Source organism: Corvus cornix, chromosome Z (assembly GCF_000738735.6).
Source record: "Corvus cornix cornix isolate S_Up_H32 chromosome Z, ASM73873v5, whole genome shotgun sequence".
Classification (NCBI taxonomy): domain Eukaryota; kingdom Metazoa; phylum Chordata; class Aves; order Passeriformes; family Corvidae; genus Corvus; species Corvus cornix.
Genome location: NC_046357.1, coordinates 64,824,507 through 64,968,685, shown reverse-complemented (window position 1 = coordinate 64,968,685; position 144,179 = coordinate 64,824,507). Strand labels below are relative to the sequence as shown.

The following is a 144,179-nucleotide window of genomic DNA, read 5'->3' as shown; positions in this document are numbered from 1 at the left end:
GATTTAATGGCTGAAAAATTGCTAAAGGGTCAGAATCCTCCAGCTCGGTTCATCCTTGGGTCACTGCATTGATCTGAGACTGCGGACAAGAGCCAGACCTCTCCAAAGTATTTTATGCCTTATAGTGAAATGCAAGTATTGTACTTGATGCACTGTTTAGAAATGTAATTGATTTTAAAGAGCTCAGAGTCTCTTGGATGAAGCCACTAATGGCACACAAAGCTGTTATTGCCATTCTAAAACTTGCTGAAATAAAATAAATGCTATAAAGAGCAAGACCCTACCTAGCAGTCTAACTAAGATTTCTTTTTTGTACATCCTGTTTGGAAAACCTACTTGAACACGTATGAAATTTATACCCTCCTCTAATGAATCAGGCAATGTGTTGAGGCTATTCCGGCAGCTAAAGGGTACATTGCCCTAAATTCATACCCACACAGGAAAGTGTGTGTGTGTCTGCATCAGTGTTACCTCTTACAAGCATTAAAGAGCGCATGGGTGCAACAAGGTAAATGCATGTATGGATTCAGCACAGGCTGGATACCAAACATTCCATGTGCATGTATGCAGAAGAAATCTTACTTGTCTTCATCACTCTCAGAAGATTTGCTCCATATATTCTTCTGCAGGAACAGCTGAAAAATGTCTTATGTATAACTATGTTACAGTATGCAGACATGTAAGAAAGAGGGAAATGGCTTTAAAATACTCCAAGCAATTTGGTCAGTAAAGCATGTTGTAGTACCCTGGCAGTCTTTCAGAAAGCTACACTACAGGTTTAACTGGTCAGCCATCTGTACAAAACTTTAAAAACATTTTCAGCTATAAACCATATAATCCATAGACCTGTTCCTTTCTGATAGAGCACAAGCTGTGACAGTCCCATATTTTATGCATAACAAATCTCCTGTGTTCCTGCAGATCCATCCATCTGGTATAAATTAGAATCTCTGTGAAGGGTAGTATTGGCTCTTGGGGTTTTTTATTCATCACAAAGCAAAATGTATATATACTCTTTCTCCTTGTATTTTTTATTCATCACAAAATAAAGTGTAAATACACTCTTTCTCTTTTAAAACTGAACATGGAAAAAATATGGCAATGCAGCCAAGGAAAAGCAAAAGCACAGCATTAAAAACAAGCATAAGCGTATTTTTTTTCCTACTGTCTCACACAACATACAACCAGAGGGCATTTCATGTCTTTATATTCTCTCAACAGCACAAACATATTCTGCATATAAAACCCTGGGGAGAAATTACTATAGAGAAACTCCACAGAGTCCTACACTAGCCTACCACGTGGCTTTTTGATCTGCAAAAGGGGCTTTTCCCACCATCACACAGCACAAGCCATCAGACGCAGAATTAGTGGCCCAAGCCCCAGCTGTTCCTACTCATGAGAACAGGATTTGGGCTCTGCACATGTTACTGCACAGGCTGAAGCACCCCGGCAAAGCACCACTCCCATACAGCTGAGCTATATAAAGGAGCCTTGTATCTTGTGCAACTCAGAACAAAAATAAGCTTTTGCTGACAAACGTCGCCATGATTTTTTTGTTGTTGCAGAATAGAGATTAGCTCAGTTGGTTAAAGCATGGTGCTAATAGCACCAAGATTGCAGGTTCAAGATGGGCCATTCCCTCAAGAGCTGTGGGTCCCTTCCAAATCAGAATATTCTGTGACCCATGATCTCTATCAGTGAAGTGCTAAATAATGTTTTGACAGCAATGTTAAAGGACAGTTTTAAACCAACTCACAGGTTTTCTAGGACTAGAAATAGAAAAAATTACCTGCAGTTTATTTTACCCATAGCTTATTGTCTCAGTCTACCAGTTCCTGAGAAGCATCGCGTTGATACTGCTGGTCTAAGCTGTAGCACTTGAGACGTTCCCAGACACTTCACTGATAAAGATGCTGATCATCTCAGACATAATTAATGCTGACAACAAATTGGTAGGATTGCCACAGACTTGCTGCCGCACCGTCCCATGGCTAGCACGTTGTCCTGGTACCGTGCGAACTGCTGCCTGCCCCGAGCGGACAGATGGGAGTCCGATTGCAGCGTGGGGGAAGCTGGCGAAGCACCTGCTCATGTTCGCCTGGCTCCCTGATGGCAAGGTGTGCGAAGGAGGTAGGATAAAGCAGAGGGACTCCACGTGGAGGAAGAGAGTTTATTGCACGGTAAGAAACCCATGAGGAAAGACAAACTACATGGCCAGGTGGGGCAGTTTTGTACCCCAACAAACAGGCATGGAAAACACAAAGTAACCAATGATATACCAGCCAGGGGATGTCATTAGGGCGGGGAGAAGGGGTTACAGCAAATGGGAAATGGGGTAGGTGGGGAGGACTAACAGAAACCAATCAGCTACCAAAGGACCTAGAGAAGAACCTAGATCACTCTGGGGAAGTGGCCGGGTATGAGAAATACGAGGAAAGGAAGCTGCGGCTAAAGGTAAGGCACAGATTTATGTATTTTTCACAGCATTAGGAATGCTCAAGACTTTTGGGGCTGGCCCTGGGGTTGGTCATGGTTCACTGCAAGAGACTGCTGAAAGATAAAGCTCAGGAGCCTGGAGCTGGCACAAGGGACAGAGACATTGCTCCCCCAGAGTGGCTGCACCAAGAGCTGCCACAACATTTCACTAATGAATTAACACCTTTTTGCCTTTCAGGAAATGCAATTGTCTGCTCTCGGGGGTCTCTCACCCAAAGACAGAGAGTGATTACTGCACCTTGCAGGACAGCCCTCAGAAAATCTGGCCTTGGACCCATGTGATCCCTGGGAAGCAAGGCTGGCTGAGCACACAGTGAAGCTGGAGTAAAGCATGCGATTGGGCTGAAGCATTTAACATGCATCCCTTCATGAAACACATGTGGGGAAAAAACCCTCTCATGAACATGCAGGCTTCTCAAAATTGTAAAAGACCGTCTATGCTAAAAAGCCAAATGTGTCCTGGGCTGCATCCAAAGCAGTGTGGGCAGCAGGGTCTGGGAGGGGACTCTGCCCCTCTGCTCTGCTCTGCTGAGACCCCACCTGCAGTGCTGCATCCAGCTCTGGGACCTCCAGGATAAAAGGTTATGGATCTGTTTGACTGAGTCCTGAGAAGGGCCATGAAGATGATCAGAGTGATGGAGCCCCTCTTCTAGGAGGACAGACTGAGAGACTTGGGGTTGTTCAGCCTTGAGGAGAACAGGCTCTGAGGACAACTAACAGCTATCCAGTACCTAAAGAGGGCTACAAGAGAGCTGGAGAGGGACTTTTTACAAGGGGAGGAAGTGACAGGACAAGGGGGAATGGCATCAAACTGGAAGAGGTAGATTAGATATTACGAAGAAAGTCTTTATGGTGAGTGTGGTGAGACACTAGAACAGGTTGCCCAGGGAAGTTGTGGATATCCCATCCCTGGTGGTATTCAAGGCCAGGCTGGATGGAGGTTTGAGCAGCCTGGTCTAGTGGAAGATGTCCCTGTCCATGGTGGGGGATTGGAACAAGGTGATCTCTAAGGTCCCTGCCAACCCAAGCCCTTTTAGGATTCTATGCAATTATTTTTCTGCAGATTATAAAATCAGATAGGGTCAGTGAGCAGTACAGAATGATTAAAAAGGTACACTGAAGATGGTAATTATATGTATGAAAAGATATATTTCTGTCTGTATGTGTCTCATAGCTCTGATTTCCTCCCCACTGCTTGTGGTAATTACACACACATAGCAAGATGCAGAGCTCAAGGAAAGCTGTATTTGTTCACACTACTGCCTGTTGAGTATGGTTTTGCAGTTTTTTTGTATTAGTGTCTGACAAACAGTGTTGCAATTGCCAAGGATTCTGGTGACAGCAGCAGAATAGTTTTGCAATGTCACTCAGTGTGGCCAGGAATGGTTTTAATCTCACGGACGAGCATTTAACTTATGCAGTGCCCTTTGAATCAATGTACTCAGTACACACATTAATAATTAATATTGAAGTGCAATATAAAAATGTGACAATGCTGCACATTTAATCCAATATAGTTACACCAAAGCTGAATTTGGCCCACTGTATTGACTTACAATTAAAAACAGAGGCACAATTAAAAACAGGAGCTGAGAGAAAAAAGAAACTAAATATGTTGCTGTGGGGAAAATATACCCTACAACTGAAAAAATAACTTTATGAAAGAATAGATTAAAACCTGAAATACAAAACATTTATTTCTCTGTAAACTTAGCATTTGGAAAGTGTTTGTGCAATGCTATGGCAGTATTTCCCTTATAGATATATGTTGAAGAAGAAAGGCAAAAACAAGCTTGTGGTACGGTGGCGTGAATCTCAGCAATAACCAGGTTCACTGCACAGAAGTACATGCAGCAGTTTGGGGTCTTTTGTTTTAATAAGCCCTCTGAAGCTGGAATTTTCACAAGTGCTTTTAAATTAGCTCTGCACCCTCTTTGTTGTATGAGGACAGCCTGTGTGTGCATCTATTACCCACATGATGAATGTCAAAAAAGGCAGAATGCAAATTCAAGCTGCAGCCAATTAAAACTGGACTGGAAGACGTGCCAGGGGACTGTGGAGCAGCCGCAGCTCCCTGCTAGTTACTGGCAAACCCGTGGTCTGTGCTTTCAGTTGCAGACTCACACACATCCCCCACCCCAACAAGTCCCAAAGCAAACACACCATGCACTCAGGGTTTGCCTTGCCAGGCTCCACCAAGGACCTGGTTTGTCAAATGCTGCATTTGGAGGGAGTGCAGACCCCCAGCACAGCTGAAGTATGAGATCATTTATGGACAAGATGGTCCCAAACAAGGACTGCTCACCACTTGCTTGGATGCATAGCTCTGGGAGAAAAATCATGTAAAAAACCAGCTTGTACTGAGGCAAAACAAAATCAAGCAACTCAAACCATCTGAAGCACCTTAGAGTTCATGTGGGCATCTTTATCTTCTTGAACCCTGTAATCCTGTCATCGACCTCCTGCATCACCACTCACCTTCACTTTCATGCTTAATACTTGCAAGTAGGGTCTGTTTTGACACAGTGAGTTACTGGGAGACAGAAGGCTTTGCCCCGGTCAAGAAATTGAATAGTCATATCTCTCAGCTATAATACAGTTTACTTCCCACAAATGTAATAATACCTCCATGTAAAATTATACGTACAAGCTTCCAATATTATATTTCCTTACCCTATTCCCAGGCATCATGTAATATTTGCAACCTCAAAGATATAAAACATTCCAGCTGCTCCAAAATTTTCATAAGTTAAATCACAAAAGTCACTGTGGTCTTTACATTTTGTTCTGGAGCTTTTAGAGACACTGAACTATACACAGGCAAGAGCAGGATTGCAGAACAGAGGAACAGCAAACATGAACTAATCACTCTAAGACAGCACAGTAAGCAGAAATTTATTTCAAGACCGGTTTAATCAAGACAAAAGATCCCTGCTCCAGATCAAGATGGCATTTTACATTTGGATCACATTAGGCGGAGGAAGAAACCTTTAGAGAATAAACAAACCTTTCCCTATGGATATTTCATATCAGGATCTCTTCTACACCTACAATGGTCCAAGTTGTGCTACACAGCTGGCTTTTCTGAGAAAGGAAATACCATTGGACAAACAGTCGGAGGCATCCAGGGGAACCCTGGTACTTTTAAGTTCAGATTTCGTGCCCCTGCTTTATGATTCAATGTTCCCAGGAAACAGGCTAGTGATGTGGGAACCTTGTGGCACAGAAGCACTGATGTCTCATGTTCAGTGAAAGCTGTGAAACTAAAATTTGCATCTCCTTTGCTAACAGCAGCCAAGAGGAATTAGGTACAAATGGATAAAGGTATGCTTAACTCTTACTGGAAGCTAATATGTCATTGCTGTTTGCTTATACAAGCAAACAGCTTCCTAAAAGACCATCACACGCTCACATCTATATATCCAGCTCCAGAAAAAGTTTCTGCACATTTGTAATGATGGGCATTGCTCCTCTACAGGTGGTAGTAGTAAGTCAATTAAAGGAGTACTGACACCGGGGCCAAATAAAGAAGCCAGAAGTAGAAGTTGGAGGCTGCTGAGAAGGGATAGTGAGCAGATGATGAGACCTGCCTTTCTGTAGGCTACCAGTGGGAGCAAGAGGAGTTACCCATTGCCTCAGACACATTTCAACAAAAGTACTGCTTTCTCTATCCTTCATGAAGCTTTGAAATTTCCCTTGCTCAGGAGTGAGCATTGTTTTTTGGGTGGACCATGGTGGTGCCATGGGTGGTGCCCCAGCACAGGTTTCTCCCATCTGTGGCCTATCCTAACTGAAATGGAGGATCAGAGAGTTCACAATGAGATATGAGCAAAACCAGAAGAGATCTTTTGTTCACCAATGCACACCTGCAAGGCCAAGGCTTCAATTTACTCAGTACTCTGAGTGGATGCTCCTGGGGTAGAGGAATGTTATTTTTTATCATCTTCAATAATAATGTTTCACTGCAATCTCCACAGGTTTCAGCATTGATTTGGCTGTAAAAGTAAAGACACTGTCTGGCCCTGCTCTAGTCCCACAGTTTCTCTGCAATTTAAGGACTCTGCTGTGTGGCTCCCAGTGCAGTCCCTTGCTGGAACCAGCAGCAGCAGGCCTGGGACCATCATGGCATGATTCTGGGGCTGCTAGAGGAAGGAGGAAGTGAATGACATAAGGGCCTCTTGACACAAGGATGTTCAGTCAGCAGCTAGAGCACAAAGTTAGTACATGGCTGTAGAGCCATGGAAAGCATTTTATGCATTGTCTGTATGAAAACTGTATGGCTATTTTCCCAACCCAAAAGCTGTTTTTATGACTTTTGCAGCTCCATAATGCCACACAAATAATGCATTCATCCTGGGTGTGCTGGTTTTGTCTGGGGTGGAGTTACTTTCCTTCACAGGGGCTAGCATAAGGCTGTGTTTTGGTCTTGTGGTGAAAGCAGGTTGAGAATATAGAATGTTTTTGTTGTTACTGAACAGTGCTCAGCCTGCTCAGCAGGCTTTTCTGCTTTTTGTACTGCCAATCTGGCAAAGAAGTTGGGGGTGCTTGGGATGCTGGGAAGAAGCACAGCCAGGATAGGTGACCCAGACTGACCAAAGGGATACTCCAGACACTGTGGCATCAAGCTCAGTGTATAAAGTGGGGAGAAGAATGTTGAGGTGACTGAGCCAGCAATTGTGATGGCTGAGGGACTAAGGAGCCCTGAAATAGCAGAGGCCTGATGCAAGCCACTGTGTCTGGGAGAGGACCAGTGCTGCGCCTCCCCGAGTGTCTGCTGCTGATCTGAAAACCTCTGGAGTCCCAGTCCATGGTTGGCAACCCTCACGAGGGGCTGTAGAGCCACCACTCAAACACCCACAGACCCAAGAACGATGGCAGGCCCAAATGCAAGTGGCTATGTCCAAGCGTGTACACCAAAGACACAGAGGGGTCTTTCGTATGGGTTCTGAAGTGTTTATTCCAGCAGAGGGTCCAGGGACAAAAGATGTTGACAAGGCAGGGTCCAGGGGTCTTACAGGGGTGCAATTAACCAATCCAGTTTAGGCAAAGGGGAGGAGAGAATACAAACAGACCAAGCAGAGACATGGTGGGAGGGAGCAGGGAGGGGGGGACCAACGGGGTATCGAACAACAAAGAACTTTCTAGAACCTATACCTATTTAACAGGATACTACATATTCAAAGAGTCATACACAGAACAGGGTGGGGAAATGATGAATCAATCGTGACTAAGTAGTTAACACAAGGGTCTGTGGGTGCTCACCTTAACCGCCAAGGGAGATACCAAACCTCTGAGCTGGCCCACCATGAGTTTAATGCTGTGGTTCGGCCCTGTGGCTCACCAACAACTTGGGCAGCAGCTACCACCGCCGCAACAGAGACCCGCTGGTGGACCAATTCCGAGGTTTAAGAACACCCCCTAAAATCATGGTGAGAAAGGAAAAGCCTCTCCCATCAGGCTTTGTGGTGCCATGCAGACTTGGTCTGTTTGATTGGCTTGTTACCCTGCACACCCCCAGAGCTTCCCCATTGGCTCTCTTTCCCTAGTCCCGCCTTTGTACCGCCCCCGTGCCCTCAGATCATTGGTCTCTGATTCTCCCTCGGCTCCCGCACATAAACCCTGGGCACTGCCTGCCCCCGTCTCTTTTGCCTCTGGTCTCCTTTGCGGCTGGGGCAATGAACTGTTGTCTGTGGAGTGCCACATGAGAGAGCCCTCCTGACTCTTTGCTTCTGTTAACGCTGAGCAATCTGGCTTGAGTGTGTGTGTGTGAATCCGTGCCTTACAGCCACGTGGGTGAAAGCAGTAAGCTTGCTGGAGTGCTATACTGCACCCACCGGAATGATTCCTGGCCAGGAACATTTCAGGGAAACACAGCTAACCCTTCACGAACCGCATGCCTTGCATTAGAAGAAGAAAGGAGGGAACATTTGGAGTGATGGAGTTTGTCTTCCCTGTCACTGTTATGTGGGATGGGGGCCTGCTCTCCTGGAGATGGCTGTATACCTGCCTGCCCATGGGAAGCACTGAATTAATTCCATGTTTTGTTCTGCTTGAGAGTGCAGCTTTTGTTTTCCCTATTAAACTGTTTTTATCTCAACCCTCACGTTTTCCAGCTTTTACCCTTCTGGTTCTCTCCCTGGTCCTGCTGGTGGAGGAGTGAGCAAATGGCTGTGAGGGCTCAGCTGGGGTTAAACCACGATATTGGGCCAGCTAGAAGGCCAGATACCCACCCTCTTCCATGGGCCTCTTCTGGTGCCATCAGCCCCTCATCCATTCCACTGCATTTTGGAGACAGGAAAAGCAGTGACCCAGGCAAGCTTCCCACTGCAGGCTGACAGAGGTTTTCCCTGACAAGTTTGTTGTGTTCGGTTATTGTTTCCATTGGTGCTTCACAGATCCTGAGTTAATGTCTTTTTTTTCCTGTCAAGTACAATGACTTGCATTAACCTTTTTCATGCAAATCAATCATCTATTTATTTCCCTTTGCACATGTTGCCTTCAACAACAGATTGATAATGAGAACACATAGACTGACAGAAACCATATGATTAGGCCTTCATCTCAGAGGACATTGTAGTATCTGTCCTGATTTTCCTCCCTTTATCTCTGTCCTTAAGCAAGGATATCTGCTTTCTCAAGGATAAAGGAAAAGGAAAGGAGAAGCAGGGGAAAAGGCTTCCTGAAATTTGGCCCACTGCAGACTTTTTATGCTTAGGCTCAGCTATAAAAATGATTTCTAGTACTCACATACAAGGCTACAGTCACAGATAATTCTTTGTCTTGGCTACTATGTCATAACAATCTCCCAAACTGTCATACCATGGGGCTGTGGTGCCTGGCATGTGTTGGCTGGACATGTTTGAGCACTCACACTTTGGGAGTGTCATAATTTAAATACACCTTTGTCTCCATAAAAGGGAAAAAATAGTTTCCTGACATGGCAGTGTGTTGTAGTGGGGATTCCTACAACACGTATATATATAGCAAAGCCCATGGAAAAGAAATACAAGGACCAATTCTTGATAGATGTTTCAGAGATGTTTATTTCTCCAGCTGCATGGCCGGGGCTCTGCCGAGGAACTGCGGCAATCACGGGATCCGAGGGTCCTTGCCCGCGCAGGGGAACACAAAACAACCAGTGGGGAATGAGGCTGACCAGGGGCAGGGAAACCCCGTGCCTCCCTCCCAGGGCCCCTCTCCCAGGACCCCACGCCAGGGGGGAGGAACCCCAACAGCAGTGAAGCCTCAGAAGGAAATTTTTTGAAGGCAGAAGTGGCAGAGGGAAGGTTAATGAAATGTGTGAATCAACAGAAAGAATTTTCTATTTGCCTCCAGTGCTAATTGGGCATTTACATTGAAGCAAATGAAAAAATTAATAAAGCATTAGATACCAGACATTGAATCAGAATTATAGTGCTGGAGCAGAGAATATTACACGAGTTAACCATCTAATTGCTATTGGGGTAGAATATGGATTTTGCACAAGATTGCTCTCTTCAGCACTGCTCTTTTTGTTCACAGCGTGCCTAATTCAGCTCTTTTGTTAGTGGGAAAACAGTCTCATACTCTCATTGTTGCTATTTTAATGCACAAACTTACACTCCCCTGACAAAGGGGTGGGGGCAGAGAAAATACACCTAGCACTGCATAATCAGGCATGGTGCCTTCAACAAGGGTGATGCATGGGCCAGTAACCCTTCTTGCTGCTCATGGCTCATGTCTCCAGTAGCATCCAAGGGCAAGTGCTGGCCAGGGAATGACACCTGCATTAAATGTTCAGGGATGGGCTACTGCCTCCCCAGTGTGAGTAATGCAAGACATCACTCTCCTGCTGCTCATTGCTGGAGTCCTGCCACAGATTTGTGCATGTACAGCAGCACCTGCAGCTTGGAAACGTATTTAAAAATGTAAGATGAGGGTTTATAATTTCTGGTGCTTCTATGTTCCCTGAGGGCAAGGAAGATACCTAAAAGCTACATACACAGCTCAGTAAGACGGAAGAATAGAGAAATACAAAGCCATGTTTGATGGGAATGTACGATTGTTTGGCACCTGCTATTAAAGTTTTATCATACCAGGAAAAAAAGGAGGAAGAAGAACATGTCTGGGAACACCTTCAATCTGGAAGCACATAAATCATACAGCTAAGTGGTTCACAAATACCACTGTTCTTTAATGCTGTTGACAAGAAATCCAGGACTCAACTAAAATACATGTTATTCAGAAATAACTCATGAAGTAATTTTTGCAAATTATCTTTGTTCTCACAAAGGGTTTGTAATAACTGCTGTTCAAAATTGTTTTGCTGTGTTTCACCCAGCTAATGAGCCCAAATCACTGCTTTGGTAATGGCAAGGGTTAGACTCAGATTGCTGTAGCAAATTCATAATCTCAAAAACAGTTTCCCAACACTGTTGCAAATTATTGACATAATCTCTGCACGTCTGCAGTGTGGAGCACAACCTCCGTTTTCAGAGCCAAGCAGTGCTGCTCAGAACCAGCAGTCAGAAGCCATGGCAGCTCATCTCAAAGCCCCACAGCCTGGCTATCGCTGTCTCCCCCGCCTTGGGGAGCACCACTGGAGGAGCCAGTGGGACTGCTGAAGCTGGACAGCAGAAAGGTGGGGTTTCCAGTGCAAGGCCTGAGGGGTTGTGTGTTGTCCAGCTGTTTCCCTGTGCAGACACCACAAAGTTTACCAGATGGTCACGGAAAGGAGGGATAACACACACCTCTGCTCCTTGTTGGCAGACAACAGGAAAGCCCAAAACGCCAATGCTCAGCTCAGGGGACACTTGCCATACCCACCGATTGGAGATGTGGGGTGTCTTCGGGTCCCAAGACTGAGAAACTGTGAAACACTGCTGATACTCACCTGAGCTCAGATTATCAGAGGGCCAAATACAGAGTGGGATCATCCACTAGAGAGACTCAAATCTGCTGATAATGGACTCCAATACTTCTGGCAGTAATTTCATTCTCTACGTTTTATATAAGATCCCAATGAAAATCTTATGAAAAAGAACTGAAAACAAGTGATGGATGATAAGAAAGAATCAAATGAAGGCTGAAAAGAAAGCAGGGTAGATTTCCTGCTTCTTGCCTCCTATGCTTATATAAAGAATGGCATACTTTAAATTGTGAAACCATTTCTTAAGCAGTTTATCTCATAGAACTCATTTTGCAGATTAAGTTTAAAAAAGAGTATTTTAATTATAGTGACCTTCTTAAGAAATTCTTTGAAAATTACTGGAAAAAGGCATTATACAGGAGCTACACATTCCTCCACCATTAAAGGAAAGAGCGTCAAAGGATCTGAAACAATAACTGAACTACATGGTGAACAAAGATAAAAACTATCATTACGGTAAAACATTTAATTTAAAAAGCCATGAGTTTTGGCAATGTTATAAGCTTTCATTATTTGGGGCACACACCAGCTTCCCATCAAATGGGACTATAAAAAAACTTCTTTTCTGGAAAGGTTGATTTATGATTGCCCATGTCAGAACCTTTGCATGTGTGTCTCAAATCTGTTTCATTCATTGCTGAATAGTGGATTAGATCAGCAACTCATCCACTATCACAATTTTCAAGCTACTATTCCAAACAAATACAATAAAAAGGAATGCAAAACCAGCTTAGGTTCTGCTTAAAGAAACTGACTTTTGGGCATATTTAGCATGCTCATATTAGTAACTTTATGCTCGAAAATTTGTCCATCACAGCATGGACATCCCTTACAAGGACATTATTTTCAAGATATTAGTCAACACTGAAACATCCATTTCAGCTGAAGCTCCTTTAGTAGTTTCACTAGGTAATCAAGTGGTAACCCCTGTTACTAGCAGTGCAGTTGTCACAAGATGCTTGCCTTGGCCATGAGACTGACAGGGAATGTGTGAGAGTATTTGTTGTACATCGATCTTCAGCTATGCAGAAATTGAAAAATGTGCATTAACAAAATCACACTTTCTTTAATACTTGAGAATTTAACTCTAGCAAACCTACTGGCAAAAATGGCTAATTGTAAGATCAGTTCAAAAAAAGAGAATGTCATTATTAATGTATCTGATCACACAGAAATGCTCAAAATGAATATATGGTTCTCTCTACAAAGCCCCTGTATAAAGCCTTCCTTCATAAACATTTCTCAGTGCTTCATTCAATATTTCTACCATACAAAGAATTAATTAGTATTCTTACAGATGTTAAATATTTAGAATACTTTTTAACTTCTCCGGAATGCTATTTTTGTACAGGCATAATTATGAAATATTTTTGCTTACTTATTTTACTGCATGCTAAACATAGCTGGTTTTGAGTTTCACAAAGTAAACCACCCCAAAAGTCCATTTGAAGACATTAGTGCTACAACCAAAACATAAAACTTGTCTCAGTTCGTCTTTTTCTTGGCCTGAAGTATTTAGAGCTGAGCTTCAATTGGCAAATGAGTCATCCCTTGTCTTGAGACTCTCTCCTACTTCTTTGATTTATTTCTTGGGATGGAAAATCTTCACTGACAAGAAACAGCCTCTCAGAGCACAGCTAAATTACACATCTGAAATGAAAGCTGCATATTTGAGATTTTGGCTATTGAGACATCATACCTCTGCTTTTGCAGCTGTGATGCTCATAATGGAAAGGTATGCAGAGGACAAGACTTACTGAGTGCCAGGGCCTGTGGATATGAGCACGCAGTGGAAATGACTCAGAGAGAAGGCTGCGAGGCAAGAGTGTGAGCATTGCTGCAGCCAGTTGCTTCCAGAAGGCTCACAAGCTGCCTGGGAGACTTTCCCAGAGGTCAGTGTTTGCCCAGGTGCAGCAGCCAGAGAGCAAGGGAAAGCTGGAACCACAGAGGTTCACTGCATTGCATCACTAGCCTCTTGCGCTGCTGTCATGTTGCTGGCCTTCAAAGACAAATTTGGAGCAGAGGGGATGGATTTACAAATTGTGTGGAGATCTCTGGTAAGGTTTAGTAGCTGAGGACATAGATTTGTCCTTTTGGTCTTTTTGTCTATTGTATGGAAGAAATTTCAATCTCAAAAAAAATCCCCACCCAAACAAAACACCAAAAATGAGCACCTCAACATCTGAAAAGTATTTTCCAAATAGTTACTGCCTGCCTAAAACAAATCCCTGAGAACTAAACTATATAATTTCACCTTTGGGTGTCTCAGGCTTGTTATATCCCATACATTTATCCCAATCTATTCACTGCTTGCATTAAGCCAGTATTAGTCTGGTATGCTAAATGTAGAGAACAGAGACTGAGAAAGACCTAATATTAAAAATAAGTTCTATTTATGTATTTTCAAGTGATCAAGTTAATCTGTGTGTACATCTTGAGTGTGACAGTCACTAATCTGCCACAGCAGTTCAAACCAGACCATTTAAAGGAGACATTCTGCACCTAGAAGGTGCAGTGAAGTGATTCTGCACAGATCTATGAAGATAACTGCCATAAGGCTTTACGGTAACTTCTCAACCATAAGGCGCCATGAAAATGGATCATGAAAGATCATGAAAGGCATTCCAGCCTAACTTCTGCCACAGTTTGTGAATGGGTTCTTGCTAAGAAATGTGAAACGCAGAGTCACAGAATCACAGAATCACAGAATAACGAGGTTGGAAGAGACCTCCAAGATCATTGAGTCCAACCCATGCCCTAACACCTCAACTAGACTATGGCACCAAGTGCCATGTCCAGTCTTTTTTTAAACACATCCAGAGATGGTGATTCTACCAACTCCCTGGGCAGACCATTCCAGTATTTTATTATTTTTTCCATGAAAAACTTTTTCCTAATATCCAGCCTATACCTTCCTTGATGCAGCTTGAGACAGTGTCCTCTTGTTCTGTCAGTTGCTGCCTGGTGGAAGAGACCAACCCCCATCTACAACCTCCTTTTAGGAAGTTGTAGAGAGTGATAAGGTCACCTCTGAGTCTCCTTTTCTCCAGGCTAAACAACCCTAGTTCCCTCAGTCGTTCCTCATAGGGTTTTGTTTCCAAGCCCCTCACCAATCTTGTTGCCCTCCTCTGGGACACGCTCAAGCATCTCAACATCCTTCCTAAACTGAGGGACGCAGAACTGGACACAGCACTCAAGGTGCAGCCTCACCAGTGCTGAGTACAGGGGAAGAATGACCTCCCTGCTCCTGCTGGCCGCACCATTCCTAATGCAAGCCAGGATGCCGTTGGCCTTCTTGGCCACCAAGGCACACTGCTGGCTCATATTCAGTTGGCTGTCATCCAGCACCCCCAGTCCCTTTCTCCCAACACTCTCCAGCCACCACTGTCCCCAGTTTGTAACGTTGTAGGGGATTTTTGTGGCCAAAATGCAGAACTCGGCACTTGGACTTACTAAACTTCCACCTGTTGGACTCTGCCCATCCATCCAACCGATCCAAGTCTCTCTGCAGAGCCCTCCTACCTTCCAATAGATCAACACAAGCTCCCAATGTCATCTGCAAATTTACTAATGAAGGACTCAATACCCTCATCCATGTCATCAATAAAAATATGGAACAGAACTGGTCCCAGTACAGACCCCTGAGAGACACCACTGGTGACTGGTCACCAGCTGGATGCAGCACTGTTCACCATCACTCTCTGGGCCTGACCATCCAGCCAGTTCCTGACCCAGCAAAGAGTGCTCCTGTCCAAGCCATGGGCTACCAGCTTTTCCAGGAGTATGCTGTGGGAGACAGTGCCAAAGGCCTTGTTGAAGTCCAAATAGACAACACCCACAGCCCTTCCTGCATCTACCAGGCAGGTCACCTGGTCACAGAAGGAGATCAGGTTGGTCAGGCATGACCTACACTTCATAAACCTGTACTGGCTGGGTCTGATGCGCTGGCTTGTCCTGTAAGCGCTCTGTGATAGCACTCAGTATAAGCTGTTCCATTACCTTACCTGGTAATGAACCTTACCTGGTAACTGAGGTCAGGCTAACTGGCCTGTAATTACCAGGATCCTCCTTCCTACCCTTTTTGAAAATGGGTGTCACATTGGCTAGTTTCCAATCATCTGGAACCTCGCCAGTGAGCCACGACTCCTGGTAAATGGTGGACAGTGGTTTTGCAAGCTCCTCTGCCAGTTCCCTCATCACCCTGAGATGGATCCCATCTGGTCCCATTGATTTATGAATATCCAAGTGTCTCAGCAGTTCTCTGACTGCCTCTTTTTGGATGACAAGAGGACCATTCTGCTCTCTGACACCATCTATCAACCCCTGAGGACAGTTGTCTAGAGGACAAGCTGTCTTCCCACTGAAGACTGAGGCAAAGAAGGCATTAAACACTTCTGCCTTCTCCTCATCTTTAGTTACCTGTTAGTTTAGTTACCTGCCTCATCCAATAACCTTTCCTTTTACCATTAATATATTTGTAAAAACTTTTTTTCTTACTTTTAACAGAAGTTGCCAATTTAAGTTCAAACTGAGCTTTGGCCTCCCTAATTTTTTTTCTACATGCCCTATCAGCCCCCTTAAACACTTCCTGAGAACCCAGACCCTCCTTCAAGAGATGATACATCTTCTTTTTATTTCTAAGTTCCTTCAAATCCTCGTTGCTCATCCAGGCTGGACGTTTGCCTTGTTGACTCATCTTTCAGCACACAGGGACAGTCTGTTCCTGTGCCCTCAAGATCTCTGTTTTGAAGCACACCCATCTCTCCTGAACTCCTTTGTTTTCAAGGGCTGTTTCCCAAGGAACTCTCTGAATAAGTCTCTTAAACAGGCCAAAGTCTGCCCTCCGGAAGTCCAGCGTAAAGATCTTATTGGTATTCCTCCTGATTTCACCAATTATCGAGAATTCTATAATTTCATGATCACTGTGCCCCAAGCGGCCTCCAACCTTCACATCACCCACCAGTCCATCTCTGTTTGTGAACAACAGGTCTAACATAGTTCCTCCCCTGGTGGGCTCACCAGTTGTGACAAAAAGCTATCCTCCACACACTCTAAAAACTTTCTAGACTGCCATTTTTCTGCTGTATGAAGTTCCCAGCATGTGTCTGGTAGGTTGAAGTCGCCTACAAGAACAAGGGTTGATGATCCTGAAACATTCTCCAGTTGCTTATAGAATAAGCTGTCCACCTCTTCATCCTGGTTGGGAGGTTGATAACAGACGCCCAGTAGAATGTCAGCCTTGTTGGCCTTCCCTTAATTCTTACCCATAAACATTCAACTTCATCATCATTAGTTTCAATACCTATGACATCCAAAATCTGCCTAATATAAAGGGCCACCCCTCCACCTCTTCTCCCTTTTCTGTCTCTTCTGAAGAGCTTGTAGCCATGCAGTGCAGTGCTCCAGCTATTTGACTCATCCCACCATGTTTCTGTGATGGCAATCACATCATAGCTTTGTTGTAATACCATAGTCTCCAGCTCTTCTTGGTTGTTACCCATGCTGTGTGCATTAGTATACATTCACTTCAGCTGGGCTACTGATTTCACCCCTAACTCAGGCTTGCCACCCTTGGGTCTGCTTCCAGACAGCCCTGCTACATCCCCTTCCCCCTTCAGACTTAGTTTTAATCCCTCTCAACAAATTCTGCCAGTTCATGAGCTAAAATTCTTCTGCCCTTAACAGAGAGATGCAGCCCATCCAGTTCCATTAGGCCAGGTGCTGTAAGGGTTGCCCCATGATCAAATGAAATCAAAGAACCTGAATTTCTGCTGATGACACCAAACCTTGAGCCACTTGTTGATAATGTGGGCTCTCCTATTCCTTTCACTGTATTTTTCTGCCACCAGAGGGACTGAGGAAAAAACTACTGCGCTCCCGCCCCATCAATCACCTGACCCAGTGCCCTAAAGTCCTGTTTAATTGCTCTGACACTCCTCTTTTCAATCTCATCACTGCCAGCCTGGAATATCAGCAATGGGTAATAGTGAGAGGGCAAAGACAATGACAAAGTGACTGAAGCAGAAAGACTGGATTGTAATGCTATTCCTATTCATACCATTGGTAATAAAGTAAGTTTTATTCAAGTTTTGCACATAGCTGTACTATACATAAAAAGTCCAGATATTGCCTCGATACCATACTCCCTCTTTTAGCAGAGGATAGAACTGGAGTCTTGTCTCAGGTGCACATAGTTCTCTATATGGGCACAGTTTGTCTGAAACTCTGGAAATAAATTTTTGCCTATCTGGTTTTTATTACAGAGTTAAAAATAAATAATCCTAGGGTTTGGTAGGGTTTTTTGGTTGTTGCTTTGGGATTCTTTTGAGACAAGAGTGCTGCATATGAATTTTTGTATCTGTAAAGACTGTGCTACAGCCAAACATCTTGAATCTTGACAACAGATTATGTTTTGCGGATGTTTTTGGAACACCGCATGAAGAAATACTATCTATTTAGAGATTAATAGAAAAGTAGGGTGAAATTTACTTCTAGATAATGGTTCCATTTAGATGATAAACTGTGCAGCAAAATACACCATAGATAGTCATAATTTAATCCTAAAGACTATAACAAATTCTGAAATACTCTTATTCATCTGCAGAAAGTGTTTCAGAATGATAAAAAATTCATTTTGTCAAATGTGAACATGCCCAAATACCAAAGCATCCTCTCACAAGACAATTAGGGCTTCATCCTGCTGCTGAAAGGCTAAGCATGTCTATCAGCTATTATATTTTACTTCCAATAATTTTGACCTGAATACCAGCTCAATTAGAAAAATCTGACTTTACATGCATTAACACACACAAACAATGCATTCCTTGAAGAAAAAGTTGGGGCCCAAAGCTTGCTTCAGCAAACTGATTTGTTCTAGAGTTAAGAAATTATTTGTCTGGGAACATCTTATAGGCAAGTAGGGAATTGGAAAGTCATTTCACTCCATCACATATTCAATCTCAGGCCTGATTGCACTTTATGAACTGAGTTAGCAATTGAAACAGGTTAATCTTGCTCTATTCTATCCTATCCTATTTTTTATTTTGCAGAAAAATTTGCTGGCCTTTCAGTGTCTCAAGCTTGCCATCAAGCTTGGTAGCACTTTTCATATCCATAATATTGTAGGCTGAGAAACACAGTAGTGTTTGTGTATGCATCTTTTAAGACCTTTGCACCATTTGTATCCATCAAAGTACCATTTTAAACACTAATATGAAAATTACAATGACTGAACTTTCATTTTTGGAGAGTAGAAAGTAGACTTCGGTAAAGATGCATTTTGGAACAGACAGCAAGGAAGAATGAAGAATTCGCCTTAGAACCAATGACATGTAAAATACACTCACTCAACAGGACAGACTGTCCTCTTCCCTGTTCCTGTATCACCTTCTGTACTCAACACCCAGGACAGATGTAGTCTGAATTCAGTCAGCCCACAGTAGGAAAATGAAATTCCCTCTCCATTGTAAAGGGATCAGACTGTGATTGCCTTCCTTCCCCCAGAAGCATCAGGCACCCCTTTTCTGTGGCTGGGGTACCTGGCCTTTCCTCCACATGTCAAACTGCAGGCACACAGGCTCCACAACAGCATACTCCCTCAGCTGTGGATGCTTCCCATTTCTCCTCTCCTAGCACATCCCGCTGCAAGGTCTGGGATTGCTGGGATATCTGCAAACTGTTGTCTTGGAATATTTCATTGTCTGTGCAGATCTTCTCTGCATCAGGTGGCACGTTCTCACTTCCTCCTAAACTCTGTGGAATAAACACCTTGCTTTGAAATGGAAAATGCTGCACTAGTTGTACAGACACTGTACTGGGCAATGACTCTTTTCCAATAACTGGAACTGGTAAAAAGTATTGCCCTGTGTTTACCTGAAAGAGAGCTCCATAGACATTTAATTACAGTTGTGGATCTGGTTTGTGGGCCTTAGGGTGCTCAGCTGGCACCTATGTCATTCTCCCAGATGAAGAATCAGTAAAATTGTACCCTCTGCAAACTTTACTCCTTGAGTCTTGCCACTTTTTCCTTTAACTGTGATCTTTCCAAATGCAAAACTGTGCACTTGTGAAAACATGTCAGAAGCTTGCAAGAGGTGAACACTGCTCTACACTCTTCTGGACAGAACACAAAGCCCTTTCTGAGATGACATTGCTTGTCACTACCAGACACAGTTCATTAATTTGTGAATTTTATAGACAAAGGGACATTTTCCTATGCAAACCTTTTTATGACAGGCTCTTTCCTCCCACCCTTTAGGAGATTGCTTCCAATGGGCCAGCAGTGATGCTCACTGCCACAGCAATCACAGCCACAGTCACTCATGTATTTTTGCAGAATGAATGTTCAGAATATGTCCCTGAAGGGGATGTCTTTGAATAGCTTAGTCAGAATTGTATTTAGCAACTCTCTTTTGACCCTGGAACATGGAGAACTTGAGTCAGCAAGTCTGCAATGACTGTGTTTCTACAGACTTTATCACTCAAAGAAAAGTCATGGACGGTGTGATGCTTGAGAGAGATACTTAATTATGGCGTTAGAACATCTCCCCTCATTTATCAGCAAACAGCTTAGCAAAGACCACAGCTGATGTAGCAGTTGCCTTATTTGGTTTCTCCAAAGTTAAAGCAGAAATCTAGGCCTTCCTTTAGATGCAGTGGCATTTTGGAAAAGCTGTTCTTTTCCTGGCAGAAGCACACAGTATATCAATAAATTAATTTCTTTTCCTCAGAGGTTTCTGTTACATCTAATTGAAAATTGAATTTTACAGATAAAATATGTTTCTGAAACAAGATGTGGAGGGCCTTTGATCGGAGGGGCTTTTCTCCTCTGTTGTTTTTCCCTTCAATCCAGGAATGAGAAGATCACTGTAGCTAAATCCAATCACTACAGCCAAGCACAAGCTGTTCTCTTTTTTTTTCTTTTTTGCTGTGGTGCCCCTTGTGTTTCGTACACTACTGCCCAGCTCTGCAGTGCATATTCCCACACAACAGCTACCAGCTCCTGAATCACTGGGAAATTGAAAACCAAGCTGTGATTCAGCAAAATGCCGATCAAACTGGAAAATAAAATAATATGCAACACAGAGTGAACCACAAGTAACTCAAAACCCTAAGGACAATAAATGCTGAAGAAAATCACTACTTTTCTATGGAAGAATATTCTTCATTAGAATTGTGTCATCCATCACCAGCTGTTACAGCAGTTAAAATAAAAACAGCTACAAATACATCAATATCTCAAATGCTACTGTTTCTTTCTTGCTTGCTATACACACAACAAGCTTAAAATAGACAACTCTATCAATGCTTGATTTTTGCAATGGCTTGCTCCTGCCAGACCAAGATCTCACTCTCTAAAAGCTTTCTAAAATGCAGGCTTCATTTGTGCATGGCTTTGGTTAACCTGACAGCTACCTTGTGAAATTCCCAAGTTGGAGACTTTAGTCCTTTCCTGATTTCAGACAGCTTCCAGGTAATGAGAGAGTTTTAACCTTCCCCTTATCTGGCCATCTTAGCAAAGCAGGAGAGACCAACAACAGAGAGGACTCATTCAGGGTCTGTGGTTAACCTTTCCTCTTACAGGTTGGTTAAGAAAACTCTGAGCCCATAGTGAGCCTTTTAGAGAGAACAGGGAATATTTTTGATTCCACTGACTAATTTCTGAGGACCCTGAAGAAGCCAAAAGGGTTTCCCCACAAACTGGGAGGGTGCCTGGTTAGACCAGCCCATTATTCCCAACCATAAGCTTCTTCCACAGATTTCTTTTATGAAAAGCAGCACAGACCTCGCCCCACGCAGCAAAACATGTGAACTTACTCCTATGCACTGTCTAATTAGTCTCAGTGGAGAGTGAATCTCAAAATGTCAGCTCCTGCAAGTCATGCTTTCCTATATCAGCTGAGAATCTGCCTTCTAAAGGCTCTCAAGAGGACATTAAATGGATTCAAGTGTGACATTCTCTGTCACAGCTGCCTGTTCAAGGGGAGTGTAAAGGGTGAATGGAGAAGTTAGTGCAAGGTTACAAATACTAAGTACTTCAATGTCTAAACATTATCTTTTAGGATATTTCTATTTCAGCAGTACCCAAGTCAGCGCTGGGAGCTGAGTGTGAGACATAGTCATTTCCCATCCATATACAGAGCAATCTGCAACACTGTACACACAACCCTTGCTTTTGTTCACTTTCTTTTTAGCTATTATTTTTTCCTTAGAGTTTTGAGTAATGAACTCAAAGATGAGAGAAACACCCTACTCTATCCAGAAAGACCAAAATAAGATCAAGAGCATGAGGAAAGCATTTACAAGATTGTTCCATTATTTTTTGACATAAGTTTTCAGAATGAGTCTTATCTCTGACCTTCTGCATGCCACACTGGGGTGACACATACCTTCCACCAACCTCCATTTTGTGCTACCAGTGGCCATAGCCAGATACCCAAGTCAACAGCAGTTGCTGAAAGCCACAGCTGGGCTCCTGTCCCTACTACCCAGCTGAGTCTCTTTGGGTAACAGCTCTTCAGAGTTTGCCAGACTGTCATGCTTTGCCACTGCCCACATGCAGAACAGACGCACTCTTTTGCATCAGGCTCAGAAGCATTAAAGGAGTCTGCTGCTGTGGTTTCCTTATAAAGCATACTCCTTGTCAGGAGCTGCTGCAGACTCCTTGTCTCCAGCTGGTGCTGGAGATGTTACATTTGCTTTAACATCACTCACAGTTCCGTCATTCCAGATGAACAGCACCCAGAGTTTCTCTCTAGCTTCTCCAAAGCACAGGTAGCAGGACTGAGCTGTGCCTGCATCTCTCATCCACCCTGAGTAACAGGATGAGGAAAAGAAACCCTCCCCTTCCTTCCCACCTCTGTACTGGGTCTCTGCCTGCCTCAATTCCAGTAGCAGCCAAAATGGCACTCAGCTGCTTCTTGGTGTGCCCACTGCAAAACTGCTATTTAACATCCATGGGAGATGGATCTAAATCAAAGAACCCAAGCCCCGAGCTGAATACCCCAGGAGCATGGTGCTTACTGGTCTGGGGTCTTTCTTCCATGTGCCACCAAGGCTGAAGATGCTCTGCTGCAAGCTAAGACTGCAAAAATTGGTATTCTACTTCTGAAATCAGCTAATTTCTCTTCCTTGGCTAGAGAAATGAAGGAGATTACACAATTTTTAGAAAGAGAGAAAAAAAGGGAACTTCAGTGCCCCAGGCAGCAATGCTAAAGCAGATGGTGAGATGTGCTGCAGGGAGAGATAACCACAAGGATTGTAACAGCAAACCATGAGCCCTGGCTATTATCAAATAACTACTGAAGTATTTGTCAGAAAGAAGGATTTGTCTGAAATTCAGTGACATACTAAGGCTGAAATTTTTAAAAGCAATTCTTTGTCGATGCTTCCACAAGGAACATAGACACAGCAACCATCAGAAAAAAATAAGAGTCAGCTGTGTAGATTCAATAGGCTACATTTTAAAGGATTTTTGGTGTCAGGTTCCAACAACCAGTTTCAAAAACTGGAGACCTATTACCTCAACAGCTTGTGGGAAATTAGCCTGGATAATGGCCATTTATGTTAATACTTGCAAAATGCCCTTGTGAAATATAGAATGCTCACCCAAAACCACCTGGACACCTGCGTCAGGGAGCAGCAGCAGATGATGATTTCTCTTTAAGACCCAAAGGCTCAGAGCACTAGCAGCTAAGCTTTTCCTGGACTTCATTTAAATAAAGAGTGAGGGTGATTTTTATGGGAATCGTGCCCTCTGTTGATGCAGGTGAAACACTTTACTGAGTGGTGCTGGCTGAGGTATGGCTGCTTCAGTAAAATATGTTCATAGCTAGGAAAGGTTTTGTTTCTTTGTATAGGTTTTTTATGGTAATTTTCTAAATAACCCCACAAGAGACATCTCCTGACAAGGTCTACATAGAAGTGCACTAACCTGGAAGAGCTTTTCTGGTCACTACTTATGAACTTCCCTCCTGGGATAAGTGTGAGAAGAGCAGGCCCATGTGTCCACCTCCTTTTGGTGACTATACGCCTGAGATAAGAATAACAGTGTCTTGAGCAAACAAGAGCAGACAAGGCCGTGCACTGCCACGTGCGCGAGTTGCTCCATTTGCAGGATTTTAGTGCCTGAGCTAAAAAACAGAGCAAGAATGAGAAGACTAATAAAAAATTAAATTTATAGAATAAATTAAGCCTTCATGAGGTATTTGTATTTTCTCGTTTGTCCCTTCAGACATATGTCTTTTCCAAATCATACTTCTAACAAATATTGTCTCCCAAAAAAATTGGAGAAGGCAGCAAAACTGTTCAAATGTTCTATGGCTTATTCAGCATACAGAATATGCCAATATAGCAATACAGAATACACATTAATTTTCCTTTAAGTGTGTTCTTTAAGCAAGGCTCTCTAAGCAAGTGTTTTATCTCCCTGGTGTGTAAGGCTGCATTATATTGGCTCAGGTTAGATGTACCGTTAAACCATTGGGGCAGCCCCTCCAAGCACTCTTTTTGACCTTCTACCCTGTATACTTTTCTAACAGGACCCAGGTGTTGTGTTCATTAGGGAGATTTCTAATGGCATTCACCCCAAACCTTTCAAAAGTCTAACTGCTTTGTGCTGGTTTTGGGTCCCCTCATTCTACATATGCTATATCTGTTTTCACGTTTGTCATGCTTGCTGGAGCTGTAAGCCAACCTTCCCAGCAACCAGCCATAGATGCATTATTTAATATCCTCTGATATGTATATTTTCTATTTTTATTTTTTTAAAAAATTCATTACAAGCAGTGATTTCAAATCTTGCTGCAATTCTTGGATGCGAGTTTCAAGCAGATTGGCTGCAGGGTATGTGCATAGATACACACTTGGATGGAAAAAAATCTGAGGAGTTCTGTAAAGGCTTGTTATTGCCATTTGAGAAGTGAATATGTTATCAGAGATCAAGACATAAAGCTTGGGAAACCGCTAGTGTGGTTCAGACTTACAAACTTAAAGCCAAGAAATCTGGCATCTGCCCAGTAACAATACTGGCTGATTCTCAACAAAAAGAGAAAAGTCTCATAAGGATCCAGGAAACTTTGGAAATGTTAATTAAATGTTGAAGTTAAGATTTTAAGTCAATGCACTTAGCCTGACCCCCTGTTTGCATTGCTGCCTCTGCCTAGCAAGAGACAGCCATCTGTCATGCAGCTGCACTGGCTTTCCTAGGCCTCACCATTTCTCCATAGGGAGATAATATTCATCACCTAGTGCCCACATGAAGTGTCCCTGAAAGGGACAGGGGAGGCAAGCACCTTTCCCTCCTATGTTTCTTACCCACCTTGTCCTGGGGTGGCTGGGACTGCTGTCCCTTAGCCTGGGGAAAAATCCTGCTCACCCTGCTCAGGTAAGAAACATTAATGTGGAGGGAGTTCCCAGGCTCAGGTCATATTCCTGCAGATTTACCATAGATGAAAGAGAAAAGGAATACCAATTCCCAACTCCTAGAGGCTCCAATACATACATGTGGGGAGACCTTATGGCATTTCAGTACTTAAAAGGGAGCTGTAAGGAAGATGAGCATAAACTTCGGGGTTTGAGCACAGTGTCTGTTGTCACAGGACAAGGGCTCGTGATTTTAAAATGAAGGAGGTTCAATTTAGATAAAATATGAGAAATTTTTTACAATGAGGGTGATAAAACATTGGCACAGGTTGTGCGGAGAGGGATCCCTGGTCATGGTAAGGGCTTGGACTGGATGATTTTTAGGGATCCATTCCAACCCTAACCCTTGTGTGATTCTATGATTACAGACAGAAATGTACCCTGTGATGACAGCTTCAGTGGGCACAAATAATGAAATCCAAATGGAAAAGGAACCTAAAAGTTCAATGAGACCATGCAGTACCACTGAAAGTCCCATTGCAAAAGGATTATCTCTCTCAAACTAGCTCAAACATCACAGGTGCTTTTGAAGGTGGCACAGGAGCACCACAGCAAGGGTTTTGCTCATGGAATCCAATTATAGATGCACAATTTCTTGGTTTCTTGCTCAGCTTGTCATGTTTGTGTACTTTACCTAAAAATGGATATAATCAAATAGTATGTTCACCACCAATTGTTATTATAGAGCCCATTTACATTTGTTTAGATAATTGTAATATACCATGCTACGTTTTGCGCGATTAAGCATATCTATAGTCATTGTCATCCCCTCGCAAATACACATACTGGTTTATTTACACATTTATTTTGTGTCAAAACGTAATAGTAATATATAAGGGGAGAGGTTAGAGACAAAACAGGCTTCTTAGCTAAGTCTTTGCCTGAGAGGAGTCTGATCAAACATGCTTTCCCATCTTCTGTATTAACTGGCTGATTTTTTTTAAACCCTGAATAGTAAGATAGTCTCTGGAAGTCTGAAATTCTCATAGAATAGTAAGTCATAACTTATCAACTTACCTCATCAATATATTCATTAATTTTATAGATTGGAAGAAAAACCTGGAGGTTTCTAATCCAGCTCCCTGCTTGAAACAGAGTTGATACCAAAATTACATGAGGTTTTTTATGGCCTCATACAAAACCAAAAAGGTTTTGTATATCTCCAAGGACAGAGACCCCACATCATCCATCCCTCAACAGCCTGTTTCAGTGTAAAGATTGCCACAATGAGGAACCCTTTCCTAGTATATGATCAGAATTTCCCTTGGTGAAAATTGTGTCCTTTTGTCCTCATATCTTGGAAAAGTCTCTGTCTCCATGTCCTCTATAACCCTCATTAGGTACCTGGAAACAGCAACTAGATCCCCGCCACTGGATCCCCTTTTAGGCTTTTTACTTCCCTGTTGAACTTGGTTCACCTCCCAGGAAAGGCAAATTCAGATGTGTTGTGTCACTCCTGGCCTCTTGAAGAGGTGAGAGGAAATGCATTTCCATTCACCTAAACTGTCATTTTCAACTCCTAACTGCAGATGACTATCAGGAAGATTGACTTTAAACATAACTATTTTCCTCAGTAGGCACGATTCCTATTCTGGTCCCACATCAGGAGCAGCAAAACAAGCAGAGCACAAACCACTGTTATTTTTTGCTGCTTCTAGCTCAGCCAAACCCAGGAAACAGAGTTTCTCTAGGGACAGGACCACCCTGTGAGACTACCAGGCCAAGGAGTTGTGGTTGCGGATGGAAAAACAGGAGTCTTCCATGTACAGGGTTTTCAGAGCAGCTTGTGCTTTTTCTACACCAGTACTGATCTGGTCTCTCCTTTTGTTTACCTCACAGTAGGAAAGCACTGAGAAAAAAAATCCCTGGGCACTTGATTTATAAGCCCTTTGAAGAAAGGACTGCCTTTCCATATAGTACCAAGCCAGATGCCAGATCTTAAACAAGAGATTCATAAATAGGTAGCTGTATTACTAGGCAGATAAGAAAATAGTACACATATAAAAAAGCCTTAAACTTGTCTTGCATTCAGAGTCATCAGTGGCTCAGCACTCCTCTCAAAAGAAATCCTGTTAATTTTAACATTGGGTTATGAACACGGACCTCTTCCCTGTTTAACTTAGAACAGATGAGGCATCTCTGCATCAGCTGTTCACGCTGCTGCCTGTGTTGTAAATGCCAGGGTGATCAGATTTCTCCTGCTTTTTTAGATCTTTCCACTGCAATTTCCTAAAATAATAAAAGCGTTTAAAAATTACCCAGTAGTATTACCAGTGGTCATCATTTTTAAAAGGAGATAAAAAAGCAGACTAAACTGCTTTTGGGACAGCTCTGTTTGCATTGTCTTTGCTGACCATGCAACTGGGCGAGTGCCTTGAGAATCACTGGGTGCAGGGAGACCTCTCCTCCTGCCCCCTGCTTGCATGGGGCCAGGCTGGCTTCCAGTGCCTGCACACTCCTGGGAGGCATGAGGAATAGCCATATGCCTCTGTTGCACTTATATCAGGGGCTTCCCACCCTCACAACCCTGAATAATTAGTCGTATTATTCTTTGCGAAGGAAATAATCTCTTGGGATGACAGTAGCATATATCTATGCCTTATTTGGCACATGATGGGCAAAATTAAGTACCAGCAGACTTTTCAAAATGGGAATTTTCATCTCATGTCCTCTATAGCTCTTTCTTTTACTTGAGCTTTTTCTAAAGCACAGATGAGTGCTAATGGTGCCCACCTCACAACGGTGCAGCAGAGACAACATTGTAGGTAACCAGAGTGTGTACTTGTGGTCAAGAAGGCCAGTGGTATCCTGGAGGGCATGAGGAAGAGCATCGCCAGCAGGTCAAGGGAGGTGGTCCTGTCCCTCTACTCAGCCCTGGTGAGGCCCCATCTGGAGTGCTGTGTTTGGTTTTGGGCTCCTCAAAACAAGAGAAACATGGAGCTCCTAGAGCAGTTCCAGTGAAGGGCTACAAAGATGATTAAAGAATTGGAGCATCTCTCTTAGGAGAAAAAGCTGAGGGAACTGGGCCGGTTCAGCCTCAAGAAGAGATATTTGAGAGGGGATCTCATCAAAGTCTATAAGTATCTGAAGGGTGGGTGGCAAGAGGATGGACCAGGCTCTTCTGAGTGGTGCTGAGCAAGAAGCAGTGGGCAGAAACGGATGGACAGGAAGTTCCACCTGGACATGAGGAAGAACTTCTTTACTGTGCAGGTGACTGAGCACTGGAACAAATTGCCCAGAGAGGCTGTGGAGTCTCCATCACTGAGGATACTCCAGGACTGTCTGGACACAATCCTGTGCCATGAGCTCTAGGAGGCCCTTCTTGAGCAGGGAGCCTGGACCAGGCGACCACTGTGTTCCTTTCCGACCTGACCCATCCTGGGTTTCTGTGATTCTGTAACCTTTAAAAAATGTTTGCTTTCCATCATCACCATCTGCTCATGTTTTCTGGTGTAAGCACCCACTTATGTAACAAACAGACATGCTCATGTGTTAGCATTTTTTCTTAAGCCATGCAGAGAACTTGAGAAAAATCACTAAAAGAATGAGGCCACATTCTAAATACTGGTCTCAAAAACCCATGAAGTTACAGGTCCGGTTAGAATTTGACTTCAGTTTGAGCTTGAGATTGGTCTGTAACCTAAGATCTGTAGCAGCTGAAATTTCTGCTTTTCCTTTAATTGGCCCTTATTACAGCACTCTGGTCAACACAGGGACAGGTTGCTTGATGAGGTTGTGAAATACCCATACCCATCTGTGGAAAGATCTGGAGAAACCCATGGTTGGTGTTGAGCAGGGATTTGACCACAGATCCGTGTTGTTCTCCGATCTGAAGCCTGCTGTGGCTCCAACACCTCCTTCCAATTCCTCCAGTTCCAGCTTGATTCCCAAGGCATTTTCTGTAGTTTCCTCTGACATGCACTGGAATGAGCATCACTTGTCCTTTGGTGTAATGTCCCATCAGCATGTGCCCAAACTCTGTGGCAAAGGCACATCAGCAGCCTCTGGAGATGGCAGGGCTCGGTATCTTTGTTGTCAGCTCTTCAGTCAACACCGTTGGTGGTCAGGGGTAAGACAACAAGCAGAACTGTTTGCTTTTGCATTTTTTCTAAGTGTAGGAGGAACTTCTTTTTAAAAAAAATAATGCCTTGATGACTGCATTAGGCTAGATTTCAAGAAAAAAACCACCGTCTTCAGGCTGTAACAACGCAGGAGCTTTTCTTGCTTTCATTGTGGTCAGAGTTCAGCCTGGGGCTGAGGCCAGAAACCTTCCCTATTTTCATGCTCTCTGGCTTTGCTTCTCCTTCTTTCCCCTTTATTCAGCTTCAGACGCTCATATACACATTGCTGAAACTGTTATGGTTGCCATAACACCCCTTTCCTTCTCAACTACCTCTGCCTTTCCCCTTTCAAGCCTTCCATTAAAAACCTTCTCCTTCATGACTCTTATAGTCCACATCATTAGAGATACTACTACAGGCTGTGTTTTACTGCACAGAAATCAAAGAGATCTTCTTCTCAGGCCCACATGCCACTATCCCTGGTTATTCCTATTGGTCTTCATTTTCCATGGCCTCCACTCCCTTCACAAAGTTTCTGTGACAAGGAGTGCAGATAGCACTTGACCTGAAGCTGTCAGGCCACTCAGTCCTCTTATGGAACTAATGGAGTGTCTTCTCAACAGTGATATTCAGGGGGAAAAAACATGCCCTTATCATTTCCCCAATGACAACTAGAACCTGTAGAGCAGATGTTTCAGTGAGCTACACACAATGATGCTTAGGTCAGAAAACAGTAATTACGGTCTAGCATTATGAAATATGCATAGTAATTAACTATGATAGCTCTTTATGGACTGAAGTAACCAGGGCATATTATGGGCTTTCTTTGTTTTCCTAGTCATCAGACAAGTCTTGGATAAGGTGAAAAATCAGCTTTCTTTTAAAATATTCTGGTCATTTTCTATGCAAGCTTTATTGAGCAACCACCATTAAAATTGCATTCCTTAACTATGCTTTAGGTTAGAGCACCAAAAAAAGAAGCAAAAAAGCCCAAAAGAAACCCAACAAAAAAACCCCAACAACAACACAAAACCCCAAAATATTAAATTTTGAAAGAGAACTTTAATAGCTCCAAAAAACATGTGTTGTTACTTAATTTAGTGGTAGCAGAAATACCTGCAACTCCATTTTTTCTTAGTGTCTATCAACCACACATCAGTGATGCTGCTATGAATTATATGCTTCTAGCAATTATTCAGTTTGCAGTTACAATTTTAAAAAATACATTTAGGTAGCCATACTATTAAGGAGACATTCAAAAGTGGCTTAAAAGGGACAATCATTAGATATATTTCAAAATGAAATATTAGTTTCCATGGGCCTGCATACTGCTGGTAGCAATCACTTCAGCAACAACCACCTCTAACATGGAAGCTAGCTACTTGTAAAATGGCATCTCTGCTTATTTGGGAATCTTCCAGCAGTGATGAGCTGCAGTTTCAGTGTGATTCCACATAAACTAAGCTTAAAGTTCCCTTAGTCTTCTTCCGAATTTGTCAGATGCAGAATTAATTCTATATTGTTTTATTAGTCAAAATCAGTAATATACTCCAAGTAAGGCTTGGGAGATGCTGAATGGGGCAGTACTGTTACAAAAAGCACATGAAAGGATATCACTGTAGAATCATAGAATCATTTATGTTGGAAAAGACCTTTAAGATCAGCAAGTCCAACCATTAAGCCGGCGCTGAGGTCCAGCACTGAACCATTTCCCTAGGTGCCATGTCTACATGTCTTTTAAATGACTTTGGCCATAATGACTCAACCGCTTTCCAGGCACCCTGCTCCAATGCTTGACAGCCCATTCTGTGTAGAAATTTTCCTAATATCCAATCTAAACCTTCCCTGGCACAGATTAAGGCCATTTCTTCTAGTCCTGTCTCTTGTTACCTGGGAGAAGACGCCAAGCCCCACATCACTCCACCCTCCTTTCAGGCAGTTGTAAAGAGTGATAAGGTCCCTCTGAGCTGCCTCTTCTCAAGGCTGAACACCCCCAGCTCCCTCAGCTGCTCCTCACAGGACTTGTGCTCCAGAGCCTTCCCCAGCTCCATTGTCCGTCTCCAGTCTTGTTCCAGCATCTCGATGTTTTGCTTGGAGTGAGAGGCCTAAAACTGAACACAGGATTCAAGGTGTGGCCTCGCCAGTGCTGAGTACAGAGGGACAGTCACTGCCCTGGTCCTGCTGGCCACACTATTACTGCTACAAGCCATGATGCCACCAGTTCCTTTAGCTAGCAATGTGTTTTACAGAGAACAATGGAACATAAAGAGGAATAACTGTTTGGTGCCATGAAGTTGTGCTGTTTTTTTGGTGTTTTGATAGCAATCTGAGGTATCCCAGTGAAGAGCTACCCCATCTCATGATGTTACTTCAGCTAAATGAGAAATTTGAACAGTCCAAGAGGGCACTAGTGATAACAATTGGGTACTTAGAATAACCATACCAAGTGAGATGGGGCTTTCTGCAACCTGGTTTAGTGAAACAGAAGGGTGTTGGAAACAGATTAAAGTTGCTTTTAACCCAAGCCATTCCATGGGTCTTTGATAAGCAGAAGTGGTAAACTCTGGCCCCTCAATTCAATTCCCATAAATAAGGGCTGGAAAGACAGAGATATTTTTCTGCATTGAGCACAAATGACCACAAAAGCACAAGTAAAGTATTGCTTTCATCAACTCTGTGTGCATACAGATCACAAAAAGGACTGAGGAATGCCTTTTTGTTAAGCTATAAACCACAGACCCACGTCTACTGACATCCTTTTGAAACCTTAATCAAGGAATATTATTACTGCATTTGCTGCCTCTCTAAATATGCATTATTGTCCTCACTCTGGCAGAGAACTTTCTGGCAACAAATGTATGAAGTGTGTATTAAGACCACACCACTCTTGCGCAAAGATATATAAGCCACAGGTATGAAGAAGATTAATTCTGGTCACCATAGCATAGACTTGTAAAGCTGCAAGTAATAGCCCTTATTTAAGGAGAACTCACTTTTTACTATAACTGTGCCTTCACCCAGGCTTATGGCATACCTCTGTTTATTCTATGATATTAAATATACACAGTGAGTACTATCATTATGATAATAGGTTACTTCAATCTAATCACAGAATTGTAAATACAACATGTATTTATAAAGTACTGGTGAGATGTCCAGATTAGCTCAGAGCAGTGCAACATTTAAATGGTTTTATTGTGCACACTTAATTTAATACCCGGCATTTTAGATACATCAGAATTATATGCACAGCCTGCTACTGCCATTCAGTGGGAGTTACTGATATAACACTGGAACAGCATACAGAAAAGGCTGCCAACACTGCCAAATAGGATGAGTTCCTGACAGAGAGGTCCGTATCTATTTGAAGATCTTGAAAAAGGTTTAAAGCATACAAAAAAAATCACTGTAGTATTTAACAAGGTCTATTGCAAACAAAGAGAGTGTCCTATCACCAAGAGGTTTTTTCTCTCCCAAGCTTTCCTTGCCAGAGGGCTGCTCCTAGACCCTCATTTCTTGAAAGCTGTGAGAGTGCATGTTTCTCTATTGGTATGGTAGCAAAGCCCCACCATTAACCAAACCTTTTTGTTTAAACTTTACTGGTCCCAAGAAGATCCTACAGCAATGCAAAAAACTTTTCTTTTTGTCTTACTCCCAGTAGTGCTGTAGATCAGATACTGCTTTCCAAAACATAACAAATATCACCGAGAAAATGATTTTGAAAAGTTGTTTTTTCCAGCATCTAGCAGAAGCCCCACTACATACCATAATTCTTTCAAAATCCCATTTGCAATAAAGGGTTTGCGAATCAAAACTCCTGCAAAGCACACAAATCTGTGAAAGAAGGCTGGGGAAGAGGGTACTTCTGAGATAGGGAAAGGTACCCTTGCAGTGAATCAGTATGACCACAAATGATTGTCAAATGACTGCCATGATTTTCCTAGGTTTGGCTTCAGCTGGAGCTAAAGTTAGTGCACAGCTTTGTGTCAGGGACACAAATGATCTTACAAGAGCTGTTGTTCTATCAAGACAGTCAAGACAATCACAGAGGACAAAGGCAAGGAAATAAATATTTCCTAATGAGCATGTGCTATATACGACAGTAAACGGCAAGTGGTGGTCCATGAATGCCCCACTCACTTATTCATTTGACTCCAGCAGGGCACTGGCCTCATTGGTGGGAGTGTTGGGATGGCAAGGGATGGTCCTTGCCTTGCCTTGCCTTGCCTTGCCTTGCCCTTCTCTCTTTTATAATGATTCTATTATAATATTATATATATATATATAAAAAATAGAATAGAATAGAATAGAATAGAATAGAATAGAATAGAATATATATATATATATGTAATATAATATATTCTATGCCTGTAAATTAATTCCTACTATATTCTTCATGCACGTGGCACTGGTCTTACCAAAAATATGCATCTTAGGCATTGAAGTCATCCTATTTTGAGGTCAATTTATCCTAGCTTCATGTAAAACTTTTCATACAAGCAGCAGTTTGCCTTTGACAAGCCAGTAACCCACTTAGAAATCCTGTATGTCAGCCAAGGGATTTGCACACCTGTAAGTGTCAGCAAAATAAACATTTAAAAGTTTATTCTGCAGGTAAGTTATAAAAATTGTGCTTCAGGTATATGGTTAAAAGGTACACAATTAAAATTGTGCTTCAGCCTGCGCTAAATGTGAGCCTGTGTTAACCTAAGGAGGTCTAGGACAGGGTGCTAGCAGTGTTACAACTATTTCAGCAGCACTTTTAACTGCAGTAGCAATGCAGAGTGTGCAACAGGTACTGTTCCCTCTTCCCATCCCGCTGTTCTCCTCATCACCAAAACCAGCTTCTGGATGGGCAGTGATGCTTCATGCCTGTCTGTTTCAACTACAAGGCATACTGCTTTGCCCTGCTCTTGATCTTGTAAAACACATGGTTAGGGGTGCAGTTAACACATGGTCAGCTTTTATAGAAGAAGGCAGAATCCCTAAATCACTTTGCATGGATAATTCTCCACCAGGAAAGAGAGAAAGGCAAACCTCGATCTCACAAGTTAACGTGTATCACTGCAGCAGTATCATGAACATTGTTACTGACTCCCCAGGCAAAAGTCTGAGGGAAGATAGTCTTTTCCAGAACGTTTGGGAGCTGAAACTTCTGACTTTCAGAGCATGAAAGCCTGTGTGCAATTCTGCCTTACATCCACAGGTGTCAGTGAAAGACCAGCACTTCTGACATTTATGGGGTAAAAAATCCCTGAGTTGGATTAAACCACAGAAGTTAAACATAGCTTAACTCCATGACTGTAGGCTCGTCACCTGGAAAACATGCAGTTTTCAAAGACTTCAAGAGACATTTCCTGGCAAGTTCAGAAACAAACATCCCTAGAATGAGGCAGGCTCAACAATTCAGCAGGGCAGTTCCTTTCCACACTGATCTAATCCTTTCCTTTGTGGCATAAAACCCCATCTCTTTTTCTTTAATTCCACAGGACAGACACCTCCAGTTTCTCCATCCCATAGCTCCTTCCATGTGCTAAATTCCTAGTGTGTTTTCCCTTTATTTCCCTGGACTCTGCAGGTCCAGGCTCATGTTCTCTGTCAGCACTGGATAGCTCTGCCTCATTTGTACTTTTCCACACCAGTTCCATCCAGCCACTTAGTGCCTCCTGCAGCCCTTCAAATTAAGGCTTCCCAAACAGTTCCTGCTACTTTGAGCACTGCTGGAGGAGTGAAGGAGAGGAGAAGCACCTTAGATGTGGCTGTTCCACAGTCCCCACACCCAGCCCAGGCTCATGGCATACATCTGGCTCTTGCAGTCATGAAGGCAAGATGGGTCTTAAGGAGAACTCTTGTGGCAAAGAGAGGGGATGGATCCTGGTAGCTGTCCTCAGGGCATGTGATCAACTAAACAGCTGCGCTCTCCTGTCTCCTGCGCTGTCTACCTGTGCATAATGCTATTTGCATCTTTGTGACCTCCATTCAAGCAGGGTGCTCCTTCAGGAGATGAAGGACACAGCATCCCCTCGCAGAAACCACCTGGCACCGTCTGGGGATGTGTCCTGACGCACACCTCCCACACAGGAGTTACAGATGTAAAGCACCTCTTTGCTGTGAGGGAGAAAAAGGCATATAAGTCCTTCCCTGCAGATCACTGCTCTATATCATCCTAGCTGTGTGAGCAAATGCCTACTGATTCTTCATTTGTGAAAAAACCCCTGTGTCACACACCCCTTTCCAGGGTGGTGTACATTATCACAACTTCCCTGCAGAAAATCCTTTCTGACAGGGAACATACTGTGGTGTTAAATCACCCTCCCTTGTCAAAACAGAGCTACAGATCAAGCTGGAAGACAGCTACATGGCTGCTCTGATCATTCCATGATGCAACTGAGAGTGACCTTGGCTTCAGATGAGAGCAGGGCTGCTACCAGCTGCTGAGGCTGGCAAAATCCCAGCCAAGCCAGGGCACGAGGGAGCTCCTTGGACAAGCACACTCAGCTGCAGGATGAGACTAGGCTGCTTTGCCTCTGACAGACATGTCTGGAAGGGACGACTGGGTGCAGCTGTTTCAGACATCCAGGAGCTAGGATTGCAGTGCTTGCAGGTCTGTGGCTGAAAGCAGAAGTGAGAGCACTGCTAAACCTCTTCAGAGGTTTTAGCACTGCACTTCTAGAAAAACTAATAAGAGGCATCTTCACCCATCCTATGGAAATTCTCACTTCTGTGAGGTCTTACTTTCCTTGATTTAACTTTTTTTATTTAAGGTTTACAAAGAATGTAGAGAATTTGAGAACTAGGAAAGAACTGAGGTGGATGTTACCAGTGACACTCATGAAATAATGATTGTTGCGTGGTGCTGTTAGCATGTTGTTGAGAAGAATAGTTATGCATATGGTCACTTCTGAAGTGTGAAATTTCTAGCTTGCAGGAGAAGGGAATAAGGTGCAATGCTTCAATCATGCAGGTTTCTTAAAGAAATTAGAAGATGGTCCTATGGAAAAACATGGGGAATTATTCCCTGAGTGAAGGCAATAATATATTAAGAAAATTTCTTGTTGTGCAATGAAAGTTAACATAAATTATTGCTTTTTAAAAAAGTATCAATATAATACATGAATGTATTTATATATGCATGTATAAATATTATGGCACGGTGAAAAAATAATGTTTAAATCTGAAGTGTGGTAAAAGTTTCCAAACAAAAATGACTGTTCATGAGATTTTATGTCAAGTGTAAGCTTGACAAGATGTAGAACTGCATTATGCTAACTACTGTATCTTTTGAAAACTCCACTTAATTTCCAGCTGTTCAAAAATCCTTCTGATGTAACTGAGAGAGCAACCAAACCAACACTACAGTCTGCACGGACTTACATTAATCTACACTATTGACTATCAGTGAAGTAGTTTCATGCCTAAAAATTTACAAATAGTTCTGGTTACTGAAAACCTCTCCAGCTGCCATTCTTCATCATAATCTTTAAAGCATCTACACAGTATTCAAGGGAAAAGTCATAATTATTTTATTGTATTGTCCCATTGAGCTGATTTGAGTTTTGGTGATTTTTTTATTTGGAGGAAAAAAGTTCTGTTAGATCTAGCTCCAAACCTGTTAGTCTTGCAGACTACTCCAGTTATGTGTTAGGAAGGAGAACCAAGTTGCCTGTAACTTCTGTGTGAGGTTGTGTCTGAGTCCTGAAGCTCTGGTCCTTTGTGATGTTCAAGCTTGCACCTCCAAACAGCAGCCACCTGTGTGCACGTATTGAGATGAGCCATGGAGCAAACCTCTGAATCCCCAAACAGTGCACAGCCCTGTCTCACCAGCTGGCTGGTTGAGTCAAGGAAATGCCTTTGCATCCTACCACAGCTGCATCCAAAGCAGACAGGCGGCAGAACCCTCAGGTGGGAGAAGCGTATGGGAGACAGGGAGGCACTATTGCTGAGCTTCTGCCTCTGGGGAGGAGTAAAACAATTTACTGGTGGTTGCATGGGGCAGGGCATGTTGAGAAGTACATTCAGGGCTGCCTCTGCTGCAGATCACCCTTGTAGCTGCTAGTGTTTGTTGGCTTCTCAGCAAGTTGGTTTGAACTAAGTATTGAGGATTTATAAGTGGAATTCTATTTATTTATTTATTTATGTTCTACCAAACAATACATTTGCTGTTTCTGTACAGCAAATCGTGAAGATAAAACAACTCTGACTTCTGCATGGGCTGGCAAATACTGTGCAGCCTTACTTGTTGAATGGATGAGAGTGTTGAATTTTTGATATTTACTTCAAGATGTTTGCTAAAGGTCTTCTGGACTGCACTTAATCAGACAAGGTTTCTTTTGAAGTAAGGAATGAGTTGGTGTGGATACAAAAATGCTGTTAGCAAGGAATTTTCCTGCTTCTTCGAAACTGTGAGATACTTTTCTCTCTCATGGAAGATAATAGCAGAAGTTCTGTAAACTATGAACACCTGCGACATTGTAGAACTTTGTGTATGGTACAGTAGAAAAATATTTCAACAATGGATGTTTAGGACTTTTAGCCAGTCCACCCAGGGGGTGGCTGATCCTTTGTCCAATTAGACTATGGAGAAAAAAGAGTTTGTAAAATAATTAAATAAATCAATCTTGCTGCAGAATTCCTGCCTGCTGGATCTTCTCTCCTCCTCCTCCCTACGGCTGTGGGATGCGGTAATATCAACAGTGGAAATAAGTTGGGATTTGTGGATTGTCTGTACACGGGGGAAGCAAATAGTAAAGAGTCTATCAACTACTTCTACAAATGTAGATACAGAACTATATTTTGTATTGTTTTGTAACAATATGGTGTGACTTACTTTGCATTCATGTTTTGGAAGAGTGTTAACACATGTACACCAGTTGAATTCTACATATTATATGTGTATGCTTTTGGTTTCCAAAGAAACTAAGTGCTAGGCACTTTCTGCTGTGCTCAGCTTCTGATGTTTCTTTTTTCCCCGATATTATGATAATAATATTATTAGAAAGCAATGATTTAATTGATGTACATGTGTGTCAGAAGGATCACACGCAGTGAGTTTGCACTGAGTTGCTGCCACCAGTATGATGATATGCATGCTCAGAGATGAAACCACAGAGGGAAATCTGCTACAATAGTAGCCAAGTACTGGCCAGAGGCTTTCTTTTTAGCAGCATTCTCTAAATGCAATAATGTTTATTACTGCCTTCTAGAAATACCCAAATTATTTGGCCTATGTGTACCAGATGGACGCTTTTTTTTTCCTGTTTTTGAAAGCAATGGAAGTACATTTCAGAGCTCCAAAAGCATAATACCTCAAAGTACTGAAGTAGCAAGGGGAACAATAAAAATTACTGTTGCTAGCTTGTTGATGGAGATGTCTTTCATGTTCGGCATTCACCAGTGTGTGAATCTCCCTTCTGCTGAAAATGTCCTGTGGCTTTTCCTGATGAGAATGCTGCATCTTTTGCACTACATCCTAAGTAAACTATCTCCTGCCTGAAATCCTACAGAAAAATAAATTATTCACAAAAAGACCTCTCTAGTGTGAAGTGCAGGAAGAGCTCTCGAGCTCTTCTAGCATTTCTAGGGTTGTTTGCACTCTTTTTGAACATACAAAGAATGAAACGGAACATTTTCATCTGAAGTCATACATCACCATGCAGTTATCTGGAAATTTGTATGATGCATATCTCTATAGTCAATTAGGTGTGAGGAAACCTTTCCCTTTTTAAGCTGCTCTTAAATATCAAAATACAGCTCACACACAAGTGCTTGAGCTGGATAGTCAAGTCAGTCTGATGTCAGCTCTGCCCCAGGCACATTCAACACAGATGGCATTGCACAGGAATGATGTTGTGCACCAGAATGGAGGTACCTGTCAGGGCCACCACTCAAACAGCCAGCATGGCAAGTCCTGCCTGACCAATCTAATGGCCTTCTATGATGGGGTGGCATCCGTGGACAAGGGAAGGGCTACACATGTCATTTATCTGGACTTCTATAAGGCCTTCAACACAGTCCCTCACAAATCCTTCTCTCTTAAATTGGAGAGAATTTGTGATCATGTTACTCTCACTTATGAGCTTGACAGGCAGCTCAGGTCTTTTATTCTGTATTTAGTCTGACATTTCTTCTGCTCAAAGGGTTATCTTTTTCAATTCATGTTTGTGCAGTGTCTCACAATATTCTCATGAAGCCAAATTATCAGGTGGGAAACTGCATGGGATAAAAAGTTGCCAGCAGTGTATGAACCTATGAGTTGAGAAAGGAGGATTTCAGGCTAGTGGAGAAGATAAAGAGATTGATATTTATCCATAAGTTTTAGTTTTGTGAAGAATATTACCATCTTTTCGATTGTTATGTAAAAGGTGATGACTAGGAAGGTCATATGAAACCTTAAAATAGACATGTACTTCTATAAAAATGATGAAACTACTTAATTATCTTTAGCGGGAGTGGGGGCGTTCCGAGTGCTGGGGAGACCAGCCAGAGTCATGATACGAACACCGATACAATTTGAGCATCGTGCTCCCTTTATTGTTTACTTACACTCACTTTTATCTACTTTACAAAGCTTCACGCCCTATTCCCACGGGACAGCCTCTAAGCAGCAGGGGAGCCAACCAGCGTTTAACTTTTCCCAAGGCTGTTCAAGGCTGCCTGCAGCCAGGTGTCTTTCTGGCCTATCTGCAGCCTGAGCCCCTTCAGGGGTTCTTCTGCAGCAACCCTGGGTTGCCCAGAGTCTCCTGAGGGATCATATGCCCCTGTCCCACAAGGAATCCCTCTACAATTATCCACTTATTTCACTCACCGCAGAAGATAAAATACTCCCATGATCAAGTTTTCCCAAGGCCAGGGCTGAAGGCACAGTCTCCTTCTTTTTTGTGGAGATACAGCTAGAAAGCAGAAGTGAGAGCACTGCTAAACTCATGTCAGAAGTAGACGCGCTAATGCTGCTAGGCCGCAAACCGTGGCAGGCAGTAAGGCCTATAATGAAACAGTCAGCATAAAAGGCATGCTTGGTACGTACCTGTGATAGTTAGTGCTAGCTTCTAGTTTTGCAGTGTTATTAAGAAACATAGATATGGTTGTTATAGTGATTGCTGCTTATATAACTGCTTATATAACTGCTAAAAAGGTATAAATACTCAGTTCTGTATCAATAAAATTGGCTTATTGCATCCGAGCAATCTGCCCCATCTCTTTCATCGCCGACCGTCTCGCAACACTTTTTGCCTTGACCTGGAACATCAATTTAAATGTCCATCTTGTTAAGAACAAAATCTTAATTCAGATGGGAAATCTGTGGGCCGGGGAATTGGGGTGGTGTTACAAAGGCATATTTTGCACACACATGAGTAATTAGACTGCAGTGAGTATGGTGGTTCTCCTTTGCCACTGCAAGATGACTCCCTTCCATCAGGTAAGCTTGCAAACAGCTTGCAAACAGCAGAGCCTTAACATTAAATTTCTCACTAGGAGTTCAAGATGTTTTGAGTTACATCAAAGGAAATAGCTCCCACAGTGAGATCATGGTCCAAAGTTGTCTTTGTTATTGCACAGGTGGGGAGAGATCACTGAAGTTACATTACAAGAAAGTAACAAAGCAAAATTTAATCATTTATCTTCTAGCAGTCTTCTGTAGGTATGCTTTAGACAGTGAAGATGGATACAGGTCTGGTCTTCTGCAGGGAACAGAAGCACTGACCAATGGCAGAACTGAAATTGTGTATGGACTATGAAATATTATTAAAAAGCCTGAATTGTAATACAGTCATATGCTCTTCCCTTCCTTTTCCACCTGTCTAAGATCTATATAGAAGCCTTCTAGTTTATGTGCAGACATTCTGTATTAAAGGATAACAAGAAATTTCAAAGAGCTCTCTTTTTCCCCTTAAAAAACACTGATGTTTTTTGACATTTGCTGAACATCATGAGTCTGAAGAGTAAAATGCTGCTACACGAAACTCAGGTGTTTTGTACCTGAGAATTTAAAGAAAAAAGTGAAATTTCCAATAGCGAAACCCCATAAAGTTCACAGGTGTACTTTCTTGTGAGAGTTTGTTCTCTGTCATGCTTCATGTAGATCATCTTTGCTGGCCTCAGCATTTCCAGTGGAAACAATCCAGGAGTAAATCAGACATTGAGATTAAATGAAACTGAAAGTAAAGCAATTTAAAAATGAACAAGGTACTGAAGGGTAAGTAGACACTTCATCAACTTTGATAGCTGCATAGTCAAGGGTTAGGGATAAAGGGAAGAAGTATTCGTTTTCAGTAACCATGAACAGGACCTGTAGAGTTCAGGAGAGTGGATTGCAAGCAAATAGGATGGAGTCAGTCAGAAAAATGGAAAAGAGTGAAAAATGTTGAACCCCAACAAGTACTGGATACTTTTTCTCTCTAAAATGTATCTATTGTCATTAAGCAAATAACACATTATTTAATAGTAAAGGAGGATTAGTTTACAGTGTTTCCAAAGTGAGTTGTCTTATAATAAACTCTTTCTTTTCAGTAATCTCCCTCTGTTGAGCTTTTGACGGGATACCCTTCCTTCTCAGACTAGGGTAAAAGAGCAGAGGAGGCTGCTGTTCTGCTAAGTTCTTTATTTCATAGTTTCACAGCTTTCTTGAGGACAGAGTTCAAGGGGATTACATGATAAAGCCAAGCAGCAGCAGCAACAGCAGGCAAAACCAGCTTCTTCTATATGTTCTATATGCTCCATATACTCTATATGCTCTATACTCTGTATGCTCTATACACTATACACTATGTATACTATACACTATATACTATACACAATATACTATATGTATTTTCTTATGGAAGTGTGGATTATATTTGTTAATTGACCAATAAAATTAACACACGATTCTAGTTTTCTTTTTCTTAACCTACCCCACTCTAATTCTAACAATCCTAAGTTTTACACAAGTGCTACACAGGTATCACACAGATTTGCATATACAATTTCTATCAGTTCTTATTGTTTATGTGAACACTCTATCTAAAAAATGTGAACAGTATAATTCTATCTGTATTTTGTCTAAAGTAAAGAATTCTGTCAAAAGGTAACACTGCTGCAGCAAGAACTGTGTTTAAGGTCTCTGCTACAGCTTTTTAATGTTTAAGGCACTTAGCATATATTTCTACTGAAGTTAAAAATCTATATTTCTATTTAACTTTGGTGTGGCTTCATGTATCTCAGCTTGTCCAAAGGTTCAATCCCTGTGCTTTGGCTTCCCTCTGGGCCTGAGTCCAGAGGAGCTTTCGCTCCAACATCCCTCCATGAGATGGAAGGCTGCTTTAGTTTCACCACCACCTCCTGCTCTCACTGGGCTAAACAGGAACTCTCTGCCCAACCTTTTCTCATATTTCCTATGCTCCAGCTACAGCTATTTGAGTCATCCTTACCAAGAGTCATTCAACTATATTGCTATCTGTTTTGTAATGAGGAGTTAAAGTTGGACACTTACGTGCTGTTCAACTTGCAATGCTGCATGTTTTAAAGAAGAGCGCAGGAGCTTTAAAGAAAGAAGTTGGATTTGCAAAGACGATTGGGTAAGAGGAAGAAAAAAACTGGGAGAAAATGGTGAACAAAGAAGAGCAGGAAAGAAGAGAGCGAATGAGAAGCAGAGAGCAGAACTTCAGCCTGAGAAATAAAAAACCCTACTCAGAATATAGGTAGGAACTGTTTCTGCTCTGGGGATATAATCAACAAGTACACAGTTATTAAAAGGTGAAGTTGCTCCCAGCTGCCCAATTCTAGGTGCTCCTTCACTTGGGTGGAGATGCTGAGCAGCTGGAAGCTGAAATGGATGAGAGAAAAAAAGGGAAAAAAAGTTCTTCTCTCTGATTCAAACTGTGGCCATTTGCGTGTAAATGCTGGATCAAATAGGAAGGGAGGGGAAAAGGGGCTGGGAAGGACAAAAGGCAGTGACATCATTTCTCTCAAAGACTACACAATTGTTTTAATTAGAGTATGTTGTATGAGTTCACAAAACAGTAACTGTGGTTCAGATTAATCTGCTAAAATTAACTTCATAAATAGACCCTTACAAGGTCTATATCTTTCTTTTATAGAAGTCTTGGGAATACAGGGAAGGGAAACTCATCACGGTGGCTAAGCATTCACTGGTATTTAGTCCCTTTCTACTAAGTTAGTTTCATAGCTGTTATATTTTTTCCATGTTTGTTTCTGAAATGAATCAGGAATTTCCCTGTTCTAAGTCTACTCATTTTCAGGCTAAGTTTCTTTCTGGCGATTTTGAATCCTTTTTTCTTATGCTTCCATAGTCAATAATTTTAGTAGTTCTTTTCCTTCTGCCCTTGGTGTTCCCTTGTTGGTGTGTTTGTGGACAATAACCATACTGCCTCTCAGCTTTAATTTTGCCCAGTACACCATGTCCAGCATCTTCAGTTTCTTCCTGTACAAAGGCCTGCTGATTCACTCTTTACTCAATAGCACCTCTGTGTGTCTGCTATAGGTTCAAAGGAACCTTGACCAGGATATTGTAAGTCATGTATGGAACCAGTGCCTTTGAATATGAATATTAACACTTCTTCATTCCTGCAGAAGAGATCTTTCTTGAGGCCTCTGTCTCTATTACAGTTGTGCCACTGAGCCTTGATTGTCATCAGCAGTACTGCAGATTTCTTCCCTCCCCTTTTGTGACGATAGAAATGTTCTCTGTGAAATGTTACCTTTCTCTGTGTAGTCCTCTTGTTCCAAGGAACTTGAGTCACTCCAGTATGAACTACATTCCCTGCTTCTTCTTCTCCTTGCCAAGAATATATTTGATATTGCTTGGATTTACTCATCAGTTCCTCGTAAGTCTTAAATTCAAGGCAGAATTGCTGTTTCATTCATCCAGACAATGCTTTTGCTTAACCCATGATCCAAAGGAAAAATTACATTTTTTTCCAGTTTTCTGTTAGCTTGCTGGTTTTTTTCCTGTGCCTTTCCTTCCTTGTGTTTTCAATCACAGAATCACAGGATCATAAAAGTATTTGGGTTGGAAGGGAACTTCAAAGGTCATCCAGTCTAACTCCCCTGCAGAGAGCAGGGACATCTTCCACTAGATTGGGTTGTTCAGAGCCCCGTCCATACTGACCTTGAAAGTTTCCAGGGATGGAGCATCTACCACCTCTCTGGGTAACCTGTTTCAGTGTGCGCCACCCTCATTGTAAAATACTTCTTTCTTATATCTAATCTAAATTGACCCTCTTTTAGTTTAAAACCATTAACCCTTGTCCTATAATCAAATCATCAAAAATCCATCAATCAAAAGCAGTGGCTTTCTTAGATTCTTTTTGAGTGTCATTGTATTATCCACCAGGTCATTAACGATTTGTTGAAAACAAAAGTCTGTGTTACACCCTATGGTCTCCCTAACACTGATTCTGCCTCACCACGAGCTACGAGTGGTTCTACTCGCTGTTTCTAGTATCAGCCCCATCAGCCACACTTTAGATGTGTTTAAAACATCCCTAAATTTTATACCCCAAAGAATAATGGGGGTCTTTGCTAGCTTTTTTTGTCTCTGAGTATAGAATCCATCAAGGGATTCACAGAATACAGTATCTTGTGGTGGAAGGAACCCACAAGTATTGTGAAAGTCCAAATCCTGGCCCTGCACAGGACACCCCAAGAATCACATCAAGTCCCTGAGAGTGTTGTCCAAATGTTTCTTGAACTCTCTCAGGCTAGTGCTGTGACCACTTCCCTGGGGAGCCTCTTCCAGTGCCCAAACACTCTCTGGATGAAGAACCTTTTCCTAATATCTAATCTCATCTTCCTGACACAACTTCATGTCATTCCCTTAGGTCCTGTCCCTGGTGACCAGAAGAAGGAGATCAGTGTCTGCCCCTCCTCTTCTTCTCGTGAGGAAGCTGTAGACTGTGATGAGGTCTCCCCATTAATTCACTTGGACTTCCATGATGTTGCATACCAGGTTGTATTTTAGATATCTGTCTGTACCATTTCTTTGACCAGAAATAGGGTCTGCCCTCTCACTCCACACCAATGGAAGGACTTAGCCATTGACTTCCATAGAGACCCCTACTTTCCTGCAGAACCTTCGTGACCACCCTAACAGATGCCTCTTCTGAGGTGGGAAGTGCCCTTTAGTCTTCTCTAAGTGAAAATCCGATGATCTACAAAGGAGACAGAGTTTGCACTTATGTTGTGAGGAGTTGAAGATGTTCCTGTATCATGTATAGTAGGAGATCTCCAAATCATTAGAAGCAATGCCACTACAGCCTTCTGTAGCAGCCTGCAAAGAGAATGGAAATGGTTCCCAGAGGGATGGAATTAGTCAGCTTTTGCAATGGGACTGCCAGCCTCTGCATGCACATGTGAGTCATGCATTTCAGATCCTGCAGAAGCTGGAGACATTTCTCCTTGAATCATCAGGGAGATACCAGCTTCCTGCACTCCATTTCCCTGTAAAGCAGCAACCTAAATGTAGGTCTCCTTGCTCCGTGCATTAATGAGCAGTGTTGTGTAGGTATTCCCTGCCAGTATCAGCAGTCTGGTTTACAAACTGAAAATTGAAGAGCCATGGGGGGTTCTGCTGACTTTTCTGAGTCCACTTGTCAAAACGCAGACCTTCACCTCTAACCCTCTAACCCCCACCTCCTAAGACACTTCTTATTACTCTGGCCTCTTTTTTTTTTTTTTTTTGGGGAATGACTTACCTGTTCTCCATCAGTCTGCCCTGTTCATTTCCACAGAAGTGCAAAAGCTTTGCACAATGCAAGCTTTACACATGCTGTAGTTCTTGTCCCTGTGCTTTCCCAGTCAATTCATATTTGTGTGAACTGCTGCTTCAGCCACTGTGCTTTAGTCTTTTTAAAAATCATTTTGTATTTTCTTGTGATATCCATGTTCTTCATTTTCTTTGGCAAATGAAGGTATGCTGTAAGTGCTGAAAACCTGCTTCTTTACAAACCTGACTGCTTGAGAGATAGACTATTGAGGTTTACTTGAGAACTGATTAACTTGTTTGGTTCAAATCAGAAATGAGTAGCCTTCTGAAAGTCAAGTTACATACCAAAGCAGGCACTGCAATTACAGAAACAAATACAGATAACTGTAATTTCTAACACCAGATTCACTCTGAAAATAATTTTGAAAAATATTTTAAGATCCTGCTACTTGAGACCATTTGTCATCTTTGCATAAAACTCTGCCACAGGATATTCCTCTAACCTAGAGCAGGACTTCTGCATCTACCCCACTTAAAATTCTTAAAAGTTACACCTATGACAATTACACTCGACTAATGTACAATATTTGATTGTAGTGTTCAGCCAACCTCCTGGAATGATGTCAAATAAGAAGAGTTTCAGGAGGTTCAATCGAACTGTGTTACAATATTTAACTGTATTTGAAAGCCAGTAGGAATTCTTGGTTTAATATTAAACCTTCCAGCACTGCTAAACAGCTAGCTCTAAGCCTTTTGTGCTTTACCAGAACAAGACCTACCAGCACTTCAAAGTTCAGTTTTGATCTGCTTTTGACGAAACTGCTGAAGCCTTCAAGCCAAGACAGAATACCTGACTTTGCTCCTGCTGCCAATGCCAAATAGGCATCAGTGCCAACAGGACTGTGCTTCAGTGCCTTCCACACCATAAAGCTAAAGACAGATTTAAAAACTGCTCAGGGCAGTCCTTGCCTTTCCTAGAGGAGGACAGCCCTGTTCATATGGCAGTATCTATGATCTCATGATTATCTGAGCCCTACCTGGAAGTATCTATAGAGGCTATATGTCTTGCTTTGAGTCCTCATACAAAAACATACTTTACTCCTAAACCTCAATTTAAAAATCCTTAGGACAACCATCTTCTGGAGAAAAGTATGAAGGAGGAGTAAGAGGTAAAAGAAGAGTGACACTTAAATTTTGAATGGAAAATAATGTTCACTTCCTCCCTAAGTAATCTTTTTCCCAAGACATTTTATACTGTCATTAAACAATATAATCACCTAATTACCTATGATATCACTGTTCTTTAACTGGTAATTTCTTACTAAGTTATGATTGGAATTCTCCCAAAATCCTCACATGTGTGGTGGTAGAATACAAATCTTTCTGTAAAATGAACATTTCAGCTGGCATATCATCTACACTATTGATGCATGAACAAAAGTGAACTTGTCTCATGTACAGAGGATCCTTATTCTTTGGGGTCAAAGTTATCCATATTTGCTAAATAGGGCTGTAAAATTATTTCCTACTCAGAAATTATGCAGATACAACTGTCCTGGAGGCACCACAAACAGCTGGAACAGAGCAGAATGGAGATGATGGCCCTACACACCCTCCAATCCACCCTTCTCAGCCAGGCTGTCACTGTTTACCCACAGCTCTGATTCTTGTGCTTAGGTAAACAGACACCAAGGCCTTCTGTTTGGTGGGCTTGGTTTTTCTTGTTTGTTTTGGGGGTTTTTTTCATTTTAAAAGCTTTCTATTCCACTGTACACATGATAATTTTTAACTCTTAATTCCACAGAAAGAACCATAGTGTCTGGTTCAATATATGTTCATATGCAGTTCATAGCTTTCCCAGGCTCCTGGATATCATGCAAGATGTGGTATTTTTAAAGATGTGAACATGAGACAAATACAGCATGCCTGTGTTTTCATTGGTAGAGCCTTCCTCTAAATCTTCTTGCTCAGAGAAAAAGAAGAGCAATAGCTACTGTATCTTCTTTTGGTTTTGGGTTTGTTTTTTTTTAACACAGCTAGCATTCTGGTTTTGCCAGATATAAATTAAAAGGGAAGGCCTCAGATCTGCTGATAATCCATTATGTTCATGTCAAAGTTTTACAAAAATATACAAGTTCTGATAGATATATCAATAGTCTGACAGACCAAAGATAGTTCCACATTCATTAGGGAACTGTCCCATTTATGTGTAATTTTTTCTGACTAGACAGTTTACATCATCACTTCAAACTATTTAAAATAATAAAACATTAAACTATTAAACTTTAAACTATTGTTAGTTATCACAATTGTTATCACAGTTACTGTATTTCATTCTTTTAGTAAATAAATAAAACAATAAAATTTGGAAAGAATACCTGGGAAAAAAGGACATCTGGTTCACCAAAAATAAAGTTTAAATATTTGTTAAAATATCATCTGTTAACCTCAACATTTTCTCGGTGATTTTAAAACTTAGAATCTAAATTCTCTTTATTTTAAATATTTATTGCTTGTTTATGTTACCTGTATCCAGAGTAAACTATTCTCAACCATTTGGGGAAATTTCTCAAAAAAATCCTGCAGTGTACTTTCTTCAATCAAATTAGTTTATCCCTTCTCTTTTCAAGTAGCTGTAGAATGAATTATGCCTATTTTCCTTTATGAAATTCAATCATTCATTCTCAAATAGGAGCCACACCTCCTAAAACCATAATATCTTCAAAAACCGAGAGTAGCCCTGGTTGTGTTTACGCATCTTGTTTTGCATAGGCATCATCAAATTCTCAGATTGGGAACTGGTCTGTGAAATATGATTTTGATGTTCATATTGCATCAACTCTCAGTCATTCTTAAACTTTCTATGTTCTCAAAACCACTGCAATTAATTCAGGTATGATACGGAGAAGAGACTACATCTGCAGAGCTTAAAATCATTTCTCATTACCTCAATTGCATATTTTCAATGAATACTGGAATTGCTAAAGAAACCCATTGGCAAATCTGCTCTGTATTATTGACAACAACATACAAAACCCTTTGAGTGAGTTATTACAACAAATCATCTCAGATAAGGATGTTAGAAAGTTAGAGAAGAGAAAAACAAAACTGGTGTAAATTCAGAGTTTTAGTTTTGTTAAAAATAATTCCTTTCAGACTAGAGCAAAACATATTCATATTCATATTCAAATTTCTGGTAAAACATCACTTTTTAGTAGCAAATGTGACCTCTAATATGACATTACCTTCTGTGATGTACTGTGATATGATATGCATCTGGCACTAACACAACCCAAATATTTGCAAGAAAAAGTTTTTTTTTTTATTTTCTGATTATCAAGATTTCCATTTTTTAAGCAGTTAAAAAATAAGTTTGTGTTTCACAACTCTCATAAAAATGTATATGGTATCGTAAATTTCTTTTTGAGTAGCATAATTCTAGAAACTGGTCCGTTGAAACCTTACATGTTTCAACAGGATACAGGATAAGCAGTGACCTTTCCAAGTGAAATGCAAGTTGCCAAACAATCACAATCGTCAAATCATCCAGTGGAACATCCATTAAGTTCATCTTCAATCAGACTTCCTAAGAAGTGTTTTTTCTGCATCTGGACTGCTACCTTTTGACCTTGGTCAGCAGCCAATTCTGCTCACTAACCTTTACACTGTGTTAACTATTCCCTTTTCCCACCTGATCTCATTAGAAGCAACTTTCTTCCTGTTTTTTAAGAGAAATAGGAAATCTGCTCATCCAGTCTGATGCAGTCCAAGACACTCACTGCCAATAAAATAAATAATCAAGCTGCAAAATGTTAGGGAAATTGTAAAAGGTCAAGAACAACATTACAGAAAATATGAAGTGATGGAAAGTAAGAAAAATAATGGAACCCTGATAATTAAACAGTGTTATGGAGCTATTCTCACTTTTCTTTGTCCTTTTCCATTATATACCCGCTGAGTGAGATGCAGTAATTTAGAATCAAATGCTGTTTTCAAGGATAATATATCCGTAGTCTGTTGCAATAGATTAAACTGACCTCTCAGAGAAATCACCGAACTTCTGCAGCCTACAAAAAAACCCTGCAAATCTCCAAATGCAAAACAAGAGGCAGATATACATCTTCCCCATAAAAGGGGCTCCTAAATATGCCTTCTTCTCCCACAGCATCGCAAGGACTAACCCCTCATAGTCTGTGACCCCCCCAGTCCTCAGCTCCCAGGCAGTGCTGAGCTGGCCAGAGCACCTTGCAGCCTCTCCACAGGCCTGCTCCCTCCCCATGGGTGGGTTCTGCTTTCACCATCCTGTGGAGTCAGCAGCTGCCACTGACAGGTCTCGCTTGCTTCCCTTTAATTTCTTATGGTTTTCAGGGAACTGGCTGGCATAGAAAATTAGTTTTTCCTTGGCTAAAGTTTATCATGCAATCCAGTTCTTCCCCATAAGTGAAGTGTAGCGTAGTCTCTGGCTTTGATTCTTCTGAGAGTAGTAACATTTATTTAATCTTTTTAACTTCCTTGTTAAGGGTTTTTTCAGACTATCTCTTTTTATCTCTTTTCCTAGTATAAAAAGGGGGTGTATTTGAATTCTTAGATCTTTTTTCACATTGACAGAATACAATTTTCTCTACAGGTTTTCCTGTAACAATTAACTAATTCTCTATCACCACAGATATGATGCTAATGTTCCAGTTATAAATTTCAGTGACCAAACAGGTCAATGAGTACAGTTCTGTATAGAAAACAAGAAGTAAAAACTATTCCTATCAACATCATTGTTTCAGAAATACCATCTTGTAGCAGAGGGAATAGCACTACAGAAGATGGGAATTACATTAATTAAATGAACTTTCGATAGCAGTCATGAATAACTCAGTATCTCTATTTAGGCGAGTTAAGATATGAAACATCTAAAAAACCAGACGTAATAAAAAGTATTTTGTAAAATAAAGTATGTTTAACAGATATGCAGAAAGTAGAAATTATACAGAAAAAAAGTATTATTGTAAACTCAGCTGGATCTGTTAACCTATGGGAAAACTAATTGCAGGAAGACGATTCATTAATATTTGAAACAACAGAGCATGAAGCAAAGATGTCCTGGAAAACAGTCCTGCAGCAGTAGGAAGATGAGCTGGTGGAATTCATAGCTGGCAAGACAGATGTAAATTACTTGCCTATCGAAACTGTTTATTTTAATGTGTTTCCGTCACACTACACTTTCGCAGTTGCATTTCTGGAAGAGCAGCTGTTGCTGTTGAGTGGGCATCCAGCAGCACTGACTCTACCATTTCACTGTGCTTCACCTGCCTCTCATGTTCTCAGCCTCCATGCGCACCTTCCCTGCATGAACTCCTACCCCAACACATGAATTTACCCTCCTAGTTACCGATTTCCTCTGTCACAACTGGGCCACTTCTTGTAAAGACCTGAATTTGGTGAAGCCAGTGCCTAAAATAAGTTTTCCCTGACCCACCCCGTCCCTGAGAAGCATGCACCTGCACACATGCTAAGTGGCAACTTACATTAGTGGGAATCTGCTCCACTTTATGTCTTTTCCAGTGGAGCAGCTCTTTTAAGGGAAGTGATCTGTTTGCTGTGCTCAGCAGTTGCTTTTGCAGTTGAATTTTTTGCTGTTTTTGCAGCTCGAACCTTACAAAGCAGTATAGGTAGGTGTGAGCTGCCTGCTGTAATACCCATCCAGTAATAACCACCCAAGTTAGGGAGCTGGAGAGAAAGCTGTGAGGGCTAGTCAGAGCCCAGCTTATCTTTGGGGTAACTTCACGTCTCGGAAACCTGCTTACTAAGAGAGGTATTGCCTTCTGCTGCTTCTTCTGGGAGCTCACAGCCTCCTGCTGCTTCTTCTGGGAGCTGTCCTGTGTCCCAGTCTGAGGTGCTGGACTACTTTATGTACTGCAAAGGTCATGCAAGTGCTCCATGTCAGCTTCCTAGGTTCTCTGGACCAAGGTATTGGATGGCAACAGCTAGTGCTTAGAGAAGTAAATCCTTTGTTGAACCTAGATTGATACCTGTCAGACAGTACTATTCTTTAGTGCTACCTTACCTTGGCAAGTCAGAGAGAAAAGGTGAGATGACATGGCCTCTCAGAGAACAGCAGTTTTTACCTAGGCCCATTCCCCTCCCATGTCAATGTCCGCATGTATACAAAGCGTATTTTCCCTTCAAACTTTTAATGGGGATTTCTGAACAGCATTTTTTTGGTTGTTGGTTGTTTTTCTTTTAAAGTCAAATTTAACAAATCCAGGTCTCATTCATAAGCAGCGAAGTGTATAAACCACTGCAAATCATGCCATGAATGTAGCAGGCCAAGTTTACACTCCGGAGATTACAGCGGCAAAGGGATGGTTCAGAAAGTTTCTGCTTCCTTCCTTAAAGTAGGTAGAAGGTTACAAATTAATCTCAAAAGGGTTTATAAGTCTCTCAAAGAGTTAATGAGTAAGTCAGAACTGCCTGCTTTTCTTAATTGTTTAAGGGCCAGTTGGTCCTGTAGTATATAAGGTACCCATACATGAAGATGAGAAGTACAGCAGAGAGAGCCAGCAAACAAACCGCAGACAGGAACAAAGTGCTGTGTCTTCTGCAAAAGATGCCAAAATGTCTTTTTACTTTGATTCGTCTATTTATGCTCTTACTCAGCTTCTCCACTCTTTGCCTGGGAGTACTTTGCATGTCCACAGATTCCTCTATGTGCAGATGTGGAAAAAACAAGATAGTGTTTTATTGCCTGTTAGCTTTGGGGCTCTTTCTCCTTGTTACTGGCATTTTCTGGAGCACTTTCCATGAAGCCCTGAAATACAGGGCCCTTGGCATCTTCATTCGAAATCCCAGCCACAGAGAACTACATGTCTGCACCATAGACAGGTATGTGTTGCAGATGAATTGGGAGGGAGGGATGCTATTATTAAAACATACTGTGAGAAGAAAGAAGCAATACAAGACTTTTACAAGATGCAAATCATGTAGCCATTTTATTATTTTTCTGTGGAGAGAATTGTAGTCTGAATTTTTATTTGCTAGAGCAAGCAGCAATGTGCAAACAGCCATTCATGCAAACAATACGTAAGGTAGCGTATACCGCATGAAAGAGAGAAAGATTCCGAGTTTCCAAAGCTTCCAAAGTCATGCATGGAGGCAGCAGGTGGAGTTACACCAACCTCACTCAGGAGCATCCTGAGTTCCATCTCAGCAGACAATTTAAGATGCTGCTGTGGGGTAGATGCTCGTGTAGGTTATCAAAGCTGAAGTATGCAAGGAGCCTCAGCTCATTCATTATATGGCTCCTGCTTAAATTTTCTTGTCTAATTGTCCCCCCTATTTGAAAATCTCAAGAAATTCAACCAGGCCAAGTGCAAGGTCCTGCACATGTGTTGGCACACACCCAAGTACAAACCCAGGCTGGGCAGAGAATGGTTTGAGAGCAGTCGTGGGGAGAAGAACTTGGGTGGGTTTGTTGATGAGTAGCTCAGTGTGACCCAGCAATGTACACTTGCATCCCAGAAAGCCAAACGTGTCCTGGGCTGCATCCAAAGAAGTGTGACCAACAGGCTGAGGGAAAGGGTTCTGTTCCTCTGCTGTGTCTTTGTGAGTCCCCATCTGGAACACCACGTCCAGGTCTGCGGTCCTTGGCCCAGGAAGGGCATGGACCTGCTAGAGTGGATCCAGAGGAGGGCCATGATGATGATCAGGGGAATGAAACACCTCTCATATGATGACAGGCTGAGAGAGTTGGAGTTATTCAGCTCACAGAAAGTTCCAGTGAGACCACAGCACCCTGTGTACATGAAGGGAACTTACAGGAAAGATGGAGAGGGACTTTAAAAGGGACATGTGGTGACAGGACAAGGGGGAATGGTTTCAAGTAGAGAAAGGTTATGTTTAGATTAGATATTAAGGAAAAAATGCTTTACTGTGAGGGCAGTGAGGCACTGGAGCAGTCTGCCCAGAGAAACTGTGGCTGCCCCATCCCTGGAATTGTTCAAGGCCAGGTCGGATGGACAGCCTGGTCTACTGGAAGGTGGCTGTGCCCATAGCTAGACCTAAATGAACATTAAGGTCCCTTCCAACCCAAAACATTCTGTGACCCTATGATTTTGTTTCTTAACAAAGTCTGATGCTTTGAGAGAGAGAGTTTCTTAAACTGATTGGCACTAGGCCTGGCAAAACTCTTTAACAGGGTCGCTGGATACAAATTACTTTTCCTGTACTGTTGTGGAAACCACACTAGAAACACTGACAATGGGTGCTCTAAAAGAACTATAAAAACAACATTCAGCAAATTTTGGTTAGATAAGCACAGACATACCAATTTTATTTTAAAACTCTGGAAAACAATGGTTATTGTAATAATGAATAATTTTGAACACTGATCTCATTCTTCTTCCAAATTAAACTCTTCTCAGGCACTTGTTGAAATACTCACAAGCATGAGTATTTGTATGCCATGGTTGGGAATTTTCGTGGGGAAGGGTTGTCTTTTTAGAATGCCGTGTTTTAATAAAATATTTTGTACCAAGACAAGGGAAATTATTCCACTTGTGCCTACTTTTTTATATTCATATAATCCATTGCTCCGAACACACTTAGGTGTCTGTTTACAGTTAAAGCCTCATCTAAATTTTGGAAACATAACAGAAAAAGCATCTAACCAAGCTCTGTGAGACAAATCACACTTTACCATGATGTGTTTCTTTTTGGTTTGCTTATTTTAGGCCTGACTTCTCTCCTCCCTCTTATGAAGACAGCATAGATCATGAAAAACTTGTGTCTCCACTGTCAGTTGCCTCCACACTAAAACAGCAAGAATTCATCAATATCCCTCCGCCTCCATATAGTGAAAGTAGTGCAGAGTTTGTCAGTGAAACAAATGAGCAGGAACAGCCACCACCATACACATTCTCTGTGTAGCAGCAGCAAACAGCTGACCAAGACCCAAACCCCAGAGTGGGGTTAAATTCTCATCTATCCACACAAGAAATCAGTTGCCAACAGGATACAGACTTCTAGAAGACCTCAGGAAGAGCAACACCTGTCAAAACATGAGAGACAGGCAGCCAGTAAAATCCTGCATCTGTGAAGCATGGAAAACTTGAAGAAGAGGGGAAGAAGAGCTGTGTCAATGATCCTAATAGTACACTACTATTGATACTATCTGTAATAGTACACTCACTACTATTTCCTGTGAAATTGCACAGGAAAAATACTGATAATTTGCAACTTAGAGTGGAGTTAGAGGGGATATGTAAAAGTGCTCAATATTGCAGATTAGAATAAATCTCTGCAGAGATGGAAATGCTCAGGCTGTGTCTTGCAGAAGTCACCATCTCTGGCAACAGGAGTTTCTTATGCTGCAAGATAAATGAAGCATCATGGTGTTATCAGTCTTGTCTTGTGCTTCATAAGGAGTTTCAGATGAAAGCTGTCATTTATGGTTTTGAAACTTTAACTGATTTGGGAAACCTATTAGCTCAGATTTTGTTTGGAATTTGCAGAGTATTTGTTGCAACTGATTATTTTTGTATTGTATGCCTTTCCAGTTATTTGTTTTATGTGGGGTAAAAATAACTGCTATTTTACTAGTGAATTCATGAATAAATTTTGTATTTAAAACAAATGCCTTGTATTTGCTTATATGATTTGAGGTGCCCATGATTCAGGATAAGGGCACAATAAAATACACCACCTAGCTGCCAAAGAGAGAGCTCTGGTTATACTTACAGCTCCTCAGAGGGAGATAGCAATTGCAGGAGGAAAAATAATCTCTGACTCCTCTGAGCCAACTCTAAGAGCAATTGCTTTTGTCACAGCTTGCTCAAGACTGTGGGAACTGAAAAAGGGACCCTGTACCCTGTTTCTGACACAAGTGGCCTCATAATTACACAACACCAGAAAAAATACAGGCTTGGACTCTTCCTTCTTCAGCTGCATGTATACTTCCTCCTACAAAATCACTGAGGCAAATTTGCATTCAGGCCACTGTCATCTATAATTCCAGATTACAAGAAAAATTTCATGAGGTTCACTCAGATTTGAACTTGTAACATTTACTTTAGATGGAATTTTTCTTTTTGGGTTGGAAGGTTTGAATTAGAGGGGCCTTTAGAGATCATTCAGTCCAAGCCCCAGTGAGCAGGTACATCTTCAATGAGATCAGGTTGGTCAGAGCACTGTCCACCCTGACCTTGAATTTTTCCAGGGATGAGGCATGTATCATCTCTCTGGATGACCTGTTCCCGGTTTTGTCACAGACCAGCAAGACAGAAAAGCTAGCACACTTTCCAGATGCTCACATACTGTAAGACTACAAGTCAAGCATAATGACTGTACATGCAAGCCATGATGGTAGCCATGGCTAAGGCCAGGAAACTGACAGTTGCATCAGTTTTGCCTTTCAAAGAATTTCATCCTTTATGGGAAGAACATACAGTTCTTCAATGGCTGTAAGTAGAAAGGAAAAGAATGAAATCGGGTGGAAAAACTACAGAGGAAGAAAAACCCTTTCAAGACAAGTTGAGGATGAGAAATGTAGTAAAGTACCCAGAGAGAGAAAAATGAGTGCCTGAAAGAGACAGAAGATATAAATATTTTTCAAAGTGACTGAGAAGCAGCACAGCACACAGAACAATAAGTCAGAGGAACAACACATTATTTCCAAAACAGTCGAAGAGAGGATCTACTTGAGTGACCTTGTTATGGTCTTACCTCTTAGCATTACCATACCCATCCCCCAAAACCTCTTGCATCTTTACTCCAGAGTTCCAGATTCTGAAGACAGCTGGCATTGCTCAAGTATCAATGCAGGCATCAATCACGGCAGATGAGGCTGATTAACCAAGAGATATCCCACAGCAAAATGCTTGTCCTGTGCATGCTTAGATTATTTTTTTTTCCTACGGATGTCTAACTTTTCCGCTAGGTGATATTAAAGCAAGACCAAATGAGTGGGAAATGGCTGGGACTACAGTTCTGGGTCATACAGAGAGCAAATATTGCAGGAGCACCACTAAAGTTTGCTCTTGGAGCAGTTCACTATAGCAAATGCATTCAGCATTTCCACATAATTTATGAACAATCAGGAAGACCTAAACCTCTCTTCCTTTCTCCCAATTCCACGAGAGTCCTGCAGTGCCCCTTTTTAGCTCCAGCCCTTTGCAGATGGGGTGAAGTCATAATGGATCCAGAAATGTGAAACTGAAGATAAATGCATCTTCAACCTGCAGTATGCAATAAAGTATTCGATACAAAAAAGTTATTGAGATAAGGAGAACATTAAAGTTAATACCTAATATTTTGATAAAATCTGGTTTTAAGTTTGTCTTTTCAGCTAATGAACAATTTTATTATGAATGGAAAATGGCATGGACAACGAGCTCAAAATTGTCAATCTTAAAGCAGCAAAAGGTTTTAAACACTTTGCTTTTGATCATACTTAATAGCATTAAATTATCTTTGCCAAGAGTAGCAGCTGGAAATTTTGCATTAAAATAAATTTTCTTTGGGCTAAAGGATATGAACCAGTCAAACTAAAGCTTCAGAGCAGAACAGATTCTTTCAGTGCATTGACAAACAACTTCCTGACACTGCTGACTGAAGAGCCAATCTTGGCACTCACAACACCAGAAGAAATGCATGGGCATGAGAAGGTTTTTGCTGCAGTGATCATGAAGTGGTGAATTCAGAAATTTGAGAGGAGGGAGAACAACAAAGAGTGGAACCACAGCTTGCAGAGAAGACTTTTAACATCTTTAGAGTTGCTTGGAAGAGTCTGGCCCTGGAGAAAAGATGAGTCCAGGACATCTGTTTGATTCTCACAGATCACCTCCTTCAAGCTCAGGAATGGTTCAACTGACATGCAGAAATCAAACAAAGGCAGTAAAAGGCCTGCATGGATAGCCAGAGAGCTCCTGACTAAATTCGGATATAAACAGGAAATGTATGATAAGTGGAAGCGGGGACAGTGCAATTAGGAGGAATACAGAGCACTGTCCAATCATGCAGGGATGAGATGAGGAAAGCCAAAGCCCACCTGGAGTTGAATGAGGTGATGTTGTGGTTTAAGACCAGCTGGAAATTAAGCTCCTAGCAGCCACTTCCTTTTCCCCCATCCTCTCCAGTGAGAAAGGGACAAAAAAGGCAGAGATTATGGGTTGAGACAACAATTTACTGGAAAAACAGTAATGAGATAAGGAAAACAAACAGTAACAGCAACAATAGTAATAATAACAATGTATAAAAGATAGAGATTACATGCAAAAAATGCTTATGGAAGTCCAACCGCCCATTTTTACCATGGCCAGTGACATGCAGCATTTCCTGAGAAAAAAGAGAAAAATGGCAGATGTTACCGCAGCCCTGGTGGCCACACAGCTTTTCCCAAGACAAAGGAGAGAAGGGTGGACATTACCACAGCCAGTGTGGGGCTTTTTATCCCACGCCTGAGACAACGGAAAACAATCATGGACAAGCCCCCCAGCCAGACCATCTGCACCTCTCCGCCCAGACCACACCAACTGCACCACTCTGTCCAGTGCTATGCTCCCACAGGTAAAGAGAGAACAAAAATGTCTGTGCTCCCACTCTGCCGTTTCTTCCATCCAAAGCTGTGTTCCACAGCGATGTCATGAGTCATATAGAATAAATCACCTGTGCACATCCATATGGCTTCAGTCTCCATGCCCTTCCCACACCCCCATCCCAGCAAATGCAAAAGTAACTCTGTCCTGGACAAAACTAGGACAGGTGAGAAATGTGAAGGGTAATGGGAAAAGTTTCTACAGCTACACGAGTTAAAAGAGGGCATAGAAAAGCCTGAGGTGGTCAATGTTTTCTCTGCCTCCATCTTTACTGGTAAAAGCAGCCTCAGGAATCATAGGCCTTTGAGACTAGAGTTAAAATATGGAGTGAGGAAGACTTACCTTGGATGGAGCAAGAAAAGGTCAGGGACCACTTGAGAAAACAGGACATACACAAATCCATGGAATGACTTAGGATGGCATGCACAGAGGTGAAGAAGCTGACTCAATGCCATTGCAAGCGACCCTCTATTGCCTTTGGAAGATTGTGGGTGACTGGGAGTGGTCCCTGAGGTAAGAGAGCAAGTATCACTCCTGTCTTCAAGACAAGGAGGATCTGGGTAGTTACAGGCTGGCCAGCCTCACCTTAGTTCCTGGGGAGGTGATGGAGTAGCCAATGCTGGAAACCCTTGCCAAAGCTATGACAAAATCCTTGCCAAAGCCAAGGACAAGAAGGTGATTAGGATCAGGAAGGATTTATGAAAGGCAAATAGTGCTTAACCAACTTGATGACCTTCTGTAATGAGATGACTCGTTTGGTGGATGACAGGAGAGCAGTGAATATTGTTTGCCTCGCCTTTAGTAAGGCTTTTGACACCATCTCCAAAAACATTTTCATAGCCTGATAAAACACAATTTAGGTAAGAGGACAGTGAGGTGGATTTGAAAAGCAGCTATGCAGCCAGCTGCTGTGATCACTGCTCCAAAGTCTATCTGGTGGCCAGTTACCAGCAGTGTCACCCAGGGGTCAATATGGGAGCCAATACTGGCATCATCTGGATCATGGGGTGGGGCACATCTTCAGCAGTTTTGCAGATGATACAACACTGGAAGGAGCAGCTGGCAATCCAAGCGAATGTGCTGCCATTCAGAGGAACCTGGAAAGGCTGGACAAATAGCCCAACAGGAACCTCATGAAGTTCAAAAAAGGGAAGTGCTGCCCTTGTGGATGAACAAACCCAGGCACCAACACATGCTAGGGCCAGTGGGCTGGAAAACAGCTCTGCAGAGAAGGATCTGGGGGTCACATGCCGAACAAAAAGTTGTCAACTCATCAGCAACTCACCTGCAAAGACAGCAAATGACATCCTGGGTTGCATCGGGAAAAACAGTAGCAGCAGGTGAAGGAAGGTGATCCTTCCCCTCTGCTCAGCACTGGTGGAGTTAAGATACATCTGGAGTGCTTAGGGCCAGGTCTGAGCTTCCCAAGCACAAAACAGACATGGACATTGCAGAGTACCTCCAGCAAAGGGCCACAAAGAAAAAGGGACTGGAACATTTGTCGTATGATGAGACACTGAGAGAGCTGGGAGTACTTAGTTTGGAGAAGAGAAGGATCTTACTGATTTTTAGAAATACTTGATGAGGAAGGAAGAAGTATATGGACTCAGGCTCAGTGACAGAATAAAAGGCAATGGGCACAAACTGAATCACATGAAATGTCATCTGAACACTCAAGGTTTTTGGTCTTGGGTTTTTTGTTGGGTTTTTTGGGGTTTTTTTCACTATGGGAGCAGTCAACCACTTGAACAGTTTGCCCAGAGAAGTTATGGCATCTCAACCTTTTGAGATAATCAAAACCAACTAGACATGGTCCTGGGCAGCCTCCTCTACCTGACTCTCCTATGAGTTGGGACACAGACTAGGTGATTTTAGTCCTGATGAACTGGATGGCCCCTTGCTGGGGTTTTAAGAGTTCTCCTAGGTTTTTTTCCTGTTAAAGGAATTTTCCCCATATGTGTTGCTAGGGGGACAAATTGCTGGGTACTTCAGAAAAACAAAAGAGCTAGGGGTGGGGTGCATCTGGCTACTCTTTTGTTTCACCTGGGTGTGTGGACAGTCGGTCCCGGCATTTGGACGGAGAGGGAGGCTGCTTTCTTCGGCTGCTTTTTCCTTCTGCCAGAGAAACCCCGGGATCCCAAGCCCGCCTTCCCTGCCCCGCTCGGAGCCGGGCCGTGGCCGCCCTGCCCCCACCGAGCCTTCGCTGCGTTGTAGCCCAGCTCGCCCTGCCTGCCCAGACCTGCGGTGGGTTCCCACTGCAGCTCCACAGTTTGGATACATCTCGTCTGCCACCTGGGATTTATGCTTGTCCCTGCTGTTCCAGCCTGCTGTTCCCGAGGGCCCGGCCGGACACCGGGATCGGCTGCCCAGGGGTTTGTGAAGCCTTTGTTCCATCCCTTCCCGGGATCCCAGGCCGCCAGAGCCGCGTGCTCCCCGAGCTCGCTCCGGAGCGCCCCCTGCAGCCGCGGGGGAACCATCGCACCTGCCCTGCTCACCGGGAGCCGCCAGCGCCCCTGCCGGCTGCGAGCGGAACTGCACCCGAGGGGAAAGGGCCCGGCAGCCGAGAGGGCTGGGGCTGGGTTTGTGATTGTTGTTACTGCCAGAGTTACTGGTGTTTGTTTGACTGGTTATACACATATAGATACATAATAGTAAAGAACTGTTATTCCTATTTCCCACATCTTTGCATAAAAGCCCCTTGATTTCAAAATTATAATAACTCTAGAGGGAGTTATTATAATTCCAAGGGATGCTCCTGCCTTCCTTAGCAGACACCTGTCTTTCAAACCAAGACACCCCTTCCTACCTTGAGGATTCTGTGATCCTGTGGTTCAGGTGAGTAGTATATTGCCTTCCAAATTGTCTCTGAACAGAGAAAAGCTGAGGTTTTGGGAAACAGAATTGTCCAAGTAAATGTTAATGCAATCACAGCTGAGTAATACAGGAAATCTTGCAACTTCCAGACTTGAGGAAGCTGATAATTAAACAATAGCACAAAAGGGTGTGGGTCTCTGTCACAGTGCCTAGACACTGTGATAAGAGGAACAATATTAATAATCGTTTTCTCTCTGCTAAATGTATGATCTGTTTTTAAGGGAGCTTTGCATCTTTTTTTTAAGTTCATATACCTTGCTTTTTTCCATGCATTCATCTCTCATGTTAATAATTAAAAGACCTAAGGAAATGCAGCACACTCTATGAGACTGCAGCTACAGTCCTCTCCCACACACATCAGGTATAAAGAGCTGTACTCAAGCCTCACAAAGTTTTATTTATCTTCTTGCTGAGAAAAACAATTAACTGGTGGAAAATACCAGTTAAATTTTATCAGTATCACCTACCACCATAAAAAAAGGGATGGTGAGTGGATTTGGGGTTAGGCTACTTCTGCAAGTCTGCTGTTTGACAGCTATTCAAAACCACACACAGGCAGCCCTTTTCTCCATTTCAGTACACAGGCACAACTAATGTTTCTGCAGCCCAGGACACAGTCAATACAGAGATTTTAAAATATACACTTTGTTTACAATGACTGCCTTCATGAAAGCAGACTGCCATCTACTGCAGCTCTAGTGACACCTTTAAAAGCACAAATATGTGCTTCTTCACAATATATTCTTCACAGTCCTCACCTGTTTTTCTTGAGTCTTCCCACTGCATCCTGAAGGGCACCTGGCTTCAGTACATCTTTTTAAACTACATTCTCCCCATTCCAGAAAAGCGTGGCAAATGGGATACTCCATAGTATAAACAGCTAGTTCACTATGTGATCAAAAATCATTTCATTGTCAGAGAGTGTGCAAGAGATTTTAGAAATTTTAGTGGACTGACTTTCAGAATGTTCTTTCACACAACGCAGTAATTTGAACCATCATAATCCAGAGTGTGTCTATGCTTGACCATGTGTTATCTACTAGTTAGGAGCTTATTATCCTGCTTCTAGAGAAGTTTAATCTATAATAAAGTATTAGATAAACAAGGTTTTTGTGAAGATGAATGCTCTTACATTCAGAAGTAGATGTCCAAACTGTGCGAGAATGTCATAGTCATATAAAAGAAAAATCTTTATAAAAAGAACTGAAGTCCTAAAAATCTCTTTTGGTTTATGGGAACACTTAATCGTAAGGTAGGAAACTACGTGAGAACATTCATACCTCATTTGTTTAGAGTCAATTAAGTAATAATGTAATTGTAATAAAGGCAATTTTATTAGGATGCTTGAAAGTGCAGGGTGTCTTGTCCACAATTATATATTAAGACAGATATACAGCATTACTCTTTATTGTATACTAAGTGCCATAGCCATTTTTTGACAGAAGTGTTGAAAGAAATTGAAACAATTTCCTTTGCTGAGATATTATATAACTTGTACTAAAACTCTTGACAACCACAATGAATTGAAATACACTGCAAAGACGCAAGCTGCACAAAGCCACCTTGACGAATGATAGAAGTGACCACACTGTTTCCAAGGAAGCAAAGCTTTCAAGCAAATCACATGCATAAAGTGTTTGTGTTCTTTTTCAGAGCACAGTATTGTAGCTAGAACTGCTGTATCATTTCACAAGCAGAAAAATGCTGATGTCCATATCCCCAACAGCCTTCTCAGACCTATGCCGGGACATCTCTTGCACTCCCCAAATTTTTATTGCATGATCCACTGTTACCAAGAGTCTAATAGAAACTGTGTCCAGAGGGTGAATCAGACTAGTGTTTCTATTCAATTGATCAGTGTTTAATTCCCTCTCACTCACTCACTTTGTGGTAAGTGGAGCATGAGTATTCCAAAGACTTAAAAAAACTTCTGTAACTCCTTCTTAAAGAATTGCTGAACTTGCAGAGAATATCCTTCAAACACAGTAAGCACCAGTATCATCTCCTGACATGAGGAATATTGCGGAAGACAGCCATACCCGACATATTGCTGGAAGGACAAAATCAGCTCTATAGCACAAAGGCCTCCTTTTGGAGGAAAACAACTGAAGAGTCAAAAAATATGGAAAATCTGAAGGCACAAGTCACATTGATATGTTTTAAAAGCAGGGGTAAAAATATATGGAATAACCCCATCTTTGGGAGCAAGTGTAAGTGTGTATACACCACTGCTGTCAGTGTGCATCTGTGAGCAACAGGACAGGCTGGAGAAGAGGCATGGTACCAGGGGAGGAAACACACCCTGTGCAGAGCTTAGTACATGGCCTTCTGACTCAGACATGCTCTGTATGCCTCTTCAGAAACCTACCAGAAGGTGATGAGAATCCCAAACAATACTCACCAAGCATGTCTTTGCTTTGCAACTCCTCCCTCTCTCTCCCTAACTGAAATTTCTCCGACTTTTATCATAACATTCAAAACCAAGCAGTTGTCATTTTCTGCTACATTACTGACAACATTTGAACGTTAAGGCCTTTTTTTTGGTTATACTGTTATCAGAAATTACAATACTGCAGGTAAAACAAATAAGTCAATATACTATTGCATTTGGAGATCAATGCAAATGATTATGCTCAATGTTATATTAAATTTTTCTTCCCACCCTACTTCTCTTCCCAAGAAAACTTTTAAAATCATACAAGGCACAAATGGCTAACAAGTCTTAACAAGGTTCTGTCTCTTCCTTGCTGTTCCTCTTTTGGCCCTGGTTTAACAATCTTCCATGGCTTCAGGTGATGACAGTGGGTCCCTTTCGGCCTGTCCTCTCATGAATCTGAGATATTTTCAATGCAATTGCTATAAGAGGACTCAGCACAGCCTAAAAATGAAGAAATACATTGAATTACATAAAGCAGAAATATTGAAAGACATCTTACACTTATAAATCCGTCTTGTAACTGTAGAATTATACAAAAATAATAGTAAATAATTTAATAATATCAAAAACTGACGCAGCTCTAGTGTCTATTACTGTTATACTTGACTCAATGAAGTATCATGCTTAGTATATGCTTTGTGAAGTGTTACATTGAGTGTACCTAAGTTATGCAGAAAAGAGAAACCAGTAAATATACACTGTACTGATCACTGTCTCTGTGTAACAGGAATTGTGGAGCTCTTTGAAATCTGCAGTCCAAAACAACCTAGAAATCACAGAGGTAGAATTGTTTCTATTCTGATGAGTGGAAGCCACATAGATGGTATTTTCTTCCTAAATACACTTAATAAATGAAGCTTAGGGTCAGAAGTTACTGTAACAACTACCTTAACAGAATTCACAGATGTGTGTTTTGACTAATACCACCACATGCAATTGTATTAATAGATAAATTCCAACAGAACGGCATGAACTTTCAAGTTTCAGGCTACAGACCTTATTAAATGGCCATTTATATACCTGAATAGGTGACTTACAGATAACAATTATGGTAGTAACACATGAAAATCAAGTAAAACGCTATTTTTAAAATGGCAATTGGATCTTCTTTCAGTAAGTTAAATGATTCAAAAAGATAAAATGGCAGAGCTGAGTTTTGTGTGGAAACTTCCTTTTCAGAAAATCATATATTTAATAACCAAACTAATTCTCCAGCCCCTGGAGATTTCCCCCAGCTGCCCCTTTCAAGTTAACTAATTCCAGCTTCACACACATTAGGTTTGAAAATCAAATGAAACAAAACAGTAATTCTAGAGAAATTTACAGACATCTTTTTTTATAAGCCTAATATAATCAATACTTTGACTGTTTCAGACACCTAACAGTTTCTGACAGGATGAGGCGATTGCTTTATTCATGCAAACAGTCAGACAGTTATATCAAGAGTGAAGAGACTAACTGTGCAAGCAGAGTCATGGCATAACACCATGAATGCCACTGGTGTCAAGTGAGTTTATGATTAAGCTCAGTTATGTGCAAGTGTGAGCATGTTATTGTTAAAAAAGCTCCATATTTGTAGATATCTATCTACTGAATAATCATTGAAGCAGAACACAAGTCTATTAAAGTCAAACATACTTGGAGAAGATTAATATGTAGAGCACAAATTCACATCCGTAAGCAAATGCTGCAAAAGTAAATATTAAAATGTGCCAATTTATAAGGCTGGAGACTAAAGCATTTGAAGTTCTCTGGCACTCCTCTAAGTAACCTCTTCCTTATTTAATCTAAAAAGCACAGGAAAAAATAAAAAGCAACTCTACTGACCCGCTTTATTGGACCCTGGTTTTTAGGCAACAAATGCATTCTGAATTTTAAAAAACCAAGACCACAAGCAACACTACACAATGCTGGAAAAAAACACAGAAACAAATGAGTTTATTCATTTACATAACAATTTAGCTTGCCAAATGATTCCAATTACTACTAAGTATTCTGTTTGTTGCAATCATGCTTCTCAACAGAGAAAGTCCTTATTTAATTGTCTTTTCACACTTCAATTTAATTTTTACACTTTCTTCATCCAAAAGATGTAAAAAAGGCAAGAGTGCATTATATTTGGAATGGCAAGAACAGGACAGAATGACAAGAAACAAGGACTGCATATGGCTTTTAAAAATTCCTTTACCTCTGCCATGAATAGTTTACATATCAGTTGCAAGAGATAAATCTTAGCCAACAATCATTTATCGCTAATATTCCTCTAGAAAGACTTCTGTATCTCAAAGAGATCTTTTTAAAAAGTATTCTTCAATGGTTCTGTCCACTTGAGAAATTGTATATTGACATTTCAACTCTAAATGACAATTGAAATTACTCTGTATGTTAAATAGCACATTCATCTCTTGGCAACTGTTTAGGACACATGGTATGTTACACTTTAGATAAAATTTAAGAATTGAAAACTAACAGAACTGACTTAATAATCTTACTTTAGCAATCACCGATAGAAGTTATATCTCTAAAAAAATAACTGGGAGGAATGATTACAAGGAAATAAATCAAGCAAGCAGATATCTAACATCAGGCAAATAAAGATTAAAAGCCTTTTGCTTGGGAATAATCTGTACCAGAGCTGCCAGACACGTATTATTCCTGCTTGGCTCATTAGCAATTTTTCTCTCTGTGATCTTGCAAGAAAATTCCATACAATGTCCTCTCTTCTAATCAAGGTCTCTGATAAGATTTGTCCCATGATACATCCAGTTTATCAAAGATTTAGGCAGGGCTAAAATGTACAGGGCTTGAAGCTTAAAAGCTCAGCATGTGCCTGTACATCCTGCAGGGCTTCTGCCAAAAGGGCTCAACACACAGCTCAGCACAGTGTGCCTGCTTTGGCCTCCCATTCCAAAAAACCCAGAAGTCTTTGGAAAGGTTTATGCTACAGCCACCTGTCCTAAAAGTTCTGTGGTTCATCATGAAACAAACTGAACTGACTCCGTAACTACCACAGCACTGGTGGTGTTCAGCTGATTACCGTGAAGCACACCTTCCACAGAAGAAAAGGAAACTGACCTCTCTATTCTTGTGCATGGTTTGCCTGTTAACTCAAACAAAATTACAGTAAAGGTCAAGAAGCCCGTTGTTCTGCCGCTAGCAGCAGAGGAGGGCAGGCATGACGGGTGAAATAAACAGAAGGAAAATGTAAACTGAGTGGTGCATGAAGACATCTGTGTTTGCCAAAGATTAGTTCTTTTCTGGTATATCCGAAGAGCTTTGGGGGAAGATCAGAAGCAAAGAGGGAGAAATATAGCTCTCTCTCAGCTCAGCTCCTTTCCTGTAAACATCTCTGGTCATCTGTCTCATTTGAAGGCTTCTAACTGCAGGGAATTGAGCGAGCAGGGAGCTATATTTCTCCCTCTTTGCTTCTGCTGATGGTATTTGCTCTGCAGCTGATTCAGGTACCGATTTTAGAGCTACTAAAGTGCTAGATCGCCTGTGCTACCTCTCAAGGCTGCTCGAGGCTTTCTAAGGCATTGAAATACAAGCGCTAGCCGGTATAAAGCTGAAAAGATACCTTCCACAATCAGATTTGATTAACTAATTTCCTCGATTTGTGGAATATTTTATAATTACTGTCCCATGATTTATTTTCTTTGCAGTCCCAGTTGATCTAAAATTTTATCACTCTATGGTGTGACTTTGGGAAGAATCTGAAGCTAAATTACCTGAATAGCACAAACATGCTGCATTATCTAAGAGTATGTTCAAACAGATGTAAGTCTCCACATTCTTTGTGTCCTTTAAGAAAATCTTACGACTTTTAATAGTAAAGACAAAACTTTTATTATGGTTCAACTCCAGCCAGCAACTAAGTACCACACAGCTGCTTGCTCACACCCTGGCAGATCAGTAGAGAATTGGAAAAATGTAAAACCCGTGGGCTGAGATAAGCACAGCTTAATAACTGAAATAAACTAAGATACAATAACAAAATGAATCAAAAAAGGAGTAAGAATAAGGAATAAAATCCAACCAAACTCCCTCAAGTGATGCATAATGCAGCAGCCCCCTGCCCACTAACTGATGAGCAGCCTGACCTGAGCAGCCATCAGTCCCTCACAGCTAACTCCCCCACAGTTACTACACTGAACATGATGTTCTGTGGTATGGAATATCCCTTTGGCCAGTTCAGGTCACCTGTCACAGCTATGATCCCTCCCAGATTCTTGTGCACCTCCTCACTGGGAGAGCACAGGAGAAAAGTCCTTGACATAGGTTAAGTTCTACTTAGCAACAACTAAAACATCAGTGTGTTATCAACATTTTTCTCATACCAAATCCAAAACAGCACCTTACCACCTACTAAGAAGAAAACTAATTCTAGCCAGATGAAACCAGAACAACTTTATATGATTTTTATAGACCATACTGTATGTTCTAATAGCTAACCCATGCCATGCTAAAAACCCAGCGCTTCAAAAATAAACAGAGGCAATAATTGTCTAGCAAACTGCCCTTGTACTTAGTGTTGTATCAGTGTCTTGACAGAACCATAGAGATTCCTTTTGTTTTGTCACAATTAAGTTATACAGAACCCAGAACTTCTGAATTGTTGATTTCAGTTCCCTGCTCTTGGACCATCTTGCACCATAAACAATCACTTTATATAATCACTCATACATACAATCACATATAACAAAATTTTTTCATGTAACAAACAAGATTCACCTGAAAATCAGGGAGTTTGTTCCTCTGCTGCTCGCTGTTCAAAAATGGTTTCAGAAATTCAGTGTTTGATGATCAAGACATATTTTAACCTTTTTTTTTCCTTTTTAATTGGCTTGCCTTTTTCAATAAAAACACAAAGAGACAACTCCTGCCCCAAAATCTTTGCTTGGCTGCTGCTAATCTAATGATTCTGTGGCTAACTAGCGCACTGTTTACTAGTTTTTGGCAAAAGTAATTGCAGCATTTGTGCATCCTGCTTAAAGAGTACCCAATACAGATGGCACAGGACTGAGGGAATTGGTTGATGTAGTTGCACAGACCCTCTCCATGATATTTGAAAAGTGACTGCAGTCAGGGCAAGTCCCAAGTGACTGGAAAAGGGGAAACATTATACCCACCTTTAAGAAGGGCAGAAAAGAGGACCCTGAGAAATACTGACCTGTCAGCCTCACCTCTGCCTGAGAAGATCATGGAACAGATGCTCCTTAGAGCTGTGCACATGTAGGACAGGGAGGTGATTCAGGACAGACAACACAACTGCACCAAGGGCAGGTCCCGCCTGATCAACCCAGTGGCCTTCTGTGATGGGGTGACTGCAGCAGTGGACAAGGAAGGGGCTACAGATGTCAATTCTCTGGACTTCTGTAAAGCCTTTGGCACAGTTCCCCACAACCTCCTTCTCCCTCAAAATGGAGAGAGAGGGATTCAATGGGTGGAGTGTTCGGTGGATGAGGAATTGGTTCGACAGTCATGTCCAGTCACGTCAGTGGTCAATGGCTCAGAGTCTCAATGCTACTTCAGTGACAAGTGGTGTCCCTCAGGGGTCCATACAGGGATCCATACTGTGTTATTTAGTACTTCCATTAATGACATGGATGAAGGGATCAAGTGCACCCTTAGCAGATTTGCAGATGACACCAAGCAAGCGGTGCAGTTGACACACCTGAAGGATGGGATGCCATCCAGAGGGACCTGGACAAGCTCAAGAAATGGATTCATGGGAATCTCATGGAGTTTATAAGACCAAATTCAAGATGCTGTACCTCAGTTGGGGCAATGCCCAGTATCAGCACAGGCTGGGGATGAACAGATCAGAGCAGCCCTGCCCAGAAGGACTTGGGGGTGCTGGTGGGTGAGAGGCTGGACATGACCCAGCCATGGGCACTCACAGCCCAGAAAGCCAAATGGACACATTTGGGCTGCATCCAAAGCAGCGTGGGCAGCAGGGCCAGGGAGGGGATTCTGTCCCTCTGCTCTGCTGTGGTGAGACCCCACCTGCGGTGCTGCATCCAGCTCTGGGGTCCCAGCACAGGAAGGACATGGACCTGTGAAGCAAATCCGAAGGAGGGACTCCAAGCTGAATGGAGGGATGGAGAACCGGCCCTATGAGGAAAGGCTGATAGAATTGAATTTGTTCAGCCTGGCAAAGAGAAGAGGGGGACCTAATCGCAGCCTTCCAGTACCTACAGGGAGCCTACAAGAAAGAGAAACTTTTTACAGTGACACAGCGACAGGACAAATGGGAATAGATTCAAACTGAAAGAGTAGTTTAGATTGGATACTAGAAAAAATTCTTTACTGTGTGGCTGGTGAGGCACTGGAAGAGGTTGCCCCAAGAAGTTGTGGAGTCCTATCCCTCATCTTCAAAGCCAGGTATGGACGGAACTCTGAGCAATCTGGTCTAGTGAGAGGTGTCCCTGCCCATGGCAGGGGCGTTAGAACTAGATGATCTGTAAGGTCCCTTCCAACCCACACCATTCTGTAATTCTGTGACTCTGTGACAACACCTATTTACTGCTGACAGAATTTCCATAATAAATAATACTGTACTGTAAACAGAGCTCATTAAGTCATTATCAGAATAATGTGGGCTACTGACTACACTCTTTCCAGGACACTTATCCTGGAACAGCAGGACATACTGTAAAAGAACACACTGGGTTTACAAGTACAACTATAGTGGATCACTTCTTTCGTTGTCTTTGTGTATGAACTTCCTGTCTGAATCTTATCCAAGCTCAATAATACATCCATGTGGCTAAGACAAAGGACAAGACGTGTCCTTTATACGTGTGATATGTACAAATATCAAATAATGAGGTGACCTAATAAATTAAGGCTATAAATGAGACTAAAGGTCAATAAACTCTTATTTTAGTACCTCATGCCCATTAACATATCTCTACATTTTACACCCGTATTAAATTTACGACAACTCATAACTCTGTTCACTTAAAAAAAGATGCATGCCAATGCATAAAGGTCCAATGCATATAAGATGTCAGAGAGAAACATGTTGTTTGTTACAATGAACTGAGCTTTCTGAAATGCTAGTTGGATGCCTATGTGAATAGTTAAAACCAAATAATTTTTGAACATAAATCCTCCATGTAAAAACTATCTGGAAAGCAATATTCTCAGGGATGCCCAGAGATGAGAAGGGCATCACCTGTGACAAGGCACATCAATGGAGTGGTCTTTAATTCTACAGCAGAACATTTCAGTTTTAGGAAAGTGTTGTGCATTGTTTTTAAGACTTTGTTTTAGATCTAGATTGCATCACCACTCTAAGTTACACTATTTTAAAATGCATAACACACTGAAATGAATTTGATTACTTTGAATTGAAAACATTGAATTGTTTTTGATACACTTCACAGAGAGTATGATAGTAATTTTTCTTTATTGCTCCTGGTTTTCACTGTTGATACTGGCTTACAGAAAGAACTGAACGGAAAAAAATAGCCACCCCTTATCTCCCAGGTGTCCATGAAGCTGCTTCTGCAAATTTCTTTAAGGGGATCATTCAACAGCTAGAAGTCACTGCTGTTCACATTTATCCATGACCTCAGACTTCTAATTATTAGCGTATTTTACCACTTTCCCCTGGACTCTTTTGTTGTAGATCAGGAAGTTGTGTATGCTTTATTCGAGGTAGAAAGTATTACCAATTGATTGTATGAAAGATGGTACTAAAACATGATTTGGGTGACTCTTACATTCATTAGCACCTATAGTTTACAACACAGCTACTGGCCTACATATAAACTGAACAAAAGGTCAAAAAGGTCCACTTCAACTCAGAAAGTGCCATAATTGGTGTTCCAGAATAATATGCACATCTCGACATGCACATTGGAAGATGTAGTTCAGATATTTGCTTATCTGTGGAATATTCACCATCAGCAGTTACATTGTCAAAGATTACAGAAGTAAACTAAAAGAACACTACTGAAAAGTTGGATAATTAATCTTGCTGAAAAGAAAGGAAGGAAAAAAGGATGCTAGTATGAGGTGAACTCAAGCTATTTACCATAATGATCCCACAAAATGGAACCTCCAACACGAGTGAGCTTTCTGTCAAGACAGAGACATTTATTTCTTGTGATAAAAAGCAAAAAGATATATCAAGGAATTTTTGCCTTTCAATTCACGTATTGACTGGAATTGTCACCATGCAAAAACATGAAGCAGTGCATTATCTAAATTAAGATGCTGGAAAGAGGTGGTGCAATAAGCAGACCCAAATGAGTATTTAAGCAGCCAACTATCAGATAATCTTAAGTCTTGGTTTATGATATAAAAGGTATGGAAGGGAGCTTTTCCTGATGAGCTGTTTCAGAAAGAGTGTAATAATACAGAAATTACATATAGTCGTCTCTTCAATTACAAAGATCAATTACAGAAAAATATGCATTATTATTCCAAATGTAACAATTTTCTTAAATACCATGAGGTAATACATAAAGTATGTATTTAACTCACTTCTTTATGTCAGTGCTTTTTCCGTAACTGACCACTTATGTATATGCTATGTTCCTATTACTGACAGCAAATAGACCAAATAGACAACAAAGTTCTTGAAACTTCAAATCTGTCACAGCTCTTTGAGATGTGTGCATGTAGTACGAACTTCATAGCAAACCAAACAAAAAAAGCAATTAGAGTATCAAGAAAACTATGGCACTCCTTCCTAGCAATGCTGTTTTCTGAAAAAGGTGGTTTTTATTCCGTCTCTTTCACATACTCCACTGAAGACTATCAAATGTTCTCCTGGGTAATGTTTAGTTATTTTTGTACATGAGGATCTCCTAAAATTTACGTCCCGCCTTGAAGTCTGCCATCTGCCTGTTGGATACAATCTATGACCTTGTTGTTTCTAATGCACTCGTGTTGTTGGCAAAGCATACCGCCAGGGCAAGGAAAGAGAAGCAGTGGGAACTGTGCAATAATATTCAATGAGAAACTAAATAAAGAATTTATTGTATAAATTGAGATGAAACTGCTATTTAGCCCAGATTTTGTGCACGTGGCAGGAGATGAGGAGGGTGTTTACAGTACCATGTATTTCCTGAGGAAGTCTGGATATTAAAAGGCCTGTCTGCACTGTATAAATGCAGGAAAGTCCCTGTAGCAAGTTTCAAGGCAATGACATTCCTACCCCTGGGATTATTATGAATATCCTGATTAAACAGAGCAAAAGTGTTGCGATCTGACAGACTCTGATAAATGCACAGAAAAAATCCCTTCTAGCCTTTTTTCTGTCCTTGGGAATAACAGACCCTTTTTGGTGTGCTGAGTAAAAGACCAAACTGAAATCCTCAAGGGCAGTCATAAGCCCTACCAACCTGCTTAGGGTCCCCTGAGGACCTTCTCCTGCACCCAGCCCACGGCACATTACAGCCTGTCACAGGGGTGTTGGTCCCTGCCTGAGCTAAGCTATAGGAGTGCTTGTGTCCCGCCTTATCTCTGGCTCTGCTGCCAGCGTGGACCTCAGTCTCATGCTATAGGCAGCTCCTTTCCCTGAAAAACTGCTTGGATATATGTTGTATCTTGTCTCCAGTTTTGACTTTGACCCTGTCTCCTGGGTAGGTCCACACTGTTGCCCTGTTTCCAGCTTTGTCTCTGGTCCCATCTCCTAATGCTCCAGATGAACCCTGAACTTGATCCATCACTTGCTAAGGGAGCTTGTTACCAGAGACCTGCCCTGTCCTCCTCTCTTTGCTGCTGTGGGACTGTCCCTGGACAAGGAGGGCACTGCCTGTGGTGCAGCAGGTCTGGGTGTCTGGCTCCTACAGCCTTGTGCAGCAGACCCATTCTTGCTGCTCCCTGGACATGGTCTGTATTGCTGGTGAGACTTTATGTGCCTCTCTCAAGCAAATGCAAGCAGAACAGGAAAGAAATGTAACAGCAGGGCAGCACATTCCTCATTTTCTGAGGACAACCACTGCTCCTTCAATCTTGTCTCTTCACAAGTAGAAAAATCACTGAGAACATTTGCTGTTTTCCACTCATTTAAAAGAACGAATGATAAATACTGAGCATTGACCGTAAGTTACTTTAGGAGACACACAAGCCTAAATTCTGCCAGAGTATGACTTCTCTCAAAAAAAATAAAACAATCTGTTAATGCAGTAACAATTCAACTTTAAAATGACCATGCTCATTTGCAATAAAATAGTCAAAAGTTTAGCTACATAATGTCGCCAGTATATGCTCCATTGTTTTCTTCTATTTTCTACTGGGATTTGTCAGACAAGAAACATGCTCAGATTACATATTTTGATTATGTATCACAAAGTTACTGTAAGTCCACTTCAAACCTCTAAAATCAACTCATAGCCTGTCTCTTACTGTGACTTACTTTCATTTAATCTATGCCTTATCTGCATAGCACAAAGAAGCATATTTAAAATGGTCAGTGCAGTCACAACTGATAAACAATTTGTGCAGTAACAAAATTTGATGTAACTGTGGTGCATTGACCTTGGCTGGTTGTCAGATGCCCACCAAACTGCGCTATCACTCCCCCTCCATTCTGCACTGACCATGGTGTCCGCAGAGTTGTCTCTCACAAGTATCCCCCTTTCTCCTTTCCCTGCTGTTGTTGCACAGAGAGTTTATTGCCTTGCTTAAAGATGTTATCACAGGGGGCTACAGCTTTGGCCTGTGGTGCGTCCATCTAGGAGCCATCTAGAACTGGCTCTTTTTAACACAGAAGCACTTCTAGCAACTTCTCACAGAAGCAACTCCTGCAGCCCCCAGATACCAAAACTTACCATGTAAGTAAGCATGTAAGTATAGCAGCAAGTGCAAATGGGGTTGTAGCAGTGTTCCTCCCCAGGCAAAATATATTAATGATCCCGCTAGCTGGGCAAAGCTAGATACACAGAAAAACAATAAAATTGCTAAAATACAGTCCTTTACTCTGTTGGAGCTTTAACATTTTAAATATTCTATCCAAGAAGTTACTGAGGATGCAAACTGTTACTTTAAAAAAAAAGCAAATAAATTTAATAGATCATATTTGCAGGCATGGACTCTGCAACATTTCTGTGACAACTGAAGCACTTTTCATGACTGATACATAACTGTTTAATAGCATAAGAAGAAACAAACTAAGTTTATGGTCAGAATCTGGTGAAAGACAAACATCAACCCTTACCTAGGGTTCAAATTCATTTGATAGCATATATGTTTTGGTAGATTTGCATTTGCATTCCAGTCATGAACACACAAGACTAAAAACTACAACGTTTTTATTTACTACAAACCAAATGCTTAACCTCTTTTCCACAAAATGTCCTTAGTCCTCTCTTGTATACAACAGCATAAAGAACATTTGCTGGGAAGAATCTGAGAGTGTGAAGTGTGATTTATTTTATTAATTGTGTAAGGCATCTGCTGGACAACCCAGCAATTTGCTCTCAACTTTCACTCTCCTTTGGAAAAAGTCTGGTTATGATATGACAACTCTTAGACAGCTGAAAGTCTTTCCCTTACAGGGAATCCCTACACTGTTTAGACTCTGGTACCCATATTTCCTAACTGCACTCTGATTGTGAGGAATCCTCGGGATGCCCTAAGTGGCTCTCAGATAATCTGCTTGAAAAAGTTTTCTTATTTTTAAAATATTGTTCCATAAGTCAGATCACAACTCTAAAAAAGTTCTGAAAAAAATTCAGCCTAGAATGGCTTCTCTTAATAGACTTGAAGTCACTGCCCAGCATTTAACATGAAGCATCTCAGCCCTTCACATTCCTGTTGTGTTGGATTATTAGACTAATGTATATTAAAACTGCTGGTCCTTCCTCAAAAGGTGTACATTTACAACACTAGGAAAATAATCTACAAACACAGGGTCAAAGCGTTGAGTGTTGCTTCTGATCAAAGATGAAAACTTGTAGCCACTGCTATTACAGAGGTAGTGCTTTACTTACTGACTTATTACAATGCTGTTGCATTACCTGTGGTTCCTTGTTGTGTTGGCTAGGATCCTTTTCATAACTCTCTGCATAGATCCGCAGAGTAGCTCTCACATGACTAGAAGCACTCATTCTGAAGATGAGTCTGGAAGCATCTGAAAAAATAATCCGCAGCCCCTGTGGAAGAAGAAGGAACAGCATATATGTAAGGTGGCAGTACCTTTACAAATCTTCATTCACTGCTTCAAAATAAAAGTGAAAGGAAGAGTCATTTGGATGCCATTCTTCTTTCCCCATAACTTTGGACAACTCATTCATTAGTCTTTTTTCCCCTCTGAAGACTAGAAATGATGTCGTGCATTCCCTCCCACTCCTCAGAACAAATACTCTCTTACTGATGTTTTTATTCTTTTTACTTGATTTGCTCTTATTCTGTGTGGCAGAGCACAAAATCAATGGCTTGAGAAATAGGTATAAGATCACTAAAGATACAGGGCCTTAGAAACACCTACAGAATCCCTGGATCAAAAAACAGTTTGTCAGTAGTGAACACAAAAGACAGGACCAGTTGCTACCCCTCAAACACCATGCATCAATATATGACTGCAAGAATTTCAGTAAGTCTGTAGTACAATTTAGAAAACTTAAGGTGTTAATTAATCTCAAGTACACTAATTAATGCACATTAACTGTGTGCATAATAAAGAGGATTGAAAAATTTATTAATTAAGTAAAAAATCACTCTTTGCTCCCATCTTCACATCTTTTTTTCTTTTCTCCTCCCCTCTTTTGTACTGCATATATAAACACTTTTTTTTACAGACCACAGACCATATACTTGGATCCACAGTTTCTGTAAAGGAAGGCCATTAAGGCCAGAGGACTAAATTGCACAGATAAATAGTTGTAGTGTTGCAATATTCTATCAGCTGTGCACTAATACACATTCTAGTTCCCTTTGTGTAAATGGTACCCTTAGACTAAAAGTGCGACCTCTGATAAGCCAGTGAACTTTTCCTCCCCTTAGTCCCTCCATTGACAAAGGTCTAGTGCACAAACTAAGATCCTTGCTACTTTTGTTTAAAGGGCAGTAAACCAAAAAATGAGAGAAGAGAATTAAAAGAGATGCATTTTATTTTTCCAGTTTTATCAGGAGCTTGACAAGACAATGATGTTAGAAACACAGTGTGCCAATATTCTAAAGTATAAGTAAAAAGTAATTAAAACCTTTGTTTCCTCAGATATATGCCAAAACATCTTTAGCACCATATAAAGCATTGTTGGATAATCACAGAATCATCGAATGGTTTGGGTTGGAAAGGACCTCTGAAGGTCATTCAGTCCTGATGTCATCAGGTCATCGTGTTCACTGCAGTGAGCAGGGACATCTTGAATTAGATCTGGTTGCTCACAGCCCCATCCAACTTGACCTTGAATGATTCCAGGGATGGAGCATCCACCATGTCTCTGGACAATGTGTTCCAGTGTTTCACCACTCTCATTGTAAAAAAAAGTCTTCCTTATATCTATTTTGAATTTACTCTTTTAGTTTAAAGCCATTACCACTTGTACTACTGCAACAGGCTCTGCTAAAAGGATTGTCCTTATCTTTCTTACAAGCCCCCTTGAAGTACTGAAAGGTCACAATATGGTCTCCCTGGAGCCTTTTGTCTCTTAGTATAATGGCCAACCTGTACCTCTCATCCTCATAATTCAAATTTCACACAAAAATGCAACTGGTCCCATTCCTGGGTTACTGGACCCTCAGGAGCAGCACTGTTATGCGCTTATGTGTGCAAAAGCATGGTACAGCTTTAAAAATTAAAACAGTCTTCAAGAACAACAGAATGCTTCATTTAAGTCTTATTATTGCACCATGATAAACAATATTCATGGATTTCAAGAGACAGAATTAATTAGAAGCAACAGTCTGTGTGTATTGTTTGCTGCCTATTTTCTCATTGCTGTGTTTATTTTCTGAGTATGTTGTTTATTAACACTGAATAATTATCATGTAGCCAGCTTCTCATTCATGAGACAGTGCAGTTGCACTGAATATAAATTTCTCTCCCCTACCTACTGGGGAACAAAACTTGGAACATGTTCCTGAATACTTAACTAAAAAATCCGCATGAAGCCTATGATAGTCTGAAAGAGATACCTGCGTTTAGATGATGAGCAAGATACCTGAGGAAAATGGCAGCAGCGAACTGTTGTTTCATTTGCATAGATCAATATCCTCTCCACTTTCATTGTGCTTGGAGAATCCCATTGAGGCTGCAGACACATGAAGCTAGGAATGTGTCCTTGCCAAAGGACAAACTGGTTGAGCTGTACTCTGAATAAGTAAGAGCTTCTCCCTATGAAAAGAGTTTTCTTTCTGGTTTTATGGGCTCCCTTTCAGAGTCCGTCTGAAAACAAGCCAAGTCATGTTTCTCTGTTTGTGTTACATGGTGATATGATTAGCAATTATATTCCAACATAGAGTAAGTGCTTTGGATGAAAAAATTAAGGGAAAGAAAAGTGCAATGAAAATTCACAAGCTGCTTTTTTAAGCTACAAAGGTCACAAGTCTGCCGTGCATGTAATTTTCCACTGGACTTGGGTATGACAACATCCTCCTATCTTGTTTCAGTAGTAATACACAAAAAGAGAGTAGCTCAGTGGCAGATGGGCTGCTTATATTTTCTGGATGCAATGATGAATGGAACTATAAAGACTGAGCAGAATGGCATGACAGTAGTTTTAATGGCTTATAATATCATTTGCTAGGGTCTGTTTACATCAAATAATTTAAAAACCAGAGAAACCAGGACCATAAAAATATAAATAGCATAAAATCAGGACAAGCTTTAATAGGAGTCATAGCTCATATTCAAGATACTTGAATATACATTTACACCTGGTAAAAGTACCTGGTTACTTTTGAGCACATCATGAATTTCCAAACACTAAAGGTTCAGTTTGAACTGCAGTTCTTGATAACCAAGGAATCTCAGTATAGACAGAATCCAGAAGGAACTGATAATTTGCGCTAGGGAAGTCAAATGTGCCCACATAGGTTACAACCTTATAAAGTCTTCTGCATGCTATTGGATACAGTAGGTATTGATATTTTGCACCTCAGTTATGTAAATCCTGTCAGTCACCAAGAGCAAGAAAATTTTTTTTTTTTTTTTGTAATGTATAGCCAGTGGAGATTTCAGATAGCAAATAGAAAAAAGAAAGACCTTCTTTCTATATGACATTTTCCACTGTTCCAGAAAAGGAACCCTCCCTACACATGCATTGCTGTCAACAGGGACTTCATCCCATCCTATGTTCACTGTGACACTGCTGTCTCCAGTTACATACAGCAAGTACAAGATAAACTAAAGGTGGATTATCTTATCCAGACTGAGCTAATCTTAAATAGGAAATGCAGAATCTATCACAGCAAAGGAAACACCATCCCATAAATAAATGGACAGTCTTGCCAGCTGAACTTTAGAAACAACACTGTTGGAGACAATACGACAGATGCAAAACCAACACTACAGCCATACCTGTCTTTTGGTCACAGTGCCATCCACAGGATCTACGTACTCAAAGCTGTCTGTTCTTTCCACACTGTAGATATTGTTACCCACAGCAAACTGCTGATGGCTGAATGATTTGTCAGTGATCAAAGCTTCCAGGTCTCTCATTATGAAATACGCTGTTCTGGGTTCCAGTGCTTCGTAATCAAACCTTGCACATATATAAAAAAAAAGGTAGAATCAGAAAGTAAATGCCCAGAGATAAGAGTTCTGCTTTCACAGACCTGTGTATACTCACAATTAGCAATTTACTGCTTACTTCAAAAATCAGAAGTGTACCACTTAACTACTGATTGCAAATGAAACCAGCACACACATGCAAGTCCTGTGCAATCTAACCATTTCATGTGTGTAACCATAGCTTTACATGGGCCACCAGACTCTAAATCAACAGAAAGCATCTAGAAAATGCAGTTTCTAAAGTAGCATAGAAAACGTCACCAATACACAGTTAGCTTTCAAAATTTAATGACACAATCAGTGCAGTGCTCAACAGACAAGTGAAATAGAGAAAACTTGTTTTACAAGTTTTGAGGAATAGCTGCAAAACAGAAATTGCAAACTGCTCTGGATTAAGTCTGGATTGAGAAAGAGGCAGAAGCAAAGATGAAAATGACAGCTAGAACTCACCATATTGAGACCTTAATAAAAATAAGTAAATATTTGTATCTTTGGAGGAGTTATCCTGAACTGGAAGTAGGCATAGGTTTCAGTTCTCACTAAAACCCTGTCACATGGAGGCACTTAGAGAAAAAAATGCAGGAGTAAATCTTGCTGGGATTATGTTTCTTTTTCAACATCATGTAACAAGTTGCACCTATATATTCCACAAGTAAATAATTCAAATCTTTCTGCCATTCAATATTAAAAAATTCAATTATGCATATGCTAGCAGTAACATATATGTATAGCTCTTTTTTCTGACACTCCTCTGGAAAAATCTGTCTATAAAAACAGTGATAATCTGTGGCAGATCTTCATTCTGGAGGCACAGCAAATGCACACCTAAGTGCAGATGAGCGCATCTAAACAAGCAATGATTGTATCAGAATTCTCCTATCAGCTGCATAAGTGCCTTTTCCTCATTTTTCTCACCTGCAGTAGTAGTGCCGGCCAAATTTTGCCCAGTGATCCCTGACAATCTCCTCCACACTCTGCTTTCGAGCTGCTAGGATTGAAAGCCAAACTAGCACAGCCCACAGTCCATCCTTCTCCCGAAGGTGGTCAGACCCTAAAGAGACAGACATTAAGCACATTATTTGGTACCACTGCAAATCAGAAAACAAGGTAAGGAGGCTGGGCGAATATCTCATTTAACTGTGTTATGTCACATAACAGTAATCAATAGTACCTCTGAAATGCTCCAGACAGAAAACCAGAACTAATGCTTAAAATGTGATCTATTTATGCATGACAAAGCCCATACTTCTAAGGTTAAGTAAAAATATGTACAAGTATTTGAATAGAAACAGTAGCAGTATGAAAACATTTTTAGTCATTATTCCTGCTTACTGATGTACAGAGTGTTTTCACACCTCTAGTACTGTTTCCCAGAATTGGGCTAGATATGCAAACCCCAGCCATGAGTCAGAATGATCTCCTTTATGAGAGTCGAGTTCAACACCCTCTCCTTATCTCTGCAGATGTTCATCTGCAGACGTCGAGCTGCAGAGAAAGAACTTTCCCATTCCATAAAAACTGCAGATTTCCATAATGTTCATGACCTCCCATCAGGACAATGACCAAGAACTTAAAAGATTTTTTCCTGAGGAAAAAAAAAAACAAACAAGCAAACCAGAGAGCAGGACTGTTCCCTTTTCTGTATTTCTCCATACCTCTCAGTGGTAAAGATGTTTGGATTCTCCAATCTAGATCCCTTCATAGATTTTATGAAGGTATTTATGAAGACAGGAATTGTTCCAACAATGAAAACTACAAGCAGTTTTGGACTACCTCATATGATTTAACATGTGAGTCTCAGATCCAAGTAAGATCCAAGACCCCTAGCACTCAGTAGATACTGATGGCAGTTATATAAACTAACAGACTCAAGAAACTTGAAGAGGTATCAAACATGTAGCCATTGATCTGGCATAACACTACTAGATTTGGTTAAAGTTTGTTAGCTGCAGCCTTGTGGTTTTCTGTCTAGTCACACATTATTGTGAGTACAAAGCAGTAATTCAGAAGTTTTGTTTACTGCATGAAGAACCTACTGATTATGGAGGCCACCAATTGAACTATCCATCCTTAGAAGATACTTAATAAAATCCACCAGAGAGGAATCTAAAAACTCTTAGGTTGAAAACGTGTTTTCTGAAATATTCTCCTTCCCCAAACAAAAAAATCCTGTTGCAGCAAGACTGCTTTGCAGAGCTTGGTTTTACATAACAGCCTGCAAAGCCCACACAGTCATCTGTCAAAACAGCTGTGTTTTGCTACTGGCAGAGGACAGTTCCCATAATATAAATTGATGCACTGAAGCTGTTAACCCTGTGAAAAACTGTCAACATATTAAAGGCATATAAGGAAAATAACAAGATGTGCAGAGAGACACCATGATTCCTAGGGTTCAGTCTTCCAATCACTGCTGTTGCCTTGAACTTGCAGTCTGTCTTCTTGGGTGAGAGCAACTATCAGGGTATCAGCTGGTGCTCATACGGATTTTCTAAGAGTCCATTGTCCTGGGTCTGCCACAGATCTGCCTGCCACTTATGCTTCTTGTCTTATATTCAACCTCAACACTCTGAATGTAACATTAATCTTAACATTAACTACCACAGGGTTAAATAAATGCAAATTACTATTCAGCACGATATTCAAGTTGTACAAGAATGATTACTGAACACTTGTTGATGAGGATAAAGATTTGCATGAAGATTATGTGTCTATGTCTATGCATTAGGCATTACAGAAAATGAGGACATCGAACACTGTAGACTGATTTAAGAGCTGAGACAGTAGCCTTCACATTTGCAAAGTAGCCATCATGACAGTAAGAATATCTCTTTTCTGCCACTTGTTATCTGCCTTGATCTGTAATCTGTGAGCTCTCTGCAACAACAGCAGTCTCTTATAACAACAGCCCAAATTTAGGGCTGGTGCTTGAGGAGCTGCTGCAAGAGGAGCCCCAGGTTACTCTGTTCACAGCTCCAGTACTGGGTGCAGTGAAAGCATGGAGTGCCAACCAGACAGAAGAAAAAGGGCAGGGTTATTTATGAGCTCTCAAAGCTTTGCAAATAGCTTTGATAAGAAAGGAAAACAAATGTCCCTCTACAGAAAGTCAGTCCTTCAGACACTCAGGTCACAGAATCATGAAATTGTTTGGGCTGGAAGGGACCTTAAAGGTCATCTCTCACCTTTTCTACTCTCTCGTTGCAGTAATATGCTAGATTACTGCAAGGATATCTTCTACAGGAACACCAGCAGTATGTTCTATGGATAATAAAGTCAGCTTACTTGTAGGCAAAGCAGACAGCAGAGTCACAGTCATTGTCACCGAAGCCAAGAGTCTGTTCCCAGATACTGGTGCAGGCTTCTGCCCCTGCCACCAAAAGAGAAATCTAGAATAGAGCTGTCACTTCTCTCCCAGCAAACATTGTTCCTCTGGTAACAGCAGGAAAAGTAATCACATCACCATGGGGGCTGGGGATGCTCAGGGGACTGGGAAGAGCGGGGCTTCTCTTGAGCAGCAGAGCACAAACAGCCAGGGCCTGTCCCAGTCCCACTGCCCCACAGTCGGGCAGTCAGAGACACCAGGGCAGACCCAGCTCTGGGCAGCAGGCACTGCCTTGGACTGGGGATGGGAAAGGCCAGGCCAGGAGGTGGGAGCATGGGCAGGCCTGGCTTTGGGGGACCCCTGTCCAGGCACAGCAGGGCTGTGGGGAGCTGGAGACGGGGCCCTGCTGCAGCGCTGTTGGGGCAGGGGCTGACGGCCCTGGTGGTGCTCCTGGGTAGAGTGGGGGAGCCCCAGGGGGCCAGGCAGGGCCCTGGTAACAGCAGGCTCACCCTGGCATGCCTGCTGCTTTCCTTCTTAACCTGCCTGCCTCTCCTTTCAGCCATTCATCCTTAGCACAGAAAAAATCCCATTTTGCCTAAAAAAGCCATCTCTGTTGCCGATTATCACCAGCCACTTAAATGGCTTAAGTGTCTCAACAGGCACCAGCAGGAAGCAGAGACATGGAAATGAGCTTAACCCCTCAGCAATTTGTTCCTATATGAATGACCATTTATTCTCCTGCTATGTAACACTCTGCAGACTGCAGGCTAGCAAATCATACAGTGAAAAGCACTGCAGTTGTTCAGCAAAATGGTCTATACATCATGACAATGGAGAAACAGGCTAAGCTGAACATCAAAGAGATGCATTCTGATGTAGCAAACACTTTAAGTACATTTAATTGAACCAAAATGTTCTAGTGAAACATGGACAGAAGAATTTCTGAAGAGCTCTTTGCTGTGTTCTGAGCTTTGTTCTGGTATGGCTTAAGCTCATAAATCTGTATAAGGAGGGCTGAATAGATTATTCTTCATATACATTTAGCAGATTTGGTATATGTTCTGTCCTTGCATGTCCCTCAGAGGACAGAAATTGTTGCTTCTCCGGAAAGAGAAAGCAGTGGGAGAAAGTAATCCAGAGACAAAAGTCTGGATAGCTAGAAGCAACTTAACTGCTCCAGAATCAAAAGTCACAATTAAAAATGCTAGCCTGATATGAGTACAGGGACAATAATCCTGTTGTGCCCAGAAGGTGTTTCAGTTTGTTAGTCTTAACAGAAGGAAAACTGAGCACATCCATCAGCATGGTTACTGTATGCAAATATGTTGCTGTATTTATTGTCCTTCCTTCTTTCAGCAAATTAAAATCAATGATTGCAATTTTGTTACTCTGATTTTCACCTACCAACATCTGTATGTGTTATTGCTAGCTCTGTCTTAACTTAGTCCTACAGCCCAGCTCACACTGCAGCGACTCTAGGGAGGGAGTTTATTCTACTGCCTCAGTTCAGCTAACTCCATTCTTTGCTTCACAGATCCAATCAATTTGCAGAGGGAGATCTGTCCTGTGCAAAGGGAAGAAGGAAAAGGTGCCTCGAAGTTCTGCATTTCTGAAATTGCAATACTGTATTCCCCAATTGCAATAGGGGCTCTGAGTAACCTCAGTATGATCCTCAGTGCTACTTTTAATTGAAACATCACAGAATTAAGGAATTCCTGATTCTGTTTTAATGAGCTAAAGCAGAAAGAGACAACAGAACAGAGAAGGCAACAAATATTTTTTCTAACACTTTATATTTAATTTTCCATTGGCAAGGAAAATTATAGTAACTGCAAGTGTTTCAACAACTTATTTTTAAGTTAATTTGTTATTTTTCCATATAACAGTAGCAAAAGTTATTTTTTACTACAGTAAATTGCTACATCCAGACTCAAGTAAACAACCTGGGAAAAACTCTCAGAGCATGTTCCCATTCATAGAGAAGTAGTCAGCTTACACAGTTTTAGACTGAAAAAAGTCTTCAGAGGCAGTAGCTTGAGAAACAAAGTAAAATCATGCAAATGTGTTCAATTATGATTTTCTACTATTTGAAAGCTGTCTATCTTTGTCTGTATCTGGGATATCCAGTTCTGATAGAGAAAGCAAGCTTTGTGGGTCATATGCATGAATAAAAGGTAATTACTTTTCCCTAGTTTAGTAATCCCTGTCTATCACTGTGTTCTCTAAATGTGATTTTAAAACAAGAAAATCACAGGAGTACACAAATTCACAACAAATAATTTTGTTTTCACATACTTGAGTCTCACAAATTTATAACCCAGCAGTCTGAAATTTAATGATATTTTAGGCAAATGGAGATTTAGGGACATTCTGATCTGATAATTTATTCAAGTTAATGAGATTATTTTAGATTTGTATTACTGCAACAGACACCACCAAACAGCTCTTTTGAGGCTTTCATTCATTTCAGTAATAGCACATTTTTATATTCTCCACTAGGTTCTTCCACCTAATCTTGCAGGAGAAGGGGGTTGATGTCAATAGAATCTGGAAATCTGGAGGTGAAGCAAGCAAATTTAAGAAAGTTGAAAGTTGTAGCAATTACTGAAATGGCTTAAACTGCAGAGAGATAAATCAGCCACAAAGTTCTCCTAACCCTGATTAATAGCTTGCTGATGAAATTTAGAAACTAATTGCTGCTGCTGAGGCCCTCCTTTGAACTCTGTGCTGGGCATTAGTCATAGAACCAGAAAGCTACTAACCTCATTTGACAAGCTCCCCACACTGCTACAAAAATGGAAGAAGTTTTTAAAGCATTGGTTGAGCTCCAAGATCAGCTGCCAGAAAACAAGTTTGGGAAATACAGCTGTATGGGATATTTTCAACATCTTTTCTCCTTTTATAGCAGAAAATTTGCTTTTATTTACTTGCCAGAGCAAAGTCCCTTTTGTTATAAAACCAGGGCTCTCTATTACTTGGTTCCAGCTAGGCTGGATTACCTGGGTACACAAGGAATTGGTTTCCAATGCAGTTTGATGACAGAAGGTGGATTTTTAAAACTCCCTCCTCTTATACAAAGCAGTAAGTTTCCCACTCCAATCACTGTATCATACACTTATATAAATATTCCACGCTGAAAGCTAAAGAAGTGCCAAATTTCAGTTCCCTAAATAGATATGATTGGGCAAAAGCTGTAAAATTGATTCAAATGCCCAATACTGGCAGAAACATGTGAGGGTCACACAGCTTAGGACATTACTAAAAGATTCGCAATAAGGTAAATATTTACTGCTAAAAACAGCTCACATTGCTAAAGTACTGGTCATCTACAAACCAGACCATGTTTTACAAATAAACCTCCTGGCATATAAGGACCCATTTCAGACATCTGCGTTGAATTGAAAGATGGTAAGGAAATTGAGGCAGTGAGGAAACCAAACTTTAGACATCGCAGCCATTGTGTAATTGCCCCGTAAGTATCACAGAATCACAGAACGGGTCAGGTTGGAAGGGACCACAAGAGGGCAACCAGTTCAGTCTCCCTGCTCAAGAAGGGTTATCCCAGAGCACATGGCACAGGATTGCGTCCAGACGGTTCTTGAATGTATCCAGTGAGGGAGACTCTACAACATCTTTAGGAAATCTCTTTCTGTCACATATTTTTTTTTTACACAGCAACTACACGCAGACTGAGGAATTTAAACCCTGTGCTCAAGTTTTCTAGATGCCCATGGGATCAAATCTCAAGTGTCCAGATTTGCCTTTAGATGGAATTGGATAAAACTGGAGGTCAGGAGGCTTTCTGCACTGAATTGCTGCAGGTACAACAAAGTTAATCTGATCAGAACATACTGGAATGCCGAGATACTGCTGCAGACCAGCTCTCCATGCTGGCTAGCAATATGTTGTTTAAGCACCCTTAGCATTCACAAGAGACAGGATTTATCAGGAATCTGAAAAATTGGTGATAGGATGGAAGAACCAGATTAATATAAAGAACACAGAGTGCTAAGGAATGTAGAGACTAGTTTGAGGTCAGGAGACAGGAGCTGCAAATTTGGAAGACAGGCTGGAGTACAAGGCCTTACAGAAAGATAGAAGCAAAGGAAAAAGTCAATGGCAAGAGAAGAGAGAAGTCAGGGTTATTTTATTGCGTATCTAGAGGCAAACCCTAGAGGCACTTCCTTGACCTCCCTGAGTGCTTCTCTTCCCAAATTCAACCACTATCAGATACTCAGGATAATAAAATTAGACCAACAGAGGTCACAATGTCCTCACTGTTACAGTAGATCAAAACACTTTATTTCTATGTGACTTATCTCCACGGCTAAAGTCCACTGGTACTTGGGACAGCCTTTTTAGCAAGACCTGAACATGCTTTTGCAATGTGAAAGGGAAATTTGATGTTTGTCTTTTTTTGTAACTGCACCATAAAATTTAAATGGCAAGTTTCCTCAAAAAAGACATCGCTTCTACTAAGCAACCAATGATCCCTCCCTTCTCCCTCACACAACAGCATCTGAAATAGTCATACTCAACATCATCAGATGAAAATGGCCTAGGAGACTAATCTCCCAAGCAGAGACAGATCTGTGGCAGGGGTTTGTCATGGCATATGGCACAGAGAGGCCACTCCTGTTTGTTTTACATACCTCTACACACAGGCCTGCATGCAACAGGAGGTGCTGCACTCTGTGGGCTAAGGTATCTAGATTACTTCAACCCATAGGAACTCATTATCAAAACTCTTACAAGCTCCGTCCAGTTAAAAACCACATTTAACTTTCCTCAGCATGATGATGAAGCCAGGAGTTTTTGTCTAAATTATGTGGGTGCTAATGAGGTCATACTGATGTCTCTACACCCACACAAGTTTCATGAAAGTATCTGGTTTTGTATGAGCAAGAAGAACTTCAGTATTTAGAAGGAAGGGGTATATAATTGGCCCAGTGAAAAAGTATTGAAAAGCAGTGAGAGCTGAGAACAACCTAGTTCACACCTCTCGTGGGTTAATGGAGATACAGTTCAACAATACACCACAACAAAGCAGTATATTCTGAAAGATACAAGATCTCCCTGCCCTTCTCCCCCCAAATTACATCTCTTTCAATGACCTCACAGAGCACCCTGCAGAGGAAGCATCTGTTCAAAAGATACATTCAAGGCAATACAAACCTGTGCCACTCACAGCAAATTGTGAAGGCATACAGTTTGCTACACATGGGACATTGGCTCCCATTGACAAGAAAAAGAAAATTAACATTCATTATTAATTTAAATTCTCTTCCTTTTTACATGTAAGACCCAAAGAAATCGAACATATTTTTGGTACTTCCCTCACAGCCCATTCAGATATATACAGTAAACAAGATAACACATGAAGTGGCATGTCTATGGCTTAAAGGTATCCTCATTTTCAAAAAAGCAGCATTCTGCTCTAACTGACCCCAACCAATAAACTTAATACTTGACAAAGTCAATTAAAGCAAATGAAATTTGTTATCAACTTTCACTGCATGGTAACAATTTTCTATGAAGAGCTGCAGCCAAGGAATTACACATTCAAAATAGAGAACTCCATAGAACTCACACCAAAATACAGAATAAACTATTAGCCAGGCAAATTATTATGTTACTCTGGTCTGTGCTTTTTCAAAAAGACTTGTAATATAGCCCTACTAATAAATACGAAGGAAGAATTTCTGTGCCAGAATCCAGGAAAGAAATAAAGAAGCACTTTGAAATTTATTCAGTTATTGTCATGAACTAAAACCACATTTGTGCAGATTTACAGACTACATAGTTCAATTACTTGCTCTAATGCTTACTGTCAATACTATATTTCTGATGGCTCAGATTTGTCATTTATTCTGCATTCTGTTGTTTGATTGGTTCTTGTGACAGATAAGGGAGAAACACCTAGGGAAAACACCGATGCTGACACATAACATGACTCTTGAGCAATTTATCTGACACTTGAGCAATTGTGATGTTCCAAAAAGAGATCCCTGCAACGTTTTGTTTAGATGTACCATCAGATATACCAATCCTCATACTTTCTACACCTAATTACATCAGGAAAAAATGTGGCTCCCATACAGGCAAAATCCCACCAAATGCCATTGCAGTCTGTGAAAGACTTGCAGTGGAACCAGTGAAGCTTTTCTGACTTATGTCCAAGTCAGAAGAGTGTGCCAGGCACCTTCAGAAGTTGTCTGGACAGTAGTTAAGATTGCTTGCCACTTCTCAAAATCCATTTTTCACGCCTCAAGGTGCTGGACACCACACTTACAAGACAAACCTCAAGACATGAAGAACAGACAGTGGTTTAGCATGAGACAGAGCTAATTTGCTGATTCTTTTGGGTTTGACTTGAGGCATCCAGGAAAGATTTAAAGTCTGTGGTAATTTTTGATCATGTATTACTTACCAGTGCCAAAACTTTCCTCACCACAAAGGGAACAACGTCCAGAGTCCATGAGATTTGAAAAATATCTCCATCCTGCTGGTGTCTCATACACAGGAACCTTCATTACTTTTGCCACTCTGGAAAACAAACAATAAAACATCACATGATTAAGACAGTGCTTTTTTTACATATGGTCTGAGGTCAATTGAGGAACATTCTAGGTCTCATTACATCTCCTGACAGGTGCGCTAGAAGTAAAAAAAAAAAATCCAAACCCAAGAACAGAACACCACGATTCAAAACTGATCCTTGTCTCAGCACCTAACTTCAATCAGAATCCAAGTATGTTTATACATTAAGTGTAGTATTTTGGAAAATGTAGGACCTCAGTTCAACAGGCTTTACCAGTATCTTTCTCTTCTTACTGAGCAAGAAAACACATAATGTAAGGATGAACAGTTTTGTTATACTAGTACTTTAATGGAAGTTGAAGTATTATGTTGAAGCACCTTCCTTTAAAAAATACAGGTGGGAATATCAAAACGTTTGAAAGATACTTCTACTTTTTGTAATGTGCTCAAAGGCAAGACAATACAGGAATGTTTCCATTATGCGGTATGTTCTTTAAAAACCTTCTCCAGTCTCAACCCGAATCTGAACTTACTTTCCCTATCTCCTCTTATGTAATAGATGAAATTCTCCCACAATGTGAGTGATGTGCCAGTATTTTCAAGAACCAAAATTAACGACCTTATAAGCTGGATGTGCATTCTCTTCCCCAGCTTGTTAACTGGTAAATATTCCTGTTATAAACTATAATGTAAAAAAACCTTTCTTGGACTATAAAACAAGAAAGAAAGAAAACCCACCCAGCAACTCTAAAGAACTCTAAATCCCAAGATGGGATTTATGCAGAACGAGTATTACCAATCTTCTTGTTTCTAATTGTATTTGGTGGTTTTCATTGTGCACTTAGGGTTTTCAGAACCAACTGTTTTATAATATGGAAAGTAAGAATTAAGATACAATGAAGCAATCTGACCAACTACCAAGGATCCTACAACTGCTTCAACTAACATACCTAACAAGATTTCTTGAAGTGAGACAGTTTACTTAATTTTAACTCCAGTCAAGCCAAAGCAAAGCAGATCAATCAAAGGTGGATTCAACACACTTAACATAATCTGTCTAAAACTATCAAGGTGAAAGCAGTCACCTTTATGATCAACAGAGAGACATCTGTTCTCTGATGGCACATCTCTCTGTCTTAAATTAAGTGCATGAAGTAGATGGGATAAACTGTCCAAATATGCCAGCACTGACCCCTTCAAAACCTGGTACATAAATATGTCCAAACTACAGAATCACAGAATCATCAAGGTTGTAAGAGGCCTTAAAGCTCATCTAGTCCAAACATCAACCTAGCACCACCATAATCACTCCAAGTGCCACTTCCAGACACCTCTTGAACACTTCAAGAGAGTTACTCTACCACCTGCATGGTCAATTTATTCCAATGTCTAGCCACTCTTTCAGCGAAAAAATCTTCCTAATATGGAATCTGAACCTCCCTGTGCACAACTTAAGGCCATTTCCTCTTGTCCTTTCACTTGATTCGCGGCAGAAGGGATTGGCCCCCACCTGGTTACAACCCTTACAGGCAGTTGTAGAGAGTGATAAGGTCCCCTTTGGCCTCCTCTTCTCCAGAATAAACACCCGCAGTTCCCTCAGCTGCTCCTCACAACACTTGTGCTCCAGACCCTTCACCAGTTTCATTGCCCTTCTCTGGACATGCTCCAGCACACCTTAGTATCATTCCCTGAGTACAGGGGGACAATCCCTGCCCTGGTCCTGCTGGCCACACTGTTGCTGGTACAGGCCAGGATGCCATTGGCCTTCTTGGCCACCTGGGCACACCCTGGCTCATGTTCAGCTGCTGGCACCAGCACCCCAGGTCCTTTTCCTGTGGGCAGCTTTGCAGCCACTCTGCCCCAGCCTGTGGCACTGCCTGGGGTTGTTGTGACCCAAGGGCAGGACCCGGCACTGGGCCTTGTTGAACCTCACACCACTGGCCTTGGCTCATTGATCCAGCCTGTCCAGATCCCTCTGCAGAGCCTTCCTGCCCTCCAGTAGTTCAACACTCCTGCCTGATGGTGTTGTCTGTGAACTTACTGAGCATGAACTCTATCCCCTCATCCAAATGATTGATAAAGATGTTAAACAGGACCAGCACCAGTACTGAGTCCTGGGGAACACCACTAGTGACCAGCCACCAACTGGACTTAGTTCCATTCACCACCACAAGTGGTGACACGACAGTTCAGTCCTTAAGTGCTCTGTCTGAAATTTTTACACTGTTAGCCTGCACTATTATAAAGTCTCCAAATCAACTTTTCCTTTATGTAAGAATACCCATTGCTATCTAAGTTTCCTCCTATTGAGCCTACGTGTTCATTTCTGTACTTGTATATAACATCTAAAATTAGTGGTTTTTAAATGACAGACTAAGAATTGCTGATATTTATTTGAAAAGAGCTAAGAATGTACATGAAGAAAAGAGTATTATGAAAATGTTTAATCCTGAACTCAGATTTCATACCTCTAGTTTAGAGGTAGGGGTGGGTATGTACCTCCTTGTGTTTATACAGCACTACATATATTACTGACCCTTAGAAATGCTGCTGCATAAAGGAGGTTTCACAGGGCACAGCTGAACAGGCTCTGCAAAAAATCAAGAACGTAAAAGAATTTCATTTCTGTGTGACAGTAACTTCAGGCTGGAAATAGGACTGTACTGCCAAAAAGAAAGAAAACAATAAACCAAAAGGCTATACCTAACATGCTGGAAGAGCAAAACCAATTCTCTTGAGGTAGCCTAACAATACAGTTGGCTTGCAGAACTGCTGCCATATCCTGGTACAGTTTTTGGAGAAAGAAATCCTCTCCGTTTCGCTTTTCTATACTCCTCTAGCTGGGGAATAAACAGCTGGTAAAGGTAAGATGGACTTACCTTTACCAGCACTAAAGCCTTCCAGAGGCTGTAGCTGTTTCCAAAGATTTCTATGCACTAGGCTAGCAATGAAAATACAAATGTTGTTTCTGTTGGCATGTGGGCCCACTTTGTACAGAGTTTATAGTACGAATAGTTTATAGTAGGAATATGACAGATGGTTCCATGCAACTTCTTTTTGTTGTTGTTGTTTTTGGCTCTTAATACTTTAACAGAGTAAGTAAGCAGAAGTACACTGAAAATTAAGCATACTCCTTTTTTACTGACATTTTTCTGAAATAAAGAATCATCACTGGAAGTCTCAATAAATGCAGAATGTGCCTTTATGCAGCCCATAGACATTCAAAGTGAAAAATCACTCCAGAAAACATGAGGGGGTTCCCAGGGGAAGTTGCAAAAATTCTCAAAGCTGCAGACTCCGAGAAATAATATGCTGCATCAGATCAAACAAATAATCACACAAAATACAGGAAAACACCCTCAGAGGAAGGAAACTAATATGTGACTGTGAAATTACTAGATCTTCAAAGCCAGGGAAAACAGAGATTAGATGCAGGAAAGGGGAGGGATTATTAATGCTCCTACATCTACATCTTTCCCAGCTAAAAATATGACTGGAATTACTTCAGTGAAGTAAAAAAAAAAAAACCAAACAAACAAACAAAAACCAAAACGAATCTTCATTTACCAAAACTTTTTTTTCACTTTATATTTACCAATCTGCTTTTTTATAGACAAAATTACTAAATCAGAGCTTTCAATCACTGCTACAGCAAGAAGCCAGATTTTTTTTAAAGAAGTTCCAGTTGAGACTGGTAGAATCCCTATGGAACAAAATATGGAAATTAGTTTCTGTGTACTGCTGAACTGAATGTTTCCAGCACTATTTAAAGGAGCATATGGCTTCATGACAGGCTTGATAGATGCTAGGCAAATAAATGCTTAAGACAAGGGTTTCAGGAACTTGCAACTCTGCAAGAACTGCTGATGAATCACAGTAAGGATTTCTATCTCTAACACATCACAGGTCCGTTAATTACATTTTACAATATTTTTAGCAAGGTACGTTCACAGGGCAGTTCAATCAAGATTATGGATGTACAGCTTTTTAAGTTTCTCTTCTGTATACTTACACTAGAATCCCTAAATTTGGGGAGTTAGATATGTAAAGTCAAGTAGTTAAGAATTCTGTCTATATAAGATCTCTTGATGAGACAGGATACTACTTCTCTCAGGAAGTGAGTCTTGGAACCAGTACTGCAAAGGGTTTATATCATGCAGAGGTCTTTCATAACAGAGTAAATTTTATGTATCCTTATATATGTATAATACATCATCAACAAGATACTGATTAAGCAGTGCACCTCTAAGGGCAACACCTCAAGCTATAAGCTTTCATGTTGTAGGTATTGACTGTTAAAAGGCCTGACTTGATGGACAGAATATACTTCCAGAGCAATTCAAAATAAAAACTAGGAAAAAATATGCCCTATAAATAGGTTCATCTTCCTAGTCTATTTGAAGTGAAGGCATTCTATTTATGTCTAATCACACAGTTGATATACCTGCATTTATATGTTCCATGAGTATGAACTGTGTAGAAAGAATACAACAAACTATGGACATTCTGGTTCTTGTCACCTTGGACATTTAATGGGACTGACTTCAAACACTACTCTTGCTTGCCTCCCTTTATTGTAAGTGCTCACTACATCAATGAGATTATACAATAAAGTTTCTTCAGTCTGGATGTAGCAGTAATTAGCCCTTGCTAGACTAGGAAACAGAGTACTTACATTTGGAACTAAACTGAAAGGTAATCTTAATTACAACCCTAGAATAACCTTAGCTAGTCTGCCCATATCAGAACTAAGGGCATTTATGTTCCCAGGATGCTGAAATACTAATTAAGGAGAAAAAATTAAAGAAGAGTGGACTGTACTTTTTGCAATTACACATGTTATTTAAAACTATATTTTGTGAATTTTTAAAAGGCAGGAGCAGATGCTTTTAAATGTGGAGATAACAAAATGAGTTAAAATAAAAGTATAAATTCTTGTACAGTTATGTAGTTAAATTTACCCTCCTGCTGTTTCACAGTTTCACGGTCATTTTTATTTTGAAGACCTAGTCCCACACTACCTATACCAAACGCCCATTTTTTATTCAAACATAAGGAGAATGCATACAATGCAACCCCAAAAAGTAGTTTGAGTTATTTCTTCTCTAGTAAACAGAATTATTGGAGAGTTTAGTACCAATATAGAATGTTAAGCCAGTTCTTGAACTCTACAATAAGTCTTGCCTAAGCATGAGCTGGCCAGTTCATAATAAAGGTAATAGTGAACACAAGTACAGCCTTCTAATAAAGATTAGAATTTTAAACACTTCCTGACAGAAAAAAAATATAACAGCTCATTCTAATACTACTCCTGAAAGACCTAAAAGACTAATGGACCTTTCTTTACCAGGCAACTGGACTACTTATTGTACAGCAGCACATCTGAATATCCCAGGTCTTCTTCCTTATACTTCGTAGCCATCTACATGTCACCTAACCAGGAAAACAGAGGGTACAGGACTCTTGATAGTCCTGATTATTTTCCTTGGAATTCTAAAAATATTAGCCTGCTTAAATTGTGTAAAAAGATAACTTTCCCTTAAAAAATATATATATTTAGAAGTGTTAAAGATCTTTGTGATACCTTTATTTCAGTTTTCAGTAGAGACAACAGACTGTTTTTCACAGATAGGCTAATGAAACAAAGTGGTCCTTGATGGTATCTCCCAGACATGTGGTCTTGCACTAGCAAAACACCTCTGACATCAGCAGAATTACCGACTTACATTCACAAGAGTCAGAGGGAAGTTTTCTCCAACTATATCTCTACAATGCCACAAAAACATCCTGATGAATATAAATCGTTCAGATACAACAGCCTGCGGCAAGCTGACATTCTTATGCCAGGGAAACTCTTGTAACTTCCAAGAATAGATCAGTCAATCAGACAGAATTATCCTGCCAAAGTTGTAATGCCTGTTCACCACAAAGATAGAAATCACAACACTGGGGGAAGGGCTTTCTCTGACAGGTCTCCTGAACTTGTAAAGACGCAAGTGACTGGCTAGAGTTTTGTATTGTAGTGAAATGCTCTCTAGGGTGAACTGCAGCATCACGTTCATTCTGGAGTCTTAACTTGGAGGAAGAAATAGATATTCATGAAAGAAACACTAGAGAAGCAGCTATTGCATGTCCTTGTCTCTCATCTTCCACCACCTGAAGATATCAGCTGACACGTGAAAGATGTTCATAGGGACCTGGGTGAACAGGCTTCAAAACACTGACTGGTATTCCATGGATACATTTATTTTCAATCTGTGGTGCCAGCACTTAGGTAAACAAGGTGCTGTAATTCAGAGAAGGGCAAGTTTTACTCTGCAGAAAGGCAAGCACTGACAGGCGCTAACAATCAGGAATTGAAGGAATTTGTAGGACAGATATGTGGGCCACTGAAGGGATAGTGTGTTGCAGCAGCATTCCATAAGAGATCAAACCTCCGTAATGGTTTCTTTCAGAGCTACTATGGCTATAGAAGAAAAAGGTTTCTCACTAGGTCTTCTAAATCTCTACTTAGCCACTGAAGTAGTCTATGTTATCTGATCTCCAGCTGATAAAAGCCTCATTTGATTTTAGGTCTGAAGCATATTTTATTTCAAAGACAAGACTATTATTTGACTGAAACTAACAGTAACTGGTTTTCTTTCCACTTCTGTAGTCTTTCCTCATGCAAAGAATTAAATATATCTCAATTAGGGACCTGCATCTGATTTATCAAGAAAATAATTTCTCTAGCTGAAAGTAAGTCTTCATGCAGTCTAACCTTAGCCTACAAATCTTTCTATTTGATATTTTACTGCCTGAGTTGCTTGGATTTTTTTCTAATACTCTGGACACTTCTGAGGTCAACACAAATGATTTATGTTTGCCTGCATCAATTTTGCTATCCCTTTATTAAAGATACTGGGTTGGCTGCTTTCTAACAATATACTACAGACTTTGCCTTAAGTGTACCTGCGACCAGACCCAAAATTTAATAGGTTCATTCTTTTGGACCACCCTCTTCAACATTCAAAGTTCTCTTGCAAAAAGCACCAAACTATTTTTTAACTTTATTGACATAATATTCATTGCCTGATTAATCACCGAGTCCCTATCCCATTCTCACTGCATGATATTTCCACTTGTTCTCTCTTTGGTCTCCTCTTCCTGATTCTGGAGAGCTCTTTGCTACTTCATTTTTCAATTTCTGAAGTCTAATTAATCTCACCTTTGGTCAGTTCTCTCTTCATTCTTATTATTTCTTAAGATGGAAGAGCCATGAACCAAATGGTTGTAACTTTTTTTTCAGTCCCATCACTAAGTCTTTCCTTTTTATCTATGCAACTGCAATAGACTGTGAGAAATTCACAGTAGTAGCAATGACAGCACCAGCACTGGCACCAGCTATAACAAGAAATAGATGTTCTGCTTCTGGATGTTTTCACTCTGTCTGCACCACCTTCCCTTAAAAGGCTTCAACCACATATTGTGCAAGGAGCAGAACTAAAACAAGTCACCTCCCTTATATGGTCAAGTATTACAGTGTTACTCCTTCCCAGTCTTTAATTTATTGAGCAAAAAAGCAGTGGAATGCTAAGCCCTCGCACACAACACAGATAACCAGGACACATCACTAAGAGACATAAGCTGTCACATCTGGCAGAGAGGCTGTCACGACCATAAGGCAGAGAAAAAAATAGGTAGTAGAAAAGTTCCTTTACTTTTTGCTTTCCAGCATACTACATCTCACAGACAACAATCATAGTAAAAGAAATCAATAAAGAAAAAGCATCTGGAGACACTTTAACTATGAAGCATCTAAACGAGTTAGGATTTTTTTTTGTTTTCCTTCTTCCCAACCCCTGCAATGTTTTAACTAAAATACTTATGCAGGTGGAATAAAGGTGTTCAGGGGTAGTTTCCGTCTTGAAAACCAGTAACTTCAAGCGGATTTTTTTTGGCTGACAGTAGTCCTGAGTAATGGATTGCTAATAATTGCAGAAATCATCAATAAATTCTAATCAGGACTATGTGAATTGGCTTTCTAACAACAGAGGCTTCTGGCATTCATGTAACATAACTGGTGCGAACAAGCTCTTCCAATATTTTCTCCTGCCTCTCAGTCTCACACTGGCCTTTCTTTGTTTTTGAAATCTTTCAACAGCAAAAACTAAAAACTGCCCTAGCAAAAAGGCAAAGTCATAGAATCACAGAGTCACACAATCATAGGATGAGTTGGTTTGCAAGTGACTTTGAAGATCATCTAGTTCCAACATCCCTGCCATGGGTAAGGATGCCACCCACTAGACCACGTTGCTCATAGCCCCATCCAACACGGCCTTGGACACTTCCAGGGGTGGATTGCCCACAACTTGTCTAGGCAACCTGTTTCAGTGCCTCACTACCCTCACAGTGAAGAATGTTTCCTAATATCTAATCTAAATCTCTCATATTCTAGTTTAAAAACACTATCCCTTGATCTATCACTTTGTGTGCATGTGGAAAGCTGTTCTCCATCTTTTTATAGCCCTCTTTAAGTATAGAAAGCCTGCAGTGAGGTCTCCCCAAAACCTTCTCTTCTCCAGGCTAAACAACCCCGTGTCTCTCAGCCTGTCCTCACAGGACACGTGCTTCAGACTTCTGATCACCTTCACGGCCCTCCTTTGGACCTGCTCCAACAGGTCCACATCTTTCTGGTACTGAGAACCCCAGAGCTGGATGCAGCACTGCAGGTGGGGTCTCACAGAGGCAGAATGCCCTTCCTCGCCCTGCTGGCCTTCCCTCTTATGATGCAGCCCAGGGCACAAATGGCTTTCTGGACTGTGAGCACACATTGCCAGCTCATGTCCAGCTTTTCGTCCCCAAGAACCCCCAAGTCCTTCTCCACAGGGCTGCTCTGCTCCCAATGAGTTCTCCTCCCCGTTTGTACCTGTGTACAATCTGGGATTGCCCTGACCCAGGGGCTGCACTTTGTGCTTGGACTTGTTGAACTTCATGAGAACCTCACGAGATTCTCATGGACCCATTTCTCAAGCTTGTCCAGGTCCCACTGGATGGTATCCCTTCCTTCTGTTGTGTCAACTGCACCACCCAGCTTTGTGTCATCTGCAAACCTGCTGAGGGTGCACCCAGTGTTACTGCTGATGTCACTGATGAAGATATTGAAGAGCATCAGTCCCCAGACAGAGCCCTGAGAAACACCACCCCTCACTGGCCTCCACAGGGACATAGAGCCATTGACCACAACTCTCTGTGTCCATCCAGCCAATTCTTTATCCACTGAATAGTCCATCCATCAAATCCACGTCTCCCTGGTTCAGAGATAAGATGCCGTGTTGGGACCATGTCAGAGGCATTAGACAAACCTAGGTATGTGACATTTGTCAGTCTTCCCTTGTCAGTCATTGTAGTCACTCCACCATATAAGGCCACCTGGCTGATCAGGCACAATTTGTCCTTAGCAAACCTGGGCTGGCTGCCTTGGATCACCTCTTTGTCTTGCATGTGCCTTAACACGCTTCCATGAGGATCTGCCCCATGATCTTCCCAGGCACAGAGGTGAGGCTCACCAGTTTGCAGTTCCCCCCATCTTCCTTTCTCCCTTTTTTAAAAATAGGAGTGATGTTTCCTTTTTTCTAGTCTCCAGGTGACCACTATAACTTTTCAAATATGATGGAGAATGGCTTGGCAACAACATCAGCCAATTCCCTCAGGATCCTGGAGTGCATCTCATCAGGCCTTAGAGACTTGTAACTATTTAGCTTCATCAAGTGGTCTCATACCTGCTCTTCACTGTCAGTGATGGGAACTTTATTCCCTGAGACCCCACACGGAGGTTCAGGGACTTGAGAGATGTGGAAAGCCTGACTGCCAGTGAAGACTGAGACAAAGAACTCACCTCGGACTTTTCCATATCTGTTTTCATCACTTTTTCCTTCTCATTCACCATGGCGTTTATTTTCTGGCCTTTATTTTCTGACCTATGTACTTAAAGAATCCTTTCTTGTTATTTTTCACATCCCTTGCCAAGTCCCATTCCATCTGCACCTTAGCTTTCCGGATCCATCCTTACATGTCCAAACTGTATCTCTGTACTCTTCCCAGGTCACCTGTCCCTGCTTCCACTGGCTATGCACTTCCCTCTTATTCCTCAGTTTGAGAAGCATATCCTTGCACAGCCATGCCAGTTTCTGCCCTGCACTCTTTTATTTCCTAAACACTGGGATGGAAAGCTTTTGTGCTCAAAGAACAGTGATCTTAATGAGTTTCCAGCTATGGGTCTGCTCTTCGGTTCTTAAGGACAGTTTCCCAGGGTATCACATTCACTAATTCTTTCAACAACTGTAAAGTTTGCTCTTCCAAAATTCAGCGTCCAGACTATGGTCCTTGCCAGGCCAATGCTCCTTGGGATCATGAACTCAAACCAGGCATGGTCACTACATTCCACTCAGCTTCTGATCTTAACCTCTCTAATGAGCTCATCCACACTGGTCCCAGTCCAGTAATGCTTCTCCTTTGCTCGGTTTGTCTAATAAACCCCACGTATACCATCTACCTGGCTTGTGTCTCGTAATACAGAGCAACCATACACGCATACTAGAAACTGAGCTACACGGAACTCATGTTCAGCAGAACCACCACCATACCCAAGGAATACTATGTGGAAAGTCAGACACTTGGCTTTAAACCTCTAAACCAAACAAATTTAGAACTCAGTATTACCCTTTGGGCCCTTCAAATTCATTGGATTTCATTTGTCTCCCTTAGGAGCAGACTTGCACCATCACAAGGATAATTAAAACACTCACCAGGGAACTCAGGTTCCCCAGTACCTAAAGTGAGGCTTCACAGTCAATCATATTCCTTGTTGCCACCTGTAGGTCATGGTGTGAACACACAGCTCCATATTTCATGCCATCAAGTTTTCCTATGCAGGCTCTGTAGTACCTCAGTCAAATGTTACAAGCACCTCGTGCAACATACAAAAAGGACAGCACTTTTAAAAGTACTTGAGACACTTTACAAAACAACGGAAACTAATTTGTGTCCCAATCCCAACAGGCAACTTTTTGATTCTATCCCAAAGGGTAAAACTAAGTTCATATGCCTAACTCCATAGCCAGATGCAGAGCCAGGGGAGCACTGCAGAACTGAAATGCATTTGTAAGCAGGCCAACAGCTGCAGCACAGCTCTGCTCTGAACCTCTGAGAAAGGACTGCAGAAAGCCACTGCCTCTTCCGTACTCTTCAGGGAATTAAGTGGTCAAAGTAAAAATAGCCAGCACAGCTCCTCGCTGAGTCTGCCTTTGCCTTCCAAACTAATGTGATAATCCTGTCCACCATGGGCAGGAGGTGCAAGGATACTTTTTATGGACACTGTACTTTAGCCTAGTCTCACTAATTTGTGATGGAGTGAACTGCCACTGATGCAGATCTCATTGGTGAACAGGGATAGGTAAATGCACTTTTAAAAAATACATGAAGCAGATGGCATGCAAAGCTGAGATTTATCACCCCACACTTGCTGGTGCTGCAAATAGGTTGCTGTTGTAGTGATCAAGATATGAAATTACTGCCTGTGTTAAACTATCAAGAGCATGCAAATTACATACATATTATCATAGTGAGATTGTTACCATCCCAAATTTGGGAGCACTATGAGGCATTAAAGAATCTGCTTTCTAGAAAGCAAAATCACTTTTAGGAAGTTACACTGGTGGAGTCATCATATGCAAGCCTAGGTTTTAAAGCCTTGAGTACAACTTTGGCTTAGAAGTTCCTCTGAAATCTGGATGATAATACAGAGTTTTAGCCATGAGATTCCATAGGAGAAAACACTTCTCTGAACAGCTAAGTGCTTAATTCAATTTAATTGAAATTTGTATATACAGAAACTGAGAGCTATCCCTCCTTTCAAGGAAATATAGCCTTAAAAAAATCCCACCATGGACTTTATGAGTAGCCCCTTACTTCAGACGTGAAACTGCCCAATAAGCCTGTGGCACCTGCTTCTGCTCAGACTATTATGGTATGGATAGTGCTGTCAGCATGAAAGCACGGTAGGTCAGACTACAAAACATGCAATTCCTTGCAGCCTCCAGAAAATAAAAAACATCACAACCTAAATCTCTTCTGTCAGCTTTTAAAAAAAATCACAGCACAGATTTTAGCATGGAGCAAAAGGAATCAGAAATGGATGCAACTCCTAAACAATACCCTTTGGTACAATAATAATAAAATTTAACTGAGTAAATACTGACTCCGTGGTGTTTGCTATGAGTAGAGCTACTAAGGAGCACAGTCTTGTTCATCTCTATTAAATACATTGCTAGGTCAAGCAAAAAAACAATATTCCTGCCCTTTTTTAAAAGAAAAGTTAATTTAGCCATAATGCAAAACCCTTAATTTCAGATTAAATATTTGTGCTCTCATTACAAACAATGGAATCAGATCTTAAGTGAATACACTTTTAACTGCTAGAAATTACTCTTAGTTACTTTTTACTAGGAATAAGTTGATTGTAAAATTCTTTTTCCAAACTATTAAAAAGTTTACCCTTTTGAACTTAACACATTACCAACAGTTATCTCTTCTTTCTCTTCCCCTAAATGATAAAATTCAGAACAAATCTAGTGTGTTTAAAACTAACCCAGACCATCAACCTGAATGCCTGTATCTGGACTGAGTTTGCTAGAAGCAAGCATTTATTTTAAGTACGGTATTTATAATAGTGTTGTTTTCTGCTGTGTTTGAGGGAAAACACAGACATGATGAGAATAAACAAGAAAGGAGATCAGAAAAATTGTGCAGCATTTCTCAGGGGCAGGTCTACAAAGTTCATAGCCGAAATTTTTGTGGGAGAAGAGGACTAGTGATTTAAGTCCTGCTGGATACTCACCCACCTTAGGCACCTCTGAAGGTGCAAATACTAAATGTTACATGGAGCAACAGAGCATGGTGCAGGCACCTGTAACCTCGGGGTGAAGGAGCTATCTGTTGAGCAGGAAGCAGTCTGGGCCCATCAGCGTGGCACTGTGCCCCGTGTTGGCTGGTCTCCTTCACAGGCCAGGTTTGGTACTTTACTGGCACAAGCACACAGGCAGTGGGACTCCGCAGAATATCCCCACAATGCTCTGCATGATACCATGTAGACATATGGGCTTATCCAGGCTTCCACAAAAAACACTGCAATGTGTGAAGAAAGTGTAATTCAGGCTTTGCTCAATCTGTATCTTAACTGCAGCAGTGGTCAGGATGCTCACAAGCTTTGCATGATTTCACATTACAGTACTGTCTGTGGACATGCAACCCCATCTTCTGAGTTGGGTTCTTGAGAACTCTTCCCCCTCCATGTCTTATGTCCTTCTGGCCCAGCTTCAGCATGCCACCCACACTGAGATTTATGAAGAGAAGCAACCTAGGAGGTTTGTGCTGGGGGATACTGACTCAATCACAGCACAGCTTCAATTTCTCCTTTACAGGGCAACAAGTGTTTTATACAAGGGCTCAGTGCCAGAAAGAAATGAGTACAAAATAAAAAGGATGAAAATAAAAAACAAAGGAGTAATAGAAAAACCAATACTTCTGTGCAGATCCTGTTTTCTATATTCTCCATCCATTTTTTTTTAATAAACTTCTACAAAAGGCTTTCTTATTTCCATTCAAATCTCTAGGCATTCTCATGAGTCCAAAAGTTAAATGTGCTTAATTATGTTGCTGAACTGGTACCAAGAGGAAAATGTCAACTACTTTGCTTTACTGCGTATTAAACACCCATTATAAAGCAAGATTAATTATGTAGACTGTAAGAGCTGTTTCCAAGAAATCTGCTAACAAATTCAGTACCTTACAGACAGAAATACCACTCCCTAGGAAGAGGGGGGAAAAAATTATGCCAAGGTAATAGGTCTGTGTAAATAAAGGTAAGTTGGAAGGTTTACTGTTTTAAAAGGAGGGAAGAAGTAATTTCAAAGTACAAAATGGATGGGTTCATCCTCTTGCTTCTGATTTCTCATCATCGTTTTAATCTGTACAGAAAAACAGAATGATGGGGGCACACTGTGTAAAGAATCCAAACGATTCTGCAGTGTAACTGCAGCTAGCTGAGAGGTTTTCCTGTGCTGAGACTACAGATTGCATGGGTTCCTCCTGCCTAGCCCCTGCAGACTCCTCCTTTGTCTTTAAACAGAAGTACCAATAGGGAAATTCTGTTTTCTAGAGGAAAAACTCTTAACATTGCACTTAAAGTCCATCAAACCAATTAGCTTGACCAAGTATCAGTCATCCTTGCTAAGTTAATTGTACCCGAGATAGACTTCAAAGCTTACAGGAGGAAGGTCAGTTTGTCAGATCCACATGAGGAAAGAAAACCTTCTAGAATAAACAGCTACTGAATGTTAAGAAGTGAATTTCCTTCACTGAGACTCTGCCCATACAGATTCCACTCACTTGGGGTGACTTTCCAGCACCCTCCCAAGTCACAGGGCAAAGTTTAAAAGATGTAAAGATAGGTAATTAAATAAGGAGCATGTAAAACAGCTCAGCAACACGCACGGGGAAACACAGTAGACTCCTTGCCCATTTTGTCTCAGGTATGGAAATACTCTTAGACATGCAAAAGCATTGCGAAGACTCTCATCCATTCATAACTAACAAATTTTAATGTGCTGAATGATTCATTTGAAGAATTTCTAGAAACGATACTGCCAGGCTTTCCACAACTCTGTCCAGTGAAACAAAGAATTGACTAATCCTGATAAAAATAACAAAGTTATCTGAAAAACATGACATGTGGGCCTTGATACATCCCACTTTTAATGGCGGCTGTAAGGATAGAAATTGAAGGGTCTGATGAGTTAGTTCAAACTGCAGTTAAGTATCATTACGGTAAACTCAGCAGGACAGCCTACTAATACATCATTTCAGTGAGTTATAATAACCTTAATTAGCTCTCTAATTATGCTGGCTGAGTGATACCCACCACAGAGACAATTTTTGCAAAGATGCAAAGTCAGATTGAAAACGGACAAGGAGCATACAGCTCACAGACTGGTAATAATGACAGTAAAATCCTCAAACTGGCAAAAGCAAGAATGAATTGAGCATCTTAAGCATTTCTAAATGATGAAGGAGAAAAAAGAAATGGTATTTGTGCAGAGATTTGACAAAAAGAAGCAAACAGATCTTTAGTTGTACCTGATAGGGAGTTGATGCATTTGAACAAGAGAAAGTAGTACTCTTTGAGATCTAAAAGCTCACAGCAGTGCTCCTGAGACCATATTCATTTGACTTCAGACAACAATTTCTTCTGTTTTTGAAGAGCAATCGACTCAGTATTCTGTTAACTAGGAGGGGTGTACAATTAGCGCTTGATTCTGGAAGACTCAAGACCTCAGAGATGGTGTGACAAGGGCTGACAGCCAATGCTGACTGGCCCACAAAGGAGCTATCCTTATGGTCCCATCATGTTCTGTCTTCTCTAAGAAATCAATCTGCCCTTGAGAGGAAAGATACTGATAAAAATATGACACTGGATGATTGTAGAGATAAAACAACCCAGCTGGCTATTCCAGCACTGAGGGATCAGCCAGTCAGGAGCACCTGCTTAAGAACTTAATTCTACAATTTACAAATAAATCTATGACTAAGCTAAGTTCCTAATACAACTCAGCAGTAAGTGTATGGAGACATTTGCTATATCTGTATTACTCCTCTTTGGAATCACAGAAAGATTCTGCAAGCCAGTCAAACCATCCATAACTACACATACCACACCTCAGATCCATAGTGCCAAATGAAATAAAAAAAAAGAGCAATCTTTTAAGGAAATTCACAGACTGTGGCTTAGTTTACACTGTACTAATTTGGCAACCTCATGATGCTTCAGTGGTAATAAATGCTACTTGGACAGTAAAACCATAGTCAGTTTCATCAACAACAAAGCCCATACTTCTCATAAACTCAAATGAGTGATATAATTGATAAAAGTGATGAAAACACGAAAATTCTCACTGGGTTCGCAGTCAAACCAGATAGGCTAAAAAACTACTGATGTATGACAGTCACAAACAATACATATGGGCAACATATCTTCTCTTTAACATAAGTAACATACTTCCCCACTTAGAACACGCAAGTTTGTGAAAATGCCGTAATTGCCTTTGACGTGTACTTTTCCCCAAACCCCAACGTACAAGTCTGATAACTTCTAACAAAATGTATTACAGCAACTAATGTTGTTTCCAAGAGTTTCTCTTGGTTACAAATGTACTGGAAAGCTTTGCACAAGATGCAGTTCTGTGTAACTTTCTTATTATGGGGTTGTTTTCCTCAGTGTGTGGGATGTTAACAGGTGTACTCATCATGATGTTCCACATCAAATGCTGTCTCATGTTGCTTTAGTCATGAGTTTAAGATTCAGATCCAAAATGCATAACTTTGCACCCTCTTCTGTGTATGTTTCAAGAGTCAACTCCCAAAGGAAGTATAACCTTCAGGACAGAGTGCCTCTGACTCCATGCCTTATGAAAACCTCATTGTCCTTTTCATACAAGCTCTAACAGAATGATTAGAAACAGCTGTTGACATATACAGTATTCAGCTATGGCTGGGCTAGAAGTAAGGATAAAACAAGAGACAAAAGCTCCTTTGCTACAGACAACTAGCAAACACACACATTTCTGTGAGTATAATGAGAGAGAGATGTGCTTTGGCAGCAACATATCCCAACAGAATTTTGTCTTTCACATAATAAAACCAGCTGGCATAGCTCTCAGAGTCCTTGTGAGGTGAAATTAGAATTGTAAAATATCTCAGTTTGGAAGGGACCCATAAGGATCACCAAGTCCAACTCCCTGCTCCACACACAATGACCTAACAATTAACCATATGACTGAGACCATTGTCCAGATACTCCTTCAACTTTGAGAGACTTGCTGCTGCAACCACTTCCCGGGAAATCCTATTCCAGTGACAAATTGCACACATATGTACTGTATATCCACAGAGAATGAGGCTTGATTGCAGAGTTCACAGTAGTAATGAAGAAAAGTCCAACCAGATGGAAAGCATGTGGCCATGCTCTCCAGATGTACTGCAGTAATCCCTAGGGATCGTGCCCCTCCTGGCTGAGATAAAAGAATCACTTTTCATTATTATTTCAGCATTCATATGCCTACAGAGTAAGTTAACTTCTCATCAGTAGGATGAAGAGAATGCACAGTGATCAGACATGGTGACTTCTAGAATTTGGTGAACTTTTACACAACAAATGTAATTCCTTTAAAAATTCCAAGTTTATTTTAGCCTCCGAATTCTGCCATGGCTCAGCAGCAGGAAGATTATGCCTTGTTCTGGAAAAGACACTGTCCACTTCTTTTACGACAACAACTGACTTAGTATCAGACAGTCTCTCTCTGCCCCATTCCCAACAGCATGGCCTGTGACAAGCTAAGCTCTGCAAGCAAAGGCGGGGTTTTCTGAATACACATACAGAAAAACAGCTGTCACTGCTATGCTGTAGTATGCTGTGTTAACAGCCTGACTTGTTGCTGGTTTCCTGAATAAGACAGGAGACCAATCTTAATGCATGGAAATAACAGAAACAAACAAAAAGGCTGAATAAAGCAAGTTGGTCCCTGGAAAATGAAACTTACCTAGTAATACAAGACTCACCCGAGCATGAAATGACACAAATGAATTCTAGTAGTGGGCCTTGTCTCATTAAGGATTTGGCAAAAACTTCGCATTTAGTGCAACAACGAAGTATCAGCCGGGTCTGTAATGAATACAAACTACAGAAAAACAAAAAAATCCCAAAGCATGAACAAGGGAAAAACAGTACTTAAAGCCTTCTCAACTCCCCACCCCTAAACAGTGACCTTTTCTATTCTAGTCTCAAGTCCTGCACAGTCACTGCTGCATACAGAACCTACGGGGTTTTCAGCAATACAAAGATCTACGAAAGGCACAGAAGGAATGCTTTGTAAGTTCTCTAGTTCTACAGAAACTGTCAGGAAGATTTATTATACTGGAAAAGAAAAGTGATGTCATAAATTATAAGGTATAATAAAGAGGGACTCTCCTTACATTCTTCTGCAGATACTTAGTGAGGTGAACCTCAATAATGTCAGAACTAAAGACTGGCAAGACCTACGGTCTCTTTCAGGAAATGCAGCAATCCTATGAACCAAGCACAGGGAAAATACCCTCCATTAACACAGGAGTACACATGTTTCATATTCATTAGCCTTTCCAAGCTTACTACAGTGAGGTCAGCTGGTTCACTGTGCCTATGCTCATTGACAAAGATGCAAATCAGATGTGAATATAACCACTATATGTGTTACAAAATTGTACTGACAGTGATTCAAATTGGGTTTTCAGTACTCTGAATTATCTGAATAACAGAGAAAGAATGGCTTTAGGTATGTGTCAGAAGTCACTGGTTGCCTCCACAGTTGCTTCTTCACCTCCTAAGGACTGTAATACTACTTCCATCCTCTAATGCAGAGTCAGAAGGATAGCTCAGAAAATGATCAGGATAGAAACAGTGCAGTTTCTCCAGACGGGCAATTTCTTGGTTTTGAAAAAAATTTAAAAATAAATAATTTTTAATTTTTTTTTTTGGCAACATGAAGGTTTTCTATATATCACCTTGCTGCTACACAGTAACTACAAGAGTGCAAAGGTGTGGGCAAGCTCAACAACTATGGTGGTGTAAGGACCTTCCAGCAAAGGTCTCTTCATAGGGACACAGTATTACAACTTAGATTGGAAGCAACCATGGAGGTCTCTAGTTCAACATCCTGGACACTGAAATTCCTTCTTTCAAACTTCTTTGCCTCTTGTCCTCCTACCATGCACAGCTGTGAAGTGTCTGGCACCAGCTTCTTAACAGTCACTCCATAGGTGTAGGCAGCTGAAGATGGCAGAGAAGCCATCTTTCTCCAAGCAGAACAAACCCAATTACCCAGCCTCTCCTCTTAGGGCCTGTGCTCCAGCCCCCATCTGTGTTGGTGATCCTATGCTGAACTCACTCCAGTTTACTGATGTTTTTCCTACAGTGGGGATGCCAAACCAAACACAAGTATCTGGGCGTGGTTCCACACATGGTAAGCAGAGAAGAATCACTTCCCCCACTCTCTGCACCATATTCTTATTCATACAGCCCAGGATGCCACTGGCCTCTTCTGATTCCAGAGCACACAACTGCTCAGAGAACTGTCCCCCAGGATGCTGGGCTGTCTCTGCAGAGCTGCTCCTCAGTTCCTCTGCTGCAGCCTGCATCACTGCAGGGCTCTGCCTCTCGGAGGGCAGGATTCATGGTTTGTCCTTGCTGAATTTCATTAGGTCTTTGCCATCCATTCCTGCCAGCTATCCAGGTTCCCCTGACTGTACCAACAACAGTGTGGTGAGCAGGACCAGGGCAGAGATCATTCTCCTGTACTCCTCACTGGTGAGGCTGCACCTTGAGTACTGTGTTAATTTTTGGGCCACTTTCCTCAAAAAATATACATTCTGGAACATGTCCAGAGACGGGCAACAAGGCTCATGAAGGATCTAGTAAACATGTCATATAAGGAATGTCTGAGGGATCTGGGTTTGTTTAGTCTATAAAAGAGGAGGCTCAGGGGAGACCTAATCACTCTCTTCAACTTCTCTGCAAGGAGGTTGTTATCTGGTGGGAGTCGGTCTCTTCTGCTGTGCCTACAGTGAGAGGACAAAGGAAATGGCCTTAAGCTAAGATAGGGGATATTCAGATTAGATACCAGAAAAAAACTTTTTTCACTGTTAAAAGTGGTCAGGCACTGAAACAGGTTGCCCATGGAGGTGGGAGTCACTATTCCTGGATATGTTCAAGAGGTCTCTGGATCTGGTCATGGATTCAGAGGTTTAGGGGTGACAGTGGCAGTGCCAGGTGGGCAGTTGGACTGGATGACCTTGTAGGTCTTTTCCAGCCTTGATGATTCTATGACTGGTTGACTCTGCTCTCCAGCACATCAACAGATACCACACACATAAACCGGTGTCCTCTACAAACTTGGTTTGAGTGTTCTCCATCTCCACCACTGACAAAGACATTAAACAAGACCATTTACCAGTTCATTAACCAATTGCCCATGAGTCTGAGCATCAAACCAGACTTTTACCTACCTAGTTGTCCACCCATCCAAATCATAAAGTCCTGAGTTGGATACAAGAATAATGTGGGACAGTTTCAAAAGCCTTGCTAAAATGGCAGAAAATGACATCTGCTATCTTAACCCCATCAACAGATTCCATCATTCCATCAACCCAGGCAATCAGGTTGGTTAGACATGATTTATTCTAGTAGCTCCCTAATGATGCCATTTAGATTTCTAGGATTGCCTGGCTTTGCACTAATTTTTTTCTCTCTCTTGCAAACTGTTCTGCCAATTTTAGAGACTGCAAATTAGTAAGCACTCTGTTTGGTTGGAGGACTTGCCTGGGAGGGGAAAGGAAGAAAGCACTTTCACAACTATACAACAGTGTTCATAGAAAAAGTACAGAAAGAAGAAAGCACAGTATGTCATAGATAAAGACTGTTCCTACAGAATCAAAGAATTGTTGATGTTGGAAAGATTTTAGGCCTTTTTCATTTCCCCACAAAAGGAAACATGAGACAATGCTTCTCCTTCAAAATTAGTATCACAATTCAAATGATTATTACTTAAAGTAAGATCTAGTCTAAAAGGACTCTCAAACTTCTTCAAATAGTTTAAAGTACCCTGGCTCTGCCATAGTCTTATAATGATCTTCTTCAAAACACCCAGAATGTAAAGAACAATTTACTTTCCTCCTAATTTGTAAACAACCTAGGAAGAGTATACTTTAATACACACTAGAAGTAGAATTTTAAACACACAGTTTTGAAATTCTGTGCCAGAAAAGTTTTCTTTTAAATCAGTAGGAAGCATTCTTCATGAAGGTCACCCATTGACAAAAAATCCTTTGATGGGAGAGGTTGCTCTTGGGTTGATACCAGCTGTGCTGTCCAGCAAGGGCAAAACATGTTCAGACATGCTGATCCACCAGGGAGCCTTTTTAAGTTGAAGCACACAATAAGACTACACAAGATCTTGAAAGAAAAGGGGCCTTTAAACTTAAGTAGTCACAAAGTCTTCTGTAACTGACTTCTGTAACTGCAAAATTCCCCAGATTGTTTTAATTAAAACACTTTTGGACTTTTTACCAGGACATCTGTAGGAATTCCTGCTGTTTATTCATAGCTCTATACTTTTTGAGATGTAAGACAGATGCAGAACTAAGAAATCTGTGACTTTCTGTTACCCAACATCAATCTATTGCACAGGGCAAGGCCTGCTCCAGGCATTTTGCAAAATGTTTCTTTTTCTCAGGTAGTTTTTCAGATATGGCACATTAAGTTAGACAAGAGTCTCTTTGTTTGTGAGAACTACAAATTCACGTACTTCTGAATAGCAGTCAATCAAGGTTACAAAACATATTTATTTCTCACCAAGCACCGAATCTTGCTCTAACCGTGGCTGACAAACCAATCTCATTCTCAGCCAAAGATTAAGCTGGAAACAGAGCACTGCGTAGTTTTCAACTCCTCTTCTTACATGAAGAAAGCTTTCAATACAGCTTTATGTACTCAGCCCTGCAAGCTTCACATTGCACAGCCAATGAACCTGCTCATTTTAAGCTAAGCAGCTACCACAGTCTGCTCCACACACAGGCCAGAATCCAACTACCTTTTTATAAGAGTAAGAGCTGTGTGTTGTGTAAGGCTGCTCTGCAGCCTGCCATTCTCAGCGTGGAACAGCTGCCTTCAGGCCCAGAACTGTCCAGGGAATCCCTCTCAGACTGAAAAGCTTAGTTGTGTGCCAAGTAAAAGAAGGCAAGCCATGGGACTGCTTAGCCTCTCTTGCCATTCATCCATAACAGACAACACAGATACTCAGATGTGATTTCACAGGACAGGACACCAACATGTTTTTTGTCCTTTTCTTCATAAGCAGCCACTGAGGAAGACAAGATCAATTCTCTCCTGTAAATGTCAACAGTATGCAATACATTGATGTATGCTCATTCTCATCTTTCACTGAAATAGTGTTTGAGTATCCAGCTGCTGTTGTCCTGTAAAGTGTCAAGAATAAACTTTTATTCCATATACATATAAAATGTATATCCCTGTTATGACTGTAGCATGTTTTCACCAGTGCCAGCTAGGAAAATGAAACACTGGATAGTCAAGCACATGGTGGATTTGCAACAGTCAAATATGCTGCACACTATACTAAAGCATACCAAATCCAGCATCAAAGAAAACATAAAGACCAAGACAACTCCCTAAGGATATCTTTGAAAATGTTTGCAATGAAAAATCACCTCCACTGCTTAAAAAACATTCAAGGACGAAAGGGTAGCAGCTACATTACAAGCACATTGTAGAAATAAAACTAAGAGGCATACCTAAAGAAAGAACATTAAAGCCTTGTAATGATAGTTGGTTTTTCCTCTGCAAGGTTTCTCAAACATGTCATATCTGTGTAAATAAAACATTTATCTGCAGAATATATCTGAAAGCTGACACAGAAAAAACTAACATTTTTTACTAAATATGCAGGTATACAGAGGACATATGGACACTTTTAATATTCACTGTTATTTAAAAAGTTACAAATCCTGAATATCTTTCCCATCACAGTGCTCCACAACTTCATATTATGTTTCAAACATGTTAAATTACATTCATGAAGGTTTTATGCAGTTGTCCTTCTGCAGCACTCCAGAACACAAATCGTCCTTCTGCTCTATCTAATTTAAAAACTGTTTGTACGTGACATGGACTCAGTTTGACAGAGGTGTCTTAAAAAATTCACAGTGAGCCTCTTTCAGATAAGAGGGAGTGAGACTGAATTATCCTGCTGAAGAAAGATAAAAAGAGTAAGGTCATGGCTGGCATAACTTGAACAAATCACAGTCACAGAGTGAATGCAGTATCAACCACATAGAAAGATGTGTTTATGACTTGGAGAAGCCTTTATGTTGAAAAAATCCCTTAAACTCAACAGTAAAGGATGTCCATGTAGAGAGAAAGAAACAGTGCCTACCCTGCTTCTGGCACACACTTTTTCAGACATTCAACAACACAGAAGAAATGTGCAAGAAAAGACAGACAAAAATCCACGCAGGATTTGTATCTTAAGAATTCAAGTAAATAACTACAAAGGCACAAGTGGAATGTGGTGTGCTGTTCTCCATGGCCTGAGGTATCTATTTGAAGAAAAAGAGCAGACACGGAACGGGAAGGAAGTGGGAAAAGAGGAGTAGGGGAAGAACATAGGAATATGGAAGGTAAGAAAGAGAACAAAAATAGATAAAAATAAAAGGAAGTGTTTAGCAAAGGAAGAGAAGAATAAAAGCTGGAAGGGAGGGAGAGAAGGGAAAGGAGGGGAAGAAGGGAGGAAAGGAGGGAGGGAGGGAGGGAGGGAGGGAGGAAAGGATGGAAGGGAAGGAGGGATGGAAGGGAAGGAGGCGGGAAGGAGGCAGGAAGGAAGGCAGGAAGGAAGGCAGGCAGGCAGGAAAATGTTTCCAACCTAAATGTTTCTGTGCAAAGCAAAGCTTCTTGGTGTGCTTCAGACAAAACACACCACACTCTAAACCACAATGTTTCTTGCTGCCAGGGTCAGCCTCCTTCCTGCACCCAAGACAGACTGGTTAAAGCCAATAGCATCTCTGCCCTTCACCACATCAGGACGTTTCTTTAAACAAGTCAGAACACTCACTGTCACTCTAGCCCCCCTTAAAAGCTGTCTCTAGATGACCAGACAATAAATAGACAAACAGCAGACAGAATACTGATGTGTCTAAGTTGCATTAAGGGAGAGGCTCCCAGATGTAAAGCGGCAGGGTGCAGCACAATAAGGTGCTTAGCTTTGCCCAGGCTAAGTGTAAGCACATACATGCTGTTGAAATAACCTTGCTGTAGAAAGAAACTATCAGATGATGCTAGTCAAAGTAGTATTCTCCCAGAAATCCTTTTCTCCAATATCATTACTGGTATTTTATACACACACTCAACTTCATATTTCCTACAGAAACAATTTTTACTCACCCTTTCGATTCTCATTTTGTACACTGTTAGCTAACATCTCAGTATTTCATTTCCCTTCCTGTTATGCAGGCATCAGGTAAATCAGAATACAAGGATATGAAACAAAAATAGTTTTTTGAACAGGGAACATGGTTTGCATTCCCCAAAACAAAGAGAACACCAGCCTTAGGGTACATATTGCCAGAGAATTGAAGTCTGGAGACGTACTGCCACAATCCTGTTGATGTTGGAGCATATTAAAGCAGATGTTTCCTGTCAAGTGTTACCCTCTCCCTACAGTACATACTAGTATATTCCAGCAGTCACCTCAAGCAAACACATGCAACACTAGTTAAATATTCTGAGTGAATTCTCTTGTAATTCACTGCTCCATTTGTTAATGCCATATTCCTCAGCAACATTTAGAGTCCTTTGGATTATTGCTTCCCTCTTTTTAAGTTTAAAAACTCCCTTTGAAAAAGTCTTAAGCAATGCATCATGCACACAAGTTAAAAAGGAACAGAATTTTTAAACCCTTTCTTTAAATTACTGTGCATAATTTTGTTTTTCTTTAATACCATTAAAGGTGGTGGGTGCAGGAATGGTATTTCTTTAATACCATTAAGGAAAAGCTCCAGTTCAACTATTTTGGCTAAACTGCAGCCACACAATACGGACACACCATACAAAGTGGTGGTTTTCATTTGTCGTCTAGCATAGACTTCAGGGAAGACCTCCATGACCTCAGAAGACAGTAGCCAAGTGGACAGGAATTGATCCAGTTCCCCCACAGGAGAGCTATTCTTACTACCAAGGTTCAGAAGCAGGCCAAAGCGCCAGCTGAGTACACTACAGTACCATTAATTTTGTAAACACAAACCAAATTACGCCATTCAGATAATAGTGGGGCTCTCATGACCAAAGAACTGTTATCCCACAGACATTGGGATGACATCATCAAATACAAAAGCACTCCTAGCAGAATTCAGCTTTCTCTCAAGCAAAATCATGAAGGATATTCACATACAAGATACTTTCAATCGCCATTATCTCTGTTTCCCTACTCTATTAATATCTCTTCGGAAAAAATTTCCAGTTGTTTTAGTTTCCTGTGGAGTAGTGACCGTATTATTAAATCCTAGTTAGATGTGCTTAAAGTTAGCACTTCCTAACTCCTTCAGGAAGACTAATAAGTAAAACATAAGCTTCTTTTCATTTCCTAGGTACTATTTCTGCCATTCTACTGCACCTACTATTATAAAGGTTGCTGTGCCCTTTTCAATCCTCTTTATTTTAATAGTTTCTCTATTCCCAGAATTAGAACAAAATACAGAAAATAAGATATATCAGCACTCAACAGCACAGCATAATTTTTTTAAGTACTCTGTTTATTAAATATTCTTTCCCTCCCCTGTTAATCAGATGTTGTTCTTATTCCTGTCCATATGGTTACATAATGTAGGTAACAGTTGGCCTGGAATTCCTTTTCTTTATTTCTAACAAAATACATTTTTCAAAGTACTTTTAAACAATTATTTCCACAGAACTGGGTGGTACTAAATATGCATTAAATGCCAAATTATAACTAACTCAAGCTGTCATACTTAAGATTAAGTCTACCACAGTAAGCGAGACATGTCTAAGAAACCCATGGATGTAGAATGGTATGAATATGAACAAAGTTTATCACCTAATCTCTGAATTTATGAAGATCTGCTATGCATCTTCTACCTCAAATGGGATAAAAACTAACTTGAATGAATGACAGATATGAGATAATATTTAACTATTTAAGAGATTTGGTTTAGATGTTGTATTGGGTGTACATGGCAGGGCTTGTCAGCTGGGGGCTGCAGGGGTGGCCTCAATGAGAAGAGGCCTGGGCTGCCCCATGCCAGACATAGTGATTTCTAGTCAGCTCCAACAGATCCCAACAGGCACAGATAAGCCTAGCAGCCAAGCTGCTGCCCTTCTGGGAATACACACTTTTAAAGGGCAAAAAGCCATCCAGCAGTGGAGACTGAGGAAGAAATGTTGGAACCCTGGGTTCAGAGAATTTCAGTCTCTCAGTGCTGACAGGCAATGATCTTCAAAAGCACACTGCACTGGACCTGAGGCCTTGGGAAAGGCTTCCCAGATTATGTAATAGCACTGAGATTGTTGCTGTGTAACTGAAGAGAAGTTTGTTGTATCCCTGGGTGGAATATGTAGAGATGCAGAAAATTTAGGTTTATGGGATATAGTAATATATATGTAACAAGATGGAGGATTTTGGGTGTAGGTTAGTTCTTCTTTCCTCCTTCACAAATCTGGGTGTTTTGGTACTAGCTCAAACAACATGCAGTGTGGAACATGAATGATTAGCTACTGGATTTTAAGTAAAAATAAATTAGTTAGCATTCCATAATTGGATAGACTGGACTTTAAAAGACCTTGGAAGGTAGCACTCGGGGGCCATTTTCACCTTGTTAACTTAGAGGCACATTCTGTGTGGGGTCAGTAGCTCTGACCCAGGAAGAGGTGACCGGTTCGGAGAGATGGTCCCGAAAGGAATCGCCTTCCCAAGGCCCGGTGTCTTCCCTCAGCTGCTGGCAGGAGGGCCCTTGCAGAGATGTCAGCTCTTTAGTGATTGTCAGCTCATGATTCCAGCTCAGCTCTGCAGGGCAGCCTCCAGGCCAGACCAGGGAGAGAGATGAGAGGCTCGTGTAGCTGTTCCACACGAGGCAGCTTTATTGGTCCATACTCTGGTGAAGGGGAGCCAGGGACGAGCATCTCTCTGCCCTGGCAGGGGCAGGGAGCTAGCTTTATACGGATACAGAGGGTAGGTGTCAGAGGGTAAAGGCCAGTGGGCTACAAAGGATCTGCACAGGGTCTCCCAGAGGATTCTGGGTCTGTCTTCTTCTCCCTGTAACTGAAGAGTAGCTCCCTTTCCAGGGGAGGTCCTGCTGGGAGATTGCTCAATCTCCTTATCTCAGCAGACGTCCCTCCAGGGCAGTGGCTGGGCATACCCGACACTGTACTATAGATAAGAAATAATAAACATCTGAGTCTGAAGAAAAACTCTGTGTCTACTGCATTTCAATCCGAACTCTGAGTAAAAGAACTCACAAAACAGAGGCAAAGAAGAAAAGAAACGAAAAAGAGAAAATTAATAAGCCTAGCAGCCAAGCTGCTGCTCCTTCTGGGAAAACACACTTTTAAAGGGCAAAAAGCCATCCAGCAGTTGAGATTGAGGAAGAAATGCCTGGGAATACTGAGAAGGGAGAGAGGAGAGAGGCAGAAGAAAAGATGCTCCAGGCACTGCTTCTCCCTGCAGCCTATGGAGAGAACAGTGGTAGAGCAAGTGGATATTTTCTGACAGAAAATGCAGGTGGTAAAGAGCCCACACTGGTCTAAATACTTAGTAGTTGCAAAGAAGGCAAAAGCCAAAGAGTTTTGGAAAGGTATGCAAACAGTGTAGATTACAGGAATCATGAATGCCTTATGCATATTATTTTACATCACTGTCCCACTGTAAGATGCCCTTGACACTTGTGGAACTTTTCCTTATGTTTACAGACACATGAAACTGGAATTCACATCAACATGAAACCTATCCTGAGAATCAACCTCTCCATCAGCCTCTCCTTCAAGCAATAGAATGGATTTCAGACAACGATATTCTACAGTTTTACTGAAAAATATATCTTAATAGACAACCATCTTTCCTGAAGGTCACCAGTTTCTTATGGTGGGCTTCCCTGGTGTCATGGGTTGGCTACCATAGTCTCGGAAGTGATGTTCTCGCAAAGGGGTGCTTACAGCTTCCCCCCATGACCTGACAGAACCTATCAGCTGGCCAGTTTGAATATGAACAATTCTTTAAGCCACTTAAAGTTGTGGCCGCCTCTGTGATCCACATTTAAGAATAGACAAACCCCCCCCAAGTTCTCTCTCGTTTCCGGCGCTGGCACAGGTGGCTGCGCGCCCCGTGTGGGGGCCAGCGGGCCCAGCCAGGCCCTGCTTGGGCCAGGCTGGGCCGGGCCACGGCCATCCTGAAGCCGATGGACCTGTTCCAGCCGTGGAACCCCCCCACATCCCTGCTATGTGCAGACAGAGTGGCTGGGCTCTCCCCCCTCTCCACTTCGATAAGCCACATTCCAGCCGCAAGGCCGAGGTGAGATTAACCCTTTTAGTGCTGGGAAGAGCTGAAAACCTGAGGGAAGAGAAAGAGGAGATGCTTAAAGCTGAAATTCTGTTGTAAAGCTATGATATATCAGAGTATCCCATTGTAATTTCATGAAGATATGGGGGGTGGAGTGTTCAACTCGTAAGCAAAAGCACCTGCGCTGAGATAGGCAGATGCTGAAGCAGCTGTAATTTCATGACAAGTTTAAACAGGGAGAGATGGAAGCGATGAGGACTCTTGCTCCAAATGGGAAAGGAGAAAACCTCAGTTCCTAGAGATGCTCCCAGAGATAGTCCTAAAGATGAAGATGAGGAAGACCCTTTGCTCCCAGGGAAGGAGAAGGGCCTCTGTTCTTAGAGATGGAATGCTCCCAGAGATGGGTGAAGAGAACTTCTGTTTCTGAACGGCTCAACCTTAAAATTGTACCCCAAAAACTTCAAGAGTGGACCCTCAAAAGCAGTTGTGGGAAAAGCCGCAAGTCGGGGGAAGGGACTCACATGTGAGCAGAGAGAGTCCTCTTCCTAAATGGACTGAACAAAGTTATTTGGAAGTGGGCGGCTGTCTCGTTGTGATAATGTGTTCATAGCATGAGCAAGAAGAGACTTCTCTTCCTAAATGGACTGAACAAGGTTATTATGGAAGTGATAAACAGACTGAAGGGCTGTCTTTTTACATTGTCAGTGGGAGAAGGGAGGAAGGTGGGTGGAAGAGAAGTGTTCTGAAGGTGTGGTATAATTTTTTTTTCCCTTCTTTTAGGTCTGTTAATAAACTTCTTTATATTCTTTCAAGTTTGGTGCCTGCTTTGCGTTTCTCCTAATTCTTATCTCACAGAAGATAAACAGTAATGAGTATTTTGGGCCAAACCACTACACTAAATTGGTGTTTCTGCCCAGTTTGAAACCCAACCCGCTACACCTGGGAATTCTGGAATACCTGAAGACTCAATAACTCATGCAGTGAACCTCCAAGGAAGGTGTCTATGATACTTCTAACTGTGTTCCAATCCATGTAGTCAGCCCACTTACACCCACCCAGGGACAGATAAGGAGCTACAGAGAGCTTATGGGTGAGGATTAAAGGGAGAGCAGGGACAGGAGACATTACAGTGAGGGTCTGCCACAGGCCACCTGACTGGAAAGACCAAATGGATAAAGCTCTCTACAAACAGATAGGAGCAGCCTAACATTCATAAGCCCTGGTGCTCATGGGGGCTTTCAGTCACCCTGGTATCTGTTGAAGGGACAACACAGCAGGGCACTAGCAGCCCAGGAAGTTCCTGGAGTGCATGGATGAAAATTTTCTTCTCCAAGTAACAGAGGAACTAACAAGGAGACATCCTAAGCTGAACCTTGATCTCACCACAAGGAGGGGCTGGTGGGGCACGTGACGTGCAGTGAGCATGAAATGGTGGAATGCAAGATCCTCAGGGCTGTAAGGAGAGCACACAGCAAGCTCCCTACCCTGGACTTCAGGAGAGCAGGCTTTGGCCTCTTCAAGGATCTGCTTGACAGAGTGCCATGGGATAAAGCCCAGGAGGAAGGAAAGGCCCAAGAAAGCTGGGTAACATTCAAGGATCACCTCCCTCCAAGCTTGACAGAGATGCATCCCAACAAAGAGGAAGTCATGTAAAAACACCAGGAAGCCTGTGTGAATGAACAAGTTGTTCCTGGGCAAACTTAAACACAAGAAGAAAGCCTACAGAGGGTAGAAGCAAGGACAGGTAGCCTGTGAGGAATACAGATTAACTGTCCAAGTAGCTTGGGGATAAGGCTAGGAAAGCTGAAGCCCTGATAGAATTAAATCTGGCCAGGGATGTCAAAAGCAACAAGAATAGTTTCTGTAGGTACAATGGGGATAAAAGGAAGACTAGGAAAAATGTGGACTCTCTCCAGAAAGAAACAGGAGACCTGGTTACCCAGGACAAGAAGGCGGCTAAGGAACTCAGTGGCAGTTTTGCTTCAGTCTTCAGCAGCCACAGTGCCTGAGTTGCACAACTCGTGGAGGGTGTCCCTGCCCATGGCAGGGGGGTTGGAACTAGATGATTGATCTCTGTGAAAAACTGCATGATCTACACTGAACTACATGACAACATGTAACTTGTCAGTCTTCAAGAAAACAAGGAGAACCACAAAATGAAATAAAAAATACATAAATCAACTGTCCTGGACACAGACTGAAAACTGCATAACCATAAATATTTGTAGGAATGGAAGGGAAAATATTTACATCCTTCCATCATTATCAGTTGCTCAGTTTTATTTAATAATCAGGCTTAGCTCCACAAAACTAAATAAGGCAGTAAGCGCCATGAGACGATCTTTGCACCAGAAGGTCAAGTAAACATTGCAAAGAATATAATTCAAACAGTCACAGTGTTATTGGAGGGGACTTGAGTTCATGCCTTCTGACATATTTATCAAACTTCATGAAAAGAAGACAGACAAACATAGGTAAATGTCACTGTTTCTTCAGTTCTTACAGGAATGCAGATATGGTGTTTATACACAAAATTAACTCTATGTATTTTATATCGTATTTCAACATAATGATAATGAGATTTTTGGACTGCTGAACAGAATAAACAAAATACATCAAACACTGACCTAACCATATTTCCTTAAACTAGAGTATCTACCCACAAGCAAGAAATATATTCCCAAAGACCCTGTCAAGTATTAGAGGAAGCAGAAAGCTCTGAATTTAGTAACTTTTAAAAACTTCCTGAATAGGCAAACTGTGGATACAGCAATCAACCTTTTCACACAACCTACGTTTCACTTTAAAATTACTGTTTCCTGACTGGACACATTTAAGGGGAGCAGTAGATCACTCTTGTCGTAGTAAAGCTATGCAGCCAGAGGAACATTGAGACACAACTGATTTAGCCAATGCTTTTTCCACACAGAATATATTAAGGCAATAATATTTAATTACCTTATCTTGATATTTACAGAAAATTTAGGCCTGGATGAGACTTGTTCAAAATTCAGCTGCTAACACAAGATGCTCATCCAGGAAATCTTTAAAGAGCAGATTGGATTTATCAGAAATAGTTTTGAATATACTTTTAATCTGTCTTGAAACTGGGAATGGATTTGTCGACTGCCTGCAGCCTCTTACAGGACATTTTATATCATAACAGATCATATATTTCATCAGTTTGTAGTAAGAGGAGGGTTTTAATTTTTTGAATACCTGTTTAGTACTGAATTACTACTTTATCTCTTTTAAACTTCCATGACTTTCATAAAAAGGGCTGCCAGATTAGGCTGTAAACCATTATTTACTCATAAAAGAACAAAGTTTTCTGGAAGAACTCCATCAAACAACTGTACATTAGATTTATCAATTTATTTCTTTTCCAGACTGAATTAAACTCTTTTAATGCAAGTAAAGATGGGAAAAATTACTCTAGGTAAAATCAAAACCTCATCAAAACCAGTTTAAAAAATAAAGCACATAAATACTGTGAAAATTAGAAGCTCTTATCAAAAGACTTCACAATTTTGGAATTGCTGTGTAATAAAAAGTAGAGATAACTAATGTAATGATCAAGGTGATACAAACAAATATTTCATCTTACTTGTCCAGAGCTGTGCTGGTAGGCATGCTTCTGCCAAATCCTCGGACACCCATCTGACAAAAGTATGGAATGCAAGACAGATTGGCAGCAATTATAGCCAGTGAATCTGATGCATTAACAAAGAAACCATTTTGGCCAAGGATCATGTAGCGGTCCTGCAGGAGAAAAGAAATTTAAAATAGCATCCTAAATTCCATGTATTGAGGACACATAATTTCTTTTCCTAGATCTACTGGAGGTAGAGAAAAAAAGGACAGGCTTTAGGTTACTCACATCCCCCTTTGGGCAGAAAAATGTACTGGCATCATTCTGGCAGGTTTATAATCTCACTATCACACCATCACTCGCTCCTGCCTTGCAAATCAAAGCTCCAGATCAGTTTCTAGCTTCTGCCTCCTACATGTCACTTCAGCAGCTCTGTTTCTGTCAAGAGAATGCTTGTGTAGGATAATCTTTTTGCCAATGACATGCACTACTATGGAGTAGGAGAGTGTTTTGTGTTTACTGAGAACAGAAGACAGCTTTTTTTTTCAGAATCTTTTCATCCTTCTCCTACCTTGTCAGGGGAGAAAGTTGCTTCTGTAATACATTGCTTTTTATAATGCTGATAATATGACATTAGAAAATTTAAATAAACAGAGATTATGAATCAGTGCTTTGTTTAGCTAAAAAGCTCTTAATTTATGATGCTAACCAAAAAGGACTTAATATTGCTACTGTTTGCTTTGACAAGTCTGTATTATCTACATGCTGGTCTGTTCCTAACCAGGGAAAAAAGTGTTACACCAGCACAAGACAAAAATCAGCCTGTTATTTAAATAATTCTCATTCTGCCTTCAAATCCTGCTTAATTTGAAGTCATCTGCAGAGACAAATTACAACATATGTGTCAGATTTATGGGTTGCAAATGTTACCATCTGTACCTGAAAGTAATACCATTTTCAGCTTCAACGACTTACTGAAAAGCAAACAAATTATACTTACATGTCCCATATCTGACCCCAGACAAAACAACAACTATGGTGGAACCTCAAGACAGGTCTAAATACTTACTCCATCAGCATCAAAAGCAGCTCCAAATCCATACTCGCCACCTTTCATAGCCTCCAGCAAGGCAGTTGCATATGTTAAGTTTGGATCAGGAGGCTGTCCACCAAAATCCTCCAGAGGAATACAGTTTATGGCAGAATTTGCAGGAGCTCCCAATTCATCACACAAGATTCTTCTCACATAGGGTCCCATAACTGTGAAAACAGAAATCTGTCATGCAGTCACAAAAGTGTATGCTTGACATTCAAATCTTTCACAGCACTGTGGACATTTGATACAAACCATACTTCCAGCAATTCTATACATCTGTCCTTGCAACAAACCCCAAACTATTATTTCAGAGAAGTATGTGATTGTCCTCACATTAAATAATTAATCAGTATGAAAATAATCAATTCAATATGAAAATCACAGTTCCCTACTACTGGAAGTGAAAAAGTAATCACTGAATGGTGAAAGATGCAGGGTTCTTTTACCCATTATTAAATAAAGAAATTATCGTACACATAAAGGAGTTTTTCTCACTAGAATAAAAATAAAACACTATTCTATGTGTCTAAATAACACACAATAGCAAGGAAAGTAAACAGTAGGGGAATGCAAATGGGAAATACACCTACCTTAACATCCCAATGCATGTGAAAATTGCAATAGATTCGCCCACCAAAGCATTTTACTACATTTTACTTGCTGAGTAATGCAGAGAATAAACTAAAACTTTCTCAAAACTAACTCCAAAATACTTCTTTATTTTATTAAAGACATGACCAGTGAAGACCCCATGCTGTTACATACCATAATTATTACATGCTTTTGGTGACTAAACAGTCACTACCCGAGCACTCTGCATCCCTGGTACAAGTGTGAATAGGTCACTCAGAGGTAAAAAATGCATGAGTGACTGCTCTTTCAGCTACCTTACTCCCAAATCTTGCTAAGTGGAGCAGCTGTGACCTGAGGTAAAATTATGTAAGAGAAACTTCTTTTCACGAAAATGTAGATGTTAACTCTGTAAAATATACCATGATTTCAGGTTCTTTTCTAAAGAGTACTCCTGTCAAAGTACTCTTTTTGTCTGCCAATGTTAAGCTACCAGTGTGTACAGGCATAAAAATATATTCCAGAGGTGCAGAGCTAAAATAAATTTCAGAAGGTAGTCTGTCAACATATACATGTGGTCCTTTGTAATGTCACTGTATTGTGGCTAGTGGCTCACTTTTGGCTAATATATCTCATCTAGAAAGTCTTTTGATCAGATGCCACCAAGAAAAGGGCAAACCCCAATGATTTTTGATTGCTCCAACGGCTATTCACTGTTACACATAAACATGTGAGCGACATTTCAATCCGAATTTGCCTGGACTCATCTCTCTCTTTTGATTCTTTTTGGCAATTTTCAGAAAAGAAGACCGAAATTTTTTTTTTTTTCTGAAAAAAAAAAAAACCCCAAGAAACTACCTTCTTTGTCGTACCAAGAAGTATTTGTGTATACACTTAACCTACATGTACTTTAAATTATAGTACGGATATCTCTCCACCAAAAAGCAAGGTCATAAAGCCAATTCTCTGTCACCTTGTAAATAAAGTAAACAAACTCAAGTCCTTTAAAATGCTTATGATGCATCAGCTTTCTAACCCTAACACAGACTATGCATCTTTTTTACAACATGTAAAAATTCTTAACAGTCAGTAACACACCTGGATATCAGAGCTTTTTAAGGCACTTTAGTAACATTCTCTCCAGTATGGTACATGGCAAGAGGCACTGCCTTCCTCACTGCATTGCTCAGGGACACCATATGTCCTCTGGACACAGCTTGCCAAAGTGGGTGTTCACACTCATTGGATGCAGACTATAATCCTTGGCCACAGTGAACTGTGTGTTCACACTGACTGTGAACTCACTACGATATTTTGAACAGTGACTATCACACTGTACTAGATAAAATGCTTTACAGAAGTTTTCTAAGTCTATCCAGGTCCTTTTATGGGTCTGTTTTCGTAAACCCATTAAAGAATGAAACCTGGTTTGCTTGATAGAATCTGTTTTCCATATGATAATGTTGAACAGTCTTACTTACACTCCTACCCTTCAACTTATTATCTGCAGAAATCTTTATTTAAATGTAGCCTAAAATAGATCTCATCCTGGTCTGTGTTTCCCTAAGTGACACAGCTTGTATTTTTTTAATATCAGCATACCGCTGATCCCCTTGCTGTCTTCTGTGACATTTTCACCTTGTCTGGAGGACACTGAACTTTGTTCACTTTTAACATTAGTGAGACAAGAGGTCTCAGCTAACTCTTTAATTTCTTTATTCAGACTTAACTAGTTTTATACCATTTAGAATTTCCTCTTAGTAGAGAGACTGCCTTGTAACCTCCTCAGTCACTGGACACTGCAATATACTTCAGGACCCTGTCATGGCAAGATTACCTCATCTTGCTTGCTTCCAAATGCAGAAAGGAAACTTTTATTGGACACATATGCCTTTACTTATTTACCAAGTAAGATAAACCTCTTTGCCTAGTAAGGCATCTAACCCATTGCCTTTGTTGGTAGTGTAAGGTTCAAATCTTACTACCCTTAACTTTTATTACACAAAAGTCTGACATTTATATGCTGTACTGTTATTCAGAAATCAATGCATTGTACAACTTTAATTGGGAAGTTATTTCAGTGTACCTACAATTCTGCCCCAATAGCACTGAAGTTCATACCTCCATTCATGGCATCAATCCTTATTTTAATCTGATTGGGTCCGGTCAGCAAATTTCTGATGGCATTGAAATCAAAAATAGTTCGAAGGAGATTGAGGTAGATTTCCACAGAATCCACAATTTCCACTAGAAAAATCACACAGAAAAGAAGTGACTACAGTGCACAAAAGTTAGGTTACTTCTTCCAGCTCTCTTCCACCCAACTCAACTAAAGTCAGAGTACACAACCCCTATATGACACAGCTTTGCTTTGAAGTCCACAGAGGAAAAGTCACAGTCTCCCAGTGCCTTCAGTGTGGCTACCATCAAACTTTAAGCCTTGAAAAGATCAAGTTCTGCCTGCTAAAAGACTGCAGAGATAATGTAAGTTGACAGCTCCTATTTCACTGAAGACATCAATGAGCATACATTATATCAAAGTAAACTCTTTATAGATCATTCACTAAACTACTGGAAAACTTTGCAAGCTAAATAGGTTTATTCTCAGAGGAGGAAGATGTCCATGACAAGTTGACACAAGAGGTTCTATTCTTGTATCTGACAGCAGTATCTCTCTGCATCATTTCTTCAAGAGAGACATACAGTCTATTATTCTAAATTCTGGCACCAGGAATACCTGTGTTCAGTTTGTTGCAGATGGACAACAAACTATACTTTTGCAGTGTAAATCTCATTGATTCAGGAAAGTAAGGCTCAGATGCAACACGTTTTTTTGCTAAGGTCTTGATAACTTGAAATTTAAATTCATAAAAGCAGAGCACTACAATTTTTTAGTTCTTTTGGATGTAAAACACTAAACAAAAATGAATTAAGGAAAATAAGTCTGTCATAATGAAAGCAGTTACAAAACAAATGTCAAAAGCCATGATTCTCAGTCTTCTTGGAACAAATTACATTTCCTGATTAAATTAAAAAGCGTATGTTATACAAATATCTTTTCATCTGGTTAAATGAGTATCTTGAAATACTTTACTTACAAGTTAAATTATTACTTAAAATCTCATCCAATTTTGCTCAGAAACACTAACCTCACACTAATGCTCTTCTTTAGAGTAACATGAAAATGACACAGACATTTTTTGAGCCTGAGAAAAACACTTAGAATAGATTGTGACAATATGCTTGAAGAAACAAAAAAAAGTTCTCAAGGCTGAAAAACAATCTAAAACATATTTGAAAAAGAGCCAATTCTACTGTATACATTAAAAGTCTCAAACATTCACTAAGGTTATAGTATTTCATCTCTTCTATGCCCTGCTCCTAACAGCACTTTAGTAAGCCTTAAGCTTTACATATATGAACAAATGTGACAACTACAGTGGAGTTCGTCACACATGTGAAGATAAAGCACATGTAAGATTAAAGTCTAAAAATTATTTTAACTCCTGCCAAACCTAACCTCAGTTGTTTCAACACCTCTGTAGCCTGATTCACAGGAATTAGTTCATACAACTGAAGAAAAAGCAGAAGTTTAAAATACATTCTCTTTGCTTTTTGTTTGGCGAAAAAAGCCAAACATGTTCTCTGCAATAAAATAAAATACTCCAGCAAAACCAAAATTTAAGGACTTTTTAAAATGAAAAACTTTATTTCTCAAAATGTACATTGTCTTGAAAGGTGCAGTTTGGGTGAAAAACAAAATTACTTCAATTCTAGGGCATCAGGAATGTGGAAAAGTTCTTGAGGCCACAACAGTGTCTTACAGTATTTGAAACATATGAAATATACATGAAATTTGAAATACGTGTCAGAACCCTTATTTATTTGTTTTTGACTCCTTCAAGAAAACAGCTGTGTTAGATAATTTTAAATCAATTGTAAGCACAGAAGTATTCACATGCTTAAAATTAAATATGTGCTTAAGCAATCCCTCTACATTTGGAGTCACTGGATGTACAAATCCCACAACTTTTCAGAAAGTGTGAGCAAAGGATGAATAAACTGAGAGTCTCATCTACTCTTTTGTCAATTAGACTTCAATAAGCAAACCATTCCTAGTCCAAAAAGGTTTGCGTTAGGTGTTTAACTACTAGAAGCATAAGAACATAAATTTGGCAAAGATACTTGGCTGAAAGATGAGGCCTGATGCACTTAGAAGTCTGTAACTCAGATTCCTTAAGTGCAAAACAAACGTAAAAGCTATAAATGCACACAGCATTAGACATAAGCAAGAGGAGCTGGAAACCATGGTGCAATTAGAAAACTATGACCTAACTGCTATCACAGAAACATGGTGGGATGAGGTACATGACTGGAGCACTGCAGTTGAGGGCCACAAGCTTTTCAGGAGACAGGCTGGGAAGGAGGGGTGGGGGCACTGTGCTCAATGTTAAGGAAGGGTCAGATTGTGAAGAGCTCCTCTGGGAAACGGCCACTGAGACCCTGAGGGTGAAAATCAAGCAGACCAACATGGCTGGGGTCTACTACAGGACACCTGACACGAGAAGTCTCTTGATGAGACCATCTTCTTTGTTAAAAAAAAAAACCAAACCAAACCCTACCTCCACTGGCAACCTCGAACTTCCCTGCAATCTCTCCTCCAAGTTTCCTGGGACTGTGGCAAGCTGTTGGAATAATTCCAGCAGCTGCTTTCATCTTTCAGATGATATATGACAGACCAACATCATCTACCTAGCTTTCTTTATTGACACTGTACCACATGGCATATTATCTCCGAACCAGAGAGACATGGATTTGATGGATGGACTATTCAATGGATCAAGAATTGGCTAGATGGACACAGCCAGAGTGTTGTGGTCAACAGCTCTATGTCCAGGTGGAGGATTCTGCCCCTCTGCTCTGCTCTGGTGAGATCCCACCTGCAGTGCTGCATCCAGCTCTGGGGTTCTCAGTACCAGAAAGACATGGACCTGTTGGAGCAGGTCCAAGGTAGTGCCACAAAGATGATTGGAGGGATGGAGAACCTGTCCTGTGATGACAGGCTGAAAGATCTGGGGCTGTTCAGCACAGAGAAGAGAAGGCTCTGAAGAGACGCTACAGCTGCCTTCCAGTACCTAAAGGGGACCTTATACAAAAAATTTCAAAACAGGCAAATAGTGTTAGGACAAGGGGGAAAGGTTTTAAACTGAAGGATAAGAGATTTAGGTTAGATTTGAGGAGGAAATTCTCTAATGTGAGAGTGGTGACGTATTTGAACAGGTTGCCCAGAGATGCTGTGGATGCTCCATCCCTAGAAGTGTTCAAGGCCATGCTGGATGGAACTCTAAGCAACCTGGTCTAATGAAAGGTTTCCCTGCCAATGACAGCAGGGTTGGAACAAGATGATCCTTAAAGTACCTTCCACCATAAACCGTTCCATGATTCTATACTTTGCCTTCTATTTTGATAACTTCTAGTAAGGCATCTTAAAGAGCTGAAGTTCTGCTTATATAATTACCCATTATAATTCTGCCACAATACTGATGTTTAGACCCAATGGACTTAGTATGCATAAAAGCGTACATTGATACCTCGGAAAGGTTTGAATTTGTTCTCCAGATCAAATTCTTGTCTTCCTAGGCGTGATAAATCAACTCTGAGATCTGGACAAATTGCATATTCCTCCAAGGTTTTGCTGATTTGATAGATCTTTTCTGCAACCATGTCTGGAGCGGGTCCTATAAGAGAAAATAATGTGGTGGGTCATTTCTTTCAAATGAAGATTTCCTATTTTAAAAGTGAGTGCTATAGCAAACATTTTTCTGAATATATTTGAGTTACTATGGAATAAATAAAACCAAAGTACTACAGTAAATAAGGTCTGTCTTTTCACAACACAGGTTTAAAACATTTTTCAAAAAAATAAAACATGGAAATACACTGCATTACTCACAACATTTTGATTCACATAGAGTATTTAAATCAATTCTTATCCAGGGGCAGGGAGAATGAGGTAACCACAGTCACATTTGTTTGGGTTTATTGGTCAAAGACTGCCTTTTTTTTACTCTGCATGGAATCTCAACATAGCTATTAAAGGAAAGCCTGTTCTTCAGCAGCAGGTTCTGGTGTTTCATAGGACTTTCTGCAAATGCACACCTGTGAAGATCACATAGTTTGGTGTTTCCCATTATTTCATTACAAAAACATACCATTTTTAGAAGTCTTACCAGTTTTACAGTGGTACTGTATTGCAGTTTCCCTCCACTACCTGAATGAAATTTATCTTTGTTAGAATTCGGTTGCTCAACAATTAGCAATTACAACCTGGATCAGTTATGTCATTCAGAAACAGAAAACACACCTTACTTGTGAATTACTTTCATTGCCAAAGCTTGAAAAATGGCTTTATTTTCACAGATTTACTGTAAACCAAACAAAAGTTGCAGTCTCGATGCAAAAATTACTAGATGAACTATGCCATATGCAGTGCAAAGGTTGAGTCTGAGTTGTAATTGAGTATGAATTGCAACAAAGTCCCTTCTGGCTGATCTGACTCTTCACAGCTTATATTAAAGCTACACTTTCACTCTAAAAATTATTTCCTTTATTCCCGTTTACATGTTCTCTCTCCTAATCCAAAGCGTCTTTGAAGGTGTTTTCAGAGCAAATTTCTCATTCCTCCAGCAACGCTGCTAGAGCAGTGCATTGCCACATAAATTAGTGTCTTCCATCTCAGATGCAGTGTACCAGATGGTCCAATACAACAAAAACCAGCTACTTAATTCTTCGTTTAGCTTAGAAAATTACTTCTTACTTGTCTAATCCAAACCCAACCAAAGGGTGAGGATGTCAACAGCTCCAGATCCTCCTTGATAGATGGATGTATTGTCTACTGGTATTTCCAGCTAAGGAGATACCCCAGAGTCACTTTACATTCTCTTCTACAGCTACAGAAACAAACCACTTCTGCTTGACCTGGATCTGCAAATAGACTGAGCAAGAATATAGAGCAACAATAACCTTCCCTAGGAGCTTGCTGCTGTGCCTAACCACAGTCTTAATTCAAACGCCTTGCCTAATACTTAACTCACATTTTCTCAGCTGGAACTTAAACCAACTACTTTTCATTATGGCCCTGTTGATTAACATATATAATTGAACCTTGTGACCTCTGTTTGAGCAGTGTTTCATATATAAAGCTTAACAGCCTTTTTGAATTCTCTTTAAAAAGGCAAAGCACACTAGAAAGACTGCACCACCAACTGTTACCCATCTACCAAGCAGATTTTAAATGCACGTGGTGTTTTAAAGTTTATAGAGTGCTAATGCATCTAATGGTTTGGCTCTGGTACATGTGTGCTGTGACCCTGGCTTTCTCACTGGCTGACCTGACACAGTCCTTTTAATCTCTCTGGGATTCCAGCCTATTCTGTTTATAAAATCACACTCATTTAACCATGCACGTTTTTCAATTACACAAGGGAGAGGGGAGAAAGCACTCCTTCTCAAGTTCTCCCACCTTCAAAATGGGGAAGGAAACATTTTATAAGCCCTTTCAGTTCTTTTTTTCACATTGAAAGCACTCTACATGTGTGAGGTATGCAAGGTGTCAGCTACCATCACATAATGTTATATGAGTGTACACAGATCTATAATGTAAAACATACAGAATGTATAACATACCTACACGTATACACAAATTCCACTATTCAGTGGTGGACTTGTGCTAAAATGGTACAGCTCTCTACCTGGGTAAGACCAGTTACTTCCTGGATAAACATAAGAAGTGCTTTCTTCCACTCGAGACAATGAGTTATACTGCTTCTGAAATTACATGCTTTAAAGTAAATGCCAAGACAAGCAACACAGAAATATGAGGAAAACAGAAGTCCCTCACAGGCATCTTTATAAAAGGATCAGAACCGTTACGGTGATCTGGATGACTATACAAGGTACTGTAAAAACAGGATGGCAAGTCTGTCATTTATAGAAATCTTACAGCTACCCCAAGGGCTTCAATGAACATTTAATGCTTATTTTTCAGACCAGTGGAGGCAAATACACTTCTATTATTAAAAAAAAAAAAAAAAAATTGAGAGATAGAGAGATGCCTATGTTCTTCACAGTTTTAACAGAGTAAATGAAAAACACATAGTTACAAACACCTAGTTATCCTTGTACGAGTATTTCCAGCATACCAAGATGGAATGTTGTAGTGTGTTTTAAAAAAACCCCATACCTCCATTGGCAACTTCAAACTTGACTCCAAATTCTCCTCCAGGTCCCCCAGGACTGTGGCTAGCTGTTAAAATAATTCCACCAGCTGCTTTGATCTTTCGGATGATACACGAAACAGCAGGTGTGGATAAGATCCCATTCTGTCCAATAACCAATCTGCCGATCTATGTGGAAAAAACAAGCCAAAGTACTCTGAATAGTACCAAATGTTTGAAAATCAGTATATAAACACACACACATACGGGCATGTATGTACAGGATTGAAATGGTAAAGTCCTGGTATGGAACATATTCTTTTGCAGAGAAATATACGTACATGAGTTGGTTGCATGCTAATCTTGAGCACTGACAAAAAATACTGTATCCTGGCACATTTAACCCCAGTGACCTGGATATGACAGCAAAGCAAGAGCACAGCAATGATAGGGATTTGCAAAGCTCCCAAGCGTAATACTAGGCTGTCATCCTGCAACCAAAACTTGCCAGGTAACCCTGCAAATCAGCAAATCCCCTCAGATATCAGCACAGTTTAGGGCTGACTCTGTGGACACATTTGCAGGGCTGGGACTATAATAGAAAGAGAACAGAAAGAGAATTGCCTTTCATAGGGCAGCCTTCCAGTGCAATCACAAGTATCACTCCACACTAGGACCTGCAGTCTCTTGTAGTTACACTTCTGCTGCCAAGACACCCTTGGATGTCCTGCCCCATAAAAAGCACTGCACCTCCTTCAGCCATCAGTGACTCCTTGGCTATTCCAAATGAACAGGGTGTGTTTCCCAGGGCACAGCTGAGCAGGGGAAGTTCCCACCATTCTTAAAATAAAAGAAAACCTTTCAGGTGGTGTTATTAAACACTGACTCAATGTGTTTGGTATTACATGCAGTTCCACTGCAAGGTTCCAATTTCAAAACCATGCCTTCATCCCCTACACCAATACTACAGTTTCAGCTTAACATAAATAATCTAGGAGCCAACAAGAAATGTATTTACAAAGAAATACAAAAGAGTTCCAATTTCTGGGAAACAGGAAGACCAAAAAAAAGCAAGGGGAAAAGGGGAGGTTAAGAGTTACAGATGAGAACTGAGGCAGCTGTATATGGAGCTTAAAAGGATATTGTCCAAGTTTGGAGTTTCTCAATAACATCAATACAAAAAAAAAAAGTAAAATCAGCCCACTCACCACCACCACTACTGAGTAGTAGTTTGGAAGGTGCAGGGCAGTTAGGGGAGGCAGAGGGAGAAGCGGAACACTGAATCCCTCCCACTCCCCATCTAAAAACAGACTAGGAGTTGAACTTCGAATTTCATTCTCTAGTTTGAAGGAGATTTGGTATCTCTACAGTCTGTGTGGCAAAGCAACAGCACAGGAGGTGTCACTACCTGCCTCCTGTCCATGAAGAGCTGTTCCTTCATATACAGATGACCTTCTTCTGGGCACTCACGTGAGGACCTTAATGGTTACTTAGAAGTGTGCTTCCAAATAACTTCAGAAAAGCAAAGGATTAAGAGATTATTTAACCTGGTTTTGTGAACTATTTTAATAATTAAGACTACAAAGAAATTATCAACTTCAACTGCAAGCATAAATTACTTTTTTGATAACTCTCACCAATCAGAAACTATGTCTATCCATTTCTCTTTCACTGAGAATCACAAGACCTGCTTTCAAATTTTAAAAAATGTGCACTCTCCTATCTGAGATTTCTACCTCAAGCTCTCATGAAAGAATGATTGTTTGTCTACCTGCTTCTCTTTTCAGAGTTTTTGCAGATAATTTTGAAGCCTATGGAATGTTGCTGGAAAACAGGAGAGCTAAGAAGTTAAGAAACAAGCAAAAAATTATAATGGAAAGAAAAATACTATTTTAAAAAAACCTGAAATCGATTGTTTTGAATATTGTCCCTCTTAAACTATGAAGCATGTAGAAAGCTAGAGCAATGACTCAATCTTCCAAATACAGCTGTCAGAAATGTGTGCCAGCTCTTAAAACAGTATTGTGTATGGGTAAACAAAAGGAATATGACAGCGATAGCGTTTTAAAAAATACTTGAAAATAACCACACAATCTACCTGGAGGTACTCAAGTACAAATGCATTTATGCTTGCATGCAGGCTTATCACAAACATGTTTTTGGTATTTCCAAATCTAAACTAGTGAGTTTTAGTTTTTGTCTTCATGCACAACACCTGTAGTTTTAAAAGTTAGTAGAATATTTAAATTATTCACAATGCACAAATTGCCTAGGACTATCTCTTCACCATATTTAATTTCTTCCCATTCAGCAGATGTTGAACAAACTGGTTTTTCCATTTCTCTGGATGCCAAATATTAATATAAATATGAACAATCTGATTTGCCTTAAGCATTTGTCATGATGCTACTATTTCTATACTACATAGAAATATTATTTATTATGCTGATTTCTGTACTATAGAAATACTGCAATTTTTAGTATGCTAAATTAAGGATCCTGCAAATCAAATTGCATAAGATACATTGGTATTTTATTTGCAGGGAATACTATAAAGTTTCACCTTATATTAAGGTCATCAGTACTTCTACACAACTCCCTGAGGAGAGTGTAGGCCTTAGAGGTGTAAATGTGCTACCCATCTTCCTTTGCTTTCTTCGTTTTGGTGGCAGGAATGCACAAGGTCATCTTCTCCTGGTTCAGAATCTCTTCATTTTGAACCAAATACTAAACTAGCATTTAATTATTTCTTTAATTAATTTAATTAATATCCGATTTTACAGACTTCTTGCAATCTGGGCTAAAACAGTAACCAAACTCTATCCACACACTGACTCACAATTAAAGTTCCAGTAATATCCTTCTGAAAATCTTGGACAATTTCATAGCGTGGAAAAATTATCTTTGGAATTCAAAAACTTGCATGGCTACAAGATCACAGGCATGTAACATCCCTTCTAATACTGTGTCCCTATGCCACATTCTATTTTGTCACTGTACTTCTAGTAGCAACAGCAGAAACAAAGAGCCTCAACAAACAGTTACAGCTGAAAGAATAAAGTACCCTAACAAGTACTTTACAAGAACACTTTTATCCAATATTACTGCTTGCAGCTGTGCCTTTTTAGACAATTCAGCTGATTACCATGGAGTCACTTAATGCTTTTTAAATTCTTTTTCCCAGTAATCTCTCATATGCCTCAGTCAATTATACTTGAAAGAACATGAAGCAACCAGATTACATCCTGAACAACTTGGGGCTGTGCCTCTCTATCTTTTACTACAGTATCCTAAAGATGACTGAAAACCACACTCAGCGTAGAAGAAAATAAGTATCACACACAGCCAGGGAGGGAGGGCAAGATTTGCATGAAAAGCCATGGAAAATAAAAGCAATATGGTATTACATAGGAGACAACCAGAAAACTCAACTCTCCGCCATCTCAAACTTCTACAGCATTACTATCAATATTCTGCAATCTCTCTAGCATGTTGTCATGACTTTCCATATTCAGTGTAAGATCATTAGCTTCTCACCTGCCACTGAGACTCACAAACAACAGCTTTTCATTTAAACCTATCCTGAACTTTCCAACAAAAATGAGACACTCCATCCAGCTGGTGAGTCTAATATTTGCATCTAATTCGTAGAGGAACTGTATTGCAACTGCTGGAGCCTTCTACCTCAGTTCTTCCAGACATTAAGGCTGACAGACACTACTACTGGCAGGACACAGGTGGGAAGGGAAATAGAGCCTCAGATACTCTCCTACCACTCCACTTTGTCAAACTGCTTGTTGCAACCCAGAATGGCACAGGACCTCTGTCTGGCCTTCCTCATGCTCCCCCACCTTCCCATGACGTGCACTCCCTTACCCAAATGCATTTGCTACAGCCCCAGCTGTGTGCCCCACAGAGCTGGTGGAGCATGTGCTGCTTGCAGCTGCAGAGCATGGGAAAGCTGTGCAGGCTGCAGCTGTGGGGCATGTACCTGCAGCCCTGAGCTGGAGGGCATGAGCCAGCAGCACCCAGGATGAGCAGACCAAGCACTGGCAGCTGACTGAGCAGGGGACCTCATCTCACTCCTTGTACCAGAGCCTATGCCAACCGTGCTAAGCTGTTAGCACAGGGGGAATGTGGGATGAGTCACCAAGTTAGAACAAGAGGAACCTAGCAACTCTAAAGGGCAATCCATTTACAGTTGATAATAGAAAATCACTTTTATTTTTGTACTCAGCAGGCACAACTAACCATGACACTCGGTATGTATCTTCCAGGAAGGAGATTAAAGTTCAGTTTATCAGCACTGTGTGGCTATTCCTCTCCTGGCACTCAGGGCAGCTGAACATTTTCAATGCACCTTCAAGCCTTCCCCACATTTTATCTGATCCAGCCTACCATCAGTTCACTTCTTTCACTGTCATACTGGCTACATGGTTTCTCATGATACTAACCTCATCCAAAGGGAGAGATTTTTGCTCTCATGAGTCTTCTCTTCCTCTCCCACTGCTTACATAGCACAGCACTAAGCAATGCTATCAAGTAGATTTAGATATTTTCCCAGCAGGTGTATTTTAACAGCCAAAAAATAACACGTACAGATAGTACTAAGTAAGTAAACATGAGACTTATACATTTACACTGTGCTTGAGAGAAACAGAGGTGAGGGTGAGCAGGGTGAAGACGTTACAAAGAGAATAGAGGATGAGAACATGGAAATGGAAGCCCTTTCAGTAGCTCCCTACCAGCTGGGCTGCTGAATTTCTGAGGACTGTGTCATTAGCAAGATAATCATGCGTGAATTCAGATCTTTGTGAGAACTGTGAGCAGAAGAGTTTGGGGTTTGGCTTCAGAAGACACTAGGGAGAAACTGTGTCTCTAAGAAACCTGTAGTAACTTAAGAAAGGGGAAGCATTATTACAGCACGGTGCCAGAAATATGTCAAACTGGAAATCTCCTGAGGGCAGAACGATATTCAAGGAAGACGGGGCATGTGACAGTAAGAAGGAGGCAGGCTGATAGGAAAAATTAGTCAGCATAACTTGTCTGAGAAGCCCCTGCTCTTCTAAACCCTTAAGTTCTTCAGCACGTCAGTCCTTGTGGTCACCCTGCACTGTAACTAACCCATTCCTGTAGCTCCTACCAGCATGCAAGGACAGGCAAGAACTTCAGCCTCAGCAGTGCAGTTCTTTCTGCCAGGCTCTCGCTTTAGTTGTTGCTGCACTTCATCTCACCTGGTCAACAAGTACAACTCCATCAGTGAGACTATCTCCACTGAGCTACATGGGCAACGAGGCTAGGGAGCAGCACTCCTCCGCAACCTGTCCCCCTTTCTTGCAACTCCCCACACACCAGCCCACTTCCTCTGCCCTACACCCACTCCCTGCATGCTCCCTTCCCTGACACTGCAGATGGAACCGCTGTGCCAGTCTTGCCACTGTCCCCACTTCCACCAGTGTACCCCCCAGCGCCCTTCCACACCCTGGGCCACATAAACCCCGGCCTCTGCCAAGTCCCTATATGAACGGTGATTTTGCATAGGCAGACAGTATGTAAGACAGTAAGTCTGACATCTCAGACATCACTCAGCATCTGCTTGATACTACCAGCACATTGAGAACATGTTTTAGAAGTAAATTTAAAATATTCATTATTCATACAAGACTGACTGGTCTATATAGCTTGTACATGACAACAAATCAGCAGGGAAAATTCAAACACATATGAAGATTCATTTCAAAATGAAAGATCTTCTGAAAGCACTGCCTTTGAAGCACTGAGCTTTTGCAAAAAATAATCCCTACAAAAAGAAACCCTATAAAATTATATCACTCCTTCTGCCAAATCTAGAGGATCAGTCTAGGCATCACAACAAGAGACAGCAGTTTCAACTCTGCTTTGAAGCGGAACTTCAAGCCTACATTATCTGGTGTTTCCAGCTTTCTGTACACAGACATCCACACACGCATGTATCTAGCAGAAGACATAAGTCTTCTTCCCAAGTTCTTTCCTACTTTCAAAACTGCACAAGAAACGTTTGTGTCCCGTCTGACCACAGGTTTCTGCCACTGTTGTCTTCCTGCATTTTACAATTTGTTAGCAAGTGACCAATAGAAAAGAACTATTATTTTCCTAAGATGTAGATAAAATGCTGAATTCCTCTTCCTTCAACAATACCATTTTCCTTAAATATGTTTAAAATATCCTGAGCAGCAGATGCATGTCTGATACCTTTGTTTCCCATGTACCTATTTTTAACTCTGTTTCATTTTCTCCTGCAGAGTGAACCCTGTGTTTCAGCTCCCATGCCTTCCTCCTTCTAGAATAAGGTGTGAAACAGCACCGCACGGCTGGCAGTCTCCTGAGGCTGCCACCATCCCCACCGCCACACCCCGACAGAGCCATCACCTCTCCAGGGCCCAGCGGCACAGCCCAGCGGACGCACGAACCGGCACGTGTGGGGCTGGCTCGGGCACCTGACGCGCACAGCGCTGACATACAGCCGCACGCGGAGTTCCTCCGGGCTCCGTCTGCGTCTGGAGCGCTGTCCGGGTGATGACACTGGAAGGTTCTGCCCGTGCTTCCCGCTGGGAGCGGCCGGCGCGGGCAGAGCGCGGGTGCCGCTGCCAGGGACGGGGCGCAGGGGCCGTCGAGGGGCGGCGGGGAGGGTGAGGGGCCGCTTACCCCGTTGGCCGCGGCCATCTGGACGACGATCTCGATGGCCGTCTTGCTGAAGTACCTGCCGTCGCTGCCCACCACCATGGTGCAGCCCTGCCGGTCGCGGAGGTCGACGGAGGAGAGGAGGCTCTGCACGAAGTTGGGCAGGTAGTTGCGCTGGCTCTCGAAGAGCGCCGTGGGCCGCCGCAGGCCCCCTCCGCCCGTCGGGCGCTGGTCCTCGTAGGGCGCCGTCTGCACGGTGAGCACGGGGATGGGGGTCCGCTCCATGGCGGCTGCCGCCCGCCGGGCTGTGGCTCCGCTGGGGAGCGGCGGCCCTGGCGCAGGCTGCCGAACCGGCCGTGGGCAGCCCAGAGGCGTTCCCCGGGCGGGGCCCGGCGTCGCGGGGGAGCCAGGGCGGGCGCGGGGTGCGCACCGCCCCTTCCCCGCCCGCCCCGCCGAGGGCCCCGTCGGCGCCTCGCTGCCCGCCAAGGCGCCCGCGGCTCGCCAGCCCGCTGCCATCAGCATGCGGCGGCCCCGTCCAAAAATAACCCTGGAAAGCGAAGCCGAGAGCCGCGGGCTCCTGCCAGGGGTGTAACTGGAGGCAGCGGGGAGCGGGCGAGCCAGCGCCGCACACTTGCTCGGGGGAATCACGGTCTGTCAGCGTCGGGCCCCCCCGCCGACCCCCGGCGGGCCCCGGCAGCCGCGTACCCCGGGCACGGCGGCAGCACCTTCCGGCCGAGGGCAGCGCCCCTATGTAGCGAAGAGTCCGGCTGGAGTAGGCCGGACAGGGGTACTGTCCCAGGCGAGGAAACAAGGGAGCAGGCAATTAAAGCACGAACAAAGGGAATCGATTTTTTTTTTTTTTCTTCCTTACTGTATTGCTCAAAAGCAAGTTTTTTGTATAGTAAGTAAACTTGAGCAGGGGCTTGCTAAGTAAGCGTTCTCTCCAGGCTCACTCTTTGTAAGGCCGACTCTCAAGGTGCCTTTCCCTATGACAAACCAAGGTATTTCATAGAGATGTATGGCAAGGCTTAGTTCATGGGTTCATTCTGCTTAAATGAAATGCAGAGGCGGTGGCACTAGCTACTGTGAAGATGCCTGACATTTCCCAGTATAAAGGCTGTGTTTATAGATGCCTGTGACTGTCAAACATCAGCTGAAAGTTTCCATCCAAATGCTCTTTTCACACTGGGCCCACACAGCACTTTTTTGCCAGGACAATTCTCTTGGTAGGAGAGTTGGAAAAAATAGTCATGTAACTTCGATGTCATTCTTGTGCTTAGGAAATCCCTGGTGTAGACCTGCATCTGAGCAGGCAAAAATAGTTCTGTAAGGCATTTTTCTGGTTTCTTCAAAGGAGTCTGCTCATACACCACTCAGAAGCCCAGTGGAGTGTTACGGTTCAACAAAGCAACATGTTAGCTGCAATGATAAGAGGTGGCCGGGCAAATATGGTGTAAAATGCTTTCGTCTTTTACAGAGGCTGCAGGTCCATTATATAGTTCGTTCAGTAGTTCATTAAGAGTCAGTGAGAGTCACCTGATGAATGGTAACCAGAGGAACTCAGTCATGATTTTGAGCCCTATTTCTGCAGGCTTTTTAGTGGTTCATAGAGCGTGACAGTTTAATTTAATTTTCTGCTACCCATACATCCCTTTTGCAGGGATGGCTGCCATCACAGTAGAACACTCTACGGTAGGCAAGGCCCAACAGTTTAGTTTAAACGAAGTAATTCATTTAAGCAGATACAAGAATTCTAACTCTGTGGGGGAACACCTTTAGCAGCAGAGGGCCAGAGCACATACAGGGAAGCAGTAATCTCGTCTCTCTCTTTTGTTAGACCTCGTAGCCTGTAGTTATGGTTGTGGCTTCCTGTACTGATTCAGAATGCATTTTAAACAGCAAAAAGAAAAAAAATCTGCCCTGTGGAAATGCCAGTTCTCATATCCCTAATGTAAACAAGGCACAGTTTATATGAGGTAGCTGTATCTTAAATAATATTGAGCACTGCCAGCAGTGAAACCAAGACATACAGTGTGCCTTAGTGAAAGCTGAAATAAAATCAGGTAACTGCTATTTACCATAGCAAGTACCCAACAAGGAAACAGCAGCAAAGATGGAAAGCATTACAAAGAACAGATAAGATCAAAATAAAGGAAAACACATGACCAAAGTAAGAAATTTGATAGTCTTTGAAATAAAGCATTGACTGCATTTTTCATATGGATAGAGGAAATGTGTTCAGCATTTGGAAGAAAATATATTAATTTGAATCAATTTTAAAAACTCTGCAAACACATTCTCAGAATGTGTATTTAAGAGTGACAGTTTTCTGAAATTGCTTGTCTCCACCCATATAATTTATGTACAGTAATGAAAAAATGTGTTTTACAGTCTTTTCAAGCATTGCCTTGACAAAGGCACTACCAGAAGTGTAATGGGTTGTAATGAGCACTGTAAATTTAGTTCAAACTCAAGCTCTGCTTCAGGTAAGTCCAACCAAAACTTTATGTAACCCCTCTTTCATTATGATTCTTGAAATACTTTGCAAAACTCAGTGTTATTAAGTCATACTATTTCAGAAGGACCTCAGGTTTTGTTTTGAAAAATAAATTATCAGCCTTCTCAGTGGCGGTGCAAAGCGTGAGGAAGTTAATGTAGAGAGCCTGAACATTTTAGGACGAAAGCTGAAGAAAAGGAACGATGTTTTTACTTTTTGAAATAAATTCTTCAGTTTTCCAGCACCCAGATTAGCATTATGTTGATACATTTATCCATGGATAAGTGCTTCAATTTCTGTTCTATAGCAATACAAGTCCCACAAGCAGTCCTGTTCTCAGCAGATGTCAGTGAGAAGTGGAGGTCTCTGTAAATGGCTAGTATTGCAATGCATTAGCTGATTACTGGTGTGTATCTTCAACAAATGAATAATTATCAGTTTGGGATGATATTAAAAGTCTGGAATGTCTTCTTGGAAAACAACAGCTAAATATATTCTTAGTATTACCAAACTCTGTTGTGACTGAGTTTTTTAAAGGTTGTTAAAATAAAAACCAACTTAATGGAGTGACAGGATACATGTTAAATTTGTTCTGTTTCCAACTAAAACAATTAGCTTTCTGAATGCCAATTTTAGAAACATGGTTTGACATATGCAGTGTCGTTCAGGAACATTTTCACCCCCTACTTGGGTTCTTATTTGTTTCTTAAAGCTTTTTAATTCCTGAGCCTTAAAATGTTTACCATAACTCATTTGTCTTGTGACAACATAGCAGTATTAATTACTTTAAGATGCATAATTTTTGTGCTTGCCCATGTTTTTTTACCAGCATTGTACTGGTGCCTTTGTCCATTTAAGTCTGGTTTTGTCATGCACTGGGCTGGGCATTGGGTTGTTGCCTGTGTGGGCTTGAAGGACAGAAGTCTGTCCCATTGCAACAGAAGCCCTTTATAGCCACACAATTACTTTTAATTCAGTTGACCTGGTGACCTGAAGTGTTGCCTCTACAAGATGGCAGAAAATACTAATGGATTTTCTTGAAGGTAGGTTATGGAAGCCCAGCCCAGCTTTGATTTGATGCCAACATACAGGAAATTGCACTGGACCTGACACTTCCTTTCTGTTAAGGAAAAATATTTTGTATTGGCTTGCAAATGTTGTAGGAGAATTGAACAAGTGCCATTAACTAAGCAAGTTTTGCCATTGAGCTCACAATTCATCACTAGAATAATACCTGAGTTTTAGACAAAAACATATTTTTACAGTTGTTTCGTGTAGTATGTGTTTGAGGTAGAAATGTGGATACTCAAAATTAATTCAGGCATTTGCCATGGTACCATATTTTGAAGTTCAAATTCTCATTCTGCCATGGAGCTGGATACTCCAGTTCCTCTTGTAGTGCAGTTATCATATGAAGAATGGCATACACTTATTGTAAGTTGTTAACCTGTGCTCTTGAAACAAAAAAGTTCTAAAAAGAAAATGTCAGCTTCTTTAAACCACTCGAAAATTGCAACTCAATTAATATGTTGTTTTGCCAATAAGAACAAAAACACTTTTAAACCCCTGTGCTTCCAAATGAAGCTTTTTCCACGTTGTTTTCTTTGACTTGCAATGATTTTGTTTCAAAATGTAAATTACTTAGGAGTTTAAAAAAAATTAAAGAGAAAATAAAATCAAAAAATTGGTAGATATTTTGACTGACTTTATCTGTCTTGTCTTTCAGCTCACAAATTAAAGTTTTTCTATGCAGGCATTTCTATTATGCTAGAAAAGGCAGAGAAGGATAGGAAGATTCTTATAGGGAAGTTAATTCCCTTGTTGCAGAATTTTATTGAGAAGTAGTATCTATGATCTCATGGATACCAGTCAAGTTCTTTTCTGGAAATCTTACTTAATCCCCAGAAAGGCTATATTTCACTACAGCTGCAAGTCTGTAATTACTGTGAAACAGAGTGTTTGTTTTAAGGAACATTTTCACACAAACTTACATGAAAATTGATTTACAAAGCCCAAACCGGAAAAAATCCCTGAAAACATATTTCTCGTGATTGATAACTGATTTACTGCTATGCCAGCAACTTGTGAAGTTGTGTAAGTCAGGTCTGACTTAAGAAATTGCCTGTTACTATCCATCTAATCAGGAGAAACCAGAAGGAAGAAAAGGATTGAGAAAAGGAACCGGGACAATCTTCAATCATTAACGTAAGAGAAAAAGCAACTGTTGTGAAAAAAAAATCCTCCAAAATGTCCAAATGGTGCAGAAAGTTTATTCAAATAGTTTTGGCCACTGTCAAGTGTGTGATACTCTTTTTCTAACTGAAAATAAGTTAGTTAATCTTACTCTATGTAAAATTAAGTGTGCAGTCTCCACAATCTTGCTAGACAGTGTGACAGAGATAGATATGTTCTGTTTAACGAGCTGTTTGTACAGCCAAGTAAGCACTGTGTTGTCAAGGCCTGATTTAGCAGGAACTTATTTCATGTACACTGTGGAAGCCTTACACTTCCATTTATGGTTTTTTACCAATTATGTCACCAGTTAAGAGTGGAAAATTTATCCATACGATTGTCATTGCAGCACATGATATGCATAGAATAAAACACAGACTGTTCCTCCTCCTGCAGACCTGCAGATTCCCAGTCTGATTTTCAGAGATGCAAGAAATAGGTAGTGCCACTGCATCCAGTGAGAGTGACACACGACAAGGCCCTCCAGGCTGTAATGCTCAGATGACATCATGTTCTACAACCATGACAAAATACATCTTACAGATACTGCCAATTGAATGGCCTCTTTCACATCATCACCCACTTGTGCACTGTGGGTTCCTGGCAAACAAATTCCTTCAGGGTCTAAAGTCCACTCCTTACAAGCAAGCATGTACTCTGTGTATGTCCATCCTTCTCAGTGGTGGAATTACTGAGTAAAATGAAAACCTCAGCTGAGACGTAATGGTTTGATGCTGGGAGCTGGGCAGTGATAACACAGAAATAGGACATGCATTCTCAAATTTATCCCGCCTATCTATCTCCTAGCCCAGGGATGCAAGGTAGTAAAGGTTGCAGAAAAACTGCTGGTTTTCTTGCTGTATAAACAGATTAATACCTGAAAGAGAGACTGAGTTTATAGTAGAGATCTATTGCTCATCCATTTTAAAAGACTGTGATTTTCAGCATTAAGTCAAAGCATATGAAAAGTTTAAGAATGCAGAGAAATAAATGTTCCCACAACACCTCTTCACTATATCTGCAGGAATATATACACTCAACATAATGATTGGTACAGGGATTCCTTGCCTACGTATGTTGGCCTTCTACAACAAGAAAGCAAGGTAATGAAAGCAAAATGCCATCACTGCTCTGAGTCACAGCATCTCTGACGAGAACTCAAAGCTAAACTTCTCAGGAACACAAACAGGGAAACAAAAGCAAACAAACAAAAAAGGAAGAATAAAGCAGCATAGAAAAACAGCTCCTTCAAATGGAGGAGGATTTTAATAGCAGCTTTATTTCTGAGTTTTTGGGAAAGACACAATATGTTTGAGTTTCAGTTCAACAAACAAATGCACTGGCCTTTTAGAGAGCATATTAAGACCTACGGATTAAAAAGCCCTGTTTTAAGGAAGAGTCCCAGACATAATTCCTGTGATTCCTTAATAACTGTCAATATCATGGTTTTGATCATTTTAAGTAGTTGCTTAACGGTTTGCTTTGGGGTTTTTTGCACCCACTGAAAAATAAATAGTTAACTTCACTATGCCAGCTGTGTCTGACTCTGCCACTTAAGGGAATACTATTGGACAAAGCACTTGAGATTTTTCTCTTTTCAAGAATTATTCTCTCTCTCATGTCAAGGGTTGAGTAATTTTTCAGCATACATAGTCTAAATTCTACCTGACAATTTGATTTTGCCAGGGAACTTATTTTATTTTCTGACAATAGCTGATGAAAGGAAGAAAATTTCTCACACCAACATGCCATGTCTGCTAAACAACCTTTCCATATTCAAGTGACAATCATTGTTTCTTTTAAAAGCTTAGACAGACACCAGAATAGTTCCTAAAATTATAAAAATAATCCAGAAGAAACCATTGACTAAAGTCCACGGAAAAATCATAAAAAAATGAACCAGAAGTTTAATCTCAGGATAACTCAAGACATTGAGATCCTGGCTCGCAGCTGAGGACCACACGCGACTGGAGGTGCCGCTGAGAGGTGTGGAAAGTGGTCGAGCAGCGCCTCCTTCTGTGGGTATATCTGTTCTGTCAGCCTCTGTGGAGCTCTATCCACAGCCGAAGTC

The 144,179-nt window shown here is 41.1% G+C and overlaps 2 protein-coding genes and 1 long non-coding RNA gene across 3 annotated transcripts in view; 1 reads left to right on the top strand and 2 right to left on the bottom strand.

Moving 5' to 3' along the window:
* LOC109143661 overlaps positions 1-2,217 on the bottom strand; it is a 14,607-nt gene extending 12,390 nt beyond the window's left edge. Inside the window, exon 1 of the long non-coding RNA XR_002043968.2 lies at positions 1,793-2,217. This is a non-coding gene — a long non-coding RNA (uncharacterized LOC109143661). The remainder of the gene's footprint in view (positions 1-1,792) is intronic.
* Positions 2,218-52,151: 49,934 nt separating this feature from the next.
* TMEM252 (transmembrane protein 252) lies at positions 52,152-54,664 on the top strand. Its single transcript, XM_039567586.1, is given in 2 exon segments — positions 52,152-52,468; positions 54,316-54,664. Coding segments are annotated over 2 exon segments (624 nt in total). The 5' UTR covers positions 52,152-52,193.
* A 7,698-nt stretch (positions 54,665-62,362) lies between these two features.
* On the bottom strand, positions 62,363-137,753 carry PGM5 (phosphoglucomutase 5). Its single transcript, XM_039567430.1, has 11 exons — positions 137,404-137,753; positions 130,746-130,908; positions 128,095-128,241; positions 124,625-124,750; positions 121,907-122,097; positions 120,853-121,007; positions 88,931-89,046; positions 80,097-80,232; positions 78,969-79,152; positions 75,466-75,600; positions 62,363-63,928 (listed from the first exon to the last, which is right to left on the bottom strand). Exons 1-11 carry the CDS (start codon positions 137,662-137,664, stop codon positions 63,839-63,841), a joined length of 1,704 nt encoding a protein of 567 aa, XP_039423364.1. The 5' UTR covers positions 137,665-137,753; the 3' UTR covers positions 62,363-63,838.
* Between the last annotated feature and the right edge of the window lie 6,426 nt (positions 137,754-144,179).

What these genes read in the sequence shown, in the direction of transcription:
- PGM5 (XM_039567430.1), bottom strand. Translation starts at nt 137,664, where the DNA reads ATGGAGCGGACCCCCATCCCCGTGCTCACCGTGCAGACGGCGCCCTAC. An exon ending in AGATGGCCGCGGCCAACGGG is followed by an intron (nt 130,909 to 137,403) that starts GTAAGCGGCCCC and finishes TTTTCCACATAG; the next exon opens with ATCGGCAGATTGGTTATTGG. An exon ending in CAAATTCAAACCTTTCCGAG is followed by an intron (nt 124,751 to 128,094) that starts GTATCAATGTAC and finishes TGATTTTTCTAG; the next exon opens with TGGAAATTGTGGATTCTGTG.